The sequence below is a fragment of the Coffea arabica genome, chromosome 11e, assembly GCF_036785885.1.
Source record: "Coffea arabica cultivar ET-39 chromosome 11e, Coffea Arabica ET-39 HiFi, whole genome shotgun sequence".
NCBI classification, from domain to species: Eukaryota; Viridiplantae; Streptophyta; class Magnoliopsida; order Gentianales; family Rubiaceae; genus Coffea; species Coffea arabica.
Window position 1 is genome coordinate 52,386,168 of NC_092331.1, and position 109,498 is coordinate 52,495,665.

The window sequence follows — 109,498 nt, forward strand, 5'->3', positions numbered from 1 at the left end:
TTTATGGGTAATGGGCCCATGTGACTTCGATCAAAACAAGATTAGCATAATGATTACAACGTGGTAATTAGTAATTACCTGGAAGCTCTCAGAATTTTAGCAGCTTTCCATTTTTATTTTCCCATTTCCTTAGTTTCTCTGTTCTTGAAGGTTTGACTGGCTTTTGGAGATTTATATTTTTGTTTTGGTTATCTATGATTTAGTTGTGTTTTTTTTTTTTTTGGCAAATCATTTATCACATAGTATCTTTTTTGTTTTACAATTCAATTTTTCTAAAATTTTGAAAGTTTATGATGCTTGTGTCTTTAGTATTTCCATTTTCAGTAAATCAAGGGGAGGGGGGGAGAGTGGTAAATAATGTTCATTAATTTTGAGGTAATACTGCCATTTTAAGTAAAATTTTGTCCTTAGTGTCAGAGTTTGGTTGGAAAGGAGTTATTTTTGGATGATTTATTTGACATAATTACTGTAGCACTTTTTGTGATATGATGTATTTGAGATAAAAAGGTGATTGGGAAGATAAAAAGATTATTGAAATTTGTGAAGTAAATTATTTTATCTGAAATCAAGTCAATCCAAACAAACCCATTGTTTTGTTAGCTTATTATTTGAAAATAAAAAAAATTATCACAAATATATTTTTTATTTGTTTTAACATGCATTATATCACAGAAAATGTTACAGTACTATTCTTTAAAAAAATTCAAACAATTTTTTATCCAAGCACCCTTGAGCTAGACCAAGAATATAACAATGTCAAGAAAAAAAAATGGATGTGTCTAATGGTGTCCAACCAGGATATATTTTAAGTGCAATATTTTTGAAATTTTTTTTTCTAATGGTTACTCTTAAGGCACTCATTAAACCATTTAATATTCACCTAACCTACCATATATATAAACATACTACCAATAATCATTCTCTCTTGCATTTATATACTTTTCTTATTTAATCTTGCTTACCTTCTCTTGTATTTATTTACTTTCCCTAATTAATCTTATATTTTCAAAATGGTTTGTCTAACAGATGCTTATAAGGTACTCGTTAAAATATATTTTAAGTGTTATATTTTTAAAAATATAATTTCAAAACGGTTTGTCTAACGGATGCTTATAAGGTACTCGTTAAAATATATTTCAAGTATTATATTTTTAAAAATATAAGATTAATTAGAAAAAATAAATAAATACAAGGGAGGTTAGGTAAGATTAAATAGAGAAAAAATATAATGCAAGGAAAAATAATAATTGTTAATATGTGTATATACATGATAGGTTAGGTGAATTTTATGTGTGTTAATGAGTGTCCAATGAGCACATGTTCAAAAAATTCAAATTTATATCACCACCATATCAATTTTGGATGTCTTATTCTAATCTCACAAGAGTATTAATTAAAGAAGAATATTTAAAATCAGAAAAAACAACTATAAGGAGATAGTAAAAAACATGTTAATCCACTCATATGGGTGTTATCTGCAATATTTTTGGTAGAGAAACTTTTTAGGAATTCAAACTTTCCACTTGAGAAAGGTCAGCATACTTGTACAATTTCCACAAATGGAACTATATATGTCTTTTTCCATCAGCTAAGAACCAAAAAAGAAAATAAATAAAAGAAAGAAAAACCCGTGTTAGAAATTTTATCTGGGGAGGTACAACTATGTCATGTTTTTTTTTTCAAGTGTAAGTACTGAAGTTTGAATTCAAGATTTTTCACCTATATTTCTTTCTCTCAAACTATTCAACCCATTCTTCCCTCCCCACCATGCCAGTTGAAAATAGGTCTAGAAGAAACAACTCGTGTATTTAAACATAGCAATGCCACTTGAGATAAAGTAAGTTATCTTACCAATGAGACATGAAATAAAATAATAGTAATATTATTTCAATTATTGCAATATTTTATGCTCGGAGACCTTCACAAGTTGAACAGATTTTTGCAAAAAGAATGATTAGTGGACATTGCTCCAATTTGTTAATTAAATTAGCAGTTCACATCATGATTAACAAGGTTATCTACCATCTTTCATGACATGGATTTAATTTCTAGTGGTTGCCGAGGCTTATTAATATAACTTGTACTTCATTAATGATTGAAACGTTAAGTAAAACCAGCAGTACAATTCAGGGAGAGGAAAGAATCTTGATTAAAACAGATGGTTAAATCGAGCTAATGCAATGAATTAAAAAAGCTGGGAATTCCCTCACGTTTGATTTGTTGCCTAATCCAGATAATTGAACTGATGTATCCTTTTTTTGGAATGCCAGTCCAATTTCAGTTTACTTAAGAAGTCAAAACTTAAAATAAGTTTTTTTATGACTAAGAGAGAACACGGAGGGGTTTGTCCAAAATACCAGTTCTTTATGGGTTTTTTACATTACATCAACAAAATACTAGCTATTTATGGGTATTTTACTCTGAATCATTACATTTATGTAAAATACATAAATGTTGTAACTAAAATTGAAAAAGTGTTACACTTATATTTTTACGAAAGGAAAACTGGTAGATTTTGTATTTAACAAATTTTAAATATGTGAAAGTAAAAAAGATTGCGCCCATAACATACCAACTCTTTATGAGTTTTTTGCATTATATCAACAAAATATTAGCTATTTAAGAGCATTTTACTCTGAATCATTACATTTATGTAAAATACGTAAATGTTTGTAACTAAAATTGAAAAACTGTTACACTTATATTTTTACGAAAGGGAAACTGGTAGATTTTGTATTTAACAAATTTTAAATATGTGAAAGTAAAAAAGATTGTGCCCATAACATACCAGTTCTTTATGAGTTTTTTGCATTACATCAACAAAATACTAGCTATTTATGGGCATTTTACTTTGAATCATTACATTTATGTAAAAAACATAAATGTTTGTAACTAAAATTGAAAAACTGTTACACTTATATTTTTACGAAAGGAAAACTAGTAGATTTTGTATTTAATATAAATTAAATATGTTAAAGCAACATTACAGGTGGTTTTATTAGTTACTTAATTTGTTGACAAGAAATAATGTTTCTTTTGCAAAATTTGTTCATTAGATTTTTTCAAATAATTAGGGTATAAAGGTAAATTTTCACAATCTTTTGTTAGCAATAGGCCCCAATTTCCTCCTAAACAGTGACGAAACCAAGATTTTTTCCTTGGGGGTGCCAAAATTATTTTAATATGTTATGTTCAAAATAATTTTATTCTATTTAAATATATGGCATCCTAAAATATCAAACATTAACTTTAATTATAATGGTACGTCTATTTAATAAATATGTAGCATAGTCATAACTAAAATTAAGACAAGAAATAACATTTGATTGAATATCTTATAACATCACAAACCACCTAAATTGTACATTATGAGAAGATGCTTCAATATGTCACTTGTGCAAAAACAAATATATAACTATGCAATATAAATAACTATTTTCAATTAAAAAGAAATAAAAATTATGTTAACATACCTTGAATTTCATCCTCTTTTATTAAACGTAAATTGAGCTCTACGTTCTTTCATAAAACTAAATTCACATTTACACTTTGAAATCCCCTTAACTTTTCCTATTCCCATTCCGCTTAACTTCAACGCCCAACAGGTCTTCAAGTTCCAGGTCACAAAAGACCTTTACACGTGTCCATCCAACACACTTTCCCTACCGTTTGTGACCACAATCACTTACTTCTCCTGTTCCCCCAACTTTCCACACCTCTTCTTTGACTAGTAAACATATTGCAGCATCATCCTGATTCTCTTTTCAAAGAAAAAAGGGTGAAAATGATGATATTTTCCTAAAAAAGTGGAAAAGATGATATACAAAATATAAAATGATAAATTACCTTGGGAGCTCCTAAAACTAAGCCAATCATGAACTTTTAACCCCTAATCTATTTCAAATCTCAAATTGGTTCTTCAATAATAAAGAGCATTGAATTTTGATTCTTCAGTCCAGTTTTACCATTGGATTCATGAGACTTTGTTGTTAAGTTTATCACTTTTAACGATGAAAATGAATTAAATAATTAAAATTTGATGCCTTTTTTTTTATAACTATTAAAAGGTCAATCGAGACTTGAAATAGAGAGTTTGGTTTAGGAAAGGGAAAATGACAAGAACCCAACCAATTATGGGAGATGGAGTTTGCAGTTTTTCAGACGTTAGTGTTCTAGTCTGAGCCATAAGACCCTTAAATGGGTCTAAAATTAACAATAGATTGTAGCTTTAAGTTTATGGACACGAGTGAAGTAATGCAATAATATGACCAACAAGCATGTGGTCCACGCATAATCATGATCACACATATATTAGTATTCTAAAGTAGTATTAGACTAGTATCGTAATGTTAGGAATCTTTATTTACGAATTACACAAACTTGCACCATTTAGTCCAACTAAAACTTCTAGTTCTAGGAATAGGAGGTCTTAATTTGCAAATATCATCCCAAATGATCCTAACACTTTTTCGGAGGTGAGCATTTCCTTTTCCATTTTTATTGGCCTCAAAGAATAATTATTTCTTGCTGGGCCTCTGACAGGTTGTAATTTTGTTATAAATTTTATGATTATTTCCCTATTTTATTTTACCAAATATTGTTTTAATTGGCAGATTCTATTCATATTTGATATTTGGTACTAATTACAGGGAAGTGGAGCAAAAAGTGATAAAAGGGGTGATTTTACAAGAATTGATGTCAAGTCCAAATGATTTGGGATTCACGTGTAGAAGTTTCTTAATACAAATTGGATTCCGAGCAGGCCTAAGGTTGAAGACTAAGAAAATTTCTTTCTTTATCAATTAGATTTTTATTTATTTAGTAAACGATTGACATTATCTGTGAAGGGTTCCTTTTTTCAAGGAGGAAGTTTATTTTGTTTCAAAAAGCTAAAAATTAGGAAAAGGATAGAACAGTCAGGGCCCGTGTGATTAATACTCAAAGGAGCCAACAATTGCCTTGACTATTCTGGGGCCAATTGGAACTTGGCTTCCTTTCAATAGTAGTGGTTTAGTAGTAGTAGGAGACTAGTTAGCAGCATTCTTCTTTAGTCGTTTCCTTATATCTTCGTTAGGAAGGGGCGGCAGACTAGTAGTCATACTCTTTCTTTCGGTTGTAATAGACAATTAGAAACATTCTCTTCTTTTTCCATGGAGATGAGCTAAACTTCTTTTTTAGTCGAGAAAACAGAGGATTTGGTTCATCTAAAATTATAAGATCGAATTGATTATTTTTATTTCTTTTATTTACTGGTATTCGTATGTGCTCTGATTTAATTTCTTATTGTTATTATTTATTTGAATATCAAGGACGTCCGATATTTAATTTAATCTAATAACCTAAAACCAATTAGAGCAGTTAAATCTATAATTGTTTAATTACTTTAAATTAGTGGTGACTGACATGATTGGATTTGTGTCAGGGGAATATATGTGCTAATTTAAAATAACCATCGTAGCGTGTTATTTGATTAGAACAGGGCTTCTGTAATTCTTACGGCAATTGGTGAATTAAACTCTACGGTCATATGTAGGGTTATTTCTTAATTAGGGAAGTGATTAACAGTCGTACTTTGATCACTGATACAGTAAAGAGAAGTTGATTGTCATCGCTTGTTTGGCAGTTATAATTTGTTTATCAGTGAGTGAATGATATTATTATTGCATCCATGATCAATTGAGCGAACCATCTCCGAAGTTATTTCTTGGCTAGAATTTATTTATTATTGTTTCATTTTTAGTAAATTATTAGTTAGGCCTTTTTATTTGATTTGTTTAATTATTCATATTTCTATAAAAATTCCTCGATATTTTGAGCTCTGGAAGAAACAAAATTATCCCTAATCCCTGTGAATTCGACCCTACTCACAACTATATATAGAAATTGTATTTTTCTCGAGTAAGTATTTATTATTGCATAGACTTGACACCTGTCAGCCTCTAAATTTCTAGTTTGCTATTTTTGACTTAGATTGACACTTTTGGTGTTACACTAATGATTGGTAAATAATAGATTACGAGTATTCAAATAATACATTATGCTAAGAAGCAATGTGACCCCCAATTTATATCAAGGAAAGAATTCCATCAAAATGTTAGATACCAAAGCTCATTATTTTTCCTTAGTTCCTTCATATTCATTTTTTTCGTTTTTAATTAGCTTTGAAACATACTCTTTCTTAGAATTGCCCATTGTCAACTGTATTTAATGTTTTATTCTTTAATTAAGGCCAACCTGATCTCGCTTCGTGCCAAATCCTTGATGAAATGAAGGTTTCTTACAAAAGAAAAAACACTTGAATTTAATGGTTTTAGATATTAACATGTTCAGACTTGTTTGATAACAAAAAATAGAATATCTAAATTTAATAGATATTAACATGTTCAGACTAGTTTGATAACAAAAAATAGAATATCTAAATTTAATTAAGTGACACTAATATGATATGCACTCAAATATATTACATTTAGTATGTAATAATTCAGTAATTTAATGAATTTAAATTTCAAATTTTAGATTGCAAGATTTATGATAGGGTGTTAATTGTTGGTTATTTTATTGTTAATTTCTCTTTTATCCTTGCCAAATATTGTTTTAATTTTTAATATTTACTTATAATTTGGTATTGGACTCAATTTCAGGGAGTGAAACAGAAAACTACAAAAAAAGGAGGGGCTTTCTGGAAATAATGGAGACTTCAAACAAGCCACAAATCTGGCCCACATCGTGATACGGACGGATTGTATTTCTTTTGGTTGATTGGGAGTGTCTTGAGTACTAAGAATCCTAAGAGCAATGAAAGACGAGAGAAAGAGGAAACACCAAGAGGCCTTGCCTTTTGTACTTCGATTTTGAATCTGCGGCGGGGACCACGGGAAAGCATTGAGTCATTTTTAGCTTTGGAAGGAAAGAAACGTAGAAAGCTTTAGCAGTTGCTTGTTGCTAATTCGTGGGGACCACTGGAGATAGCATTAGGCATATTTCCTTTGGCTTTGAAAAGGGAACAAACATGCAGGAGCTCTTATCACTAGTTTTAGGATAGTTTTAGTTCAGTTTTAGTTTTTCTTTTCTTTTCCCTTTGTCAGGCACACGTCAACTGTTCGATAATATTCCCTAACGGGAAAAACATCCCTTATTCCTTGTTTTCTAGTGAAAAACTTGATGCCTTTGCAGTCAATTAATTTACGTGGATATTTAATTATGCGGAGCCAACTTGAAGGCGCGGTTCCAAATATCTGTGAGATCGAATTAATTTTATTTATTTCTTTTATTCATTGGTATTTGTACGTTTCCTGATTTAATTGCTTATGCTTGTTATGTTATTTGAATGTCAAGGGCCCGATATTCGAATTAATCTAATGATCTAATGCCAAATTAATTGATTGAATCCGTAATTTTCAATTGATTAATATCAGTGGCGACTAGCGTGATTAGTTTCATGTTAGGGAAACGTATGATCTAATTTAAACAAACCCTCGTAGCGTGTTTGTTGGTTAGAATTGAGTTTTTCTAATTATTAATGCAATCGAGTAACTAAATCCTACGGTCGTACCTAGGGTTATTTCTTGGTTAGAGAAATAGTTAACGGTCGTACCTTAACTATCGAGAAATTAAGGAAAGACTGGTTGTTCATCGTGTGTATGACAACTATAACCAATCTAGTAATGAGTAATTGAATTATCTTTGCATCGATGATCAGTTGAATGGACCGTGTCTGAAAAGTTGCACCTTTGACTAAAGTCGTATTGGTTATTGATTAATTCTTGTTTATTTTTATTAGTTGTTTCATTAGTTAGTCAATTAGTTATTTTATATTTTTCAAAAATTCCCCATGCACTGAACTCTAGAAGAAACGAATTATCCCCAGTCCCTGTGGATTCGACCATACTCACCGTTATATACAAAATTTGTATTTTTCTTGAATAGGTAATTATTATTGTACAGGTTCGACACCCTGTCAATTTTTGGCGCCGTTGCCGGGGACTGGTGCCAGATTAATTTGTTTCTTTTTTAGTGCATCTTGTTTTCATTTTTTTATTTATTTTCCTCTTATTCTTTTTTGTATATAGTTGATGGCTGCTAACATTCCATATTTTGATGATAGACTGGATTTTATTCCTGAATGGGATTATGAGACTCATGTTTTTTCTAATGATCAATTGGCTGTTGCAAATTGTGGAAGTTATTTTTTCTCAGGTTATTCAACCGACATATGCCCCACATTTCAAAATAACCTAAGTGTTCCAATAGATACTTTTGGAGATTTTTCACCTCAGTATCAAACGTGGTATAACCTTTATTCAAACGGGTATGATCAAGGATGGTGGGATGATTCCAATTTCAATTATACAACCGGGCCGATGGATTTTCAACAGCAAGAGTCTCAACAACCATCATCCATGCTAGATCTGTCTCTAGAAGAAATGATGAAGCAGTTAATTGCTAATCAACAAAAGACGAATTCTGACCTACAAAGCATAAGGAATCAATGGGGACAAGTGCAAACTCAAGTAAATCAATTGATGATAGCACTTAACCGCCTAGAATCCCAAGTCCAAGAAAGACTTTCAAATTATAAAGAATTGCCTTCACAGACAATCATCGACGTTAAGAAAGACGAGGATGTATTTACCCGGACAAATGACATGGAACGCCAAGAGTTTCAAAAAAATGGATCTAAAAATGCAATTGAAAAGGAAGTTAAAGTGCAAGAAATGAGACCCCAACATCAACTCGTTCAAATGAATGAATCCAGTGAACAATTTTCAAATGCGGTGACATCTCCTCCATTCCTTAATCAATATTTTCCTGACTTCTATTCTTCAAATCCTGTTATTGAGATTGATTTTATTATACCAAAAAATTTTAAATTTTATGACAGGAATAAGTTAAGAGCGGTAGTGGCAAAATATGTTGAACCAATAAATGCGCGTGATGGAGGAATGAGTGAAGAATCCAGATTATTGTTGACCGGTTTGGCGCCATCTACTAGTTCACGGAAGATCGTAACTCGTGTGCTGAAAGATTACTCTATTTACGAGGGCTATCAGGACTATATAGAGGATGAAGCACTGAAACGAGCCACAAGATTTTATCCTCCCTGAGTAAACATGACAATGTCTAGCCAAAGACGTTAAAGAAAAGCGCTTTTTGGGAGGCAACCCAAATATTGATTTTATTGTTTTTCGTTGTTAAATTCTTTAATTATGTCGTTTCTTATTTAGGTTGTGGTCGGTCTTAATGTTTTCCTCCACTGTAGTCAGGACAGCAATCTTGGCGTGCCCATGCGGTGTTTGTGACTTATGAGGCCAGTGGACGTTTGCCAATCTTGGCGTGGCCACACGGTGTTTGTGTCTCTTGAGGTTAGTGGACGGTTACCAATCTTGGCGTGCCCACGCGATTTTTGTGTCTCCTGAGATCAGTGGATGTTTTATAATCTTGACGTGCCCACGCGGTGTTTGACGACCCAAAACAAAAAAAAAAATTAAAAATTTCACATTGAGAAAATTCAAAAATTCAAAAGGCATTTTTTTCTTTTTCTTCTAAAATTCAAATTTTGAAAATTTAAATTCGAAAAAAAATTGAAAAAAAACATTGAGAAAAAAAACCCCAAAACCATTTTATTTTCTTTTATTTTTTTCTTTTTTCTTTTTCTCTTTTCTTTTTCCTTTTTCTTCTTTTCTTTCTTTCCTTTCTTTCTTTCTTTCCCTTTTCTTCCTCTTTTTCCCCGTTACCCTGTATCCCTTTCCTTCTTTTCTTTAGCTCATCCGCCATCATCTCCCTCACTCTCTTCGACGCCACCAGTCTTCCTTTCTTATCCATTGCGCACGCCGCTGACCAGCTTCCATCGCCGCCGCCTCCGAGCTCTAAGCTCCACCTCACGGACCACCTTCAGCAGCTCCAAAGTTCGCCGCCAAGCTCCGAGCTCCACTGCCAGTCCACGCAGCCCGCCACCATCTCACCAGCTCACCTCGCTCACCACCAGCTCCAAAGGCCTTCCCCCATTGCGAGCCATCTGCCTAACGCGCACGCCGCCACTCTCCCCTCCCGCAGCTGACGCGCCATCGCGCGTTCCTCTCTCACCTCGTACGACTGCCTCCGCGCGCCTCCACAGAGCCACGCTACACGCCTGCGCCTCTCCCGCGACGCCTCTCTCTCTCTTCACCGCCAACGCAGTGCCGTTGCTGCCGTCCTTGCCGCGCAGCCCATCGCTGCCCCACGCACCGTCACCACCTGTCAAAAATTGACAGGTGGAGGTATTGAAATTTCCCCCTCGTTTAGTATTTTCCCTGAACCCTCATTTGCTGGAATTTGTGCCTTTTTAGTGGGTTTCTTGTTGGATAAAAACAGGAAGTGGTTTGCTTGATTTTCCCCTTCCCGTTGAACTATTTAGGAGCTTCTGTTACATTTGTTGGTATTTGATTTTTGAAGGCTCCTCTGACATTTCATTTATTTGGGAGGTGTTTGGAGTTGCTTTGGGAGTTGCTGGCCAATTATTTCCCATTTTCATCTCTAGTGCTGTTTAGTGATTGTTTGGGGTTTCTTAGTGAATTGAGTTTGCCGTTTGATTTAATTCTTCTCTGTGCGTACACCAGTGGTACTGGTTGTGGTAGTTTGCTTAACATTTATTCATTCTCTTTGGTTGGCTGCTTGATTGAAAGCTTAGAGCTTGTGACTAAGTTATTATTGCCTAAATTCTGACCTGCTATTACTGGACTTGCTGAATTCTTGGGGGCATTTGTTAGGATTTTGGGTGGATATGTGTCCAATTGCTGAAATTTGTTGCTTTGTTTAATCAGTCGCATTGCTCCTAGTTTGCTTGAGTGAAATTGGTTGGACGTCCTTTGCCCGTGGAGTTTAACTGTTACATTGTTTGGAGTGGTTTTCTGGTACTGATTGAATTGTTGGGCTTAAATTGCTCAAGGCTTTAAATTGCTAATTTGGTGGGCCATTTATTATGCACTACCCTTTTGAATTGGGAGATACCTGTGCTTATTGGGTTGATTGTTGACTTCACTAGAGAATATTTATTTCTACTGATCTGCATTTACTTGTTCCTCTATATGTTGGCAATTTTGTTTCTGTTGATTGGGTTACCTGTTAGCGATAATGGTGAGATCAAAGTTCTTTTCTAGGTCCAGAACCTCTCGACCTTAGCCTACCCCAACCCAACTCAACCATTTCCCGCCTCACCCACTGTTGTGGCCCCGCCATGATCGCTGTGATTTTAAGGAAGTACCGTTGCTCTTTTACTTACTATTACTGTTTATTTATCACATTAAGGGCAATGTGTGATTTAGGTGTGGGGGGGTCAGTTTGGGTGCTAGTATTTTCAATTTTCGAATTTTAGGTGTTTTTCCTTTGTTTTTAGTTTGATATTTATCTCCTTTTCGTTTATTTTCTTTTCTTTTTTTTTCCTAGTGGTCAGTTCTTATTTGAATACCAAGTTTGATGTTGGATTTTTGTCTCTAATTCTGATATTGCCGAGTTTTAGTAATAAAAAAGTATCAAGTTAATGGGGTTGAGTGCAGGAACGTCTCTCTGGTGAATATCAGTAATTGCTTGACTTTTCTAATTTTTGGTTAACTTTTCTAGGCATAGGGAATGATTGTTCGCATTTTTCATGTGAATTGGTCCAATTATTAATTTTGGTTCTCCATGTTTGGAAATTTGGGGCTGACTGCTGTTATTTTTGTGTTGTTTTTAGTTATTGTGCTATATGGTTAGAGTTGGCTGTGCTCCGCTAGTTATCTGATAGGGTGTTAATTGTTAGTAATTTTATTGTTAATTTCCCCTTTTATCCTTGCCAAATATTGTTTTAATTATTAATATTTACTTATATTTGGTATTGGACCCAATTTCAGGGATTGAAGCAGAAAATTACCAAAAAGGAGGGACTTGTATGGAAAAATGCAGACTTCTAAGGGCTTCAATCCTTGGGCCCTTGGATTGGTGGGGACCACAAAGCTATAAGTCATTTGGGCTCTTCAAAGGAAGCTACGTAAAAGAGACTTGGAACAAGAAGTACTTTGGGGGCCTTGTCCACATGTGTGGGGACCACCTAGATAGTTTTGGTCTATCTTTCTTTTGTTTCTTAAATAGGGATAACGTAGGACAAGAAGAATCGCTAAGTTGTAGTTTAGGTTTTAAGCATAGTTTTAGTTTTCTTTTTGGAGCTCTTTCGCATGGTTGTCCTGCATTAATGGAGGACTAACCTCTTAATTCTAGTCAAGGGGACAACTGAAGACTTGGTTCAACAATTACTGTGAGATCGAATTTATTTTAATTGTTTCCTCCATTTATTGGTATTCATATGTTTCCTGCTTTTAACTATTATAGCTCTTGTGTATGATTGATTAGTGCGCAATAATTAATTATTCATATAGGCTATTTTGCTAAATAGAGGTAATTGAATCCGTAATTGTTCGTTATCTCTATCTTAGTAGCAACTGGCGTAATTGGATTTATGTCAGGGGAGCATACGATCTAGTTTAAACAAACCCTCGTAGCGTGTTTGTTAGTTAGGATTGGGCCTTTCTAATTATTAATGCAATCTAGAAATTAAATCCTACGGTCGTACCTAGGGTTGTTTTTGGGTTAGAGAAATAGTTAACGGTCGTACCTTAACTATCGAGAAATTAAGGAAAGGTTGGTTGTTTATCGCGTGCATGACAACTATAACTAATCTATTAATAAATGTGGAATTATCTGTGAATCAATGATCAGTGCCTGAACCATTTCTGAAGTGTACCCTTGGCTAGAGTTTTCCCTTAATTATTTCTCTTAATCAATTATTTTCTACAGTTAATTTATTTAGTTAGCATTTAATCCAAAACCCCCCATACTTTGAACTCTAGAAGAAACGAATTATCCCCAGTCCCTGTGGATTCGACCCTACTCACCGCTATATACAAAATCTGTATTTTTCTCGAGTAGGTATTTATTATTGTACAGGTTCGACACCCTGTCATTATCACTATTGAGTAACCGGGGATCTTCACTTAAAGTGTCGATTCTTGCGTCAAAAGATAGTGATTTCTATGAGTACGTGGTCATATAGCGATGGGGGTTGAGTAATTGGGCTCCTTCATCTGACAAATGTTGGAGTCCGCGTCAAAAGGTTCCGATAGCTAGAGACTAAGTCTTTTGTTACTATTCAAAAAAAAGGAGAGAGAAAAATGGAAGAATGTGAAAAAAAAAGTAAAGGGAAGTTTGTGTTAGTATTTAAAAAAAGGAAAAAAAAGTTAGCTTGCCTATTTGTGATCTTAATGTCGAGATTTTGGTTAATAATTGGACCGTTTGCTGATAAATGTGAGCAACCATTCTTTTTTCTTAGATTAGTTTGCTTTAAATTGGAGGAGTTGGTAGTTGGGAAGCTATCCGGGGTGGTTTTTCTTGGATCTTAACCTGTGATGCTTAATATATATTTTTCTGGGTATCTTGGCAATACGGTAGTTGGAGCGATAGCCATTGTCAAAATTTTGGTATTCAAATGCTGTTCTCATGCTTGAGGGCAAGCATGATTCAGGTGTGGAGGGAATTGATAGGGTGTTAATTATTGGTTATTTTATTATTAATTTTCCTTTTATCCTTGCCAAATATTATTTTAATTTTTAATATTTACTTATAATTTGGTATTGGACTCAATTTCAGGGAGTGAAACAGAAAACTACAAAAAAAGGAGGGGCTTTCTGAAAATTATGGAGACTTCAAACAAGCCACAAACCTGGCCCACATGGTGATACGGATGGATTTTGTATTTCTTTTGGTTGATTGGGAGTGTCTTGAGTACTAAGAGTCCTAAGAGCAATGAAAGACGAGAGAAAGAGGAAACACCAAGAGGCCTTGCCTTTTGTACTTTGATTTTGAATCTGCGACGGGGACCACGGGAAAGCATTGAGTCATTTTTAGCTTTGGAAGGAAAGAAACGTAGGAAGCTTTAGCAGTTGCTTGTTGCTAATTCTTGGGGACCACTGGAGATAGCATTAGGCATCTTTCTTTTGGCTTTAAAAAGGGAACAAACGTGCAGGAGCTCTTATCACTAGTTTTAGGATAGTTTTAGTTCAGTTTTAGTTTTTCTTTTCTTTTCCCTTTGTCAGGCACACGCCAACTGTTCGATAATATTCCCCAACGGGAAAAACATCCCTTATTCCTTGCTTTCTAGTGAAAAACTTGATGCCTTTGCAGTCAATTAATTTACGTGGATATTTAATTATGCGGCGTGGCTAAGCCTTTCATCTAGTCGAAGGCCAACTTGAAGGCGCGGTTCCAAATATCTGTGAGATCGAATTAATTTTATTTATTTCTTTTATTCATTGGTATTTGTACGTTTCCTGATTTAATTGCTTATGCTTGTTATGTTATTTGAATGTCAAGGGCCCGATATTCGAATTAACCTAATGATCTAATGCCAAATTAATTGATTGAATCTGTAATTGTTCAATTGATTAATACCAGTGGCGACTAACGTGATTAGTTTCATGTTAGGGAAACGTATGGTCCAACTTAAACAAACCCTCGTAGTGTGTTTGTTGGTTAGGATTGGATTTTTCTAATTATTAATGCAATCGAGTAATTAAATCCTACGGTAGTATCTAGGGTTATTTCTTGGTTAGAGAAATAGTTAACGGTCGTACCTTAATTATCGAGAAATTAAGGAAAGACTGGTTGTTCATCGCGTGTATGACAACTATAACCAATCTAGTAATGAGTAATTGAATTATCTTTGCATCAATGATCAGTTGAATGGACCCTGTCTGAAAAGTTGCACATTTGACTAGAGTCGTATTGGTTATTGATTTATTCTTTTTTTTTATTAGTTGTTTCATTAGTTAGTTAATTAGTTATTTTATATTTTTCAAAAATCCCCCATGCACTGAACTCTAGAAGAAACGAATTATCCCCAGTCCCTGTGGATTCGACCCTGCTCACCGCTATATACAAAATTTGTATTTTTCTTGAGTAGATAATTATTATTGCACAGACTCGACACCCTGTCAATTTAATTTTATCAAACGCAAGTTTAGTCCTTAGTTGTCTTGAAGTTGAAGGGTTCATGACAGATAAGAAAACACATCCAGTTGAGAGTAAAATCCTTATATAACTCAAGTTCAGCCATGTAGAGATATTATATTGGAACATATATAACCCCTCATTTTGAGCCTGTGGATTTAATTGGAGAAGTTCTTTGTTGTTGAAACGACAAAAAATCTCAACAATCCACATTATAAGTTAATTCAAGGCTCATCCCTTGGAACATTACCCGAATTGCGAAGCTCAAATCTTTAAATGCTTGACTTCCTTCAGTTGGAGAGGTGAATAACATAGTGAGATGGAGCTCACAGTATTTCCCATTCAAAAAATTGGAATTTGTTGATCACCAATCTAAAAAATAACTTTCTTTTTCGTTTACATTAGTTCTAAGTGTCAAGACCTAAGAGTTCTAACCTATTAAGTTATGGATTAATCTTGTGTAAAAAGGAAAGAAATAGAAGAAAACGATTGCTAAGTTAATAGTAAGTGCTAGCACGTAAGATAAATTCCAACCTAACTCTATATTTTTTTTCCTTTACAGTAAAGGAAAGGAAAGAAACACCGCCATGACCTCAAGTCGTGTATATATAGATATCGCAACCTTCACATCAACATTAATATTTAACAAAACATTAAAATTAAGTTCTTGACAAGATGAAACGGATTAAGGGGAATCTTGACACCCCAATTTCAATTTCAAAAGAGATCCTTCTACAAGTGCTCCAAGAAATTCCAGCAAAATCACTCATGAGATTCAAGTGTGTTTCAAGGCATTGGTGCAGCATGATCGAAGGTCAAGAATTCGTTGACGCTTTTCGGGTTGGCTCCCATAAGCGTGGCACCAAACTCTTGGTTCGGAAGTCTTGTTCGCAAGATATAATCATTGATGGTAGAAGGAAAAATTATGATTTCTTCCTAGTAAATTTACAAGACAAATCCGTTGTTCCTCTTGCTGCACCGGTTATTCTCCAAACAAATCAATTTATCTTAGGGCAACCCGTTGAAGGCTTAGTATGTTGCAACAACATTATATGGAACCCTACTACGAATGAAACCATTACTCTTCCCCAACGAAATCCCAGTTCGGACTTGAAGAAAGTTATTGAAAATATGACAATCCAAGCGGAAAACACAGTTGGTCTATCTCGAGTGATTACTGCCTGGGGTTCGATGTTTCAATCAAGAAATACAAGGTGTTAAGCAGAGAAATTTCTAAAATTATGATGAATTTTAAAAAATTTCTACAAAGGAGGCATTTTGAGTATACAATTCCGTCCAAGGGGTCTTCGCATTCAACAAATGCGAGCTCAGGAGTTCGCATTTGCTGAATGCGAAGTCCCCTTGAATTTTCGACCCACAGAATCCAAAAAAAAAAAAAGAAAAAAGAAAACCAGACCTCGCATTTCAAAAATGCGAGGTCACTTACCTCGCATCTGTTAAATGCTACCTGGACAATCGCATCTGTTCAGCATCTTCTTCCGTCACTGGACAATAGCATCAGAAAGCTTAACTTATTCACTGAAAGCGGGCTGTAGCTTCAACATTTTCCGGTCTCCATTTTGCAGCTTTCTGGGGCTTCAACTTTCTGGCGAGATGACAGGTGCCGAACCTGTGCAATAATAATAAATAAAACCTAACTACCACATAAAGCAGTCAATAATCAATTCGAGTACTGGAGCAGGGACTCTAGGTGTGCAATAGGTTAGTTGATTCACCCTGTTCCCGAAGAGTTTGCTTAATCCGATATACTTGAATTAATTATTTAACTGAATTTACTAACTTAGTAGACAGTGGTAAGCAGGGTCGTCTCCTCAGGGACTGGCGAGAAATTTATTTCTTTTCAAGTCAAGATTAATAGGGGTTTTTGGGATTAAACGACAACTAAATAAATTAAATACAGAAAATAATTAATTAAAAGAAATAACTAAGAGAAACTCTAGCCAAGGGTATACTTCAGAAATGGTTCATGCAACTGATCATTGATTCAAAGGTAATTCCAACATTTATTAATAGAGTGGTTATAGTTGTCTCGCACGCGCTAAACAACCAACCCTTCCTTAATTTATCGATAGCTAAGGTACGACCGTTAACTATTTCCCTAACCCAAAAACAACCCTAGGTACGACCGTAGGATTTAATTTCTGGTTTGCATTAATAATTAGAAAGGCCCAATCCTAATTAACAAACACGCTACGAGGGTTTGTTTAAATTAGATCGTATGTTTCCCTGACATAAACCCAATTACGCCAGTTGCTACTGGGATAGAGATAACGAACAATTACGGATTCAATTACCTCTATTTAGCAAAATAGCCTGTATGAATAATTAATTATTGTGCACTAATCAATCATACACAAGAGCTATAACAGTTAAAAGCAGGAAACATATGAATACCAATAAATGGAGGAAACAATTAAAATAAATTAGATCTCACAGTAATTGTTGAACCAAGTCTTCAGTTGTCCCCTTCACTAGAATTAAGAGGTTAGTCCTCCATTAATGGAGAACAACCATGCGAAAGAGCTATTCGAACCTTACAAAATTGTTCCTGGCCAAATCGGCCAACTAGCCAAAGAAAAAGTCATAAGAACAAAGCAATTGTGCCCTTTTTATTTCTGCCGTGAGAAGAAGAACCGAATTTGTTGCTGCCTTCAACTCTTAATCACGCGGGATCCGGCCTTCCTTTCCTATTTTCTAGCTTTCTAAAACGCAATCAACTTCCTCCCTCACAATCTGTAGTGATTGATGCCAAAGAAATCTCCTACCATAGGAAAACTAACTCCTAAAAGATAGCAAAACAAAGTGCTTAAAAGTCTCCTAAACCAACCCAATTACTAATTAGAAACTTGGCAGATAATATCATCTTCCAGTTGTGATGACGACTCCCACTTGAATTAGGATACTGCCCTGCATAGAATCCCACACACTCCAAGCTTGTTTGATGTCTTCTCACGCGTCCACACTTACTTGGAGGAAAATCTTCTAAAAGCTGCTATTTTTGCACTTTCCTTCTCCAATTGGATAAACATCCCCTAAACATACAATTCAAACAAAATATGTCTATTAATGCAATATCCAATCCAATAAGAAAGGGAAATTATAACAAAATTAATGCTAAATTAGCGTTCTATCACGAGAGCTTCCAAAATGACCAGAGTTGGACTCCCTCCCTCCAACGGCTGCACTCTTGATGAATGCTGCTACTTCCGAGGATTTCAATGACGGATTTGGGATGCAATTTCCCTTCAATTTGTATTTCCCAATTTTGTTGTTTCTTTGGTTAAATGAGTCAAAGAGAGGACTGAGGTTGAAGGAGCTGGGTTTTCATGTTTCACCGACAGACAAAGGACCTCGTATTTGAGAAATGCGAGGTCTATTTAAAAAAAAAAATGCTACCTGGCTTTTTGTTAGCTCGCATTTGCTGAATGCGAGCTAAGCTAGTTCGCATTCAGCAAATGCGAACCACCTCATTTTAGAAATCACCCCATAAATAGCCTCTGTTGTAGAAAAACTTTTTTTTTTCATAATAATTTAAGAATTTCCTCGTGTTAAGCATCACTCATGTGGATGTGGGGATGGGATTGAGTACTGTTAGTACCGAAAACCTTAGTTATGCAGAAGTTTTGACTTTGGGATCAAATAATTTCTGGAAAAATACTAAATGTTCTCTCCCACTACAGCTTTGCAAAATCTTCGGCTTCGTTGACAACTACTGTAGCATCAATGGCATCATCTACATGATCATCAGGTTAAGAATTTCTTCTTCCGTTCTGGAATACCGAATACTGGCTTTTGATTTAAGTCGTCAAGTTTTTCAACTTTTGCCTCTTCCCGGAGGAGGAGGAGGAGCTGGTATTTATATGCATTTTGCGGTTGGGGGACGCTTTGCTCTGATTCATGGCGCTGAAAGAGAAAAGACTTGGCTATTGGAAGAATGTTTTCAGGGTGGAAAGTGGATTGTTGTGGATACGCCGTGGCCAGAATGTTGGAGGTTGAATCCAGAGATGATTGTCAACTGAAGACGAGCAAGTATCCAAAACGAAAGACTGTAGAGTCTTTTGACGCATAGAAATTAGATCTTCTTGCTTCTTTGGAACACGTGCTACACCATCCAAAAAACATAACTAAAATCTAAAATCTACTGGAATGAAGTTTTAACCATTAGAGAGCATCCAAAAAACCAAAAAACAAGGTTTTGGATACTTGACATAATTTTAAGAGTGGCATTGAGTTGACACTGAGAAAGTGACGCCAGGAATCCTACTCAATATTAAACTAGGATATGATCATTTTAAATATGACTAATTCTAGTTTTAGTTGATAAATAAAGACATGTATTATGCATCTAAATGTACATTGTAAAAAATAGAGAGAGAATTCACTCTCATCCCCCATTTTTATTGGGTTTCAAAAAATAAAAATAACATAGAATCAGATAAATCAAATCTCGACCAACAACAACTCTTGTCATGGTTTTATGTATGAAAAGGATATCTATTGAATTGAGCTCTCAGCTCGAGCTACCTTCCTTTTGTAGTTGATGTCTGAACTTTTAAGGCCATCTTTGGTTTTAATTCAATCTAATCTAACGAGAAACGAAGTGTGAAAAGTTTAAGAAGATTGAGAATTTGAAATTGCCTGCACTAAAAAAGATCATGAACCCAAGTAATTCTAACTCCCAAAATGACAAGGAATAAAGTAATGAACTTGCAACTCTTGTACAGTGGATTCCAAAAATAAAAACTGACAATCGATCCTAACTTTTTTTTATCCTTTTTATTTATTATTTTTTTTAACAATCCTAGCTCGCTATAACATAGGCCTTTCTGTTTGTACTACTTTCTCCTCTCGTCGGTGTTTTGGCCTTCATCGGAAATTGGCAATGCGGAGATAGCATACGGACCTAAGGATGAGGCCCTCGAGGGGAGTCGCCTGAAGGTACTCTATAATTTCAAAAAATGGAAAAACAAATAAATAAAGAACTCCTTAGAGTAAGCAAAGCATGTGTAATACGGTGTATTTGCTGAGATTTTGCCAAGATCAAAAGTAACTTTGAAATCTTTTAATATTCAAGCTCAATCTGCATAAGAAACTCGCTCGTTAGATGGAATTATGTACTCTTTGACATTCGGTAATTAACTATATATTCAGGTTAATTTTTATTACATTGATAGTGTGAACAATCGTAACAGCATGTTATATGTGTAAGTGAATTAAAAAAATTTACACTAACAGTTTAAGAAAAGTTACTTTAGAATTTCTTTTTCTAATAGGGATTGAGACATTGAGATCATTGTAAAGTGCAATCAATGGTTAAAATCATATGAAATTGAAAAAGCTCGTATTGCCTTTGTTGCATAATCAAATAGTGGCATACTTGAGAATGTTTTATATCACAGCGATACACTGTTGCCGGAGCGTGCATTGCACGAAGTCAGAAAGTCTTAACCAAGAGGAGGACAAATATAAACCCACAATTAATTAGCTCACACGGGACAAAAATGTCAATCTCACCATTCCAACATTCAACTCTCCTTTTCATGCATTCTCTTATTTCTTTTCATGTTTCTTGTCTTTGAACTAATTTTTAACTACTCCCTCCGTCCCACTTTAATAGTCTTGTTTTCCTTTTTCGTCTGTCCCAAATTGTAGTCCACTTTCCCATTAAGAAATGTAGTAATCTTTCAAATTGTCTAAAATATCCTTATTAAATATCTTGTTATTAATATATTGTTATTAAATACTAACCCACTCCATTGAATACATTGAGTTTTTCCAATGCACTCCTCGTGATTAGCATAAGGGTATTTTAGGAAATTATTAATCTAAATTTATGTTTCCAACCAAATTAATTACACTTTCTTAATCTGTGTGAAAAAAAAAACCAAGACTAACAAAACGGGACGGAGGGAGTATTTGGTAGGATATTATTCAGTGCCGAAAGCCCTTGTTAGTAGTCTGATCCTGTTGGCAACAAAAAAGATGTAGTTACTACATAATTCAATTTGTCATAATAGTTAAATATGTCCTCGAGATTTGTTTTGTCTGAAGCTTCATTCTCACGTTAGTTGTTAATACTAAATTTTGTAATTTATATCACCATTTAGGATCATCTATGCATAGATTAACGAACTCTTCTAATATATTTTAAGTTTTATTAACAAAAAATGTGTGAGCATTCGAGGAGTGGAATTTGATTCCGTATCCATTGTTCCAGTCCATTTTTTCATTGATTTTAAGCTAGTCAAATAGTGCAAAACTGTTACTGTTGGTATCAAGTACGTCAAAAAATAAAGCACATTTCGAGGATCTAATACATAACGGATTTTTTTTCTTTTAATGTTTTTTTTGGGGGGGGGGGGTGGGTGGAGGGGGCCAATACATAACGGAATTTTATCAGCAGTGTTATATCGCATCTTAGAAATTAGAAAGAATTCAAGTTTCTTAAAAATTTATTACTTCAGTGAATGGAAACGGTCGAAAATTGAAACTCAGCCAATTTATTTACGGTTATTTATTAGCAAAACAAAAACAATTAATATAATTTTTTTTTAAAATAAAACTTTATTAATTGAAAGAGCAGGACCCAGAAATACAATGTCAACCCGGGTAACCACCCCCTACCGGGCTAGCCACTCCTCTCCTCCTAACTGCAGGTACGCCAGCCTTGTCTAACCGAGTTTCTCCCCGCGCCAAACGAGGAAGTTCACTGAGCTGATTGTAAATGGTGATATGCGGGTGGATGTCCGACACACCCACGTTTGCTAGACAGTCTGCCACCCTGTTTGCTTCTCTGTAAGCTAAGATGGGCTCAATTAATGTTGATGCATGACTATGTCTGATGTGTGTATATATAATATAATTATATATACAGCACAAACCGAGCACGAAATTCCTTAATAAGAATCAAAGATGAGGAACACTGCTGTCAGTAGAACAGCTCCTTGGGTCATCATTTTGAGTTTTTACTTGGTTCAGACAGCCCAGGTTTAGGCTTGGTTTGCTCAATACACAACAGTTATATACAATGCTCTGCGTAATCAGAACTTAGAACTTCATTGCCAATCTAAAGATACTGATTTTGGATGGAAAACTCTACGACCTGAACAAAACTTCAGCTGGACGTTCAAGGAGTTTTGTTCAGAACTTGAACGTCCAGCTGAAGTTTTGTCCAGGTCGTAGAGTTTTCCATCCAAAATCAGTATCTTTAGATTGGCAATGAAGTTCTAAGTTCTCGTTACGCAGAGCATTGTATATAACTATTGTGTATTGATCAAACCAAGCATAAACCTGGGCTGTCTGAACCAAGTAAAAAATCAAAATGATGATCCAAGGAGCTGTTCTATTGACAGCAGTGGTCCTCATCTTTGATTCTTATTAAGGAATTTTGTGCTCGGTTTGTGCTGTATATCAACATTAATTGAGCCCATCTTAGCTTATATTAATTGTTTTTGTTTTGCTAATAAATAACCATAGATAAATTGGCTGAGTTTCAATTTTCGACCGTTTCCATTCACTGAAGCAATAAATTTTTAAGAAACTGAATTCTTTCTAAGATGCGATATAACGCTGCTGATAAAATTCCGTTATGTATTGCCCCCCCCCCCCCCCCCCCAAACAAAAAAAACCACAAAAAACACCCAAAAAAACATTAAAAGAAAAAAACGTGGATCTAATACATAACGGATTAAATGAGCTCGCCTTTGATGGAGTGGTCTCTAAGCCCTCTCAACTTTTCCTTTTTCTTTTGTCATTTGGGCTACAAAAAGTAGAAAAAATTAAAATATTCATTCTAAACCCTCTTAACTTTTCTTTTGGTTTTGTCGAGGGAGAAGATATATTCATTCTTATCAAAATGTTACGTCTTTTTGAAGTAATTGTTGATCGTTCTTGAGTGTAAATCATTCTAGAGTGTAAAATGAATTCATAAAAATATAAATTCACAATAAGACTAAAAGAAATTTAATAAATCAAAAATATTAAAGTTATTTAAAAAATAAAAAATGAATTAAAGGAAAAAAAATGTAGAAAATAGATTTGGGTATTGGGCGGTAAGTCATTCTAGAGTGTAAAATGAATTCATGAAAATATAAATTCACAATAAGACTAAAAGAAATTTAATAAATTAAAAATTTTAAAGTTATTTAAAAAATTAAAAATGAATTAAAGAAAAAAAATGTAGAAAATAGATTTGGGTATTGGGCGGGATCAATCTAAACCCATCCCAAAGTGATCCCATCCAAGTTAATCCCAAAACACATATGGGTAAGGTTGGACCCAAATCCATACGACTAGGTTTCATCTCAAACCCAAGCAAATCCCGCCCATTTTGCCACCTCTAAATTAAATAGAACTTTTAGTACAATGACATTTTAACATAAGATAATTTGACACAGTTGACACTTAATCTGATAAAACTAAGATTAGTGTCACGTAATGTAGTTGGTATTAATTATGCAGGATTATCGGAAACTCTTCTTAAATTGTATGTATTGACTATTGGTTTGTAACGAAATTAAAAATATTTTTGCAAAATAAGGTTTAATTTGAAAAACAAACACCTTCCCGTTTGGTAACAATTATGTGTTTTTTCTTTTGTTGGTTTGTAAAATTCAACGGACAAAAAAAAAACAATATGTTGGTTAACAACATTTGTTTTTTACAGAAAAAATTGTCTTTTCTGAAACACCAAAACTGCTGTTTTCAATTGTTCAAACAACAGCTAAACCGTGTTAAGGATGTCATTTGGACTCAGCTAGCTGGGCTTTGATAAGTTTAACCCCAAAACAAGAACGAAAAATCATTTTCAGGCCCAAATTGGTCCTATCCAAAACTCTTATAGGCACAAGCTCATCTCTACCCATTTATCAAAATGGACATCAGGCTGGGATTAGATAACCTTGAATTTTTTTTTTTTTTTTGTAAAATCATAGATATTTATATTTCTAAAATGTTTATATTTACCAATCAAACAAAAAATTATAAGCTAAAATAGTTATTATATGTATTCATTTTTAAAGATATATTATGTAACTAAAAGATTATTGCTTCAAGATAAATATTATTAACAAACATACGATTATTTCACAAAATTTGAGTACTTTGGATTTGGAATACAGATAAGCATTAAACATATAAATTATTTGAATTTGATATTATCATTTCGGTTGGGCCTACTCTAGGTTGACTCTGACTTGGCCCAAGTCCTAGCAATTCTCAATTGTGCACTAACTTTAAGCGCCATTAGTCATTTATTTCTGATTTCACAGAACAAATTGTGTGGTTTTTTTTTGTCTCAAATGGTGTGGTTCAACCAAATGTTTTCGAGATTTAGTGCATGTTTTCCAAACTAATCATTAATATGTTTTCGACATCTTGGAGGTCACCTATGTTCTCGAATTAGGCCAAAATTTCCTAATTGGTGAGATCGCATTAATTGCAACGTCCCAGACGACCTTGGTGGGGTCATGATAATGCAAATGAGAATAATAGAAAATAAAAAAAGGTAAATAGAAGAATGGGTATAATGGCAAGAAAATGATAAAAAAAAAAGGGATCTAAAATAGGAAAAATGCATGAAAATATCATGAACACAGGTGATGGATGAAGCTTGCGCAAAAAGTGCCTAATCGACTAGCGTTGGATTTTTCTCTTCTAAACTACGTTGCTACCGTTGGTTGGACTAGCAGGAAAAACAAGAAGTGTCCACAACTAGCGTTTATCTAATTTTGGAGGCACATGACATGCATCTTTGCATTGGACAAGAGCATAGACGAGAATGAGAGAAGGTAAAACGAAATTCCAAAATTTGTTTAAGCAAACAATTGAAACTTTGGTATGACATAGAATTCACAGCTGTAGAAAGAGGACTAATCCTCAGATGCAAAACAAAACAGAAAAACACCTACTGAATACTCGAAGCTTAAATACACGAAAACACAACAAAACTATTATTGCTTCTCGAGGCACTCTGGACAACAACAGCAGCAGCCACTCTGATAGTCTGAAAGATAACAAAGTAGCAACGTTCATAAATTTTCTCTAGAGAAGTGCCAATTTCAAAAAAAAAAAAAAACATTAAAGTTCAAGATTTATTACAAGAAAAAGATAAATGAAAAGTTAAGACCGTCTAGTCTGAAATATACAAATTGTCAAATCTTTTCTCCTTGCAGTGGTGGAGGAGGTAGAAAACTAATCTAGTATGGAACTGTTCTAAAGCATATAAAACTATTGATGGAAAATTAGATCAATGAGCTATTATCATTGTAATCAGGTGAAAATAAAAAAATTCAATAAAATTCATAACATGGAATTTAATGAAACATAGGAAACAAAATGTAAATATGAATAATAGAAGAGAATTATTAGAATTCAAAATTTTGAGACAGTCGAAACAATTGCCAATAGAAAGGTACAACCTACATAAAGCACATAAAGTTTTGTTATCAAGTTTTTTGGGATCGAAAATTTCAAAAGTTAAGGGAATGAAAATTTTGGTCTACAATCATGTAATAGGTTATTGGGGAAAAAAAATTTCTTTGAAAGCTACCAATTTGATGTTAGAATCTTGTTGGTAAGCTATTCGGTATCAGGCATCTACAGCTTTATACTCCTATCTATTTAAATTGTTATGCTATTCTTTTGTTGATATAACTTATTAAGATTCTTTGTTTGAAAAAAAAAAATAAACTTATTGAGCTATAATTTTCTTGTATTGGAAATATTTGGAAAAAAACAAATTACGAATCACAATAGGTTGCAAATTATGAATGTTAAGTTCTAATTAGTTCTCTACGATCAATATGAATAAATCCTTATGAAGGTTGCATATAAAAGTAAGAAGAATAAGTTAGATGAAGGAAAGTCTACAAAAATGTGAAATTTTCAAAGAGCAAATTATCAAAGATAGTATGCTACGGATATTGTGGCTCCTTAGCGTGTGATACGAAAAACAGAGTATGCGTGCTTTTATAGGAACTTACTCAACGGAAATTCCTCCGCGGGCGAGTAGTCTTTACCCAGATTTTGTCACAGGCACTTTCTATAAACTTGAAATATGCATAGCGCCATGACTTCTTGAAGAGAAGGATTCCCAAAACTCCTGACAGCCCGGCAGCAAAACCCGGTCCTATTCCAGCATAAAACCAAGACCAATCAGATTCGCTGTGGCCTTCATCATCATCAATAGGCCCATTTTTGGCAGGCAATTTGTGTTCCCAGCAGTTGTTTGGGAGCGGTTTGCCACAGAGTCCACTGTTTCCTTCATAGATGGATGGATCGGTCAAGGTTTGAAGCTGATTTCCTGATGGTATTGGCCCTGAAAGTTTATTGTGTGACAAATTGAGAGAGTTCAATGAGTACAAATCAGATAAGCTTTCAGGGATTGCACCGAAGATTTCATTCATTGATAGATCAAGTGTTTCAAGTTGCTTCAAGTTGCCAATCTTATCAGGGATCGTTCCAGTCAAATGATTTTGTGAAAGATTCAAAACTTGCAATTGAACCAGCTCCATTATCTCATCAGGGATCTCACCAACTAAATTATTTGCTGAGAGGCTTAAGGATTTAACAAACTGAAGGCTTCCTGGTGAATACTCAACTTCTCTTCCTCCCTTAATGTCTTGAAGGCTTTCTTGTGAAAAATTGCTATTACGATTGTCATCTAGCCCTGATACCATGGCACTAATGTTGTTAAAGCAGTGAGGAATAAATCCACTCAAGTTATTATGTGCTAAGTTCAGCACTCGAAGATGTGAGAGTTGGCAGAGTGTATCGGAAATAGCTCCATGGAAGTTATTTGACTGAAATCTTAGAAACTTTAAATTTGATAACCTTTCCCCAATCCAAGCTGGTATAATATCCTTCAGTCCATTGTCACCGAGATCAAGAATTCGCAAATTGCTCAGATTCTGCATTGAGGTAGGGAGCTTCCCAACGAATTTATTTCCATTCAAATGCAGACCAAGAAGTCCCCACAAGTTGCCCAGTGAACTCGGAATTTGACCGGATAGACTGTTATTTGCCAAGTTTAGGAGCCACAGGTCTCGCAAGTTTCCTAGACACAGAGGAACACTTCCGGACAGAAGATTGTTGGATAGATCCAATTCTGATAAATTTTCCGACTTGCACAAGTCTTCAGGGATAGTACCTGTGAAACGGTTATCATTTAGTAAGAGAGATTGTACAACCGAAGTTTGACCAACTTCAAGCTGCGGAATATGTCCAGTAAGAAAATTGTGTGAAAGATCTAAATATGAAATATCCAACGGCAACGATTTGAGAGATCCGTCAAATTTGTTGGAGCTTAGAAATATTTCTCGATAACGATAACGGCTTGGTCTATGCTTCAATTGTTTGAACTCCAAAGGATTTCCAGTTAGGCTGTTGCTGGAGAGATCTACTGACGTAATATTATGACAAAGCACTCGAAACCAGCTGGGTATGGCATCTGAAATGCTCGCGTTCCGCATGTCTAACTCCCAAACCTCCTTCTGCGTCCGAAGCCAAGCTGGGAACCTGGCTCCCACAATGATGGATCCCATCCGAATTTCATGGAGTTGAAAAGGAGGAACCCACGAGGAGCTCACGTTCAGAGCGAGTGAGTTTCCAGATAGGTCCAGTGACTTCAGCTCTCGGAGTTTCGCAAAATGGTCTTCAGATAGGACACCAGTTAATGAATTGTCACCAACGTCAAATGCTTGTAGCTTCGTCAGCTGCCCAAGATTGATCGGTATGGTACCATTTAATTCATTATCAGACAATGATAGGTTTGTTAATTTTGAAAGCTGGCCTATTTCACTTGGTATTGACCCTTGCAAATTATTGCCACTCAGATCCAAATAAGTAAGATTTATAAGTTGGCCTATTTCACTTGGTATTGACCCTTGCAAATTATTAAACCTCATATCCAAATAAGTAAGACTGCTTGCATTACAAAGTGATTTCAACGTTGATGCATCAAAGCGATTTGAAGATAGATCGAGATAAACTAGAGAGGTCATTTGATCAAACAGGCCATGAATTGGGTCAGAAAGATCATTACCACCAAGACGAAGATCATGGAGGCCAGTAAGATTACGGAGCCAAGGAGGGGCCGTGTAGTTGCTGAAATTATTTTCACCAAGGTCAAGGAAAGCAAGAGATGTGAAATTGATATGTGAAAGATGAGGATGGATGAAAAGACCACACCCATTCAAGTCTAGTGTTGTTAGTGAAGGAAGCATGTTAATGGACTGTAACCCATCTCGAGCGGCTGTAAGGTTCACACTGGACAGAACTAATCCTTCTAGAGAAGAGAGCCCAGCAACCCATCCGAGATCCTTAGTCCTCAATGAGAAACCTGAATCCCCAAGATCTAAATACCGTAAATGTGAGAGGTTTCCTAAATGGTGGGGAATTTCACCATCAAATCCTGCACTTGAGAGATTGAGGTATCTCAAGTTTTTCAACAATCCAAGGAATGCGGGAACTTGGATTCCTGAAAAATTATTTGAGCTCAGGTCCAAGTACCGCAAATTGGTCAAATTGACCAAAGATGGACTCAATTGGCCTCCCAAGCGATTTTTGAAGTAATCATTATCATCAAAATAGGGTGGCAACGTGTTGCGTAGATCAAGTTTCAAAACGCTACCACTGGTTTTGTGGCAACTAATGCCTTCCCATGAACAACAGCTTTCTCCAACCCAAGATGAAAGACGATTTGATTCATCTGTCAACCCATGCTTGAATTGAAGAAGAGCTTGCCGTTCATTCTCAACACAGGAGACATTCGAATAATTATGAGCTTGTTTGCTGCTGCTACCATATGGGAGCTGGCTAGTGATAGGAATATAACTGAATAAGAAGAGAAATAGGAAAGATGAAAAAGTACAAAGAAGATGATGCTCCATTGGATTTCTTTCGTATTATTGGTTTATTTGATATAGTAAGCGCAGATAGGTGGCGTCATTTATACTCTTATAAAACGCAACACTTCACCATTCTCTGTTTGTGGTAAGTAGGAAGGAACCATACAAAGGTGATAAAGGACAACGACTTCAAGTCTTCGTGGAAAAAAATTTGTTAACGTGGTGGAGGGGGAAGACAGCGTGGAAAATCCTTGCGTGCTTGTGGGGAAAATCCTTGGTGACATACAAATGGAAATATTAATTCATTTTATTTTTGGATTTTGATTTAATTTGGATACTGACGTTACCAAAAAAAATCAATCCTAACTATGTTCTGTTATTCATATGAACTAGTGATCGGAGCACACTATATGTATGCGTAAATAATTCAAGCCATATTTAATTGTAAAAATTAGTTTTCTGGAAATTAGTTTTATATTTTGAAAATTCATGTTTTATGAACTTTTGTGTGAAAAACAATATACATGAGCAGTTATTTTTGTTAGTTATCATTCATTGTAAGCATTAGCAATACAACTAAAAATTCCACATAAAACTAGAAAAAGTAATTTTTTGAGAATTTCAAATGTGCATTTAAAATTATAAGAAGCAAAGAAATCCTAAATAAACAACGTTCAAGATCATGGAAATTGGGCAGCATATAACGTTCCAAGTTGGGTAGAAAATTGGCGGATGTGTTGGATCTAAGTCCGCTCGTCAATGGAAGTCGTGACTCACCGTGGAAAATTTTTATTTTCTTGTGGACAAAATCCTTAGAGCCATATTTTGTACTGACTTAATGGAAATTTTGATTCTCTATCAGTTGGTTGTGGAATTGATTTTCTGATTTATGACCCTCACGTTTGCAATCTAAATCAATTTAAAAATGTTTGACTTAAAGTCACCAGACCTATTGAAAATTTGCCACATATCTTAAATTTGATAGGTCTATGTTAAAGAAGCAAATAAATAAGGTTTCCATGAGATGAGAACAACAAAATCTAAAGCACGAAGGACAGTAGTCTGCATTTCATGTTGGATAGTTACAAAAAAAATGTGAACATTTATCAAAAAAGTTTTGTATAGATTTTGAATTTTTCTTTTAATGTAATTATTCATTATCAAAATTTGATCTTTCAAAAGTTTATATTGTTGAATAAGAGGTCTGAGCACTCAAAAAGCATTTATACCTAAAGTGAATTATACCTCTATTAGTTTCTCTTGAAGGGCATGTAAGCATAAAACTCCCCCTTTTTTTTGTCTTCTTTGGGCTAATCTATATTTCTTTCTCCTAGGAAGACATTCTTTGACATTAATGTGGCATTATAAAGTTTTTCATAAGTAAAACATTTTAATTGCTTTTAAATTATAAAGAATATGAAGCTAAAAAAAAAAAAGAATAGACCAACAAACTAGAATGCAAATATCAAACCAAGAAAAGCAAAGAAAATTTCCTAAATGCATAGCCCCCAAGATCAAGACGTCCAATACATGTAAGCGTTTCAAAGGGGTTAGAATAGTAGTCGGTTTGGTGGTCCAATACTTTCACTTATTGTAGGGGCCTCAACCAATGATCTGTTCATGTCGGCAATTATATGGGTCATTTTAGAAGGAAAACAACTCCTAGCATCAAGCCACCCTATTGGGCAATCCATGTCTGGATGACAGCAAAAATTCCCAATGACGTATCAATTGTATACAATTGGGCGAAGATTCTCTGCAATTTCATCATGCAATTCATCTAATTCATGGAAGTTAACCACAAGACTTTGAAAAGTTTACAAAGCCCAAATGGACGCGGTTTCGATGGATACATAATTATAAATGAGTGGCTAATATGATGCGACATATAGGTTTTATCCTGCTATTGCAGGTTTCACTTGGGACAAAATTGTGATAGTAAAATTTGGTATAACTAATAGTAAGTTTTTGCACAAAACAAATAACTTTTATTTATTATTGTAATGTAATTTGCTATTTAACTATCAAATCTTACTAGATTTTACAGCAAAATTACCATTTTTTTCCAAAACTAAGCATTTTTTTTTATATAAAACATACTATTTTTTTTTTTAAAAAAAATTTATGACTTCATTAACAAATCTTACCATTTTTTTAGTAAATTTAACTATATCATTAACAAAACCTTTCTATTTTCGAACAAAACTTGCTATTTTTTGTACAGAACTTGCTACTTTTTCAAATAAAATTTATAGGGTCAGCTTGCAACATTTCTAAGGGGATGGCTCAGGTAGTCCAACATTGAGAATTTTCTCTTTGATTCTTGTTTTGGAGATTAAAATGTAGAGAACTATCAAAAGTATATGACAACACGAGCCAGTGGATTGTTTTAGTTCCCACATTGGCTTGTCGAATTGGAAAGACTCATTGCTGGGCAGCAATGATCAATAACTTTGAATGCATTGTTGATTTACATAAAAAAAATTTTATTGTTCTAGATCTCTTATTTCGAGTGTACAATAATTACTTGTTAATATTCATCTTAAATTATTTTCATTATACTCGATCTGCAGAAGAAACATGAGAAAGTAGATCATTTCAAAAGTTGTTCTTGAGTTAGTTATATATGGTTCAATGGGGCCTTATGCTCAGCATTTGAGCACTTAGATTTTTATAGTAATAAGATTATGGGCATCTTTTGTTTCTGCGTTATGAAAATAGAAACAAGACAATTTTGATTGGCATTGAAATTGTGAAGACAATTTTGATTAAAGATTAGGAATTAAATTAATAAATTCTAGCTACTAACACATCAATTGATCATACCTAATGAATTGTGAAATTGAAGATGTCAATTCAAGATTGATTTTCTGTATTGCCACTAATTTACTTAAACAAATGCATAATCCAAAATATAAACACTATTTCTTCTGGAAATTGCTCTGTTTGGATTGGTGATTTTTTGAAAACAAAATTTTCAACTAAAATGTTATAATAATACCCAAACAAAAACAACCTCAAAAATACCAAACATTTGTGTAGCAAAAAGTTATCATAATTGGCTACGAAAAAATTGTAGCAATATCAAAGTAATTTGGCTACGAAAAATTCATAGTTGAAAATAAGATTTTTGTTGGAAAATCGGTGGAGCTAAAGGCAAAATCTAAGTTTTGTTTTTTTTTGCTATGAAAATAAATATCTTTGCCGACATTCAATTTCGTCATAAAAGATAATCTTTTGGGCTACAAAAATGGGAAACATAGGAAATAATTAAACTTTTGACTACGATTTTGGAAAATTGTCATCTAATACCTTTTGCGACGTGGATATCGTGACGATTTTGGCTAAGATATTTTTTCGTAGTTAATTATTAAAGACCACGATTTTTGAGTCTATGGCTACAATGTTTTTGGTAGCCTCGACCAACTCTGTTGTAGTGAGAAGCAGTAATTGCAAAGCCAACAGCGATATCATGGCAAGTACCTTATTATAAGTATACATGGAGTCAAGCATATGTTTTAATTATTCTGCATAATTTTTTAGTTTATGGAAGTCTCTTGTCAGGCACAACAAAATACTAAAATTTCTTAGGCAAACTATTATAACTTTTATTGACATACAATTCATAGCAAATAAAAGGACGTCTAATTTTTCATATTACATCAGCAGATGCCAAAAAAAACCTGAAAAACAGCTAGTACTCAAAATATAACCATACAGAAAAAAACAGTGAAACTATTACTGCTTCTCAAATCACCTAGAAGAAATTGCTTATTCTGAGGGCCACAACAGCAGCAGCAAGCACTTGAATGATTGTGGGCCTAGCAGATTGGAAAATAACAAAGTACCAATATTACTAAATTTTCTCTAGCAAAGTGCCAATTTCAAGGGCAAAATATATATCAACAGTTCATGAATATAAAAATTTATTCATCTAGAATAATCAATGGCTCAAAAGTACCTAAAAACATTAATTAGTAGTTTGTAAGAGTTTTTCAGAGAAAAGCTAGATTGAAAACCAATTAGAAATTAAATAACTACATCAACTATTAGCCTAAACTCCTACAGAATTCTTCTAAAGCATAAAACCGTTGACAGAAAATTAGATCGGTGAACAAGACAAACAATCAAAATTGTTCGACATAGAATATTTATTCCATTCAAATGCTAACAGTAAAATAATTATCTTTATAATTGGTCGTAAACAAAAAAAAATTGATGAGATTCTCGTAATATCGACTTTAATGAAACATAAGAGAATGTAATGTAGGCATGAATAATATAAAAGAATTATTACAATTCAAACTTTTGAGAGAGTTGAAACAATTGCTAGTAGAAAGAGAGAAAGGTTTTGCTATCTTGTTTTGGGATCAAAATTTTCAAAAGGTAAGGAAAGGAAATATGGTTTCCAATCAAACGATATTTTATTGGGAAAAAATTCCTTGGAATGCTATTGATTTGAGGTTAGAATCATCTTGATTTAGTTAATTGGTCACAGGCATCTACTACTTTATGTTACAATTGCTACGTTATTTTTTTATTAATATAATTTATTAAGCTTCTTTGTTTGGACAAAAAAAGTACTAGATAGGCATTCATTTTCTTAGTGGATAGAATTGGTCAAGTTGGGATGCATAAAAAAAATCTTCAGAAATATTTGGAAAAAACAAATTACAAATTACAATAATTCGTCAAATTATCAATGTTAAGTTCTAAGTAGTTCTCTACAATCAACATATAAAAGCAAAAAGAATAAGTTATCAAAGATAGTATGCTACGGATATTGTGGCTCCTTAGTGTGTGATATGAAAAATACAGTATAAGTGCTTTGATAGGAACTTACTCAACGGAAATTCCTCCTCAGGCGAGTAGTCTTTACCCAGATTTTGTCACAGACGCTTTCTATAAACTTGAAGTATGCATAGCGCCATGACTTCTTGAAGAGAAGGATTCCCAGAACTCCCAAAAGCCCGACAACAAAACCCGGTCCTATTCCAGCATAAAACCAAGACCAATCAGACTCGCCATGGACTTCATCATCATCAATAGGCCTATTTTTGGTAGGCAATTTGTGTTCCCAGCAACTGTTTGGGAGCGGTTTGCCACAGAGTCCACTGTTTCCTTCATAGATGGATGGATCGGTCAAGGTCTGAAGTTGATTTCCTGATGGTATTGGCCCTGAAAATTTATTGTGTGACAAATTCAGAGAGTTCAATGAGTACAAATCAGATAAGCTTTCAGGGATTGCACCGGAGAGTGCATTCATTGAAAGATCAAATGTTTCAAGTTGCTTCAAGTTGCCAATCTTCTTGGGGATCCTTCCAGTCAAATGATTTTGTGAAAGATTCAAAACTTGCAATTGAACCAGCTCCATTAACCCATCAGGGATCTCGCCAACTAAATTATTTGCTGAGAGGCTTACGGATCTAAGAAGCCGAAGGTCCCCTGAGTCAAACTCATCTTCTCTTCCTCCCTTAATGTCTTGAAGGCTATCTTGTCCATAAATGTCGTAAAGTCCATCTGGCCCTGATACCATCATGGCACTAATGTTGTTAAAGCAGTGAGGAATAAATCCACTCAAGTTATTATGTGCTAGGTTTAGAACTCGAAGACCTGAGAGTTGGTAGATTGTATCAGAAATAGGTTCATGGAAGTTATTTGACTGAAATCTTAGAATCCTTAAATTTGATAACCTTTCCCCAATCCAAGCTGGTATAATATCATTTAGTCCATTGTTACCGAGATCAAAACTTACCAAAGTGCTCAGAAGCTGCATTGATGACGGGAGCTTTCCAACGAATTTATTTCCATTCAAATGCAGAGCATAAAGTTGCTACAAGTTACCCAGTGAAATCGGAATTTGACCGGATAGACTGTTATTTGCCAACTTTAGGAGCTTCAGGTCTCGCAAGTTTCCTAGACACAGAGGAACTCTTCCGGACAGAAGATTGTTGGATAGATCCAGAATATATAAATTTTCCAACTTGCACAAATCTTCAGGGATAGTAGCTGTGAAACGGTTATCATTCAGAGAGAGAATGCTCAGCGCATGATGAAGCTGCGGAATATGTCCAGTAAGAAAATTTTGTGAAAGATATAACCAGCTGCGCACAGTGGACGATTTGTTTTTAGAGAGAAACCAGTTGGGTATGGCATCTGAAATGCTCGCTTTCCGTATGTCTAAAACCTCAAGCCCCTTCTGTGTCCGAAGCCAAGCTGGAAACCTAGGTCCCACTATGATGGATTGCATCTGAATTTCACGGAGTTGAAAAGGAGGAATCCATGAGGAGCTCACGTTCAGAGCAAGTGAGTTTCCAGTTAGGTCCAGTGACTTCAGCTCTCGTAGTTTCGCAAAATGGTCTTCAGATAGGACCCCGGTCAATGAATTGTCTCCAACGTCAAAATCTTGTAGCTTCGTCAGCTGCCCAAGATTGATTGGTATGGTACCATTTAATTTATTAGATGACAATAATAGCCTTGTTAGTTTTGGAAGCTGACCTATTTCACTTGGTATTGACCCTTGCATATTATTGCCGCTCAGATCCAAATAAGTAAGATTTATAAGTTGGCCTATTTCACTTGCTATTGACCTTTGCAAATTATTATCACTCAGATCCAAATAAGTAAGACTGCTTGCATTACAAAGTGATTTCAACGTTGAAGCATCAAAGCGGTTTGGAGATAGATCGAGATAAACTAGAGAGGTCATTTGGTCAAACAGGCCATGAATTGGATCATAAAGATTATTATTACCAAAACGAAGATCATGGAGGCCAGTAAGATTACAGAGCCAAGAAGGGACCATGTTGTTGAAATTATTTACGATGAGATCAAGGAAAGCAAGAGATGTGAAATTGACATGTGAAAGATGAGGATGGATGAAAAGACCACAACCATTTAAGTCTAGTGTTGTTAGTGAAGGAAGCATGTTAATTGATTGTAACCCATCTCGAGCGTCTATAACGCTCACCGTGGACAGGACTAGGCCTTCTAGAGAAGAGAGCCCAGCAACCCATCCGAGATCCTTAGTGCTCAATGAGAAACCTGAATATCCAAGATCTAAATACCGTAAATGCGAGAGATTTCCTAAATGACGGGGAATTTCACCATCAAATCCTGCGCTTGCGAGATTGAGGTATCTCAAGTTTTTCAACAATCCAAGAAATGCGGGAACTTGGATTCCTGAAAAATTATTTGAGCTCAGGTCCAAGTATCTCAAATTGGTCAAATTGACCAAAGATGGACTCAATTGGCCTCCCAAGCAATTTGTGCAATGATAACCATCATCAGAATCATAAAATGGCACCGTATTGCGTAGATCAAGTTTCAAAACACTACCAATGGTTTTGTGGCAACTAATACCTTCCCATGAACAACAGCTTTCTCCAATCCAAGATGACAGACGATTTGATCCATCTATCAACTCATGCTTGAATTGAAGAAGAGTTTGTCGTTCATTGTCAACGCAGGAGACATTTGAATAATTATGAGCTTGTTTGCTGCTGCCAATTAGGAATTGGCTGGTTATAGGAATAGAACTGAATAAGAAGAGTAGTAGTAAAGATGAAAAAGTACAAAGAAGATGATGCTCCATTGGATTTCTTTGGTATTATTGGTTTATTTGATATAGTAAGCGCAGATGGGTGGCCTCATTTATACTCTTATAAAAAGCATCACTTCACCATTCTGTGTTTGTGGGAAATAGGAAGGAACCATACAAAGGTGATAAAGGACGACGACTTCAAGTCTTCGTGGAAAAAAAATTGTTAACGTGGTGGAGGGGAAAGACAGCGTGGAAAATCCTTCCGTGCTTGTGGGGAAAATCCTTGGAGACATACAAATGGAAATATTAATTCATTTTATATTTGGATTTTAATTTGATTTGGATACCTGCGTTACCATCAAAAATCAATCCTAACCTATGTTTTGTTATTCATATAAACTAGTGATTGGAGCACACTATATGTATGCGTAAATAATTCAAGTTATATTTAATTGTAAAAATTATTTTTCTGGAAATTAGTTTTATATTTTGAAAATTCATGTTTTGTGAACTTTTGTGTTAAAAACAATATACATGAGCAGTTATTTTTGTTAGTTATCATTAATTGTAAGCATTAGCAATATAACTAAAAATTCCACATAAAATGAGAAAAAGTAATTTTTTGAGAATTTCAAATGCGCATTTAAAATTATAAGAAGCACAGAGAACCTAAAAAAAACAACGTTCAAGATCTTGACCGGCAACATATAACGTTCCAAGTTGGATAGAAAATCGGCGGATGTGCTGGGTCTAAGTCCACTCATCAGTGGAAGTCGTGACCCACCATGGAAAATTTTTATTTTCTTGTGGACAAAATCGCTAGAGAATGTTTTGTACCGACTTAATGGAAATTTTGATTCTCTATCGGTTGTTTGCAATCTAAATTAATTTTAAAATGTTTGACTTAAAATCTCCAAACCTATTGAAATTTTGTCAAAAAATGCTAAATTTAATAGGTTTATGTTAAAGAAGCATGAAGGCGTCAGTCTGCATTGTATGTTGGATAGTTACCAAAAACAAAAGGGTGCACATTTATCAAAAAAGTTTTGTTTATTTTTATGTACTTGTTCATTATCAAAATTTGATCTTTCAAAACTTTATGTATTTGAATAAGAGGTTTGAGCATTCCAAAAAGCATTTATATGTAAAGTGAATTATATATAGTGCGACAAACAGCAAGTATGGAACCCCCTTTTTAGTCTTTTTTTGAGCTAATCTATATTTTTTTCTCCAAGGAAGACATTCTTTGACATTAATGTGGCATCATAAAGTTTTTCATAAGTAAAACATTTTAGTGGCTTTTAAATTATAAAGAAGATGAAGCTCAAGAATAAAAAATGAATAGACCAACAAACTAGAATGCAAATATCAAACCAAGAAAAAGAAGGACAACAATTCCTAAATGCATAGCATCCAAGATCAAGACGTCCACATACAGCGTTTCAAAGGGGTTAGAATAGTAGGTTTGGTGTTCCAATACTTTCACTTATTGTAAGGGCCTCAACCAAATTATATGATCTGTAATGTCTGCAATTATATGGGTGAAGATTCTCTGCAATTCATCTAATTCATGGAAGTTAAATGGACACATGTTGTTTTGATTGATACATAATTATAAATGAGTGAAGTCATCCTAATAATAAATGAGTGGTTAAGATGATGCCACATATAGGTGTTATCCTGCTATCACACGTTTCAATGGGGACGACTGATAGGGAATGAACATTTCCATTAATTGAATCTAGAATATGTCTCCAAGGACTTTCATTGACTACCTAACTTATTATTTAAAATATTAACAAAAACCGTTCAAGATTATTAACCCGACAACTATCCCTATCCCAAATTATTGATGGACTGGTTCAATTTTCCACGATGACTTTTAGGTAATCGTCCTTGTCAGCAATTTTTACTAGCATTTAAATGAACCACCCATCTGAGCTAAGCTTTATCAAATATCCAGTACATCCAATTCCCATTTGTATTTTATATTCAAATGGTGCATCTTATTGGTATTTATATCCGTGTTTACTGCTACTGTTCTTATTTAGTTCTTATTCAAGTCTCCAGCCAATTCCCATTTGGCAGTAGTAATCAATCTTATCATTATTTAGATCTTTACTGGTATATTGTACATGAAAAAATGTTAAAATTTATTAGCAAAGTCATAAATTTTGTTTGAAAAAGAAGCAAGTTTTGTGAAAAAAAAGAGGAAAGTTTTGTTCGAAAAATAGAAAGGTTCTGTTAATGATATAGGAAATTTTACTAAAAAAGTGGTAAGATTTGTTAATGAAGTCATAAGTTTTTCTTGAGAAATCATATGCTTTATATAAAAAAAAAATGCTAAGTTTTGGGAAAAAATGGTACTTTTTGCTAAAAAATCTAGTAAGATTTAATAGTTAAATAGCAAGTTACAATAACTAATAAAAGTTATTTGTTTTGTGCAAAAACTTACTATTAGTTATGCCAAATTTCTCTTTTTTGCAATTTAAAATAATACAAAATGTTTGATAGAAAATCACCAAACCAATTGAAAATTTGTCAAATGGGAATAACAAATGTTTTGGGGTTTGAACCATTTTCATCTTTAAAGTTTCCTTGAAGACATATTTAGACCTAACATTTTCCAATTTTCCAATATTTTTTACACTAGCAGTTGTAGATGTATACTACCTTTGTACACTACCTTTGAAAAAACTGAATTTCAAATTTAAAATTAAAATCCTTACACTACGGATTGGGTTACCAAATTAAATATCATCCAAATGGTTTCGGTACCTCTGGCCTTATACCCTCCTTCTCCTTGTTCATATTAATTCTTGGGCTTGGATAATTTAAGAATTACAACCAATAATATGCATCAATAAATTTATTTATTTATATAAATGCAAGATTTTTGTTTAGTGGATCATAATTTATAGCTTTCTTGTTTCCCCGGTCAGTCATGCAAGTAAACTTTTTTTTTTTTGGGTGCAAGTAAACGATCAAGTATATACCTAATGACAACATAGGAAAAGCAATGTACTTAAGATGCAAAAGAACAGGGGTAAATTATGATTAAACAACCTCAAGGGGCTAATTCCTAATTTAATATAATTGCCAGTCCCTTGTGTTCTTCACGTACTGGGAGGGTCTGGTCGTGAGTCGTGACTCAGCATCGGAAATTCTTACGCCGGAGGAATGTTTATTAAACAATTAAAAGATTCCCACTTGGTGCTTTTCTGGATAATTTCTGTGATATCTCAAAACAATTTCCAAAATTGGAAAAAAAAAAAACAAATTTTAATAGTTGATTTGGTTATGATTTTATTAAAGGTAATCAATATAGAAGTGGATGTAAAAGCCATAGTTTGGAAAATGGGCTGATAGCGTATCTCTATATGGTTTTTATTTTTGTCTTCCAACATGTGCCTTTGTATTATGATGTTAGTAACAGGGATAAATTTGTCAGCGATGGCTCCAGTGGCAGAAAGAAAAGAGTACCAGAGAATTTTTCTTTTACTTTCATTTTCCCTCTGGGCTCTGGTTGCTGGCCTGTGATAGTGGTAATAGAGGTAGCCTTGGTGGTGGTTGTGGAGGTAGAAAAATGGTAGTGTTGGTGAATTTTGGTGGTAGAGAGAATAATATAAGACAACATTTTTCTTAAAAAAAAAAAAAAGAATGCCAATTTAGAATTTTTATGTGAAATTTGTGTCTTTTCAAAGATTTTGTTACCAAATAATAAATACAAGAGTGGTTAGCGTAATTGTTGAATTTAGAGGGACGCTAGGTGAAATTTTCAGAAATGTTAGAAGAAGTTTCGAAAAACTTTCCCCCTTTATATTCACTCACTCTATTCTTTTAGTATTGTTTTAATATTTCCACTCGAACTTCTCATTTTTCCAGTAGTCTCCCTCTACTTTAATTGTGTTGTTCGTATTATCCTGACATATCCTTATAACTGGAAATTCAGTGCAAAAGATGACAATTGAAAGACAAAATCAACATTCTAGAGTGGAATCTGGCATTATATATTTGTTAGCCTATTTGAAAAGCTCAGAGGCCAACAATGCAGTTTTCTAGTTTCCAAGGAACTTATTCTGGACTGCCAGGCCTATGAATTTTCGGCTCCATTTCACCGAAATCTGTCACTTGGCCCAACCTGAACAGGACAAGGGGCCTGGACGTTCCCAGAGACAACCGTCCCAGGCAGTTCACGGCTGGGATGAAGCTAAAAAAATTTGTGCGGCTCAGATCACGTCTTGTAACTCGATTTTCACGCCGTATGGGATCCACAAAAATGTCGTTATATTTTACTCGCTGTTGTTCAATTGTTACACATTGTACAGATGATGTTACACCATGTACAAATGGTGTTACACCTTCCGGAGCGGTTGTTCTGACAACCGCTCCAGCCCCGCGTCCACCTGAACAAGGCTCTACATAATCCTACTCTCCGAATACTCAACTTCACGGGCCCTAGGCTCTGTGTCAATACAACTCAGGTAATCATTTTGTCCTTCTTTTTTTTATTAATTAGTGTAGGTAAATAGATAAAATGGTAATCCATGTAAATGTTGGATAACGGGCCTCACAAGTAGAAAACTCGTCTAGGTCATACTAGTTTGTGTAATTATTAGAATCACTGGGTGAGACACACACACTACACTATGTGTGCGTATATTTTAGGAAAAAGTAAATAATGAAAAAGATATAAAATAACAAACTAGTTAGAGCAAAAGAATTAACTATAGAGTATTTTAGGTTTTTTTTAATTGAAGTCAGCGGGAAGACTTGGATATATATATATATATATATATATATATATATAGAGAGAGAGAGAGAGAGTAGTAGTGGATAAGTACGGAACTTAGAAGTATCAGTTATGTGGACTCGGGGCACGGACGGTTGCAGGTGCAACCGTCCCGGACGGTTTTGACCATTTTCAATTGCGCGTAACTTTTTTGTACATCGTGTAACTTTTATTGCACATTGCGTAACTTTAGAGTAAATTTTTGTGGGACCCACACATGGCGTGGAAATCGAGTTACAACTTGTAATCTCAGCCGCACAAATTTTTGAGGCCAAATCGTGGCCATTAACCGCTCAGATACGGTCATACTGATGACCGTCCCTGCCCCATTTCCCAGTTATGTTAACATGGATGGTATGGAGTATGAGATGGCAACTTCATTATGCAAGGAGAAAATTGGAATAACAAATAATGATACTCAGCTTTTCCAATAGTCTCCCTCTACGTATGTGACTGTGCCAATCAATTTGAACCTCAGCTACAGGGTCAATTATAAACATTTCTAAGGGTACGGCTCAGGTAGTTCAAGATGGAGATTTTTCTGTTTCATTTTTGTTTTCGAGATTAAAATGTGGAGAACTATCAAAATGTAGACAACTCAAAATAGGCCGATCAATAACTTTGAATGCATCGTTGATTTACATAAATTTTTTGTTATTGTTCTAGATCTCTTATTTGGAGTGTACAATAATTACGAGTTAATATTCATCTTTAGTTATTTTCATTACACTCGATCTGCAGAAGAAACATGAGAAAGTAGATCATTCGAAAATTGTCCTTGAATTCGTTATATATGGTTCAATCATCAATGGGGCATCTTTTGTTTCTGCGTTACGAAAATAAAAACAAGCGGGCTGGGACTGGCATTGAAATTGTGAAGATAATTTTGATTAAAGATTAGGAATCAAATTAATAAATTCTAGCTACTAACACATCAATTGATCATATATACCTAATGAATTGTGAAATTAAAGATCTCAATTCAAGATTGATTTTCTGTATTGCCACTTATTTACTTAGACAAATGCATAATCCAAAATATAAACACTACTTTTTCTGGGAATCATTGTTCTTACCTTACTATTTTCCATTGTTAAGCAAACCAACAATGGCTCAACACCTCTAAGAAATTTACTCACTGAACTTAGTCGCAAAGCCAACAACTGAATCATAACAAGTACCTTATTATCATTAAATGAAGCCAAGTCTATATAGTTTAACTATTCTTCATGACTTTTTCAGGCAGACTATTATACTTACATTTTATTTACACATAATTAATAGCATAAAAAAGGAGGTCTAATCCTCAGCTTACATCAGAAGATGCCAAGAAAACTGAAAAAAAATATAGAGTACTCAAAAAATAATCATACAACAATAGAGTAAATTAAACTACTACTGCTTCTCAAATCACCTGGAAGAAATTGCTCATTCTTACTGACTCAACAATTGCAACAAGCACTTGCATAGGCGTAGAGCTGGCAGATTGAAAGGTGACAAAGCACCAATACTATTAAGTTTTCCCTACTTAACTGCCAATTAAAAAAAAAAAATTAAAGTTGACATTTTACGAAAAGACAAGATATATGATAAGTCAAAATTGGCTAGTTTAAAATATACAAATTGTCAAATCTTTACTCCTTGACAGTGGTGGAGGAGGTGGAAAACTGATCAAGGAACGGCAGCATGTCAACTTTAGATGATTATACTATAAACAACGGTTCAATAATACATTATAAATCTACAGTCAAATTTGTAATCGGTAAAGAAAAAACAATTACGATAATAAATGTATATGCTCAATGAGTAAGGATAATAAGCTACGTGAATTGTAGTGCCTTAGTGCATGATAAGGAAAACTAGAACAAAACGCGCTTTTGTGTGTACTTACTCAACGGAAGTTCCTCGCACGCCGAGTAGTCTTCAATGCTATCATTGCGGCAATTCTGTCACTTGCACTTTCCAGAAACTCGAAGTATGCATAGCGCCAAGACCTCTTGAAGAGAAGGATTGCCAAGAATCCCACGAGGCCGAGAGCAAAACCAGGTCCTAGACCAGCATAAAACCACGACCAATCAAACTCACCATGATCTTTGTCATCTAGGATAGGATCATTTTTGGCTGGTGACTTGTTCTCGGGGCAGCTCTTTGGGAGTGGCTTGCCACAAAGTCCATTATTTCCTTCATAGATGGATGGATCGGTTAAGGTCTGAAGTTGATTTCCTGATGGTATTTCCCCTGAAAGGCTATTGTGTGACAAATTTAGGAAGCTCAATGAGTTTATTGTTGATAAGTTGTTAGGTATTGCACCGAAGAATTCATTCATTGATAGATCTAGCGTTTCAAGTCGCTTTAAGTTGCCAATCTTCTCAGAGATCCTTCCAGTCAAATGGTTGTGAGAAAGGTTCAAAGTTTGTATACCAGCCAGATCCATTATCCCATCAGGGATCTCACCCACTAAATTATTTGTTGAGAGGCTTATGGATTTAATGAGCACAAGGTTCCCAAAGGAGTACTCAAGTTCATTTCCTCCCTTATAGTTTTGAAGGTTGGTGGTATCGTAGGTTATCGTGAGAATGCTTCCATGTTCACTTGATACCATCATTGAGAAGTTGTTAAAACAATGAGGAATATATCCTGTTAAGTTATTATGTGCCAGGTTCAGCACTTGAAGATTTGAGAGTAGGCAGAGCTTGTCAGAAATACCTCCATAGAAGTTATTTGACTGAAATCTTAGAAACATTAAATTTGATGACATTTCCCCAATCCAAGCTGGTATGGTATCCCTTAGCCCATTGTCACCAAGATCAAAAATCACCAAATTGCTCAGATGCTGCATTGAGGACGGGAGCCTTCCAATGAATTTGTTTCCATTCAAATGCAGAATCTCAAGTGCCCCCAAGTTACCCAGTGAACTTGGAATTTGACCGCACAGATTGTTATTTGCCAAGTTTAGGACCCACAAGAATCGCAAGCTGCCGAAGCACAGAGGAACTTTTCCGGAGAGAAGATTGTTGGATAGATCCAATTCGGATAAACTTTTCAACTTGCACAAGTCTTCTGGGATACTGCCTGTGAAACGATTACCACTGAGTTTGAGAAAATAAGTAGATGCACCCATTTCACCAACGTAAGGCGGTGGAATCTCTCCAGTAAGAAAATTTTGTGAGAGATCTAAACTGGAAATATCCGATGGAAATGATTTGAGAGATCCCTCCAATTTGTTGGAGCTTAGAGATACAAATCGATAATTATTATTCTTCACTTCTTTGAACTCCAACGGATTGCCAGTTAGGTTGTTGTTGGAGAGATCTAATGAGCTAATATCATAACAAAGCACTCGAAACCAACTGGGTATGGCATCTGAAATACCCGCATTGCTCATGTCTAACTCTTCAAACTTCTGCGTCCGAAGCCAACCTGGAAACTGGGGGCCTACTTTGATGGATGCCATTTCAAGTTGTTGGAGTTGAAAAGGAGGCACCCATGTGGAGCTCAAATTCAGAGTGAGGAAGCTATGAGATAGGAACAATGACTGTAGCTCTCCAAGTTTCCCAAGATGGTCTTCAGATAATACACCAGTTAATGAAGTGTAACTAATGTCCAATACTTGTAGCTTTGTTAGCTGCCCAAGACTGACTGGTATGGAACCATATAAGTTAAATCCGAACAAAGATAGTGCAGCTAGTCTTGAAAGCTGGCCTATTTCACTTGGTATTGACAATTGCAAGTCATTGCTACTCAGATCCAAATAAGTAAGATTGCTCAGGTTGCAAAGTGATTTGAAGAATGAAACATCAAACCGGTTTCCCCATAGATCGAGGCGAAGAAGAGAGGTCATTTGCTCAAACAAGCCATGAACTGGATTAGACAAATTATTATCACCAAGACGAAGATCAAGGAGGCCTGTGAGATTACCAAGCCAAGGAGGGATCATGTGGTTGCTGAAATTATTTTCACCAAGGTCAAGGGAAGAAAGAGATGTGAAATTGACCGGTGAAAGATGAGAATGGATAAAAAGATGACAACCAAACAAGTCTAGTGTTGTTAGTGAAGGAAGCATGCTAATTGCCCGTAATCCATCTTGAGCGGTACTAAGATTCACCAAGGATAGGACTAGGACTTCTAGAGAAGAGAGCCTAGCAACCCACCTGAGATCCTTAATCATCGATCCACTTGATGATAATCCAATATCTAAATACCGTAAATGCGAGAGATTTCCCAAATTGTGAGGAATTTCACCATCAAATTTTGCATTGGAGAGATTGAGGTATCTCAAGTTTTTCAACAATCCAAGGAATGTGGGAACTTGGAATGTTGAAAAATTATTCACACTCAAATCCAAGTATCGCAAATTGGTCAAATTGGCCAAAGATGGACTTAATTGGCCTCCCAAGCAATTTGTGCAGTGATAATCCTCATCAAAATAGAGTGGCACCGTATTGCGCAGATCAAGTTTCAAAACACTGCCAGTGGTTTTGTGGCAACCAACTCCTTCCCATGAACAACAGCCTTCTCCAATCCAAGATGACAGACGATTTGATTCATCTTTCAACCCATGTTTGAGTTGAAGAAGGGCACGTCGTTCACTTTCAATACAGGTGACATTTGAATGATCAGAAGCTTGCTTGCTGCTACCAAATGTGAACTGGCTAGTGACAAGAATAGAACTGAATAAGAAGAGTAGTAGGAAAGATGAAGAAGTACAAAGATGATGATGCTCCATTGGATTTCTTTGGTATTACTGGCTTATTTGATATGGGAAGCTCAGATGGCCGGGTGGCCTTATTTATACGCTTGCAAAAAGCATCACTTCATTAATGTTTTGTGTTTGTAGGAAGTAGGATGGAACTATACAAAGGTGATAAAATGACAACGACTTCAAGTCTTCGTGGGAAAAGGAAAAATTTGCGGACGCGGGTGAGGGGAAAGACAGCGTTGAAAACCTTGCGTGATTGTGGGAAAAATCATTGGTGACATACAAATGGAAATATTGATTGACTTTTATTTGGGTTGTAATTTGATTTGGACAGAATTAGTCTTTTGGGAAGAGTTGATAGTCATATTAGTCACAGCTGTATGCATGACTGAATGGCAATTATCCCTTAAATAAATAAAGTCAATAACTTCGCTTATATGTCATATGGTTTAGTTTCTAAATTATTTTCACACCTCCCTGAGTTTGTGTCCATTTGAATTAGATGATTGGGGAATATATACCAATGGAGAAAGAGAAAATACAGCATTTGGTAATATCTGAATTCTTACATCTACAACAACATGTATAAGCATGTCCCAAAAAAAAAAAAAAAACTAAATACTCTGATGGGAGTTGCCCTATTTATTCCGTTGTAATATTCCCCTAATAAAAATCCTTTTGTCCCCTAAAAATACTCTGATAAATCACTCTATATAATTCAGATGTTATAGCACAATTGACAACGTGACATACAGTCAAATGAAAAGAAATGTAATTAGCTAGAAACATTAGTGGAGTAACTTATATTACCAAGAAACTTGCAGATCGGTAGCCTGTCTCCAAAATATTGGATGGGTAAACCAACTCCTTTTAAGTAGATAATATTACATATTACTCGAATTGTTTATACCTTCTGTAAGTGATATAAGATGCAATATCAGACAAGGATTGGATTGGATAGTAAACTCAAAAAGATTGTAAATAAGTTTTAGATTTAAAACTTCTCATTTATAAAAAAAAAAATTAAAGCAATATATGTATATATTAATTAATCTTCATATGCTGGTAGTGTATACATTATCAGTTGTAGATAATTGATAAGTATGCAAATTTTGAAACTGAAATCCAACTTTTATACATGTATCTTCAATCTAACGATAATAACATATACACTATCAGTATATATAAAATTTATTATATATATATATATATATATATATATATGTATGTATAGACACGATGCGGTGGTCTTGATAAGGCGGTTGACATTTGCCAGGCATGGCCCGCAATTGTGCGGTAGGAAAAGCACGATGACTTGAAGTCTCTGTGGAGCACCCAACGATGGCTTCAGTGACCCTAAACGATACATCCATCACCATCTAATTATCTAAATTGGTAGTTGAAGCACCGAACGATGCAAAATCATATATGATAGATATAAATATTAAAACAAAATATGTAGATGGTACGATAATAACATGAGAAAACATAATAAATTTTATCACCGAATTAAAATATGTATCATCCATTTAATCTATCTTTCTAATTTTGAACGAACTCGTTAGCCATCACCCTATATTAACTATACTATGCGATCACTATTACGTACGATTGCGTAGAATCTAAACCCCTTTTTTAGCGGTAGTATAGTTTAGTTGGATGTTTAATATTATATGATACCGTTATTCAACAAGAAATAATTGCGAATTACACTTCAATAATAAGCAGATAATTCACTTTGAATACAAATGACACTTCAATAATAAGCTTTTTCAGTCAATTCAATGGAATTTCCAACAACTACGGTTATAAATGTTTGTCAAAAATTGCTGGTAAGACGATATTGATGACTTATGGAATGTCTCTTTGAGTGATGCATTTGTATTAGAATTATTGGCATGGTTGGCTTAGTCCACCACCAAGAACTAGTCAAATAGTGATGACTCACAAAATATGATCCACATACTCTATTAAGCAGATAATCTTGCAATTTTTCTTCATAGAAGTGGACGAGTACAAAAAAAAAAAAAAAAAAACAAACTTTGTTTCATGAAAACTCTTTACAATATTTACATGGATCTATAGTTCTTTCATTGGTGAAAACCTCGTTTAATATATTAAACGAGACTTGATAAACTCTTTTTTTTTTTACTTGTAAGCAAAAAAACATTTTGGTGGTTTTCAATCTGTAAAAAGCTTGAAGCTAAAAGAAGAAAAATGATACATCAAGAATTTCAAATGCACGTTCAAATTTAGGACAAGCAAAAAATTCCTGAATAAATTGCTTTCATGATCTTGACGTGCACCATTCCAAATTGGGTAGAAAATTCGCCGGCGTGCTGAGTCTGGCATCTACAAGTCCACCCGTCAATTAAAGTCATGACCCACCACGGAAATCCTTATTTCCTTGTGGACAAAGTCGTTGGGGAAATATTTTGTGTTGAATTAACGGAAGTTTTAATTCCCTATCTGTTGGTTGTGAAATTGATTTGTCTATTTACGTTGCCACGTAAATTGCTTTTGATTCTCTCTTTTGCAATTTAAATTAATTATTTAAAAAAATGTTTGACAGGAAATTACCAAACCAATTGAAAATTTGTCAAATGTCCCAAACTAGATGGGTTGAGGTTAAAGAAGTAAGCAAGTAAACTAGTTTTCCATAGAATAACAAAATGTAAAGCATGAGGAACAAAATTAATGTTGCTTTGATGAGCATAGTTTTATTTAGTTAAGTATGGACAATCAAATAGCCTTCAAGATTTTATAATATTTTTCACAGCGTTAAAATATTAGAACTCCATCTCTAAAATTTTAGGAATTTCTAAGCTTTAACAAAGTGACGATACAACATTTCTACTTTCTCTTCGTCTAATTGTCATGCCGTGTTGCAAAAATAACACAAAGGGGCCATATGTCTAAAGTTCGACATTCTTTCAATATCTTTTTTTTTTTTTTTTTTTACATTTTCTTTTCAATTTTTTTTTATCTTTTTCTCTCTCTTATATCTGGACTAGCCCTCAAACTCATTTGCGATCTTAGCAGGAGATTTTTTTTTTTTTTTTATTGATCGGCACTTGTTTACTCTAGACCTACTCCTACTCTAGGCCGATGAGGAACCTCAGCAGGAGATTGGCTTTCAATATTTTCGTACGCCAACTGTGGAGAGCAAGAAATTTGGCTATATTTCAGCCTAGGCATGTCTCCATCGGAGAAAGAGCCATTTGCGTTTTGACTCATGATTGTTTGTGTACTTAAACAGTGGTTGGTTGGATTTAACTGGAATTTATACGTTCCTGTGTGTAAGCTTCATTTCCATAATCAATAAAAGTATATTTTGGCTATGAGATTATATATGTGAGCCGCATTTTGCGTTAAAGGCTATATAAAAATTTTCTTGCTAATTAAGATCATAGCTATTGAATGAAGGACCAAGAAAAGGTTGAATTGATACATGAACGACCAAAGAGGTTATTGATATATTTTGCAGTTTATTTTTGAGGTGGAAGTATTGAATTTTTAGCATCTGCTAGGACCATGGCTATGTATCTAACAATGACCATTCAAAAGTTGCCGCCTACCTATCCAACTGGGAGTCTGACAATGGACCAAAGTCTACTGACAAGTAGCAACTTTTATGACAAAATGCATCATACAAAAGGTCAAAAAGAAAGTGATACTACAAGACAATTCTGAATTAATCATACCTAGAAGGGTCGGCACTATTGATGATTAAAATAATTATAACAACATGATATCAACAAGCGGAGGTTGTTTGTATTTTATTGGATTTATTGTACCAATCAAACTTTTGTTGGAAACTTCTTGTTTGTCCTTGAAAAATTGTTTCTATAAGCACATAGTATGTCTTCTGGATGAATATTACTAATTTGACATGATATAATTTTCAACTTGCCTCAGAATTTGTAAACATTAAAATCTAGAGCTGCAATTGAAGGTTCTTAGGATAGTACTTCCGACATTTTAAATCACTTGTGAAAGTCCGACATAAAATGATTGTACTTTTCTAAGTTACTAGTACTGTAATAGTGAGTGTACGCATATTTGTTTAGTCAATTTATGGATTTTTTCTTATTAAGAATGAATATTCTCCTAGATTAGACTAAGAAATTGAAGAATTACTGAATCTAGAAAATTTAAGAAAATATGGCACCTATATATATATATATATATATGTGTGTGCGCGCGCGCGTGCGCGTGTGTGGTTCTATTGTTGTTTATCTCTTTACTTCTTTGAATCTAATTTTAAAATCTTAGCATCTAGTGCATCTTTTGACCATTTCAACCTGATAGAGTTTTTTCTGAAATGATAAAAAAAAAATGGATGCATAAAACATAGAGATTTCAAGGAGATGAGGCTCATGTCCATTGTTTTAGTTCTTCAAATTCTTGATATTTTCTTTTGAGTTATTTGAATTCTTATTTTGCTCCATATACCAGATTATACCTCGTTTGTACAAGTACAAATGAGTTGTTTGTAGTTCTTGATAATATGGTTTAGTTCTTGATAATATGGTTTTATAAATGCATAAAATGGTTTGGTGATTAAAAATTTATATTAATGGATTACATATATATATATATATATATATATATATATATATATATATCTTGTTGCTTTGATGCATATAGACATGTTCTACTGTTTATGAACTTCATTAGTTGCTAGAATAGCACACAAGGTAGTTTTTGTTGGATCCATCCTTTATATTTAGGATCAGAAAAATATTAGCAAGATAAACTTAGAAGATAGTTGCCATATGAGGTTACTTACCCTTCCATAGATTGATTGAATCCTTATATGTAGTTGGCCTTTTAATTTTCAAATGAGCAAACTTTACTTGATTCTAAACTGTAAACATGGTTACGTTTGGTTTCAGAACACCTGTAAGCTATTCCAATCTTTTAACTTTGTAATTGCATTTTTGACATTATGTGCTGCAGAAGCATATTGAAGTTTTCAATTCCTAGGAATAGCTCAAGCCGGCCAGAAATTAAGGCGACGGTCTATATAAAACTAGCTAATCAAATTGCAATACTTAATTCCCTCAGCCAAATTACTGATCTGAACTGCATTAAATAGCCTTGCGCTGTTCCATTGGCCATTGCCAAATCTACAAACTGAACATTCAGATTCTCTTTCATCAGAGAGCTCTACAGCTTTTACTGGTTCTGAAATGTCATCATCATCCCTCTTTGATCATAATGATCTCATGGACTTTGTTGTAAAACAAGGCAATGGGGTCAAGGGCCTTTCAGAAATGGACCTCAAAACCGTTCCTAGGCAATACATCCAACACCCAGAAGAAAGACTGGACAAGAATCAAGTAGCGCATGATGAGTCAATACCAGTGATTGATGTATCCAACTGGGATGACCCAGATGTTGCAGCATCCATCTGTGAGGCTGCATCCAAGTGGGGTTTCTTCCAAATCGTCAATCATGGGATCCCACTTGAGGTTCTTGACAATGTCAAGGAGGCTGCTCACAAGTTCTTTGAGTTGCCAACTGAGGATAGGAGGAAGTATCTCAAGGAAAATTCTCCTACTCCCACAGTGCAGTTGAGCACTAGCCATAGTCCTTCAGTAGAAAAGGTTCTGGAGTGGAAAGATGTTCTGATGCATTTTTATGTGCCAGGAGATGAGAGTACAAATTTATGGCCTCCAGTTTCCAAGTAAGCAAATAAGTTAGGAGTTTTTCTCATATCTATTTTTGGCTTTTCTTCATTAGCCAAGTGGTGAGCAAATGAATGTGATTAGTCCAACTACATCTTTTGAAAAAAAAAAAATCAATGGGATAAGAAATTTTACTGGAAAAGTGAAATAGAACAATAGTTGAATCACCGAAGCTCAAATTTTCAAAATCACAAAGACAACGTAAAAGCCTGATATTTTTGAAAAATAGAGAGAGTGTTCACTTTTTCAGGGACAGGTATACCTAAAATTTAGATATAAGATTAAGATTATATTGAGATTGATTTACATCAGAAACGCTGTCAATGATTTGTAGACGTCTGTAACTTACAGCATTGGTTTGTTTGGATTACTTTATATTTCCCCAATTTTATTTGCTTACATCATCTTTATAATTTTCAATACACCTTTTTATCTTTCCAATATCTTTTTATCTCACATACATCACATCACAAAAAGTGCTACAGTAAAAATATCCCAAATAACTTACAATCCAAACAGACCATAAGATATTTTCCTTGTAAAATTAGCCATCTAGACCACCTCTGTTTGATTCGACTCTTCTGTTTCTGTTTGATTTGACTCTTCTGATTTATTGACACATAGAATCTTGTCCTGTAATTCGGTCTAAACACACACTCTAATTTATTTCATAGAGATCAAGTTTTGGAACACATAAAGTGGGCTAAACCCGTAATCAGAAAGCTAATGGAAGTGCTGCTGAAGGGACTGAATGTGAAGGAGTTTGATGAAGAAAAAGAATCTCTCCTGACGGGAGCCTGTACACTCAGCCTCAATCACTACTCTATCTGTCCGAACCCAGAATTGAGTTATGGAGTTGGCCCTCATTCTGATATTTCGAGCATCACTATCCTTCTTCAAGATGACGTGGGAGGTCTCTACGTTCGAGCAACAAGAGCTGGTCAATGGATCCATGTTACACCAATCCAAGGGGCACTCGTAGTTAACATAGGCGACACGTTGCAGATTGCGAGCAACGATCGATATAAGAGCATCGAGCATTGTGTGATTCCTAATGCAGCGGAAAACAGGGTTTCTGTGCCTATCTTTGCTTCTCCTAAAGTTGGAGGAGTTGTTGGTCCTTTGCCAGAAGTCCTGAAGAATGGAGAGAAGCCGATATACAAAGACGTTCCCTGGTCAGCGTACATGAAACACTTCTATAGCAAAGGACATGATGGAAAGAAGACAATAGAATTTGCTAAAATATGAAGTTCATCCCATAATTTGTAAAATAAAATAAAATAAAATCTCTCTGAAAGCATGAGTGAGTGAGTGTGTGTGCGTGTGTATGAGTATACAAGACATCTCTAAATATGGTGCACACTATGCAGTGCTGAAATTTTGTGTTGGTCAACTTAATTGCAAGCTGTGCAGTGAAAAATTATGGATACTTCAGTCATCTCTGAAAAAGTTACAGAAGATTTAGTCAAGCATTGGATTAGTTTCTTGATGTTCACTACTAGAATTTCAGAATAAAAGAGGATTTTCAGTCATTGCTCAAAATTAGGATATTAGAATAATTACATAGATTTATTATCTGGACAAATGTTATGCAACATATAATTCTTGAACAATGAGTGCTTTTTTTTTTTTTTTTTTTTTTGGAACAGGACATCAAGAATCTTTAACACCCCTGAAATATCACAAACTCCATTTCTATAACATTTTAGGAATATCAGTCCTTTGAAAGCAAATTTAAAGTATCAGAATCCAAATTTAGACTTCTTAAAGTATTACATTTAGGAATGTTCCCATTCAGAGTTGCGCCAACACTCATGATCTGGTCCTGATAGCAGAGCTGGTTGAGCTAAGGTACTTGGCTGCCCGGTTTTGTACAAAAGAAATCCCATCAGAAATTGCTAATCTCTGCAATCTGGAAAGTTTAATTGTGAAAGGAGGCTATTTGGCATATGGAAAGATTGAGGCATATTCATATCATCGGTGCTTTTTTCCGTTTCCCGCACTACAGTCAGGAATCTTTTGATAAATTGGAATGAGTAATTTGAAAACCATTTCTACTCTTTTTCTAAATCATGGAAGTAATGTTTCAACGATCATGTTGGGTAGGCTATCTGGGCTGCAGAAACTCAGATGCATATTTACAAAATGTTGGGATGATTGCAACAGCTTTCCAGAATTGAGCTGTTTGAGTCGACTTGAATCTCTTAAAGTTTGCTTCTCTGGTAAGGTTCACAGTCCTTCCAAGTTTAGCTTTCCTGCAAATCTCAAAAAGTTGATGCTATCAAGTTTTCAACTACCATGGAATGAGATCTCAGCCATTGGAAGATTTCCCAATCTTGAAGTTCTCAAATTATTAGACAGAGCATTTGAAGAGCAACAGTGGGAAATGAATGAGGGAGAATTGCAAAACCTGAAGTTCTTGAAATTGGATTTGCTGAACATTACAACATGGATTGTATCTAGTGAGCATCTTCGCAGTCTTGAGCAAATTGTATTGCACAGATGTAAACATCTTCAAGAAATCCCTTCAGGTTTAGGAGAAATTCCAACACTAGAGATTATTGAGATGAGGGGGTGCAGTCCCTCTGCCAAGAATTCTGTCAAGCTGATTCAGAAAGAACAGAGTGATTTAGAAAATGATCAGCCTGAAGTCCACATCTAAAAATTCACATTGGTCTTTCATATCTTCATTGAAGGTAAACTAGAGGCGCAATTGCATCTAAACATCTTCTCTCTCTCTCTCTCTCTCTCTCTCTCTCTCTCTCAAAATCTGTTGCTGCTATGCACACCATTGAATATTCTCTCAAATTTGTGTTTTTTGTTGTTGCAGGTTCTGTTGCTAAACCTGCTGTTCTCAGGTTTATCCATGCATAATTTGTATCAGAGATCATTCACATGCTTTTATCCAGCCTTGAGAAATTTCTTCAGTTGTAATACTAAAGCTCGACTCAATTAACATTCATCAAATACTCCTTGAACACAATTTCTAAGCTCCTTTTTGTTTCTGTTGTAAATCCTTCTGCAATGTAGTGTCATCTTCTCCTGGACAGTGATCCCTTCATCCCTCCAAAATGCTCAACATAATGGAAAAGAGCCAGTTTGTTCTGGCTCGGTTCTGATATGATAGTGCAACCCTCAGCCCCATTAAGGTGGATCAAACTTACTTCAAGCTTAACACAAAACACTTCCAAGTGTTAATCCATCACAGATCACAATCAGAACACAAATCACAATCCACACATAGCGAAGCCTAGCGGTTGGGCAATTGCATCAAAGTAAGACAAATGTTGGTACTGCTTCAAACTCGAGCTGCAGATGACCAAATTAAGTGAAAATAATTGCTGACACGAGACAAAATTAAGATAGATAATCTTTCTCTCTTCTCTGGTAGACACAAAAGTTGTACATCAGGTCACAATAAGGTAACTTTGCCTCTAATAGGATGATGGAGTGAAATCAATATGAACAACAAAAATCCTTCAACTAATCTAAAAAGGAATTTCTGCATAATTATCCTCTATAGAAGAAAAAAATAAAAATAAAAGGTATGAACCATGTACAAGACCTATGAAGCTTGAGTGGGAAACACTTTCTTGAGACAAAGTTAATGTTGCTCTCAAGCCATATATCAACGTGTAATGTTATCAGCCAATAGATCGTTAACAAAATTCAGAGAAGGGTCAACCCATTCTCTATTTCCAATAGGTTCCTCTTTTTCTTGATTTCGAGTCTGTTCCTCATTTCCATCATTATTTCCAGCCTTTTCTTCATCATTTGAATCTGGTTCTCTAAGAGGGAACAATACAGCCCAGAATACAAACCAAATGAAATTTCCAGCACTCAGGGCAGCAAGCACCCAATAATAGCGATCCAGGCGACTCTGGTTTAATGTGTACTGAAACCAATTCCTTTTTCCCCCTTTTTCACTAACTTTACCTACAACATAAACTGATAAAACACTTCCAACGATTCCTAGCCCAGATAATCCAGGACTGAGGTATACAAGGTACTTTTTCATCGAAGGAGGACTCTGATCAGTCAAGAAAGGGGTAACACTGTTTTCATAGAACGAGTCCAGACCAGCTAGAAGAAAGTATTGTGGAAGAAGCACAAACACACTCAAAGGGATCTTATCTTCCGGTTTATCTAGCAGTCCATGACTTCTGATCACATGTATTCTTCGAGTTTCAATTCCAGAAGCAGTTATGCAACATAACAATGAGAAGATTGTAGCAAGCGCAATGCCAATTGAGGGAGCATACTTTTCTTTGCATGCTCCTCTTAAGTACCTTCCAATAGCAGTGTAAATTAACTTAATCCGTGTCTTTGATATTTCATAGAACACCAGAATGACTGAGTTAGGCAACTTTAGTTTTCCAATCTTGTAATTCATGTGGTTTGCTTGCTCTACGAAGTATGTGTTTCCAACAGAAGTAATGACACCACAAATTACAAAGGTGATCCAAATTGGAATCATGCGGATTATGATTTTTGTCTCCTCTACTTCTGTCCGAGTGCACAGTCTCCACCTATGCCTTTCTGGTTTTTCAATTTCAGTCGTCAATTGGATGGCAGCCTTGTCTAAGAAACTGAGTGAAGTGCATAAAAGATAGAAATGAGCTAGAGCCAAAGTTAAGGAAATTAAATGCATCATGCTTTCTAAGTATAGAACAGGATATAATAAACTCAGATTTTTGGCTAATTGTGCTTAGAGAATCTAAAATTATAAATCTTACGAAGTTTTCAAACTCTAAAACCTTTCCACTGGCAATGTATATATTTGATTGGAAAGCATGTGAACTATTAGATTTTAGCAAACTATTACAACCCATTGGTACTATTTAGAATGAGAAACTATAGTTCCATGAATTTAGAGGTTGGCGGTAGTTACAGCATGGATATGCTTCTTACTAAATTTGACATTCAACCATACAACTTGTTGCACCACTATCAAGACCCAGTGTACGTGAACAAAATTCACAACTAAAACATGACTGCACATCGGATTTTGTAAAAAATGCACCAATTATGACAAACCTTAACCGTACCTTGCCTCATCTCAGGATTTTAATGGATCATTGACCGGAACAAAGTTTTTATAATTAAGCGAACAAGTTAATCTATCTTGGGAAGATAAATAATGTATAGAGAACAAAATACTAGTGGAACAGTTGTGTCAAACCTGAGTAGTCCCTTGGTATGAGGCAATTTTGGAGTGTTGGTGTCTTGATTCTCATAAAGCTCTGAATATTGCTTAGGATCTTCAAACATTTTGCATGTGGAGGCCACAAAGACTCTTAAAACATTGGTTACTGGACTTCCTTCTGGTTTACTTTCCCCTTTGTATGAACGTGTACCTTGCAGGAATGCAAGGGTTGCCACCAATGTACATATTGCTGGGATACCAAACCGAAGTGACCATGGTTTTATATATGGTAGAGCAATTAAACCAATAACAGGGACAAGGATTATACAAGCAGCGCCAAGGAGTTTCACTCGCTCTTTTTGCACAAGGGCCAGCATTGCTTCTATTGGTTGGAATTGAAGTTGTGATATATCAACTTCAGTTTTTGGAGTACTCTCAGCTTGCTGCTGCTGCTTCTTTTTCTTCTGATAATTGACCATGAAAGATGGGGTTCGTAAGTTTGGCATATATTTCAATTTTCCATCAGGCCCTCTCCTTAACTTGTATAGGAAGGACTTTGAACTTCGTTCAAACTTCGGCTCGTTGACTTTAGGTTCATCTGGCTTCTTTTCAATCTGATTGTCAGCGAATGCAACCAGTGAGACAACATGTCCACTTAATCCAACTGCTATCAATGCCAAAGCTGTGTAAAAGAGGGCATTTTGTGTATGACCAAGGCAATTTGGCTCGTAACCTTTACAGGTCCCTGTGGCCTTGTGTAGAACTGGTGGGGTTGACATTGATAGAAATCCCAAACCCTGTCAATAATTGCAGGCATGATATATTCAAGAAAGGCTAATCATCATCTTTAGCTAATGTTCTTGAATAACAATTTCACAATGGCCTTAAAATAAAGTTTGCGCATACTTCAAAAGGGACAAAATTAGCATTGGGACGGAAGATTCCTATCTAATCCCAGCAATTGATCACGGCAAAAGACATTTTCTTTTTAAGAGATTGCACCAGCTGGATTAATTTAAGTTCTTGCATCAATAGGCAGAACTGACTTTTGTATTTTCAGTTTGTTACAGGCGAATATTCAGCTATTAAGGGTTATAGAAGTTAAATCATGGAACTCTAACCAGCGAATATCGAGCTAACCAAGGGCTATAAAGGCTAAATCATGAACTCTAACAGTAGATTAGCAAGTATATTCAGTTCAATTGAAGAAGAAAGTAGATAATATATAGTTGCCCAGCAGAAGAACTTACAATTGAAAAGGCTGTACTTGAGAGGAGCAGATTCCAGTAGTTACCAAGGCCAGCATCCACAAAGATGAAAAGCACTAATGGCAGAAATTTAGTTAGGCCAGTGTAAATATTCATGATTCCAGCAGCATGAGTAAATCCAAGTTTCCAAACATTTGTTAAGTATGTCTGCATTATCCACATCACATATGTTGCAAGCATATCTGCCCATAACAGAACTGCCAACAGAGCAAGAAATCAGCAATATCTTTTGCAGAAGGGCCAAAAGCACCTATGAACAAATCAATAAGCAGAAAAGTACTGAATAATCAGGGATGAGAAGAATTACCCATTATTCTGAGAAATGCCATTTTCTTTGTGATCCTTGTGGATTCTCCCTGTTCTTCGGCAGAGCAAAAGATGAAGAAAAAACAGAAATAGGACAAGGAGAAGTTCAAGAATTCCACGTTCTAGCCACAGAAAGCTGCATTGATGTTGAATTTAGTTATTCTTTACCTCAAATTCCGGTCTGTCCTTGCTTCCTAGAGCCCGGAGGAGGAGAGATTGAGAGAATTTCTCTGCAAGAAGTCAACTACTGTGTTCTTTCACTTGCTAACTCAGCTGGACGAAAACTACCTGGAAATGTATTTAAATAGTCCAGTACAGACTGCAGAGAGGACAAGTTGATGCCGTGCCATGCCGTGCCAATTATGGGTAATGGGCCAATGTGACTTCGATCAAAACAAGATTAGCGTAATGATTACAATGTGGTAATTAGTAATTACCTGGAAGCTCTCAGAATTTTAGCAGCTTTCCATTTTTATTTTCCCATTTCCTTAGTTTCTCTGTTTTTGAAGGTTTGACTGGCTTTTGGAGATTTCTTATTGCTAATCGTAGAAAAGCTTATTTTTGTTTTGGTTATCTATGATTTAGTTGTGATTTTCTGTTTTTTTTTTTTGGCAAATCATTTATCACATAGTACCTTTTTTGTTTTACAATTCAATTTTTCTAAAATTTTGAAAGTTTATGATGCTTGTGTCTTTAGTATTTGCATTTTAAGTAAATCAAGGGGAGGGGGGAGAGTGGTAAATAATGTTCATTAATTTTGAGGTAATACTGCCATTTTAAGTAAAATTTTGTCCTTAGTGTCAGAGTTTGGTTGGATAGGAGTTATTTTTGGATGATTTATTTGACATAATTACAGTAGCACTTTTTGTGATATGATGCATGTGAGATAAAAATGTGATTGGGAAGATAAAAAGATTATTGAAATTTGTGAAGTAAATTATTTTATTTGAAATCAAGTCAATCCAAACAAACCCGTTGTTTTGTTAGCTTATTATTTGAAAATAAAAAAATTTATCACAAATATTTTTTTTATTTGTTTTCACATGCATTATATCACAGAAAATATTACAGTATTATTCTTTTAAAAAATTCAAATAATTTTTTATCCAAGCAACCTTGAGCTAGACTAAGAATATAACAATGTCAAGAAAAAAAAAATGGATGTGTCTAATGGTGTCCAATCAAGATATATTTTAAGTGCAATATTTTAGAAAAAAAAATTTTCTAATGGTTACTCTTAAGGCACTCATTAAACCATTTAATATTCGCCTAACCTACCATATATATAAACATACTACCAATTATCATTCTCTCTTGCATTTATATACTTTTCTTATTTAATCTTGCTTACTTTCTCTTGTATTTATTTACTTTTCCTAATTAATCTTATATTTTCAAAACGGTTTGTCTAACGGATGCTTATAAGGTATTCGTTAAAATATATTTCAAGTGTTATATTTTTAAAAATATAATTTCAAAACAATTTGTCTAACGGATGCTTATAAGGTACTCGTTAAAATATATTTCAAGTGTTATATTTTTAAAAATATAAGATTAATTAGAAAAAGTAAACAAATACCAGGGGGGAGGTCAGGTAAGATTAAATAGAGAAAATATATAATGCAAAGAAAAATAATAATTGTTAATATGTGTATATACATGATAGGTTAGGTGAATTTTAGATGTGTTAATGAGTGTCTAATGAGCACATGTTCAAAAAATTCAAACTTATATCACCACCATATCAATTTTGGATGTCTTATTCTAATATCACAAGAGTATTAATTAAAGAAGAATATTTAAAATCAGAAAAACAACTATAAGGAGATAGTAAAAAACATGTTAATGCACTCATATGGGTATTATCTGCAATATTTTTGGTAGAGAAACTTTTTAGGAATTCAAACTTTCTACTTGAGAAAAGTCAGCATACTTGTACAATTTCCACAAATGGAACTATATATGTCCTTTTCCATCAACTAAGAACCAAAAAAAGAAAATAAATAAAAGAAAGAAAACCCCGTGTTAGAAATTTTATCTGGGGAGGTACAACCATGTCATGCCTTTTCTTTTTTTTCTTTTTTTCAAGTGTAAGTGCTAGAGTTTGAATTCGAAATTTTTTACCTATATTTCTTTCTCTCAAACTATTCAACCCATTCTTCCCTCCCCACCATGCTCCGTTGAAAATAGGTCTAGAAGAAACAACTCGTATATTTAAACATGGCAATGCCACTTGAGATAAAGTAAGTTATCTTATCAATGAAACATGAAATAAAATAATAGTAATATTGTTTCAATTATTGCAATATTTTTTGCATGGAGGCCTTAACAAGTTGAACGAAGTTTTGGAAAAGAATGATTAGTGGACATTGCTCCAATTTGTCAATTAGATTAAGAGTTCACATCATGATTAACAAAGGTTATCTACCATCTTTCATGACATGGATTTAATTTCTAGTGGTTGCCGAGGCTAATTAATAGTATAACTTGTGCTTCATTAATGATTGAAACGTTAAGTAAAACCAGGAGTACAATTCAGTGAGAGGAAAGAATCTTGATTAAAACAGATGGTTAAATGGAGCTAATGCAATGAATTAAAAAAAGCTCGGAATTCCCTCACGTGTGATTTATTGCCTAATCCAGATAATTGAACTGATGCATTCTTTTTTTGGAATGCCAGTCCAATTTCAGTTAACTTAAGAAGCCAAAACTTAAAATAAGTTTTTTTTTTATGACTAAGAGAGAACACTGAGGGGTTTGTCCAAAAAAAATAAAAAATTGACTTAATTGAGATTGGTAAATAGAGAGTATTGAGCAAACAAATGTTCTGCTTCATCTAAAATCATATAATAAAAAAAAGGAAGTCAAAACCTCACTGAAGTAGCCTCAAGAAAAGAAGATTTTATTAGAGGGACACTGGAATATTTTCTTCATCGTCAATTTTTTAATATGGTAATTGATTTGAGATTTAAAATTCATCGAAGTACACTATTGAACTACAATCGTACAATGATGGGAAAATGCATGCCAAATAGGTTTCCCACTTTCTAGAACCCAACGCTTTAACAAACTACTACAGTTGATTGAGGCAAGACCCAGACAAAAGTTTTTCAAAGAGGCTGGCTATGTAATTCAAACGCCCATTTCCGAGAAAGCGAAGGGTTTCCTTTTGCAGCCTAATGATTGCACTTGAGGACAGAAATTTTCTATGATTGGTTCAAGTGTAAATGCAGAATTTTGTAGGTGTGGACGGATTTAGAATAACTTGCATTTTTGTCAGGGACGCGAGGTACGACTTGCCAAAGAAAAAGTTTGACTCTAATTTTTTATAGTAGCAGAATTGCGAATAAGAATTCTTTAATCTTAGAATGGGTGGGATAAAATTGAAATTCAAAAATTAAAATTTTAAATCTGAACCCATTAAATTATTAAATTATTAAATTATTAAATACTAAATCTGATACATTGGAATATATATTACATTAAATGACAAATGAATGATTTATTACTTATTTTTTAGAGCAAGTTTTATCTAAAAAATTTAATGATACTTAATTAATTCAGATTTTTTTATTATCAAATATTTCTGAACATGTTAAGATCTGAATCCATTAAATTAAAGTATTCAATTGGACTATCAAACAAGGTCTAAGCCATTTTAAATTGAAGTAAAACCATTGTCGTTGACATGGCCTAATCAAAGACCTTCTTTTAGTTCACTAAATGGCACAATCAGAAGCCTTCTTTAGTTCACTAAACAAATTGAGTCAATCTTATATGTACTGATATTTTATACATTATTAAGTTGGATGTATGATATATATATAAAATTTAGATTTTAAATTTAGATTTAAATTAATTATCATATATCTAATGGTAATAATGTACACACTCTCAAATATATACACTATTTGTATATAGGAGATTAATTTAAACAATAATTATACAAAAAATTTATTCTTGGCAAAGGAGAGCCTTGAAATTAAGAGCCCCAAAAAACTTGTCCCTTTATCGATCAATGAGCCAAGTAGAATGGCTAATTAAATATGCACGGTCTTCGTCAAAAAAGTACCAATCAGAGTCAAAGCGATTTAGCAAATAACCATGAGAAGACAAAGCGAACACTCATCCCAGCCCCACTCATCACTCTCGCTGCGGACATTTGCCCCGTTGCTATCCCTAATTGTGAGGAGTATGTTCAAAATTCATACTTGTTAAGTTAGGAAAATTCCATCTCTAACTTCTTCCCTATTTTTTAAATCTCACTTTTTTCCTATTACAAAAAAATATTTTAAAAAAGGTAAAATTCTAACACATTAGAACAATAATTTTTTTAAAAAAAAAATAACCAAGATAGTTCGTAAATAAAATTGCCCTGCTCTTACGATAGAGAAAGCTCCTATTAGAATTTTGCTACTAGTAGCTCCCCTTGATAATAAGGTGATTACTAAGAATTCATTCGTGTAAGCGATAAAAAATGCTCCGGGAGTATCTTCTATGATTCTATCCCTATCCATCAATTTGATAATTTTTTTCTTCTTCCTAAACTTTTTTTTAATCCCCAAAAATAATTAAGAAAAAAAAACGAAAATCCTTGGATGCTGACAATCAATTCTCAAATACGCCCCACACATAATGTGGCCATTAGAAATGGTCCACGGCCCATGTCCATGTCATGGGCTCACCCGACAGAGTCTTATAGGCGTACTTGATGCATCAGTTTCTATCACTTTGCCGCCATGCATGTCAATTGTCAATCTGAGCCTGCCTCTTTTTTTTTTTTTTTTTTTTCAAATATAAATAATAAAAAAAAAAAAAGTGCTGTGTTTGAGTGGTTTACTGAGGTTTGTATGGGTGGAAAGCTTATGAAGGACAATTAGTTTCTGATGCTGTACATTTGGTTTTCTTCTTGCATGTTGATTTTATCCTCTTTTTAAACTAAATTGCAGAACATATGTTTGGTATCTAACTAAAAGAGTAACTTAGTAATTGGTCTTCTATATTTACCTTGTTCCCTTATAACAAGGTAATAAGTTCATCACTTTTGTGATTTATGATTTAGTTGTACTAATATGGTTAGGTTGACGTCCCAAGAATTAACGGTTCTAGATTTTAACTTCCCGTCTCCTTTTTGCTTCTCAAATCTCACCATTTTCCTATTACAAATTATATATATATAAAATTGACATATAGTTTATGATTTAATCTAAGGTGGAGGGCGGGCAAACAGTGTTTGTTGAGAGCGATTTAATTACTCGTTGAAAAGGGTTGTTACCTTTTAACAGCTACCACCACAAACTTAATACATAATATAGGGCTGTTAATCTGGCTTTATGAGCCAGGTTTTGGCAACCCGAAGCTCACTCATACGGGAAAAAAAAAAGAAAAAAGAATATTGGACTACTGATTAATGATGATATATCAAGCCTTGTCTGAGTGTGTAAAATTAGCCATCACTCCATCTGTAACGAAACCCACAATAGATTCACTCAATTCTCCATTTCCAGCTTTTTCTTCATCATTTCCAGTTTCTTTCTTGTCATTTGAATCTGGCTCTCTAAGAGGGAACAATTTGGCCCAGAATGCGAACCACAGGAAATTTGCAGCACTCAGGACAGCAAGCACCCAATAGTAGCGATCCAAGCGACTCTGATTTAATGTGTACTGAAACCAATTCGGTTTTCCTCTGCTTTCACTAATTTTACCTACAACATAAACTGATAAAACACTTCCGACTGTTCCTAGCCCGGATAATCCTGGACTGAGATAGACAAGGTGCTTCTTCATCGACGGAGGACTCTGATCAGTCAAGAAGGGGGTAACACTGTTTTCAAAGAACGAGTCCAGACCTGCAAGGAAAAAATACTGTGGAAGAAGCACAAGCGCACTTAAAGGGATCTTATCATCCGGTTTATCTAGCAATCCATGACTTCTGATCACATGTATCCTTCGAGTTTCGACTCCGGCAGCAGTTATGCAGCATAACACTGAGAAGATCGTAGCAAGCGCAATGCCTATTGAGGGGGCATACTTTTCTTTGCGTGCTCCTTTTAAGTACCTTCCAATGGCGTCGTAGATTGACTTAATCTGTAACTTTGATATTCCATAGAACACCAGAATGACAGAATCGGGCAACTTTAGTTTTCCAATCTTGTAATTCATGTGGCTTGCTTGCTCTACGAAGTATGTGTTTCCAACAGAAGTAATGACACCACAAATTACAAAGGTGATCCAAATTGGAATCATGCGGATTATGATTTTTGTCTCCTCTACTTCTGTCCGAGTGCACAGGCTCCACCTGTACTTTTTTGTCACTGTATTTCCTTCTGCGGGTCTGTTTTCCTCTTTGTTGCACGAACGTGTACCTTGCACAAATGCAAGTGTTGCCACCAATGTACAGATTGCTGGGATTCCAAACCGAATTGACCATGGTTTTATATATGGTAGAGCAATTAAACCAACAACAGGAACAAGCAATATACAACAAGCACCAGGGAGTTTTCCGCTGTCTTTTTGCGCAAGGGCTAGCATAGCTTCTAGTGGTTGGAATTGAAGTTGTGATAGATCAACTTCAGCCTTTTTAGTACTCTCAGTTTGCTGCTGCTGCTCTCTCTCCGGATTCTTGACCATGAATGATGGGAGTCGTAAGCTCGGCTTCTTGGCCTTGAATGATGGGAGTCGTAAGCTCGGCTTATTTATCAATTTCCCATCATGACCTTTGCGATCCAAGGACATTGAGCTACTTTTACAATTTGGCTCGTTCTCTTTAGGTTCATCTGGATTCTTTTCAATCTGATTCTCTGCGAATACAACCAGTGAGACAACGCGTCCACTTAATCCAGCTGCTATCAATGCTAAAGCTGTGTAGAATAGGGCCTTTTGTGTATGACCAAGGCAGTTTGGCTCATAATCTTTACAGGTCCCTGTGACCTTGTGTAGAACTGGTGGTGTTGACATTGACAGAAATCCCATACCCTGTCACCCAATGGAGGTGGAAAATTGAAGAGAGACCAATCATCATTTTTAGCTAATGTTCTTGAGTTACAAATTCACAATGGCCTCAAACTAATGGTCACACATTCAAAAGGGACAAAACTAGTATTGGGACTAATGATTGATGCCCAATCCCAGCAATCATTCAAACCTGAAGACAATTCCTTTTCAACAGTTTACACCAACTGGATTAATACAAGTTCTTGCATCAAGGGACACAATTGACATCGATATTCTCAGTTTGTTAGGGGCTAATTTCCAGCTAATTAAGAGTCATTAGAGTTAAATCATGGGTCTCTAACAGTGGAGTGGAAGTATAATCATGGTTCAATTAAATGAAGTAACTAGATGAAAAGGAGTTGACCAGCAGAAGAACTTACAATAGAAAAGGCTATACTTGAGAGAAGCAGACTCCTGTAGTTACTAAGGCCAGCATCCACAAAGATGAAAAAGACTAACGGGAGAAATTTAGAGAGGCCGGTGTAGACATTCATGATTCCAGCAGCATGAGTAACTCCCAGCTTCCAAACATCTGTTAAGTATTTCTGCATTATCCACATCACATATGTTGCAAGCATATCCGCCCACAACAGAACTGCCAACAGAGCAAGAAAATCAGCATTAGTACCATCCAGAGATCGGACTAATCGAGCAGCAGGGCCAATTCGGAACAGATGAACAAGTCAAATAAGCAGAAATATGTGGATGAATCAGAGGTAAGAAGAATTACCCATTATTCTGAGAAATGCCATTTTCTTCTTGAACCTTATGGATTCACCTTTTTCTTCTGCAGGGCAAAAGATGAAGGAAACCAACATTATTAGTACAAGAAAAGCTCAAGAAGAACACATTTTAGCCATACAAAGCTAAAATGGTGTTGAGAGTTTAGTTTTCTTTACCTCAAATTCCTGTCTGTCCTGGTCCCCTAGAGCCCAGAGGGGGAGAAATTGAGAGAACTCTACTAGAAGTCAAGTCAACTCCTGTGTTCTTTCACCTGCTAACTCAGCTGGAAGACAGCCGCCTGGAAACCAGGTGTTTAAATAGGCCAGTGGAGAGAAGACAAGTCGATGCCAGTGCCAATGGACCAATGTGATTTCGGTTAGATTAAGATCAATGTAATGATTAAAACGTGGTAATTATCTGAAGGCCATAAGAATTTTAGCAGCTTTCTATTTTTGTTCTTCTATTTCTTATTAGTTTCTCCTCTTTTTAGGTTTGGCTGCCTTTTTGAGAATTCTTATTGCTAATTGCACGAAAACTCTATTCTGTTTTTGGTTTATCTATTTTGGTTGTGTGTGGGTGTGTATGTGTTTTTAGCGCTTTGTCTCATATCTTTTTTGTTTTACAATTTTATTTTTCTAAAATTTTGAATGCTTATGATATTTTTGTCTTTAGTACCTCCAAATTAAGTGAATCACGGGGAAGGGCTGAGAAAATATTCATAGACTTTACGTAATATTGCCATTTTAAATATATTTTTGTCTTTAGTGCCCATTGCACATTCTTTATTCACTTTTGCATCTTATCGTATGCATCGTATCATAAAAAATTATTACAATAATCTTTTTCTATCTCGACACACTTGAACTGGACGAAGAATATAACAATGGGATTGTTTGGATTGTAAATTATTTGCATTTTTTTTTTACTTACGTCGTTAACATATTTTTCTATTACCTTTATATTTCATTTACACCACATAAAAAGAGTACTATAATATATTTTTTTTCAAAAATTATTCCAAATAATTCACTACCCCATGACCTGTACTATGATTTAGAACTCATATCACCTCCATCCCAATTTTGAATACAACTTCCACAGATGGAATAATTTCTTTTTCCATCAGCTAAGCACCAAAATAGCTGGCCATGTTTGTATAGAAAGAAATAAATAAAAGAAAGAAAAACCTGTATTAGAAAATTTATTTAGGGAGGTACAACTCTGCCATGCCTGGTGACACTAGTAGGTCTGAGGTGAAACAATTCATGTATTTAAAGATGGCATTGCAACTTGAGACAAAATACGTTATCTTACCAATAAAACGTGCAATAAAATAATAATACTGTTTCAATCATCACAATATTAATTTTTGTGGGTGAGACCTTCACCAGTTGAACAAGTTTTTGCAAAAGAATGATTAGCGGACGTTGATCCAATTTGCTAATTAAATTAAGAGTTCACACCATGATTAACAAGGTTGCCCAGGATCTCAAATATAGCTCGTACTTCATTAGTGATTGAAACGTCAGAACTAATCCTTTGTATAATCTTGCTTGTGTAATTGAGCGATTAAGCCAGCTGTGCAATTGAGTGAGTGGAATGAAATTTGATTGAACAGATGGTTAAATGGATCCAATGGAATGCATTAAAACAGCTGGGAATTCCCTCAAGTCTGTTTGAATTATCTGATTCTTTTACTGCATTATTGCCTAATCCTGTTAATCGAATTGATGTATAATATTTCTTTGTTTTCGCGTTCCCTTTCTCCTGGTCCAAAAGTTTTCATCAAGGGTTTTTCTAAATTACTTTAGATTGGTCTAAACTCGAACCATATGAGAAATGAAGTCAGAACTGAAGCAGCTGTATTAACAAAAGAGGAGTTTATATATATTAAATGTGGTTAAATGTTGTAACATTAGGCACCAAATTATTCTCGTCCAAAGTTTGGATGACAAAATAGGTCAAGGGTTAAAGGCTAGTTACCAAAGCTCCATTTCACTCAGTTCTACACTGATAAATTATACTTCAACCAACTAATTTTCAGTATTTTTAGAGAAGTATCAGACAAAAATTTAAATTCTGACCCCCATTTCTGAGAAAAACAAAGGAAGTGTAATCCAAACACCCACTTCCGAGAAAGCAAAAATGAGTTTCCGAGAAAGCGAAGGGTCTCCTTTTGCAGCCTAATGATTGCACTTGAGGACCGAAATTAATTATTATATATTTAATGGTAATAATGTACACACTCTCAAATATATACACAATTTGTACATAGGAGATTAATTTAAACAATAATTATACAAAAAAATTATTCTTGGCAAGGTAGAGTCTTGAAATTAAGAGCCCAAAAAAACTTGCCCCTTTATCAATCAATGAGCCAAGTAGAATGGCTAATTAAATGTGCACGGTCTTCGTCAAAAAAGCACCAATCACAGTCAAAGCGAAGACAAAGCGATTTGGCAGATAACTATAAGAAGACAAAGCGAAGACTCGGGAGGAAGCAAGTCTTGTTCACATTGGTCACCCCCAGCAAAAGGCTGCCAAATTTACGAGTGAAACAATACGCGAGAGTTGTACCCTGTACCCTAATTTAAAAAATCCCTTCATAAATAATGTAGTTAGATTTGGAAAAAGTTTATATATAGTTGAGGTTAGTAGTGTAAGTAAGGATGACATCAGGACGAGTTTGAAACGAGAATCCTCCACTCCCCCCCAACAGTGCTCATGGAGACACTTTTTTTCTCCCTTCTTAGCACTATTATTATTTTCTTCTTTCTTAGCATCTTTATTATTAGCAAAGACAAATATTACCACCACTATTACTACTAATAGTATTTGGGTCCGTTTTGATTTCTTGTTTTTGCCTCTATTTTTTAAAAACTGTTTTTCACATTCCAAATTCTACAGTAAATGTGTATTTCAAAAACAATTCCAAAAACTCATCCAAACATTATATAAAAAACAACTCCAAATATACATATTTAATATGTATATTTCAATTATGTATATTATATATATTATTAATATAAATTGAAATATACAAATTAAAAATTATATATTTATATATTATATATTATATAAATATTTATATACATTAATATTATACATAATATTGTATAATATACATAATATGTAATATTGTATACATAAATGTATAAATATTGTATACATAATATATTATGTACATTACATTATAATATATACATTATTAATGTACTTTCATTATTATGTACATTATTGTGTATAATAATGTATAATAATGTTATGTATAATATATAATATACATAATATGTAATAATGTATAAATGTATATTATGTATAATATATTATATTATGTATATTATATTATATATATATACAATATTATGTATATTATACAAATTGAAAATTTTATATTATATACTTATATATTATATATTATATAAATATTTATCTAATGAAATATACAATAAATATTACAAATTGAAATATTATATAAACACCATATTTATAATATTATAATATTTATAATTAATATTAATTATATTATATATATTTATTTATTTATTTATTCATATTATAAATATTTCAGTTTATTTAAAATATATTTTTATATATTTATAATATATTTATATAAATATTATATATTATATAATATATTATATATATTATATATATTATACATTTATATAAATGTACATTTATACATAATATATATTTATGTATATTTATAATATACATTTATATTATGTATTATATATAATATAATACATTTATAATGCATTTATACATTTATATTAATATACATAATATTAATTTTACATTTATACATTCATATTAATTATATTAATACATTTATACATAATATTAATATATATTTATAATATATTAATTTATTCATTTATATAATATTCATTTATAATTTATACATTTATAATAATATACACTTATATATTTATAAATGTATTTATATTATGTATTATATATAATATAATACATTTATATATTTTTATATAAATATATAAATATATTTATTTATAAATATTTATAAATGTATTATAAATGCATATAAATATAAATATAAAATTATAAAAATTATAAAAATACTCAAAAAATATGTTTTAAAAATACCTCTAAAAATGATCCCAAAAAATCTACAGTAAAAGTTTTTCATATAGTTTTTGAAAAACAACCCTAAAAACAACTAATTCAAACGGACTTGTATTTCAAAAAAGAAATGCTACAGTGTTATTTTTGAAAAATAACCCCAAAAATAGCTAATCCAAACGGACCCACTATTATTAGGAAAAACTAATATTATTGCTACTAATAATAATTTAACCGAACATAACATGAAAAAAATAGATGTATTAATCATATTATTTATATTTGATTAATTAATATGGGGGACAAGACGGAGGATGGGGCAAAAGTATTCTCCGCCGCCCCGTTTAAGAGTGGGTGAAAGAAAACCCCCCCCCCCATCCCCCCCTATCTCTTGCCCACCCCCACTCCATCACTCTCGCTACGGACATTTGCCCCATTATACATTTGCCCCATCGCTACGGACATTTGCCCCATTGCCCCATTTCAAAATTCATACTTGTTAAGTTAGGAAAATTTCACATCTAACTTCTTCCCTATTTCTTAAATCTCACTTTTTTCCTATTACAAAAAAATATTTTAAAAAAGGTAAAATTCTAACACATTAGAACAATAATTTTTTTTAAAAAAATAACCAAGATAGTTCTTAAATAAAATTGCCCTGCTCTTACGATAGAGGAAGCTCCTATTAGGATTTTGCTACTAGTAGCTCCCCTTGATTAGGTGATCACTAAGAATTCATTCGTGTAAGCGACGAAAAATGCTCTGGTAGTATCTTCTATGTATCAATTTGATAATTTTTTTCTTTTTCCAAAACTTTCTTTATCCAAGAAAATAATTAAGAAAAAAAAAAGAAAATCCTTGGATGCTGACAATCAATTCTCAAATACGCCCTACACATAATGCGGCCGATGTCCATGTCATGGGCTCACCCGACAGAGTCTTATACGCGTACTTCATGCTTCAGTTTCTATCACTTTGCCGCCATGCATGTCAATTGTCAATCTCAGCCTGCTTTTTTTATTTTTTTTATTATATATAAATATAAATAAAAAAAAAAAGTGCTGTGTTTGACTGGTTTGCTAAGGTTTGTATGGTTGGAAAGCTTATGAAGGACAATTAGTTTCTGATGCTGTACATTTGGTTTTCTCCTTGCATGTTGATTTTATCTTTTTTTTTTTAAACTAATATAGCAGAACATATGTTTGGTATCTAACTAAAAGAGTAACTTAGTAATTGGTCTTCTATATTTACCTTCTTCCCCTATAATAAGGTAATAAGTTCATCACTTTTGTGATTTATGATTTAGTTGTACTAATATGGTTAGGTTGATGCCCCAAAAATTAATGGTTCTAGATTTTAATTCCCTGTCTCCTTTTTGCTTCTCAAATCTCGCCCTTTTCCTATTAGAAATTATATATATATATATTTAGGCAAGCAAACAGTGTTTGTTGAGAGCGATTTAATTACTCGTTGAACATGGTTGTTACCTTTTAACAGCTACCACCACAAACTTAATGCATAATATAGGGCTGTTAATCTGGCTTTATGAGCCAGGTTTTGGCAACCCGAAGCTCACTCATACGGAAAAAAAAAAAAGAAAAGAAAATTGGACTACTTTAAGTTGTTTTGAGGCTTATACTCGACTCATAAAGAAATCCATTAATACTGATTAATGATGATATATCAAGCCTTGTCTGAGTGTGTAATATTTGACAGGTTGTCGAAACCTGTGCAATAATAAAAACCCGCTCAAACTAAAAGTAATTTATGTAGATAGCGGTAAGCAGGGTCGAATCCACAGGGACTGGAAGTAATTGTTCCTTTTCAAATTCACAGTGACACGGGGGGTGTTTTTGTGCAGAGAGTGACAATCAAATAAATGCAAATAAAATCCAAGGAACTACTAAAAATTAAATAATAATTTACTAAATACAAATGAATGATAACTAAAGTTCTAACCAAGAAATAACTTCAGCAATGGTTCACCTAATTGATCATTAAAACAAAAGCAATTCCAATTATTTACTAATAAATAGGTTATAACTGCCAAAAAAGCGATGGCAGTCAACCCCTCCTTACTGTGTCGGTGATTAAGGTACGCCCGTTAATCACTGCTCTAATTGAGAAATAATTTTAGGTACGCCCATAAGATTTAATTCCTCAATTGCCTTACGTATTAGAGGAGCTCTATTCTAACTAGAGGTGTCAAAATGGGTGACTTGGACGGGTTTGGGTTGGGTAAAATGGGTAATGGGTATAAGTGAGTCAACTCATTTATACCCATTTAATTAGATGGGTATAAATGGGTAAGTCAAAAAATGAATTGGGTAACCCAATTACCCATTTATAACTCATTTATTTTAACTTTTTGCAAACTCGTTTAAATTCATTTTTGCAAACTAAGTTATCAATTTATACCACTCTTTTTACTCATCATTAGTTTTAAATATTTACTTATAATGTTCAATAAACTTAATTACCAATTTTTTTCATTTATACTCTATGTCACAAAATTACCTATTATTTAATAATTGAATAATACGAATATAAAAATTTGAATTAAGTACTATAAAAATTAATATAAAAACTTAGTCCAAAAATTTTGAACCCCTAACATTTTTTTCATATATAAATTTAAAATTTCATTTTATAAAGATAAGAAAATAGGCTAAAATTTATCATAAATTGGTGATGCTAAAAAATGATCAAGTTAACAAACTAAAAAAAAATAAAATAATAAGATAAAACCAACAAATAATAATAATAATAATAATAATAATGTTAACATCATGACAAAATGAAAATTTTGAAAAAAAAAAAAAGGTAGGGGAAAAGAAGAGACTTGGGGGGAAGAGAACTTTAAATGGGTTAATTGGGTTTGATGGGTTACCCAATAATACCCATTTAATAAATGGGTATTATTGGGTAACCCATTTATACCCATATACAAAAATTTAAGATACCCATACCCATCTATTCATGGGCGGGTATGGGTAAATCTAGTTAAGTGGGTTGATTTGCCACCTCTAATTCTAACCAAATAACGCACTACCAGGGTTATTTTAGATTAGCCCGCGTATTCTCCTGTCACAAATCTAATCATGCCAGTTGTCACTATTTTGAGGTAATTAAATAATTACGGATTTAATACCTTAATTGACAGTAGATTACCAAATTAACTAATTATCCGGATCCAAGACAATCAATTAATTAAATAATCATAAACACTACAATCAAGGAATATGTAAATACCAATAAATAATAGAAAAAGATGAAATTAAATCGATCTCACAATTTTAGGCGATCCAAAACCTCCGTTATTCCTTGACTAGACAAAGAGATTTAAATCATCCCTTGTCTACTCCTACCGAAAAGAAAAGAAAAGCAACTAAGAATGAAAGGAAAAGTCAACATCATCCAATTTGCTTGTTCCTAATTGCTCCTGGCAAACGCAGGAGCAAAAACCACTAGAGGACGAAATACTAAGGAGAAAAGTTAAAAGAAAAGCTAAGCTCCCCTAGTGCTTGTTCTCTGCACCATTCATTCTAATTCCTATCCAATGCCTCTTTTCATGTGCGGCGGCTCCCCTCAGAAAAAATCGAAGCCTCTGCCGTGCCCTTTCTTTTGAAATTACAAAAATGGGCAAAAGTCTTCCTTTGCTAATGATGCCCCTGGAATAAGCTCCGTAAAAAGTGCTCTTTTCTTGTTAAATTGGCACTTAATATCATATTTTCGTTTTATTTCCTGAAATATATGCCAAATACTAAAAGTGAGTAGAATCCAGCAATTAATCCACATCGGATCAGGTAATAAGGGAAATTAATAATAAAATAAATGATAAAATTGCAACCTATCAATATTAGCCATCAATACATCTGTAAGAAAACCTGCAGTAGTTTCAGTCAATTCTCAATTTCCAGTACGTTCCTTATTTTCTTCATTTCCAGCTTCTATATATCTATCTTCTTCCTGAACTCCTTTATTTCCAGCCTTTTCTATATCATTTCCAGTTGCTTTCTTGTCATTTGAACCGGGTTCTCTAAGAGGGAACAATTTGGCCCAGAATACAAACCACAGGAAATTTGCAGCACTCAGGATAGCAAGCACCCAATAGTAGCGATCCAGGCGACTCTGATTTAATGTGTACTGAAACCAATTCGATTTTCCTCTCCTTTCACTAATTTTACCTACAACATAAACTGATAAAACACTTCCGACTGTTCCTAGCTCGGATAATCCTGGACTGAGATAGACAAGGTGCTTCTTCATCGACGGAGGACTCTGATCAATCAAGAAAGGGGTAACACTGTTTTCAAAGAACGAGTCCAGACCTGCTAGGAAAAAATACTATGGAAGAAGCACAAGAGCACTTAAAGGGATCTTGTCATCCGGTTTATCTAGCAATCCATGACTTCTGATCACATGTATCCTTCGAGTTTCGATTCCAGCAGCAGTTATGCAGCACAACACTGAGAAGATCGTAGCAAGCGCAATGCCAATTGAGGGGGCATACTTTTCTTGTCGTTCTCCTCTTAAGAACCTTCCAATGGCGTCGTAGATTGACTTAAACTGTGACTTTGATATTTCATAGAACACCAGAATGACAGAATCGGGCAACTTTAGTTTTCCAATCTTGTAATTCATGTGGTTTGCTTGCTCTACGAAGTATGTGTTTCCAACAGAAGTAATGACACCACAAATTACAAAGGTGATCCAAATGGGAATCATGCGGATTATGATTTTTGTCTCCTCTACTTCTGTCCGAGTGCACAGTCTCCACCTGTATTTTTCTGGTTCTTCAATTTCAGTCGTCAATGGGATGGTAGCCTTGTCTAAGAAACTGCGCCAAATGAACAAAAGATAAAAATGAGCTAGAGCTAGAGTTGAGAAAATTAAATGCATCATGCTTTCTCAGTATAGAACAGGATATAATAAATTCACATTTGGACTAAATGAGCGTAGATAATCTAAACTTATAAGTCTGCTGGAAATTTCACAACTCTAAAACCATTCCAATGGCAATGTAGATATTTGATTGGAAAGCATATGAACTATTAGAGTTTAGCAAACTATCATAAGCCATTGGTACTATTTAGAATGAGAAACTAGAGTTCCATGGAATTTGGAAGCAGGGGGCAGGCACAGAATTGATGAGTTTCTTACTACATTTGGCATTAAATCATACAAATTGTTGCACCACTATCAAGAGCCAGCAATGATTGACTAGAATCCAGTTTTTATAAACGAACGAGTTAATCAATCTTGGGAAGTTAAATAATGTGTAGAAAACAAAATACCAGTTGGACAAATTTTGTCACACCTGAGTAGCCCCTTGGACTGTTTGCCATAAAGCTCTGAATATCGCTTGGGATCTTCAAACATTTTGAGTGTGGAGGCCACAAAGACTCTGAAAACATTTGTCACTGGACTTCCTTCTGCAGGTCTATTTTCCTCTTTGTTGCACGATTGTGTACCTTGCACAAATGCAAGTGTTGCCACCAATGTACAGATTGTTGGGATTCCAAACCGAAGTGACCATGGTTTTATATATGGTAGAGCAATTAAACCAATAACAGGAACAAGGATTATACAAGAAGTACCAAGGAGTTTTCCACTCTGGTTTTGCGCAAGGGCTAGCATAGCTTCTAGTGGTTGGAATTGAAGTCGTGATAGATCAACTTCAGTCTTTTTAGTACCATCGGTTTGCTGTTGCTTCTCTCTCTCCTGATTATTGACCTTGAATTATGGGAGCCGTAAGCTCGGCTTCTTGACCTTGAATGATGGGAATTGTAAGCTCGGCCTTTTTATCAATTTTCCATCAGGACCTTTGCAATCCAAGGACATTGAGCTTGTTTTACAATTTGGATCCTTTTCAATCTGATTCTCTGCAAATGCAACCAGTGAGACAACGCGTCCACTTAATCCAGCTGCTATCAATGCTAAAGCTGTGTAGAATAGGGCCTTTTGTGTATGACCAAGGCAGTTTGGCTCATAATCTTTACAGGTCCCTGTGACCTTGTGTAGAACTGGTGGTGTTGACATTGACAGAAATCCCATACCCTGTCACCCAGTGGAGATGGAAAATTCAAGAGAGACTAATTATCATTTTTAACTAATGTTCTTGAGTTACAAATTCACAGTGGCCTCAAACTAATGGTCACACATTCAAAAGAGACAAAACTAGTATTGGGAATGATGATTGATGTCCAGTCCCAGCAATCATTCATACCTGAAGACAATTCCTTTTCAACAGTTTACACCAACTGCATTAATACAAGCATCAAAGGACACAATTGACATCGATATTCTCAGTTTGTTAGGGGCGAATTTGTAGCTAATTAAGAGTCATTAGAGTTAAATCATTTGTCTCTAACAGTGGACTGGAAGTATAATCATGGTTCAATTAAATGAAGTAACTAGATGAAAAGGAGTTGACCAGCAGATGAACTTACAATAGAAAAGGCTATACTTGAGAGAAGCAGACTCCTGTAGTTACTAAGGCCAGCATCCACAAAGATGAAAAAGACTAACGGGAGAAATTTAGTGAGGCCGGTGTAGATATTCATGATTCCAGCAGCATGAGTAACTCCCAGCTTCCAAACATCTGTTAAGTATTTCTGCATTATCCACATCACATATGTTGCAAGCATATCTGCCCATAACAGAACTGCCAACAGAGCAAGAAAAATAGCATTAGTACCATCCAGAGATTGGACTAATCCAGCAGGAGGGCCAATTTCGAACAGACGAACAAGTCAAATAAGCAGAAATATGTGGATGAATCAGAGGTAAGAAGAATTACCCATTATTATGAGAAATGCCATTTTCTTCTTGAACCTTATGGATTCACCTTTTTCTTCTGCAGGGCAAAAGATGAAGGAAACCAACATTATTAGTACAAGAAAAGCTCAAGAAGAACACATTTTTGCCATACAAAGCTAAAATGGTGTTGAAAGTTTAGTTTTCTTTACCTCAAATTCCTGTCTGTCCTGGTCCGCTAGAGCCCAGAGGGGGAGAAATTGAGAGAACTCTGCAAGAAGTCAACTCGTGTGTTCTTTCACCTGCTAACTCAGCTGGAAGACTACCGCCTGGAACAGGTTTTTAAATAGTCCAGTGGGGAGAAAACAAGTCGATACCAGTGCTAATGGGCCAATGTGATTTCGATTAGATTAAGATCAATGTAATGATTAAACGTGGTAATTATTGTTAGGATCCAGGCGCGGAACAAACAACTATTGACATCAAGTGCACAACAATTTAATGAGGAACAAGCTACAAGCATGAAAGATAGACGACACATAATATTTAACGTGGTTCGGCTCCACCATTGAGCCTACATCCACAGAGAGAAACCTGTTCTTTATTATGAGAGAAAAACCTTATACAAGAATACAACTTGAATCTAAACCCAACCCTTGTATACCATCTCTTATCTCCCAAGAACCCTCTCTCACACCCCATGTATAAGGTTACATGATGCCCCTTGTGTCTTCTTGTGTGTGTCTTATGTGTCTCTTGTGTAATATGTCAACCCATCTATTTATAGAGAACATTACTGCCAAAAAAACCAAATAACAATTGGAAATCAATATTATTTCCTAAACTCATATAGAGTAGGAAATAGCATCTAAATCCTGCTAAATAGGGTTTTACTTGACTACTATTTCAAGTAACTAAATCCAATTAGGAAACTAGTTACTTCCCACACCAAATAAAAAATTTACCTAAAAGAATTTAAGCCAATTTCCTAACAAATCTCCATCTTGGCGAAAATTTCTTTTAGCAACCATTTACCTTCAACTACCAAATAATATGGTACCAAACTACACATTCGAACCAATACAATCTTGACACCAAATTAATTCAATCGGCAAATAAACATGTGTAGTTACCCCGAATCTAACCTCCAGTTGACTCGTGAGAAGATGACTCAATTCACCATCTCCCTTTGCATGATTTTTTCTCACCACCACTTGCAATTCGGGATCCCCTTTTGTGAGTTCTAACCCTAACCATTGAGGCAATCAAGTGATAAAATCACCATACTTCTTCCCATCCTCAGAACTGTCTCGCCACGTGTGGTTTCTAAGACTCCACCTGAAACAAAAAACTCATAACTGTCAGAGTCTTCTGGCGCATGAAAATTAGATCTCCATGTTTTCTTTGGGACGCGTGCCATACCACCCAAAAAACATAACCGAAATCTAAAATTCACCGGCATGAAGTATCAACCGTTGGAGGTGTGAGAAAGTCTCCACCAATTTGGACTCCACTTTTTCCTTGACCCTTGAATCACATGCTTAGATTCACCGTCAAGTATCTCCATACTTTTCTACTTTTCATCCTTTACCATCAATACTTTTTGCCAAACCATTGAAACAAGGATATCACTCATTAAATTGTTCAATTAGTAACAGTTACCAATCCACTTGATCTCAATAGTTAACTAGGATCCAACTACGAACCTTGAGTAGTCCAGTCTCGTAACCAAACTCTGATACCACTTGTTAGGATCCAGGCGCGGAACAAACAACTATTGAGACATCAAGTGCACAACAATTTAATGAGGAACAAGCCACAAGTATGAAAGATAGACAACACATAATATTTAACATGATTCGACTCCACCATTGAGCCTACATCCACGGAGAGAAACCTATTCTTTATTATGAGAGGAAAACCCTATACAAGAATACAACTTGAATCCAAATCCAACCCTTGTATACCATCTCTCATCTCCCAAGAACCATCTCTCACACCCCATGTATAAAATTACATAATGCTTCTTGTGTCTCCTTGTGTGTGTCTTGTGTGTCTCTTGTGTAGTATGTCAACCCACGTATTTATAGGGAACATTACTGCCAAAAAAATCAAATAACAATTGGAAACAAATATTATTTCTTAAACTTATATAGAGTAGGAAATAACATCTAATTCCTGCTAAATAGAGCTTTACTTGACTACTATTTCAAGTAACTAAATCCAATTAGGAAACTATCTACTTCCCACACCAAATAAGAAATCTACCTAAAAGAATTTAAACCAATTTCCTAACAATTATCTGGAGGCCATAAGAATTGTAGCAGCTTTCTATTTTTGTTTTTCTATTTCTTAGTTTCTCTCCTTTTTAGGTTTGACTGCCTTTTACAGAATTCTTATTGCTAATTGCACGAAAACTCTATTTTGTTTTTGACTTATCTATTTTGGTTTTGTGTGTGTTTGTATGTGTTTTTAGCACTTTGTCACATATCTTTTTTGTTTTACAATTTTATTTTTCTAAAATTTTGAATGTTTATGATATTTTTGTCTTTAGTACTTCCAAATTAAGTGAATCAGGGGGAAGCGCTGAGAAAATATTCATAGACTTTGGGTAATATTGCCATTTTAAATATATTTTTGTCTTTAGTGTCATTGCACATTCTTTATTCACTTTTGTATCTCACTTGTATCTGCACTCACATCATAAAAAATTATTACAATAATTCTTTTCTATCTCGGCACACTTGAGTTGGACTAAGAATATAATAATGGGCTTGTTTGGATTGTAAATTATTTGTATAATTTGTTTTCTTACATCATCAACACATTTTTCAATTATCTTTATATTTCATCTACATCACATCAAAAAAGTGTTACAATATATTTTTTTTTTCAAAAAATTATTCCAAATAATTCACTATCCAACGACCTGTACTATGATTTAGAACTCATATCACCTCCATCCCAATTTCGAGTACAACTTCCACATATGGAATGATTTCTTTTTCCATCAGCTAAGCACCAAAAGAGCTGGTCATGTTTGTAGAAAAAATAAATAAAAGAAAGAAAAACCTGTATTAGAAAATTTATTTAGCGAGGTACAACTCTGCCATTCCTGGTGACAGTAGGGCTAAGGAGAAACAATTCATGTATTTAAAGATGGCATTGCAACTTGAGACAAAATAAGTTATCTTACCAATAAAACGTGCAATAAAATAACAATACTGTTTCAATCATCACAATATTTTGTGGGTGAGACCTTCACCAGTTGAACAAGTTTTTGCAATAGAATGATTAGTGGACGTTGATCCAATTTGCTAATTAAATTAAGAGTTCACATCATGACTAACAAGGTTATCTACCATCTTTCATCACATGGATTAATTAATTTCTATTGGTTGCTGAGGATCACAAATATAGCTCGTATTTCATTAGTGATTGAAACGTCAAAACTAATTCTTTGTATAATCTTGCTTGTGGAATTGAGCAATTAAGCCAACTGTGCAATTAAGTGAGTGGAATGACATTTGATTAAACAGATGGTTAAATGGATCTAATGCAATGCATTAAAACAGCTGGGAATTCCCTCAAGTTTGAATTATCTGATTCTTTTACTGCATTATTGCCTAATCCTGTTAATCAAATTGATGTATAATATTTCTTTGCTTTCGCATGCCTTTTCTCCTGGTCCAAAAGTTTTCATCAAGGTTTTTCTAACCTTAGTGCTTTCTCTTAAAAATCTATTTTATGTTTTGGCTTCTAAATCACTTTGGATTGGTAGCTAGAGTATTGATCAAATAACCATTTCGTCTAAACTAGAACCATATGAGAAATGAAGTCAGAAACTCAGTATTGAAGTTTTTTTTTTTTTTTTTTTTTGTCGATACGATAGCGTCCTACACTATAGCGAGGGGGAGGGCCGGAAGAGGTCTTGAAGTAATCCGAAAGGAATTGAACCACTATCGGACCAAACGGGTGCACAACACACCCGCCTGAATTTTTTAAACATGGCCACATTTAATTGTGGCACCAAGCCTTAATGCATTGCCAAAGGCTGCTGGTTAACTCAGGACTGAAGTAGCCTTAACTCAGGACTGAAGTAGCCAAAGTTGTTCTTTGGCAAGTCGAATCTCGTCTCCTTGACCATATTACACGTTGTTCTAATCCGTCCACACCTGCAAAATTTCTGCATTTACACTTGACCAATCTTGGAAATTTCTGTCCTTAAGTGCCATCATTAGGCTGCATAAGGAAACTCTCTGCTTTCTCGGAAATGGGCCTCTTTGAAAAACTTTTGTCTGGGTCTTGCCTCAAGCTATTGTAGTGGTTTTTTAAAGCATAATTTATGGGTTCTAGAAATTGGGAGGTTAAACCTATATCTATATGGTATGCATTTTCCCATCATAGTACGATTGTAGTTTCAATAGTGTACTTCGCTGAATTTGAAATCTCAAGTCAATTACCATATTAAAATTGACAATGAAGAAAAAATTCTGGTGTCCCTCTAATAAAATCTTCTTTTCTTGAGGCTACTTCAGTGAGGCCTTCACTTCCTTTTTTTGTATGATTTTAGATTAAGCAAAACATTTGTTTGCTCAATACTCTATTGACCAATCTCAATTATCTATTTTTTATTTTTTTGGACAAACCCCGTGTATGGGGGTAGAATGTCAGTCCAATTTCAGTTAACTTAAGAAGCTAAAACTTAAAATAAGTTTTTATGACTAAAGAGAGAGCACTGTTTAAAAAAAAAAAAACTTGATGAAATTCTGATTTCAAAAGCCTTAGTAATCTTGACGATAATAATATACATATACGTCAGTTCAATTATCTGGATTAGGCCATAAATCAAACGTGAGGGAATTCCCAGCTTTTTTAATTCATTGCATTAGCTTCATTTAACCATCTGTTTTAATTAAATCCATGTCATTTTTTTGTTTTTTAGGTGTGTCCCGCAGGGAGTGGACCCCGCAGACTATTCACCACCCTCAGCAACTTGCTGGCAGCAAGGTTCGAACCAGGGACCTGAATCTCCATCTTCAGCAATCTCAACCACCAGACCAAGCCCCTGAGGGCAATTAAATCCATGTCATGAAAGATGGTAGATGACCTTGTTAATCATGATGTGAACTCTTAATTTAATTGACAAATTGGAGCAATGTCCACTAATCATTCTTTTTGTAAAAATCTGTTCAACTTGTGAAGGTCTTCGAGCATAAAATATTGCAATAATTGAAATAATATTACTATTATTTTATTTCATGTCTTATTGGCAAGATAACTTACTTTATCTCAAGTGGAATTGCCATGTTTAAATACACGAGTTGTTTCTTTTAGACCTATTGTCACCGGGCATGATGGAGGAGAGAGGAATAGATTGAATAGTTTGAAAGGAAGAGATATAAGTGAGAAATCTCGAGTTCAAACTCCAATACTTACACTTGAAAAAAAAAAAAAAAAGGCATGACATAGTTGTACCTCCCCAGATAAATTTTCTAACACGGGTATTTCCTTCTTTTATTTATTTTCTTTTTTCGTTCTTAGTTGATGGAAAAAGACATACAAGTTCCATTTGTGTTTTTTGACAAAAAAAAAAAAAAAAGTTCCATTTGTGGAAGTTGTACACGTATGCTGACTTTTCTCCAATAGAAAGTTTGAATTCCTAAAAACAAAGAAAGCGCCCTTTCGAAGTCTAATGGGGCCACAAAATTTGTGACGGTCACAAAATTTATCACAATATGTGACGGTTTTCATTGATCAGTTTCGATGGAGTTTCTATTCACATCGAGTCTCCACATCCTCCCCTTAGAATAGACTAGTTTAGGTTATAGAAATTCTATCGTATCACCAAAAAAAAAAAAAAAGAAGTCTAATGGGGCCACGTGATGATCTAATTTTATATAAATGGTTGAAGTGTAAACGAAGAAATTTTTAGGTGTGGACAGAATAAAATAACAAGCGTTTTGGTCAAGGAGACGAGATACTACTAGCCAAAAATATACTCCAATTATTTCGGGCAGCAGAATTGTGGCACGTTTTTTTGCCAGTAAGGATTCTTAATCTTGGTCAGTCAACTTAAAATGAAGTAAACGATGCTCTTTAACATGATACAAGAAAGGCCTTCTTTGGTTCACTAAATAGATTATACAAAAATTATTCTTATCATAAAATTAACCCCAACGAAATGTGCACGGTCTTCGCGAGAACTGCCGGTCAGATTGAAAAGAGGCTCCATGTACCTTTCTAAGGAGCAAATAAGGAGACAAGGCAAACGCCAAAGGGCTACCAAATTGATGAGGCAGACAATTACGTGTCAGCTGTGCCCTAACATGTTTTAACAAAACCCCTTATAGATATGTATTTTTTAACCCTGCCATTCCTTTCTACACCTGTTCTGTTCCTATCTGTCGAGCGAGATCCTGTCATAGATATGTATTTTTTTTTGTCGTAACAATAGGATTCCTATAAGCTAATCTAACCTAATCTAGAGGGGAGGGGGAGGGAATTCGATGTGAATAAAAACTCCATCGAAAATGGCCAATGAAGACCGTCACATATTGTGACAATTTTTTGGTAGAAGGCAAGATTCGAATCCTTGACCTCCCGCACCACCAAGTCTAAGAAGGCCTGGGAGTGGCCTATCATAGATATGTAGATATATTTGGAAAATTGTTAAATATAATCGAGATTAAGAGTGTCAGAAGCATTTTCAGAGTTCATCTTGTCAAGTTATGGAAATTCTGACGCATTACAATAATATGGTTATGAATTTAATAAGGGGAGGATTGGGTTGAGTGGTAAAATGGAAAGAATTGTAAATAAAAAGTTATGAATTTAAAACCTCTCATTTATCCACAGAGAGAGAGAGAGAGAGAGATTCAAAAAGAAAAATAACCGAAACGATTCAATAAATAAAATCTCTATATTCTTACTACAGAGGAGGCTCGTATTGGAATTTTGCTACTAGTAGCTTCCCATGAATGCGTGATTCCTAAGAATTCATTCGTGTAAGCAATTGAAAATGCGCTTTTAACATCTTCTATCTTTTAATGTAGTGATTTTTTCTTTTTCATAAATTTCTTCATCCAAAATAATAAACGAGAAAAAAAAAATAAACAGAATTCTTGGATGCGGGCAATCAATTTTCAGATCGGATACACTGATAATAATCTAGGCAGCCACATTTAGTGGTCTGGTCTGACCATTCACCATGCAGATTTGACTGCTTTCTAACTGAAATTTAGTGATTTAGTGCTGGGGTTTTACCCTTCATCAGGGAACATATGCTCACTTTTCCCAATAATTTTGAGGCTTTTGAAATTGGTTTGTGAAATTTTGTCCATTATTCTCAAATAACAGAATAATAAGCTACAAGGTACCTACTACCTATGAGGTTTGGCATCTTGTTCCATCTCAATTTGCCAATTCTCTCTGAGGATGATGCCAAGGTAAGTTCAGCAGCTGATCAAGATGATCAATTACCATCTTCTCAAGGGCAACTGCATTTTCTGGATCACTTTGACGACCATAACATCCCCAGCTCCCAGCACTTGGCAAAAACTTGCGATGTTTTAAGAAAGACATGATATGATCAAATTCTTTTTTGGTTAATTGAAAAGATTATGCATCAAATTATTTTTTGCCAAGTAGAATCTCGAAAGAGTCCCAAAAACTTATGGCTGCATCAGTGAGCTAATCCCAACGAAATGTGCACGGTCTTCGTCCCAATGAAATTACAGTCTATTCGTTCAAAATGTGTTACTTATAGGTGCCCCTCACTGATGCCGGTGCGGGTTTCTGAGATGCCCAACAATTACAGCTCAAATCATCCAACAGGGATTTTCGGCCTTTCGAAATTGTTTGCTGCCCATATCAATTTCAAGGTCATTTGCAGCTGGATAAGCTTGAATTCGGGCTGCCTAGGGAAATGATAGGATATTATTTGTTAGTAATTTTATTATTAATTTTTTTATTCCTGTCAAATATTATGTTAATCGTCGATATCTGCTCATTCTTGGTATTTGGAATTAATTTCAGAGATTTGGAGCAGAAAACTACAAAAAAGGGGGACTTGCTTCATAAGTGGGAGACTTCAAAAAAGTCCCATGGACCTGGCCCACAAGGGACAAAGAAACGGATTTGGCTGAAGAAGTGACAGGGGATTGGAGCGGCAGAACGTTCTTTTGGAGACTTTGGCCCCCTAATTCGTAGGGCCCATCTTGTGCGCTTAGCTTCTTCAATCCCGCGGGAGACCAAGGACAAGGAAAAGTGAGCACTAGTCATTCGGCTAAAAAAAGAAAGTAACGCACGGAGGCTTGAAAACAAGAAGAATTCGGCGGGCTTGTGGCTAATTTGTGGGGACCACGGAAGATAGGAAAGGCGTTAGTCATCTTTGGCTTTAAAAAGAAACAGACGAATAGGCGGCTCTTATCACTAGCTCTTAGGATAGTTTTAGTTTTAGTTTTTCCTTTCCTTCCCTTTGTCAACTACGCGCCAACTGTTCGAGAATATTTTTCAACGGAAAAAACATCTTTTATTCCTTACTTTCTAGTAAAAAACGTAATGCCTTTACAATCCATTAATTTGCATAGAGATTTATTTATGCGTCATGGCTAAACCTTTCATTTAGTCAAGGATCAACTCAACGGTGCAGTCTCGAAAATCTGTGAGATCTAATTAGTTTTCACGCGTTCTTTAATTTATTAATATTTACACGTTGTCTACTTGAATTTTCATGAGATTATTTTATTAATTGGATGTCAATGGCCCGATGTTCAATGTGATTTATTAATCTCATGCCAATTTAGCCAATTAAATCCGTAATTATTGGATTGATTAATATTAGTGGCAACTGGTGTGTTTACACATTAGGGGAACGTGCAATCTAATTTAAATAATTCCTGCTATATTCGTGCTAATTAATTATTTATTTTTAGTTGAATTGTTTAATTGTTTTCTAGTTTTATTCTGGTGAAATTCCCCCTTACCCATTGGAATTTAAAAGAGTCAAATATTTCCAGTCCCTGAGGAGACGACCCTACTCGTCACTGTCTACTAATTAGTAATTTTTGTCAACTAATTAATTCTAGTATATCGGATTAAGCAAACTCTTCGGAAACAGGGTGAATCAAGTAACCCATTGCACACTTAGAGTCTCTGCTCCAGTACCTAAAATTAATTATTGACTGCTTTTAATAGTATTTAGGTTTTTATTATTATTATTGCACAGATTCAACGACCTGTCAGGAAAGCTGCTTTTCATATTGATTAATCAATGGCCTATGAGTCCAGCAACAATCTAAAAGGGCGCACGTAGATGTCTGAGGATTGACCATGAAGACTTGGACAATTTTCTAACTGCAAATTGAGTGATTTAGTCCTCGGATTTTACCTTCCATCAGGGAAATATGCTTATTTTTCCCAATGATTTTCAAAATGACTTGAACCTGATTCGACTGCTTCTACTTGAAATTAGTGATAATAGTCCAGGGATTTTACCCTTTATCGGGAAGCAAATGCTCAGCTTTCCCACAAATTTGAATGATGGATTGGCCTGATTTTCACATGCATGCTGTGAAATATGCAGTACTACTGTGAGGTTGACATTCATCCAGGTCAATGCAAGTGGAAATTGTAAATTAACATGTTTATGGGGTACAATGTAAGTAGTTAGTTAACGAGCACCGGACAAAGGATAGGAACGGTTGTCTCAAATAATAAATTGCCTAAAATGGGCCAACGCTGCTTAATTTCAAATTGTACGGATGAGATAACATCTATATTTTTGACGTAACAAACATATAAGACCCGCGCGAAAAGCATATGACTATAGCATCTCTATTGTAAAATGGGCCAACACTGCATTTTCTAGGAAGTACCTAACAAGTTCGAGACCACTTTGACGACCATAACATCCCCCACTTTAGGATGTTGGAACGGACAACTGACACCTTTCTTGAATTTCTGATTGAGTTTTCTTACAATATCCGGGTTCCATTTTACCTTCAGCTCAAACTTCTCCACGTTTGGTGATGTCCTGATCAAAGACGTAAATCCAATGAAGCTAACATCTTCTGATGCTTGATTAGTTAGTAAGGTTGCTTGCTTAGGTAGGCGAGGAAGTTCATGGAGCTTTAATTTTTCATAAGACAAGTAGGTGGATAAGGTAAGAACCTCCAGGTTCAACAGGCAGAGCAGGAAAGCCAAGAAACAGCATCCTTCGCTAAGTAGCCCGGGGGCATTATCAAGCACTAGAGACTAGAGAGTGCGCTTGAGTAATTGCAGTGAGACTAGATTTGTATCCCAGAAAATGACCGATTTTAATTTGGTACAATAAACTATCTCCAGATGTTGCAACATTGCAAGAGATGGACCTGAGACTTGAAGATTTATCAAATCGTAACAGCCTTGCACTACTAGTCACACAAACAAGCAATGGGTAGTTTGTGCAAGTAGAATTTCAAGAATTTTGCCGGACACATTTCACGCCCATCAAACTCAGGGTTCTGAGGGAATTGAACTCAACAGATTCACCAGCATGACCGCTCAGGCCAATGGAGTCAAGTGAAAAAGTATACGCGTTAAAGTAACAACGAAACAGCTCGTCAAACTCTTAACAAGTCCAATTCTAGCCAATCAACTCGCCATGCAAAGGCATACTGAAGCCACTGGTCAATGTTCATGGGAATGTCTGTCCAAATCAAAACAAACCCTGAATTCATCAAGCAATGTCAAGGATTTGTGTGATATATAGCAGCACATTGTTCACCCGCTTAATATACTTGAGCCTTACCCTTTTGCAAATTTGCTATGCTTTTTCACTGATATGGCTTGTATTCCTGCCATCTTGTCTAACGCTTTGGACGCATCAACATCAAGCACTTACTCTCGCTGCAGCTTTAAGCGGCAGAAACGATATAATTCAACGAAGAATATCATCCGGTAGTTCACTGATCACATCCACGACTTGTTGCTCTCTGTTTTTGCACTTCTTCAGGCCATTCATCGATCTAGAATCAGATGCAAGTTTCACCCTTCGGGGCCCCCTCCAGTGACCCTTCGCCCCATCAAGATTAATGCTTTCCCAAAAATATTCTAACCATCAAATCTATATGATTCTTGCTTCCATTTATGTAATTAAGAGAATTCCTAAAAGAATAAAATAGGAATTTAACTAGCTTTGATGCTTCATGTTAGGAGATAATTTTGTGGAAGTTAGTTTCCTTTTACAATGGAAATGTTTATCAGAATATGCGTTGTTCTTAGGATAGGCTTCAGAAATTATGACAACAAAAGGAAAGAAAATTTTAAGTGGTGAATTTAGAAATTAATCAAGTGTTGGTGAGAGAATTTCTTGGAGAATAGTTATTGTATAAACCCATGAATCTAATATTATGAAAAGAGAAGTTATGGAAAAGTAGTAGGCCTCATCAATTCAAGGAATGAAATCTTATTGTCCGTAATTTCATTGATCGCATATATGATGGGATTATCTTATGCAAGTCGCTGATGAAGAGGACCTTAAAAACAGATATTATGGAATGAATTTGCAAATTAGCCAGGGAGCATTATTAATCGTCACAACCAAAAGAGAAAAAAGGAAAAATATAAGAAAGAAACCCCAAAATTTATACACGGGCAGAAGTCGAATTTTATGACCGCAATCCTTAGAAAATAGACAGATTATATATATCCAGGCACTGAGAAAACTACCACCAATTTGTCTTAATTGCTTCTGAATCTTTCACATGGCATGATGGCTCTTTGGCCTTGTTTCTTCAAGATAGACCTGCTGAAAATGAAAAGGGAAACACAAAGCATCAATGCTTGCACATGAGTTATTTACGCAAAAAGCTTTATAGTTAAAGTGCTGATAAATTCGCATGCAGAATTAAAGTCAAAGGGTATCTACGAGATATTAATTTAGGAAGTAAGCAATAGCGGAACCAAGATTTGATAAGAGGGGGAGGGGTGGAGGAATTTAGCATATAAGAAAATCTTTATATGAGTTATCTAGGTAATATATAACAAGTTTTATTTTCATGCTTATATTTAATATATATATATATATTTTTTTTTAAAAGATAATTTGTACTCCAAATGAAACTTAACATGAATTGACCCTTTTCTTGCTTGCCATATGGTTTTCAAATAGAAAAAAGTAATTATTTGTAAATAATATGGTATTATTCAAACTACATTTTAGATGTTATAAGGTTCAAATTATGATGACGTTAAAAACATTCTTCAAATATGCCTTTTCCTTTCCTGTTTTATTCCCATAAAATGGAAAAAAATCATAAATAAATTTATTTGATTATAGTTTTCCTACTAACATTTTACTGAAAAAGTTTGAAAGTGTACAGTTTTATTTGTTCTTAAAGGAAGTTGATGGAGCAAAAATGTATTTAAAGAGGAGAGAGAATAGAAATATGTTTAAAATGAAACTTTGTTTTTGGCACCCGGGGGTGAAGATATTCAACAACAGTTTTGAGGGGTAAAAGGAGTTAAAATAAATTATATAGGTCCAAATGAATTGTTTCAAAGGTTTAGCGGGGTGACAGCCCCTGTTGGTGTTCCTGGCTCTGCCTCTAGAAGTAAGTTCTTTTTTTTTTTCCCCTTTTTATCCTCCCACCCCTCCTTACATCTTTTCCTACTTCCAACTGCAAGATTTAGATTTCAAACTCTGAACCTGGCAATGGAGAAAACATCAAAAGCTCCTCCTTGATCATTGGGCCAATCTCAGTGGTTAAGTTTATTACTGTACAGTTGGATGAAAATGCAAAACAAAATTGAAAAAAAGTTGCATACAACCAAAATGATGAAGAAACGAGATTTATGTGCACATAAGGAAATCAAAAACACATGGGAGGTAAATGCAATGAGTAGAGGGCAAAATGTTTTGCTAACCAATTAAGGAAGCTAGTTGTTGTGGAGATCCCTATTCTGGAGGATAAAAGAGGAGCTTAAGGTCAGAGCCAAAATTCTGCTGAATTTCCCTTGCTGAGGTAACCAACTTGGAACTGGTACAATACAGCTCAATTTCTTGGAGAGTGGATATTTCTCCAAATTCAGGTGGGAGAGCCTCAAGGACAGTGCAGTGCCGTAGGAAAAGGCTTTCCAGCTTTGGAAAATGATCAGCTGAAGTCTCCCATACCTTCAAATCTGTATGACCTATATGCAATACTTTCAGATTTGGAAAACCCTCATCTTCTGTTTTCCATCTTTCTCCCTTGAATGCATTGTCTTTCAATTTGATCACCTCAAGCATCTCCAATTTCCCCAGTGTAGACATATGTACCCAATCAAGCGAGGTGTTTAGTAGGGTCAACTTTTTCAGCCTTCTTGGAAACTTGGTTGGTGAAGGAAGTTGTTGTAACTCGAATGTTTGATCAGAATTCAATAGCTTCAGATTTTCAAGCTCTTGCAATCTGGAAAGACTATCAAACAAGCTAGATTCACCTCTGGCATTGAAAAGACCAGCTAATTTCCCACGGATACCCAATTTCTTGAGCTTAGGAGTCCTGTCAAACACTTCTTTCGTGCAACTTTCTGGTGAGATTGTAGAAAGGGTTCGAAGGTTTGAACTGCTCATGGCCTCGTCCTTGGACTTCTGCACACATGCCGATGCATTAGTGTGCAGATGCCTTAGATGAGTCATTTTCCAAATATCTGCTTTTATATCAAGGATAAGAGATGATGTTTCAATGATAACAGTCTGCAAGTTCCAAAGATCCAACATTTTCTCAGGAAGGACCTTGAAATGACAACAGATGGCAATATACTTCAGAAGAATAAGCTGAAATAGGCCCGAAGGAAAACGAGTGAGAATTATTGATCTGATTTCCAGAACTCTAAGCAATTTGAAGGCCCTAGGGATGGATGAGACATATTCTACAGGCATAGGGATTTCTTCCTTGGCAAAGCAGAGAAAAGAGCGGACATGTGGACCAAATGGTCTTGATCCTATGTAATCTAAAACAGAATCATTAACACATATGCGGCGGAAAGCATCCGAAGAAGAGCTTACAGATTGGGAAAACTCTTTCATTTCATGGAAAAGATTTTCTTTTCTTGCCTCCATCTTGCAAAAGTCACGCAATGTGTCATGAATTCGACAAGTTTTAATACGACCATCCGAACTTCTGCGTCCCACCATCACTAAATTCTTGTCAACTAGGTCCATCAAGTAATACTCCGCTAGATCTTCTAAGCTAATACTTTGATGGCTTCCTATAAAACCTTCAGCAATCCATAATCGCAGCAATCTCCAGACAGGGATATCATAGTCTTCTCGAAAGACCCCCATGTAGAGAAAGCATGGTTTTAAGTGGTGAGGCAAGTTATTGTAACTCAATTTGATTACATCAAACATTTGCGACATATCCCTTGCAATATATTCTGTCATACCTTCAGATACCCTCTCCCACCAGCGAAGGTTGTGTCTATGATTCAACAGTATACCTGCTAGTACGACAATAGCTAACGGCAATCCGCCGCATCGCTGCAGAATGCGTACTTCATGTTCCTCGAGCTCTTCTGGGAGTTCACTCTGACCGAAAACCTTATGCCGTAGTAACATTCGACTTTCCTCTGGATGCAGAAATCGCATATAATAGGGTCCAATCTCTGCATTAGCATGAAGTGCTACAGATTTGTTTTGGCTAGTTATAACCACTCTGCTGCCGTTACCATCGTCAGGAAAAGCACGCTTGAGATCATCCCATGCTTCCGTGGTCCAAACATCATCCAGCACAATCAAGTACCTCATCTTCTTTAATTGCATATTAATTAGTTGCGCCAAGTCTTCGTCTGGCATTTTTTTCCTTTCTTCAGTGACATGGCCAAAGCTGTTGAGAATTCTCAGGAGCACTTCCCTTCTATTGTATTCTTGAGAAACATTAACAAATGCTCGAAGATGGAAATTATATGCAACTTTTGAATCATTGAATATCTTTCTAGCTAGTGTTGTCTTCCCCAGCCCAAACATTCCAACAATTGAGATTACCTGTAGCCGCCGTGGTCCCCGAGTGAGAAGGTCGATCATTTTTTGTGACTCATCCTCAAGGCCAATGACATTTTCTTCCTCCACCATAACGATCTATTACATGAGGAGAAAAGTCATCAAAAAGAGTTGATGCCAGTTCAGGATGAAACAAGATTAATCAGGTACATGCAAACACAATTGAATGGTGAAATGATCAAATACGAATAAAACAGAACTAGAAATTACTAGTCTTCCACCATAACCATAAAAAGAAATTGATTGGTTGCAATGGGTCTTGACGCTATTAGGTATAGCAATGATATTGGGAGGGGCCAACTCTTGTCGGAAAACCCAAATGTTGCAAATTTTCAGGTAATCGAAATCTTAGTCAATATCTAATTAAATCAATCAGTTTGAATTTTTAAGTTGCAGTCACCAACCTTTTTTGCCCTCTGCTTTAATTGTTTAGGTTGACAAACCATATAGGTAACAAAGTAACATCTTATACCATCAACAGAGTCAGATCTAAATGGTAGTTCTTGCTCAGAAGAGTACAAGAGGATTCACTAGTACAAATAAATGAACAGCTCGCACCCATATACGTATGTCGCCATTTCTGATTCTAGGAAAGCAGTGACAAAAAGGATAAATTTTCTTGCAAAGAATTTCTGGATTTTGGTAGGAGTGAAAAGTTGGACAAAAATTTAAAAAAAAAATGCTGTATTCATTTCTTTTATTGGCGTATTTTCCTTTTCTGTTTCCATCCCAAAATTCATAATCCATACTTACAGAAAATGAAGCAAGCTGTCATTTACCTTTTCCCTCTTTGGACCCGTGCTGGAGGCTTCAACAATTTGCATAGATTCAATCCCAAGAGGCACCATGTTCTTGTAGATGTCCCGCACATACTTGGTCACTTTCTCGATCTGTTTCCTCCCACGTCGAAGTTCTGATGCATCATCAACGGCGTGGAGAGCCCTACTGATTGAACTCCTACGTTTTTGCAAGGAAACACGAACTATGTATGTCTCTATCGCATCCTCAGCATCATAAACCACAGACTTGATCTCGCCGACCACGTTTTCAAGGACTGCGCTGTTGGTTTGCTTCTGTGTACAGTCCTTGATGAAGGCTTTCAGAAGCTCAAGATCTTTGCCAAGCACTTCAACGTTGTCCTTCACTCCACTGATCAAATCAGATTGGTATTGGATTAACTCCTTGAGATTTCCTAACAGAAATTCCACTGCACTATCTGGAACATTAGCCATATTTCTTCTTTCTTTCTCTCGGGAGGTTTGGGAGTGAACAATTTGAGAGTACTATTCTTTCAACTTTTTCTGAACCTTGAAGTGGTTACATGAATAATGTGCATTGAACTGGAAAGTTGACTCGGCCTTGGAGATGGTATAATAAAGGGCAAATTATCTGATTGGCCCTTGAACTCTTTGTCTAGGTAAAAATAAGCCCCTCATCTATTTTTTGTTGACTTTAAGCCCTCGAACTTGATAAATTGGGTACCCGTGACCCTTTTAGCCAGTTTCTTTGATTTTATAAGTGGAAGGCCTATTCACACGAATGCCAGTGTGCTTTTTCAAAGGGTATTTTTGTCCGCATTTTCTAAGCAAAAAGGGAACCACCCATCCCCGCCCCTCCCGCCCCTTTCTCTTCTGTTGCTTCTCCTCCTTCTCCACCACCTCCCCTGCCCCCTCCCTCTCCCTGATATCTTTGCCACTATCACCTCCCCCTCCAACTATTTTAGCCCCCAAGAGACAACGCCGCCCCAGTGTTCGATTAGGTGAAATCGGCCACCAATCTTTCGAAAATCATTCCTACCATCCTCGTCGCCCCTCCAAAACTTGGCACTTCCATAGAGACCCTTCTCTCGCTGCCAAAACCTCCAAGTCCCGACCTTTAACCAACCTCGTCAACTGTGCTGCCCCCTGCCCCCGACCGCAGCTACCACCACGATAACACCAATAGTTACGCCTTCGACTTCTGCACTAAAAGGACCAAGACCAAGAAGCCCGCCACCAAGCAGGTCAGGTCTAATTGGGCTTCTGCTCCCAAATTCGAAGCTGTCGTACCCAACGGAGGTTTAATGCTTCCCCAAAACGAATAGGGATTTACGAATAATCAACATTTGATTAAAAGTTAGAACTTTTTTATTGTTTAACTTGGATTTGGGTATTACATTAGAGTTTGACTTGTTTGGATGAAAAGGGGTAAGGAAAATGCAGTGTGGTTTGACTTATAGGGGGGATGATATCGGAAGGCTGGAGGTCAGCCATGTGAGATGTTTCAAACAAGTGAGTGAGAGAATAGTAGAAAAAAGCATAGTGGAAGGAGGAGGAGAAGGACAGGTGGGAGAGGTGGAGAAGAGAGCAGAAGTTTGCGGGAGGGAATCTAGTGGCGTGACTACTTCAGTTCTACTACCACTACCTGGGCACCGTGTTGTGCTATTGAAAGTGGTTCTCCAGTCCGGTTGTCCTTCTAACCCTTTTACCCCCTTTCCTATCGTAGTTCGACTTGTTTGGGCGGTGTGTTTCAACTTGTTTGGGCAGGTAAAATATCGTAGTTCGACTTGTTTGGGCGGTGTGTTTCAACTTGTTTGGGCAGGTAAAATGGAAGGAAGAATGAGGAGTTGTTTTCTTTTTGCTTAGAATATGTGGACAAAAATGCCCTTTGAAGAAACACATTGGCATTCGTGTGAATTTGCCTTAGGCTTGCAAAATCGGAGAAACTGGCTAAAAGGGTCATGGGTGCCCAATTTATCAAGTTCGAGGGCTTAAAGTCAGTGAAAAATAGATGAGAAACTTATTTTTACCTAGATAAAGAGTTCAAGGGCCAATCAAATAATTTGCCCTATAATAAATGTTTCTTTACACAGCAGGTTTTAGATCAGGACGAATACGTGTGAGTAAAAATTTGATGGCATCAGCCATCAGGCCATTAGGCGGGCCTTCCCCAGTCCTGGACGCCACTAGCTGATAATTAGTACATTTTCCAATTTTTTAATGGATTAGTTTAAGTTAATTGTTACCCTACATTAGCTCCAATGACGGAGCTAGGGAGGCATGGCATCTTGTAAGTTTTGAAAATTTTAATTCAAAATATGTAAATATATGTATAAAATAAAGTTAGCTCCCTCTAATTTTTTTTATAATTTTAATTTGTATTATGAAAGTTTATATATATATATATATATATGTATGTATATATGAATTAGCCACCTTTGAATTAATTTTTGTCTTCAAAAAAAGTTATTTATTTTTATTGTGACAATTATTTAACTCTCAAAAAAAATTAATCATAAAATTTGATGATCCATAGTATATTGATCCAATTTGACATATTATAATAAAAAAAACCCAATTCATAATTATCAATGGGTTACATCAGAAACAATTACTGTGTTGGCTAGTATACAAATATACAATTTAGCTCAATTGATTAGACTTGCTTATCTTCTTCTTCATCCAATTACAGAACAGGCATTTTCAATTATGAAAATAATCAAGACAAAGTTTCGAAACAAGATGAAAGATAATTTCTTAAATGATATATTGCCTAATTGTGTACATAGAAAAGGAAGTTGCTGGAAAATTTAGCACTGATTCAATCATAAATGAATTTAGTTATATGAAAGAACGTAAAACTCATTTTATTTTTAAGAAAAAGGTTAAAATTTCAAAGTATGTTTTATCTTTTTTTTTAATTAAAAAAGTTACTTTTATATCACATAGTTATATATGTGTGTGTGTGTGTCTATATATATATATATATATTGCATAGGCGACATATTGGAGTACGTTCTCATAATGTGCAACTTGGATGGTTTGTGATGTTATAAAATATTTAATCAAAGGTTATTTCTTATCTTAATTTTCATTATGACTGTGTTGCATATTTATAAAATAAACATACCTTTATAATTAAAGTTGATATTTGATATTTTTAGATGTCATATATTTAAATAGATGAAAATTATTTTGAACATAATTTATTAAAATAATTTTGTTAGGGAAAATTTTGACTCCCAAAGAAAAAGTCCCTGGCTCTGTCACCGATTAGCTCAGACCATGTTAACTTTGTGACAATCAAATTGGATTAGTTTTAAAGATGAATAGTTTGGTTTACTCTTAATCTTGCACTTTTATTTAATAATCTTTGCCGTACGAAAAGCATAGTACGCTGTGTTTATCAAAGAGAAAAAAAAATTGAAAAATATAAGTGTCACAGATCATGTTTTAATTTTTTTTTCCCCTTAGTAGGGGAGGGGCGAGAATAGTGAGAAAAAAATTTGAAAAACTAGTGAGAGCGTACTTTGGATGTTGTAAAGACATTTCTTCGTAGAATTTGTACCATTTTCAATATACGAGTCGAAGGTGTTTCATATTTGTGTGATTAATAGTAATCTCATCTTCTCTCACACACAAATATTTGTCAATGTCCAAAGAGGCAGCTGCGGACTCCCGTAGAAAAGCCGTCTTGGCTTTTGTCAAAAAACTTTTTCGTCAATCTAACTTTGTTGTTTGATTTCCAGTAATTTCGATTATTGAAAAAAAAAAAAAACTTTTTCGTCAAAGGGGCACTTGACTCACATATGATTTCATGTGCTAACACACAGTTTTTACGAAGTGGAGTCAAAGATCAAAGTCATGATTTCATTCTAGAATTTGTTTAACGGATTTATAGAAACTTGGATTAAAATTGACAATAATATCTACCTGAATCATCATATTAGAATCTTAATGCCAAAGGATAATTATAAAATAAGGAACAAAAATGAGGACAACAATAATTAAACATTTTTGTTAATTTGTACCCTTTCATTAACTAAACTAATACTCATAAGTTTGTAAATAAGTCATATTGAAAAAAATTGTGCATATATTAAAATTAAGAAAGACTGCATTATTATAAGTTATATTGAACAAATTAACCAAAATACTAACAAATTCAACTCACATGACATGAAAAATAATAATCTTGTAAATAACATTTATGCAAAAATTTTTTAAAAAAATTGGCATGATAATTCAGGCCACCAGAAAGCAAATCAAAATCCAAATCTAACAATCTCAAATCCAATTCACATGGCATGGAAAATAAAAATCTCGTTTTTCTTGGCATGGCAATTCATGCCAACCAAAATCCACATAAAAAACAAAAAGGGTAATCCCATTCAGTTATAGTTTTGAATTTTTTCGCACTTAGGAAAAAAATTAGTAACAACAAATAAAAAAGCAATAAGAGTACCATTCAAAATTTTGACACTTATAGCGAAGTCTTTAGTTTTTGGTCATATTTTATATTTTCAATTATGAATTTTACTTTCAGTTGGAAGAAGACACGTCACGACAAAGTAACCTAGAATGACCCTCCTATGGTTTTGCCATATGACCCCTCTAACGTTTCAAAATGTCCACTTCACTCACTTATAGTTTTATATAAAGTGAAAATTTGATCAAAAATAATTATGTAACGTCGTTAGTTGATATATCAATAGTGCCCTTACTTAAATGCTAAATTAATCAACGGCCTAACCACCATGTATAAAAATATAAGGGGATTATGTGAATAAATGCAAAAATCAGAGAGACTATAGTGAATATTTATACAAATCATAAATGGATTATATGGATATTAAGGTTTTATTACACGCGCTTTTAAAGAGCATTTGGTATAAACATCGTAACTGATTGTGTGTTCCATCAATTTTTTCACTTTACATAAAATCACAAGGGGGTTATGTGATTATTTTAAAACCATAGAGGAGTTATCTAACATTCTGTAAAATCACAAGGGGGTAATGAGTAATTTGCCCCTAAATTTACTAACAAATCACAAGGTTAAACATTGTAAGTTTTCAAATCATAATAGTTGATATATACAATCGCTCAGGCATAGAACGGTTTCCATATTTCACAAAAGATTTTCACTAATGCCCTCCCTGTATTCACATTTAATTGAGTGGATGAGACAGATGAAGCTAAAATACCGAGAATACAATTTTCATGCGATCAAGTGTCATCTGGAGACCAAAAAACAGAACATTAACTTGAAATTACTGAGCCAGGTGAAAGACAGTACTAATCTTGCATACACTATTAGTGTATCAACTATTAGTTTTGAATAAATAACAACTATATCAAATTTTAATTTAAAATTTAACCTTTATACATATGTTATGATTCAACAGTAGGTCAGTGTACATATAAGACTTACTCGTGAAAGATGTCCAAAAAAGAGAATTTAGATCACCGGAAAAAGAAACAAAAGAGATAAAAATTTACACCAAGCAGGAGTGGCTTGCATATTTACAATCTGAAATTTTGTGAATGCAAGACTAGCTCTCCATGACAATCAAATAGTTGAGAGAATGAAAAAGATTTTGATCTTTTGCACAAATTATGCTCAGCTGAGATTTTTTAATTTCCAGGTCAGCTTGTGAATTCTTCAAATCCTGAAATGTTCTTCAACTTGATTGTCTCACCATCAACGGGCTGAGCAAAACGATACAGATATTTGATATCATCCTGCGTATTCAATCAAAGAAATAAGACAATTCTTTATATTCAAAGGAAAAAGAAAACAGGAGTGATAAAGGTAACCAGGCTTCCCCTTTGATTTTGGAATCTAAGCAAGGGAAAAATGAAATTATTATCAGCAATACTGATTGTCTGGTGAAAATGCAAGTCCTGTACTAACTTCCTTCCTAGGAATAAGCTGACAAGGAAACAAAATGATGCAAAAGAGCAAAAGGAAATAAGCAGAATAACATATGCATAGCATTATAGCAAGGTGATATGGGAACCAAGAAAGAGAAAACTAATAGTATGACTCACATTAATGTCACTGACCATTGAAGAAGTAATGATTCAGCTTGTTCACCTTGCCATCAATATTCAGGAGGATAAACAGAAAGCTTAAATGAGCTATCTTTGCTGCTTTCTTGCTCTGCTTTTAATCGAAGTTTTAGAAGCTCAATCCTCTTAGCTGAGCTAGCCACTGAACGATTAGTACAATAAAGGTCAATCACTTGGAAGCTTGATATATCTCCAAGACCAGATGGGATGGCCTCAAGCCTATCACAGTGTCTAAGAAAGAGGGATCTCAATGATGGGAAATTACTAGCTGAAGCTTTCCACACAACTAAATCTGTGCGGCCTATGTGCAGAACTCTGAGGCAACGAAAACCCCCATCTTCTGTGTCCCAATATCTTCCAAGAAATGCATTATTCTTCAACTTGAGCACTTCAAGAATCTGCAGCTTTCCCAGTATAGACATATATTTCCAATCAAGTGAGGTATTTTCAAGTGTCAGCCTCGTTAAATTCCTGGGGAACTTGTACTCTTGAGGAAGGGAGTCTAACCTGGTGGTTGTGTCTTCATTCAGAAGCTTCAAGTTTTCAAGGAAATTGAGTCTAAACAAGCTGTCAAATATCTCCTCTATAACAGTTCCTAATCTCCCACGAATGCCCAATTTCCTGAGATTTGGAGTCCTTTCAAACACTTCCCTTTTACAACATTCAGGTGATATCATAGAGAGAGTTTGAAGGTTTGGATTAATTAAGCTGTCTTCCTTACCTTTTGGTATGGATGTGGAGCAGTTAGTATGTAAATGCCTTAGTTGTGGCATCTTCCATATGTCAGCTTTTATTTCGAGGGCTCGCAAGGATGTATCTATTATAATTGTTTGTAGGTTCAGCAGAGTAGATAGCTTTCCAGGGAAGACTTTGAAGTGGCAAGAGATTGCAATGTACTTCAATAGCAAGAGGTAAAAGAATTCAGCTGGGAAACGACTAAAAATGATGGATCCAATGTCTAAAACTTTCAATAGTTTAAATGCCTTAGGGATGAATGAGATATGCTCTTGAGGTAACTGAATTTGTTCCTTGGCAAAGCTCAGAAATGATCGAACATAATCACCGGTAGGTTTTACTTTAATATGCTCTAGGTTATGGGGATGAATGCAAAGGCGACGGGCATTGTGAGAAGAAGAGTAAGGTGCAGAGGTAGATTCATCAAACCTTTTTATTTCTCGGAAAATATTTTCTTCCACAGCCTGTTTCTTGCAAAAATCTTGCAACATGTTGTTCATACGACATGTTTTAATTCGGCCATCTGATCTCTTCTGCCCGATCATCACTAAGCTCCGATCGACCAATTCCTGTAGGTAAAACTCTGCCACATCCTCCATGTTCATGAATCTTTGGTGCTCTATGAACCCTTCAGAAATCCACAAGCGGATTAACTTCCATGCTGGGATTTCAAAGTATTCAGGAAAAACCCCAAAATAGAGAAAGCATGGCTTCAAGTTGTAGGGCAAGTGGTTGTAACTCCTCCTAATCACATCATTGCCTAGTTCATCATTCTTGGCAACATAATCATGCACATTTTCAGCCACACTCATCCACCAATGTGTAGCTTTGCTGTTATTCCGGAGTATCCCAGCAACTACTACAATTGCTAGAGGTAATCCAGCGCATCTATCCAGGATCTTGGCCTCGTATGCCTGTAGTTCTTCGGGGCAATTATTCCCATCAAAAACTTTATATCGGAGCAGCTCCCTACTTTCTTCTGGTGACAGGAATCCCAAGTAATAGGGTTCATTTTTTGTATTGGCATAATGAGCTACAGCTACATTTCGAGTAGTTATTAACACTCTGCTACCCTTCTTGTTGTCAGGAAAAGCAGACTTCAATTTGTCCCATGCATCATTGGACCATAGATCATCTATCACGATCAAATACTTATATTTTAGACGCTGTCGCACTTCATCAGCTAATGCATCATCTGACATCCTATTCATTGCTTCATCGATACGAGTAAATGAAGTGAGAATACTCAGGAAGACATCTTTTCTCTCCCAATCTTGAGAAACATGAACGAATACTTTTGTAAAGAATTCATAGTCAATCATTGGGTCACTAAGGACCTTTCTGGCTAATGTTGTTTTGCCGATCCCAGGCATCCCAACGATTGAGATTACCTCCAATTGGTCTGATTGTCGCTGCGATCTACCTGTGAGAAGTTCGATTACATCCTTGGCCGAATCCACGAAGCCAATCACTTTGTCTGCCCCGAACAAAGGAGTCTGTTGCCAACAGACAGAAAATTATAAGACATTGAAAGCTGAAAGCACAGAAGAAAATGACCAACGATAAAAAACTATACAGCAAACTAGGGACTCACAAGTGCATTTTCAAGAAATGGGAAACTAAGTCTAGTTATAAAAAAATTCTTGGCAATTTTGACATGCTACACCCATGTCAGTGGTCATAAACCAGCAAGCTGACACATAAGTTGCAAAACTGCTGGTAAATCATAAAAGTTTTCAATAGCCAAAATCACCTAACTCTATCATACAACACATTCCTGCTGGGCTGTTGAACCCTTTCTCCTAAATAAAGTAGTGAATGATGCACCAAAAGGGATGCATCCTAAAACGTCGACCAAATGTAATGTTTTAGTCCCATTATTTCTTTGTTCTTATGTAATACAGAAACCATATAATGTAAGGCATGGTCCGTCAATGTCTACTTAGACAAAATTTATACCAGGAATTATATGTTGACACCAATGAAAGATAAAATTGAGTTTAAGACGATGATTTGAAAAAAAAAATATTAAACAACAAACTAGTTTGATGAGAGAAGAATGAGTAAATTCCATAAGCAGAATCTTTATTAGTTGATGCTGGCATAAAATTGCTTTCAATCAAGGAGATATCATTGCACTAACAGCCCTTCATATCACATCAATCATATTACTGGTCTTACCTCAAATTAATCATACCAGTATATTGCCTATCTATGTGATCAAATTGATCTATAACCATTTTAAAGCTGAGGGAGACAAAATACAGTCGCATTATTATGTAGTGCTGGTATAGGAAGGTGGCCTTTTACCTGTTTCTTGGTTCTCATATAGGAGATCTCATCAAATTGCAAGGCATCAAGGCCAATGCTCGGCAAATCGCTTCGTTGAATGTTCTGTACTTGCGCACGTACTTGTGCAATCCGTTTCCCCAAACTGCGAAGCACAGACGCGCTCTCAGTCGTGTGAAAAGCTCTGGCAAGAAAGCCTCTGTGTCTTTGATTAGACGCATGAAGTATGTATGTGTCAATTGCATTTTCAGCTTCAAAAACAACGTCCCTGATTTCGTTCTCCAAGTTCTTGATGGCTCCCTTGTCCTTCTGCCATTCAGGGTAATGCTTGATAGAGGCTTTCAACACAGCAAGATCATCGCACAAGCCCTTGAGGTCATTGCTCATGGCTCTTCCGATTAAATCAGTGTTGTATGAAATTGTCTCCATCATGTTGCCTAAGAGAATTGCTAAAGCAGGAATATCAGCCATCGTTTTTCTTGTCTCTCCTCTAGAGTTGAAATTGACTTAGATTTCTTCAAGTTCTTGCCCTGAAGTATGAAGAAGAAAAAAACCTTTTCAGCAGAAAATAGTAGCAAATGAACGTTGACCGAAGGCCAAGCAAAATATTCAGTGCTGCAAAAGCTACAGCAGGTTGAGCTAGTAAAAACAGTAAAAGCTATATTACAACTTCATAATACATATTCAAACGCAAAATTTCGTATTGGTTTACATCTCATAAATGTACCTCAAAAACATATATATTATCATAAGATATTAGTTAACGTATAAGACACACGAAAAATTTTTCCCTGTAGTTTACTTCATTAATAATTCTCACCTTATGAAAAAATTTTAAAGGTTTCAACTGAATGTTATGGTCTAAAAAACATTTTTATAGTCAAGAAATTAAGTAAACGAAATGGCTATATATGGTCATTAGATATCGGATAAAAAAATAGTAACTACCTTTAGAAAGTTTCAAGAAGGGCATTTTTGTACAAAAAAGTTGACAATATATATATATATATATATATATATATATATATATATATATATATATATATATATATATATATTGAATCTTTGTTAGAAATAAGACAGTAACTACCTAAAACTTTGTTTGTGGGGGGTAAATTGAAACTAGCCTTTAGCTTTACAGATGTAATCGCAATTAAATATATACCGAAAGCAATGGAAATTAATTTGCCATTTAGCTTGCAATTTTCTAGTTTTTATTTACCTATGAATCGATACCAGTAATTGCGCCAATTTGTATTTTATATCCTAATTTTTAGTCAAGCTTTGGAGAAGATTTTGTTCAATATGCATAAGTATAATAGTTAGTAAGTTTCATTACACTTTTTCTTCATCTGATCCTTAGTAACAGTACTTTGTCCTTGTACCCCAAAAAAAAAAAAAAAAAATTGTCCAAATGAACTTTAGATACGTACATCGTATCCCCTTCCATAATCAATCAAATATTAGAAACAACCTTTCCGTCCATGAACTTGTTGAAATGAAATTGGTGCCCCAAGATAACACTACTAGTATGGATGATGCTACATTTCAGACCAAAATATGCAAGGTCTTAATGGATTAAAAGTACTGCACTTAGGTCATGTCATATAAAGTAAATATATAAGAAAAAATGATAGGATGGAGAAGAATTGACTAGAGGTTGTAAAAGCAAATGTAGAATTTTCCGAAAACAACTATATTAACTTTGATCTGTTCTTCTCCCGTCATCTAGATTATCAACCAACTAGAATTCATTGTCTCACAAACCTTATACTTATAAGATCCCTTCAATATTCTCCCATGATTCTCATGAATTTAGGTGGTGCGAATTGGTACATTTGTGCCACATTTGCACCCTATTTAATAATATTATATATATATATATATTATAATGAGCGTTGCGACGAGTATATTGAGATTAGCACTTTTACTTGTTTGCACTTCTATGCAATTTTTCTAATTTTTTTTGTTGCTAAACTCCTTTTATTTAGTATAAGTGGGAGCTTTTGAATTCGAGATCTCTCACTTACATGCTCTCCCTATATATCACCCAATTCAACCCTTCTCCCTACTCTACTTTAATTTCTTCTGCATTTAATCTATGTTCTAGCCAAATATAAAGTTTAGTATGTTCCAATGGGTTTAGCAATAGTTGAAAAAATAACAATTTGTCAAATTTAAAATTGCATTTCATATAGTCAAAAATTAATAGAAGTAATTTGGTCATACAAAAAATATGGATTACAAATATTATATTCTATTTCCCAAAATAAAATTTTAATTTTATATTTTGAAATGGATTACAAATATTACAAAAATCTTATAGTAATAAGGGAGGCAAGTGAAATTTTTTTGATACTGCCAGAAACTTCAAGACAAGTTTTTGAAATTATCTCTAGGAACTACCGCGGACTCGTATGGAGTTAAAGTTACTCCACTTTCAGCCCCAGAAAAGCACGATCATGGGGACATGGACGTGCTCCTTAGTAGGGATGGCAATGGGGGCAGGTGCCCGTGGGCGCCCGCCCCGCGGGGGCTCTCGGGGCGGGGGTTGGGGCGGGGGGTGGGGCAGGGGCGGGGGGGAATTTTTTCCCCCCGCTTAGAAACGGGGCGGGGGGCGGGGAGTATACCCCCGCCCCATCCCCCGCAAAACAAAAAATATATATATATATAATTATATATAATATGTAAGTTAATTAGTTATAAACTTATGATAATGATATTATTAGTTAGATGTATTATATATTGTATATTAGTTTATGTAATATAATTGATACATGTCTACTAATATTATGAATAATTATACATGTCTACTAATAGAATTTATTAATTAGTTATACTAAATTTACTAATACATTTATACTAAATTTCTAATTACACTTAATAGAATAACACTTTTTTCTCAAAAAAAAGCACAAACACAATAATGAATTAGTGATTGCATTTGTACTAAAAGTGAAAACTTGACTATTTTAGTTATATTTATTTCATCATATTAGATTGTATTCAAATAACTTCTGTTTGATTGTTTTTATGAGTTTCAATTGTAAAATTACAATGAATAATAATTTGGTAATGTGTTGATATTTTAGTACTTGATTATTTATTAAAATTTAATTATAATAAAATTATATAATAAAATTATATTAACCCCGCGGGTGCCCCCGCGGGGGAAGCGGGGCAAGGCGGGGCGGGGGACGGGGGAGGGGTCCCCCTCCCCAACCCCGCCCCGTTGCCATCCCTACTCCTTAGCAAGAAATAAGGGTACAATGGTAGATTAGTTATTGTTTATGGGGTCAGGAACCACTCTCTATTACTCCCTCCGTCCCATTTTGATAGTCTTGTTTTCCTTTTTCGTCTGTTCCAAATTGTAGTTCATTTTCCCATTAAGAAATGTAGTAATCTTTCAAATTGTCTAAAATACTCTTATTAAATATATTGTTATTAATACATTGTTATTAAATACTAACCCACTACATTGAATACATTGAGTTTTTCCAATACTAACCCATTAGCTGTAACTGATATTAATTGGCACTCTTCGAGATTAGCATAAGGGTATTTTAAGAAATTATTAATCTAAATTTATGTTTTCAACCAAATTAATTACACTTTCTTAATCTGTGTGAAAAAAAAATCAAGACTAACAAAACAGGACGGAGGGAGTAGTTAAAAACTCAGTCAATTGATGCAATCGGACTGGCCGGCCGCCGGCTGGCCCTCCTAGTGCCCTGTGCAATCAATAGATTTTCATATCTTGCGGCAGGCTTGTACTGGAATTTGTGATGCATGAATATGAAAGATCATCATTGTACACTGCTATCTTTTTACATATTGTATTGGTGATTAGGTTAGCTTGACTTAATACTTTATCTACCTTATTAATTAATTTTCTGAACAAATTAGTGCTGTTAGGCTGGCATTTCCTAGTGCCATGCGCAAGCACTTGATTTTGATAGCTTTTGATTAAGAATCATTTTGCTGTTTTACGCAGGGGCGGAGCCAGAAAAAAATCTTAGTGGGGATAAAAATAACACTAAAATTTTTTATCTACTATTTTTCTAATTTTTTAAGCAAAACAAAAGTCTCATGCATAAAATCACCGTTTCACAAGTTAAAATATTTATCAAATAACTCATTTATTAGTTATTACATTAACTAATCAATTTTCAAATTTCTTTAAAACAGTAATAGTCTCATGCTCTAGAAATATATTTGCAGACAATTTTAAAATAATAATAATAATAAATAATTGTTTAGAACCTGATTTTGATGGTCTCCTAAAGTTGGTGAAAAGAACTGCAAAATGTGGCGGATCCAAGTCCTAGAAGATCAATTGATTCTGGTGCAATCTCTAAATAGGATGAAGTGATCAAAAGAAAGAGTAATAAGCTTTGGTTGTGGGAAAAAAAATGGCTCTCCTATGTATGTTGGGGAGTGGGGACAACCGAGAGTCAAATGAGGAAAGAGAAATTGGGGAGTGGGGACAAATGAAGTAAATGACAATTGGATGAAGTGATAAAAAGAAAAAGTAGTTGGCTTGGGTGTGGAAGAAGAGAAGTCGGTTGTGAAGGAAAATGGGGGACCATAGGAGTAAAGGAAACTTGGGGAGTGGGGATCAAAAGGAATGACTGATATAATTGGTACTTGGCCCTGTTGGTGGGAAAATGGGAACTAGAGAAGGAAAGTGAATGATATAAATTTTGTAACCCATTCTTTCATATTTTTTCTAAAAAAAATTCTGGAGGCACCTTTAAAATTATGTCAAAATTATAGATGTATTATAGGAATTTAAGGGGCAGTGAGGACCTGTGCCCCAGTGCCTCCACTTTAAATCCGCCCCTAGTTTTACATTATAATATTGCTGATTAGGTGATGCAAGAATTAGAAAGATCAGTTATTCTCGTTTTTTTTCCCATTTTTGTTGCTTTCATCCTCTTTGTTTCTTTTCATTTTCATCTCTTCCATCCTCTCAATTTTCTCTCCTCCCCCACCCCAAAAAAAAAGGTATTTCGTAATTTAAGAAGTGAAGTACCAAACACGAATAAGCATTGTCAGGAGCATTGAGATTAGCACTTTTAGTTGTTTGCACTACTATGCAACCTTTCTTTTTTTTTTTTTCTAATTTTATTGCTAAACTTTAATTTTGTCTATACTTAATCTATGTTCTGGCCAAATATACAGTTTAGTCACGTTCAAATGCGTTTAGCAATGGTTGAAATGATAACAATTTGCTAAGTTCAAAATTGTGTTACATCTAGTGAAAAAGTTAGTACGGGTAAGTTGATCATTTAAAGATTATGACATTATTGCGGCCCGATTCAAATTTCAGGGGACATAAGAGTGTTACTGATTGAAACTCGAATTTAATAATGAGGAAATCTTATATGCATTAATAGTGTATACACTATCACGGTTTGACTCATGACATATGTGTAAAAGTTGAATTTCAAATTTAAAATTTATATAATTGTCATTCATCCAATGCTGACAGTATATACATTGTTAGTGTAGGAAAAATTAATTCTTTGATAATGAGGATAAATTGAAAATCCTCCCCTAGGATTTCTAATGGTATTATTTAACATCCCCAAACTTTGAAAATATCACTTAACTTTTCTAATTTAAATTTTTGTGTAACATTTATGATTCATGTTCAAAATATAATGTTAAAAACTCAATTTGGGAGAGAAAAATATAATCTCATTTCAAAATTGCTCCTTTCTTATGGTCTCCTAACTATCGTAATACACCAATTTTATATCTTAAACTTTTATAAGTTTGGTTGATGTGATTTTTTAATGAAAATGTAAAAGTAATGACGGAGTAGAGAGATCTTTTAATAATTTTTTTGTGTCATTGGTTTGGACAAGAAGTATTTAAAAGTATAAATAATGTGCAATACTCGTTAAAATAATTGAAATATTTTACAATAATGAAAATAAATTTTTACACCAGCTTGAAAACAGCACAAAGAAGTTTATGTATAATTTTCAGAATTTTGGATTCTTCTAGTTTTCAAGTCATCAATTTTGACAGCAAAAATAAAAAATATATATAAATGGTTTATAAAGCTCCTTAAATTAACTCAAAACACCTTAAAGAGAATAATTGTTGTTTAATTGCAAAAACCTCAAATAAACTTTCAAACATTAACTTTTGAATTAAAACACACGCTGCTATATTTTGTCCCTCCAAATCCAAACCTTCATTGTTTTTTTCAAATTATAATTACAATAGTTCAAAAGTGTTAAATGATAATGCGAGGTGATGTTTCTAAAATCATCTATTAATAACATATAGGGATAATTTCAGAAACCTCTCGTGAGGTTTCTAACAATTTTACTAGCCTCCCCTAAATTTTATAAAATTACATAAATCTTCCTTGAAATTAAGGCTTTGGTAACAAAATTAGTCCAAGTTAGAAAAAGTAACATTAAAAAAGTACTCTAAAGAGAGAGATGAAACTTTTATTTTATAAATATCTTTTATACATGTATATAAGTTGTACTAGTAAAAGAATGAAAATAATTAAAAGTTAGAAACAATTAACACACATATTTCACTACTCAAAAAGTTTGCATTCACACCACATTAGATAACACAAATAAATAATAACATTAAAAGAATTAGTCCAAGTTAGAAAAAGTAACATTAAAAAAGTACTCTAAAGAGAGAGATGAAACTTTTATTTTATAAATATCTTTTATATATGTATATAAGTTGTACTAGTAAAAGAATGAAAATAATTAAAAGTTAGAAACAATTAACACACATATTTCACTACTCAAAAAGTTTGCATTCAATACATTAGATAACACAAATAAATAATAAAATTACACTAATAATCACAAGATTTAGTAAAACAAACTAATCATCTCTCATAACATGAGATTTGCTATAATTCTTGTGATTTTGAACAGAAAAAATTTCGAATTTTGCCTTTCTTTTCCCTTATTTCTCCTTTATTTCCAAGAAATTACATTACAGCTATCACAACTTTAAGAGTTTAAAAAAAAAATTTAGCGTGACAACTTTCTTTTGCCCTTTGTTTTTTTTTTTTATCAAAGTCCTTTTTCTTACATTGTGCATAATTAATTTTTGGCCATTATCAAATTCTATCAATCACAAAATAGTGTCATTTAATATTTCAATTGGTATTATTTTGTAATTACAAGTCATCGTTCATCATTAAAGAAAATTGTAATAGTTATTTTCATTAATTAGTACTCTAATTACTCAATTGTCTAATATTAATTTCTAATAGCACATAATGTCTTAGGGTATATGGGTAATTTTCTCACGTGACATAAGTATTTGAGCTCACAATTTTGTTAGGAGAGACAAGTGTAATTTTATAAACTTCAAGGGAGGTCGTTAAAATCGTCAGAAACGTAAGGAGAGGTTTGTGAAATTATCCCTAATACATACACGTCGCGTTAAAGTTTCTCCGTTATCTGCACCACGAAAGTCAAGTCATGATCACGTGGCCATGTACAAGTTCGACAGCCAGACATAAGCTACAAAAATTTTTGCCCTTTTCTCTTTCTTTTGTCAGAAAACAAATGGCTCGAGCCTTTTGTTTATTCCAACAAAAACTCAGCAAAATTGATGCCATTAGGCTGGCGTGCCCAGTGCCCTGTGCAGTCAAAAGATTTTCGTGCCTCGGAAGGATTTATAGTTCTGTTTGGATAATATATTATTTTAAATAATATTTTACTTATATCATAA

The 109,498-nt window shown here is 34.6% G+C and overlaps 10 protein-coding genes across 20 annotated transcripts; 1 reads left to right on the forward strand and 9 right to left on the reverse strand.

The window, feature by feature from the left end:
- Positions 1 to 24,822: 24,822 nt before the first annotated feature.
- Positions 24,823 to 28,950, reverse strand: LOC113718831 (receptor-like protein EIX2). 2 transcript variants are annotated; one of them, XM_072072694.1, is made up of 3 exons: positions 28,076 to 28,950; positions 26,016 to 27,181; positions 24,823 to 25,036 (listed from the first exon to the last, which is right to left on the reverse strand). In XM_072072694.1, the coding sequence occupies exons 1-2, from the start codon at positions 28,920 to 28,922 to the stop codon at positions 26,016 to 26,018; spliced, it is 2,013 nt and encodes a 670-aa protein (XP_071928795.1). In that variant the 5' UTR covers positions 28,923 to 28,950; the 3' UTR covers positions 24,823 to 25,036. The 2 variants fall into 2 exon arrangements, with proteins under 2 accessions (XP_071928795.1, XP_027099551.2); XM_027243750.2 differs by having other exon boundaries at positions 26,016 to 28,950.
- Positions 28,951 to 32,463: 3,513 nt separating this feature from the next.
- Positions 32,464 to 36,522, reverse strand: LOC113717919 (receptor-like protein EIX2). Of its 4 annotated transcripts, none has more exons than XR_003454556.2 (3): positions 34,636 to 36,522; positions 33,724 to 34,406; positions 32,464 to 32,701 (listed from the first exon to the last, which is right to left on the reverse strand). XR_003454556.2 is itself a non-coding variant. In XM_072072696.1 (3 exons), the coding sequence occupies exon 2, from the start codon at positions 34,417 to 34,419 to the stop codon at positions 33,724 to 33,726; it is 696 nt and encodes a 231-aa protein (XP_071928797.1). In that variant the 5' UTR covers positions 34,420 to 34,493; positions 34,636 to 36,516; the 3' UTR covers positions 32,464 to 32,701. The 4 variants fall into 4 exon arrangements, 2 of the variants coding, with proteins under 2 accessions (XP_071928797.1, XP_071928796.1); XR_011825447.1 differs by having other exon boundaries at positions 33,724 to 34,493; XM_072072696.1 differs by having other exon boundaries at positions 33,724 to 34,493; positions 34,636 to 36,516.
- A 5,905-nt stretch (positions 36,523 to 42,427) lies between these two features.
- On the reverse strand, positions 42,428 to 46,002 carry LOC113717986 (receptor-like protein EIX2). The gene is made up of 2 exons (XM_027242862.2): positions 43,107 to 46,002; positions 42,428 to 42,747 (listed from the first exon to the last, which is right to left on the reverse strand). Exon 1 carries the CDS (start codon positions 45,939 to 45,941, stop codon positions 43,107 to 43,109), a length of 2,835 nt encoding a protein of 944 aa, XP_027098663.1. The 5' UTR covers positions 45,942 to 46,002; the 3' UTR covers positions 42,428 to 42,747.
- Positions 46,003 to 51,076: 5,074 nt separating this feature from the next.
- On the forward strand, positions 51,077 to 53,076 carry LOC113719643 (bi-functional coumaroyl CoA and feruloyl CoA ortho-hydroxylase F6H2-1-1-like). The gene is made up of 2 exons (XM_027244897.2): positions 51,077 to 51,606; positions 52,282 to 53,076. Exons 1-2 carry the CDS (start codon positions 51,110 to 51,112, stop codon positions 52,853 to 52,855), a joined length of 1,071 nt encoding a protein of 356 aa, XP_027100698.1. The 5' UTR covers positions 51,077 to 51,109; the 3' UTR covers positions 52,856 to 53,076.
- Positions 53,077 to 53,285: 209 nt separating this feature from the next.
- On the reverse strand, positions 53,286 to 58,607 carry LOC113719642 (protein NRT1/ PTR FAMILY 5.5-like). Of its 3 annotated transcripts, none has more exons than XR_011825672.1 (5): positions 58,329 to 58,607; positions 58,004 to 58,218; positions 56,790 to 57,367; positions 54,018 to 56,196; positions 53,286 to 53,862 (listed from the first exon to the last, which is right to left on the reverse strand). XR_011825672.1 is itself a non-coding variant. In XM_072073031.1 (4 exons), the coding sequence occupies exons 1-4, from the start codon at positions 58,348 to 58,350 to the stop codon at positions 55,236 to 55,238; spliced, it is 1,959 nt and encodes a 652-aa protein (XP_071929132.1). In that variant the 5' UTR covers positions 58,351 to 58,607; the 3' UTR covers positions 53,286 to 55,235. The 3 variants fall into 3 exon arrangements, 1 of the variants encoding a protein (XP_071929132.1); XR_011825671.1 differs by having other exon boundaries at positions 56,790 to 57,550; XM_072073031.1 differs by having other exon boundaries at positions 53,286 to 56,196; positions 56,790 to 57,550.
- Positions 58,608 to 63,559: 4,952 nt separating this feature from the next.
- LOC113717776 (protein NRT1/ PTR FAMILY 5.5) lies at positions 63,560 to 66,378 on the reverse strand. Its single transcript, XM_027242586.2, has 4 exons — positions 66,220 to 66,378; positions 66,051 to 66,107; positions 65,701 to 65,915; positions 63,560 to 65,302 (listed from the first exon to the last, which is right to left on the reverse strand). The coding sequence occupies exons 2-4, from the start codon at positions 66,070 to 66,072 to the stop codon at positions 63,749 to 63,751; spliced, it is 1,791 nt and encodes a 596-aa protein (XP_027098387.1). The 5' UTR covers positions 66,073 to 66,107; positions 66,220 to 66,378; the 3' UTR covers positions 63,560 to 63,748.
- Positions 66,379 to 73,931: 7,553 nt separating this feature from the next.
- On the reverse strand, positions 73,932 to 75,940 carry LOC140021070 (protein NRT1/ PTR FAMILY 5.5-like). Its single transcript, XM_072071804.1, has 2 exons — positions 75,450 to 75,940; positions 73,932 to 74,969 (listed from the first exon to the last, which is right to left on the reverse strand). Exons 1-2 carry the CDS (start codon positions 75,767 to 75,769, stop codon positions 74,477 to 74,479), a joined length of 813 nt encoding a protein of 270 aa, XP_071927905.1. The 5' UTR covers positions 75,770 to 75,940; the 3' UTR covers positions 73,932 to 74,476.
- LOC113718485 (protein NRT1/ PTR FAMILY 5.5-like) lies at positions 75,872 to 77,194 on the reverse strand. Its single transcript, XM_027243386.2, has 4 exons — positions 77,101 to 77,194; positions 76,932 to 76,988; positions 76,582 to 76,796; positions 75,872 to 76,189 (listed from the first exon to the last, which is right to left on the reverse strand). The coding sequence occupies exons 2-4, from the start codon at positions 76,951 to 76,953 to the stop codon at positions 75,872 to 75,874; spliced, it is 555 nt and encodes a 184-aa protein (XP_027099187.2). The 5' UTR covers positions 76,954 to 76,988; positions 77,101 to 77,194.
- Positions 77,195 to 88,408: 11,214 nt separating this feature from the next.
- Positions 88,409 to 93,274, reverse strand: LOC113718777 (putative late blight resistance protein homolog R1B-16). Of its 2 annotated transcripts, none has more exons than XM_027243693.2 (3): positions 92,690 to 93,274; positions 89,798 to 91,988; positions 88,409 to 88,676 (listed from the first exon to the last, which is right to left on the reverse strand). In XM_027243693.2, exons 1-2 carry the CDS (start codon positions 93,140 to 93,142, stop codon positions 89,829 to 89,831), a joined length of 2,613 nt encoding a protein of 870 aa, XP_027099494.1. In that variant the 5' UTR covers positions 93,143 to 93,274; the 3' UTR covers positions 88,409 to 88,676; positions 89,798 to 89,828. The 2 variants fall into 2 exon arrangements, with proteins under 2 accessions (XP_027099494.1, XP_027099493.1); XM_027243692.2 differs by having other exon boundaries at positions 88,409 to 88,679.
- Positions 93,275 to 98,112: 4,838 nt separating this feature from the next.
- LOC113717759 (putative late blight resistance protein homolog R1B-17) lies at positions 98,113 to 102,472 on the reverse strand. Of its 4 annotated transcripts, XR_011825331.1 has the most exons (4): positions 101,789 to 102,472; positions 99,908 to 100,974; positions 98,723 to 99,364; positions 98,113 to 98,413 (listed from the first exon to the last, which is right to left on the reverse strand). XR_011825331.1 is itself a non-coding variant. In XM_072072489.1 (3 exons), exons 1-2 carry the CDS (start codon positions 102,236 to 102,238, stop codon positions 98,776 to 98,778), a joined length of 2,649 nt encoding a protein of 882 aa, XP_071928590.1. In that variant the 5' UTR covers positions 102,239 to 102,472; the 3' UTR covers positions 98,113 to 98,413; positions 98,769 to 98,775. The 4 variants fall into 4 exon arrangements, 2 of the variants coding, with proteins under 2 accessions (XP_071928590.1, XP_027098359.1); XR_003454491.2 differs by having other exon boundaries at positions 98,723 to 100,974; XM_072072489.1 differs by having other exon boundaries at positions 98,769 to 100,974.
- Positions 102,473 to 109,498: the final 7,026 nt, after the last annotated feature.

What these genes read in the sequence shown, in the direction of transcription:
- LOC140021070 (XM_072071804.1), bottom strand. Translation starts at nt 75,769, where the DNA reads ATGCTAGCCCTTGCGCAAAACCAGAGTGGAAAACTCCTTGGTACTTCT. An exon ending in CAGTCCAAGGGGCTACTCAG is followed by an intron (nt 74,970 to 75,449) that starts GTGTGACAAAAT and finishes CATTTGGCGCAG; the next exon opens with TTTCTTAGACAAGGCTACCA.
- LOC113719642 (XM_072073031.1), bottom strand. Translation starts at nt 58,350, where the DNA reads ATGGCATTTCTCAGAATAATGG. An exon ending in GGCATTTCTCAGAATAATGG is followed by an intron (nt 58,219 to 58,328) that starts GTAATTCTTCTC and finishes CTCTGTTGGCAG; the next exon opens with TTCTGTTATGGGCAGATATG. An exon ending in CAAGTACAGCCTTTTCAATT is followed by an intron (nt 57,551 to 58,003) that starts GTAAGTTCTTCT and finishes AATTATTGACAG; the next exon opens with GGTTTGGGATTTCTATCAAT.
- LOC113718831 (XM_027243750.2), bottom strand. Translation starts at nt 28,922, where the DNA reads ATGGAGCATCATCTTCTTTGTACTTTTTCATCTTTCCTATTTCTCTTC.
- LOC113717919 (XM_072072695.1), bottom strand. Translation starts at nt 34,656, where the DNA reads ATGCAGCTTCTGAGCACTTTGGTAAGTTTTGATCTCGGTAACAATGGA.
- LOC113719643 (XM_027244897.2), top strand. Translation starts at nt 51,110, where the DNA reads ATGTCATCATCATCCCTCTTTGATCATAATGATCTCATGGACTTTGTT. An exon ending in TTATGGCCTCCAGTTTCCAA is followed by an intron (nt 51,607 to 52,281) that starts GTAAGCAAATAA and finishes TTTATTTCATAG; the next exon opens with AGATCAAGTTTTGGAACACA.
- LOC113717776 (XM_027242586.2), bottom strand. Translation starts at nt 66,072, where the DNA reads ATGGCATTTCTCAGAATAATGG. An exon ending in GGCATTTCTCAGAATAATGG is followed by an intron (nt 65,916 to 66,050) that starts GTAATTCTTCTT and finishes CTCTGTTGGCAG; the next exon opens with TTCTGTTGTGGGCGGATATG. An exon ending in CAAGTATAGCCTTTTCTATT is followed by an intron (nt 65,303 to 65,700) that starts GTAAGTTCTTCT and finishes ATTGGGTGACAG; the next exon opens with GGTATGGGATTTCTGTCAAT.
- LOC113718777 (XM_027243693.2), bottom strand. Translation starts at nt 93,142, where the DNA reads ATGGCTAATGTTCCAGATAGTGCAGTGGAATTTCTGTTAGGAAATCTC. An exon ending in CGGGTCCAAAGAGGGAAAAG is followed by an intron (nt 91,989 to 92,689) that starts GTAAATGACAGC and finishes CTCATGTAATAG; the next exon opens with ATCGTTATGGTGGAGGAAGA.
- LOC113718485 (XM_027243386.2), bottom strand. Translation starts at nt 76,953, where the DNA reads ATGGCATTTCTCATAATAATGG. An exon ending in GGCATTTCTCATAATAATGG is followed by an intron (nt 76,797 to 76,931) that starts GTAATTCTTCTT and finishes CTCTGTTGGCAG; the next exon opens with TTCTGTTATGGGCAGATATG. An exon ending in CAAGTATAGCCTTTTCTATT is followed by an intron (nt 76,190 to 76,581) that starts GTAAGTTCATCT and finishes ACTGGGTGACAG; the next exon opens with GGTATGGGATTTCTGTCAAT.
- LOC113717759 (XM_072072489.1), bottom strand. Translation starts at nt 102,238, where the DNA reads ATGGCTGATATTCCTGCTTTAGCAATTCTCTTAGGCAACATGATGGAG. An exon ending in ATATGAGAACCAAGAAACAG is followed by an intron (nt 100,975 to 101,788) that starts GTAAAAGGCCAC and finishes TGTTGGCAACAG; the next exon opens with ACTCCTTTGTTCGGGGCAGA.
- LOC113717986 (XM_027242862.2), bottom strand. Translation starts at nt 45,941, where the DNA reads ATGGAGCATCATCATCTTTGTACTTCTTCATCTTTCCTACTACTCTTC.